Source organism: Parasteatoda tepidariorum, chromosome 4, assembly GCF_982258835.1.
Source record: "Parasteatoda tepidariorum strain Cologne lab strain chromosome 4, Ptep-v5.0, whole genome shotgun sequence".
In the NCBI taxonomy this organism is placed as follows: Eukaryota; Metazoa; Arthropoda; class Arachnida; order Araneae; family Theridiidae; genus Parasteatoda; species Parasteatoda tepidariorum.
Window position 1 is genome coordinate 65534801 of NC_141758.1, and position 121896 is coordinate 65656696.

At 29.3% G+C, this 121896-nt stretch overlaps 5 protein-coding genes and 1 long non-coding RNA gene across 6 annotated transcripts; 4 read left to right on the forward strand and 2 right to left on the reverse strand.

Moving 5' to 3' along the window:
* Positions 1 to 4517: 4517 nt before the first annotated feature.
* Positions 4518 to 11044, reverse strand: LOC147811023 (uncharacterized). The gene is made up of 3 exons (XR_015433101.1): positions 10840 to 11044; positions 8116 to 8202; positions 4518 to 5104 (listed from the first exon to the last, which is right to left on the reverse strand). It is a non-coding gene; the product is annotated as an uncharacterized LOC147811023 (long non-coding RNA).
* Positions 11045 to 16835: 5791 nt separating this feature from the next.
* On the forward strand, positions 16836 to 19379 carry LOC107452168 (zinc finger MYM-type protein 1). Its single transcript, XM_043056370.3, has one exon. It carries the CDS (start codon positions 17382 to 17384, stop codon positions 19113 to 19115), a length of 1734 nt encoding a protein of 577 aa, XP_042912304.3. The 5' UTR covers positions 16836 to 17381; the 3' UTR covers positions 19116 to 19379.
* A 17316-nt stretch (positions 19380 to 36695) lies between these two features.
* Positions 36696 to 69839, forward strand: LOC107445659 (chitin deacetylase 7). The gene is made up of 5 exons (XM_016060106.4): positions 36696 to 36873; positions 55527 to 55760; positions 61108 to 61444; positions 65045 to 65503; positions 67802 to 69839. Exons 1-5 carry the CDS (start codon positions 36822 to 36824, stop codon positions 68196 to 68198), a joined length of 1479 nt encoding a protein of 492 aa, XP_015915592.1. The 5' UTR covers positions 36696 to 36821; the 3' UTR covers positions 68199 to 69839.
* A 6930-nt stretch (positions 69840 to 76769) lies between these two features.
* Positions 76770 to 77597, reverse strand: LOC122271456 (uncharacterized). Its single transcript, XM_043052779.2, has one exon. The coding sequence runs from the start codon at positions 77595 to 77597 to the stop codon at positions 76770 to 76772; it is 828 nt and encodes a 275-aa protein (XP_042908713.2).
* Positions 77598 to 82082: 4485 nt separating this feature from the next.
* EloB (transcription elongation factor elongin B) lies at positions 82083 to 98663 on the forward strand. The gene is made up of 5 exons (XM_016060102.3): positions 82083 to 82308; positions 89246 to 89389; positions 93471 to 93570; positions 96582 to 96734; positions 97066 to 98663. Exons 1-4 carry the CDS (start codon positions 82306 to 82308, stop codon positions 96689 to 96691), a joined length of 357 nt encoding a protein of 118 aa, XP_015915588.1. The 5' UTR covers positions 82083 to 82305; the 3' UTR covers positions 96692 to 96734; positions 97066 to 98663.
* A 6552-nt stretch (positions 98664 to 105215) lies between these two features.
* LOC147811024 (eclosion hormone-like) lies at positions 105216 to 120101 on the forward strand. Its single transcript, XM_087160377.1, has 3 exons — positions 105216 to 105291; positions 112542 to 112654; positions 119850 to 120101. Exons 2-3 carry the CDS (start codon positions 112566 to 112568, stop codon positions 119992 to 119994), a joined length of 234 nt encoding a protein of 77 aa, XP_087016503.1. The 5' UTR covers positions 105216 to 105291; positions 112542 to 112565; the 3' UTR covers positions 119995 to 120101.
* Positions 120102 to 121896: the final 1795 nt, after the last annotated feature.

Consider the following 121896-nt stretch of genomic DNA (forward strand, 5'->3'; position numbering starts at 1 on the left):
ATTCTCTAAACAATAACTGCCTTTTTTTTTCCGTTAAAAAAATCACTGAATTTTAAAAATAAAACTATTTTTTTTAAGAAAATAAGATCAAGGCAGAAGAGATTAGATAAACAATATATAATTGATTTTAACAAATTAAATTTAGATATTAAAAAAAAAAACTTATAAGGATGGAAAATTTCTTTCTGAAATTAGATATTTGCGTAGATAAACTATTTCAGCTTAAAAATTGGGTTTTAACTTCTAAAATAAATTGATATAAATTAATACATTTAGTTATATTTTTTAATCAAACAATTTTATGTAAAATAATATGTTTCTTAAAAATCTAGCAAATCTTTTTCGTGCATAACATGACCCTGTTTAATCATAACGAACAACTGAAAATGTGTTTCGCTCATTATAATTATGTAGAGTCAAGCGTTAAGGCTAAATTAAATACTATATAAAAATATTTAAAAAATTTTCGCTTTTTTTTTTTAATTGTTATGTCTTTCTGTCTTGTGCATATTCCACAATGTGGTTAAGCACTGATTAATTCATTGTTTGCTTTTTTCAGTCCATACGAAGAAAAGGTATTCTGCTCACATGCTATAAATAAAAAGTGAATTTTGCAATCGTTCTTGAGGCACATTTCAGGAATTTAAAAAAAAAAAAAAAACGAGTAACTCCTTAAATTTTCAGCGCAGTACAAAGAACAATAAAAAATACATACTCTAAATATTCCTCTACCGGTAATTTAAGAGTTTACGGTCTTCAGTAACACGGCTGAAAAGGAGACATGAAAACCTTTTTGTAAAGTTATATCACAAAAATTTTACTACATTTTTAATTAATACTAGAAAGACTGAAACTTAGTATTACCTATATTGCACTCTGAAAAAGTATTACTATGCATTCTGAAGGAGTAACTAATGTGTAAAAAAATTAATTTATGTAATTTTCACCCATACTGCCCTTTTACCTATAGTATTTTTACCTATATACCTATATTGCCCAAAAGCAGTAAAAATGATTGCATTCTGAAAGAATGGCTAATGTGTAAAAAAATGAATTTATGTAATTTTTATAATTTTTTATATTATCTACAGTTATATAACAAGCTAATAATAAATATTAAGGGAATAAAAATTACTTCACTTGGGAAAAAAATTTATGCATTATTATTCGTACAATTTTTGAAAATGAAAAAGCGGTCAAAATGACTTCCTTAGGCAATCTAGTGTTAAGTAAGATTTGTATATGCATTTTACACGGCATGAATATTACTTTTTTATGCGCAATGAATCTGAAATAAAGTTAATTAAGTTTTAGTGCTACTTAAAGGGAGAAAGAAAAAAAAAATTTTAATTAAGAAATTTTCTACTTTACTATTAAGTTATAGTATAATGTTTAAATTTAGGATACATTTATCCTATTAAATATTAATAGCTGATTGTAAATTTGAGATGTTATAAACTGGTTAAAATCACAGAGCTTAAATTAACTTTGTATATACACAGCGTGCGGTCCTCAAGTTTGATTTATTAGATTTTGCTATTTTTACTAGCACTATTATGCGAATAAAAAGATGTTAGATCAAAATTCTAAATCTTTTGATTCTTCAAATCGATTTTTACAAAATCTTTGAATTGATATTTTCTATCAACAAAGATCTTCTGAAGAGATGACTGAAAACTAAATATCAGGACAAATGAGGATAGTTTTATATGCAACCAATTTATCAATTTTGTTCGTATCCATCCTTTTATTATTGTTTTGTCTTAAATTTCTCCTTAAATCATCTTAGAGGCTATGTAAACAAGAAATGATTGGTTGTAGACAAGACATTAATATATAATTTATTAAAGAAATACATAAAATAATAAAAAAATTATTTAAAATTATCAAGATTTCTGGAGAAGTTTATTTTTTATACACTCAAGAGCCAAAACATTATGACCACCCCTACATTTTGCAACGAACTCTCCTGGATGACGTGGAAGGTACGTGATCAGGTGGAAGTGGTATTAACTGTTGCTGGAGAGTTTGAAGAATCATTCTTTCACTTACTTCTGTGTGTGATAGGAAAGGCTGCGGATCTAAGCGACTTTGATAGAGAGCAGATTGTAAGGGCTCGAAGGCTCGGAACAAGTATTTCCGAAACTGCATGACTCGTGGGTTGTTCGCGATCTACAGTTGTTAGTGCTTATGCAAAGTGGATGAATGACGGTGAAGCCAGCAGTAGACGACATGGTGTTGGACTTTCACACGCTATCAAAGAAAGAGGTCGTCGGGGATTGTTTCGCTTGGTGAAGCAAAACCGGAGCCAGACAGTGGCTCAGCTGACAGCCCAATACAATGCAGGGTCAAGTAGAGTAGTATCAGAGCACACTGTTCAGCGGGCACTGTTGGATATGGGGCTACGCAGCAAACGTCCCACTCGTGTGCCTTTGCTAACCAAGCGTCATCGCCAACTACGCCTGCGCTGGGCCCGGGAACATCGCGACTGGTCCATGAATCAGTGGCAGAGAGTTGCCTGGTCAGATGAATCACGGTTTATCATTCATCCCACCGTGGCAGTGTCAGGATACGCTGTCTTCCAGGCGAACAGTTGCTCCCTCAATGTACTGTAGGTCATACACAGGCAGTGGTGACGGTATCATGCTTTGGGGGACGTTCTCTTGGGCGTCACTGGGGCCCGTGGTTGTGGCAGAGCAGACCATGAATGCTACAGGGTATCTGAACATCATTGCGGACCAGTTGCACCCTTACATGGCCTCTGTTTTTCCAGCTAGAAATGGAATTTTCCTACAGTTCAACGCTCCGTGTCACAAGGCTCAAATTGTGTTGGACTGGTTCCAGGAACATGACGCTGAATTCCAGTTAATGTCCTGGCCACTTATCTCACCGGATCTCAATCCGATAGAACACATTTGGGATGTCATGAAACGGCAGCTCAGAGTTCAAAGACCACTGAGTCGCAATATCTCGGATTTGTGTGACCGTTGCTTAAACATCTGGTACAATCTGTCTCCGGCCATCTACCAAGGACTTGTGGCATCCATGCCAAGGCGGGTTGCAACTGTGTTACGGGCTAAAGGTGAGCCAACTCGTTATTAAGAGGTGGTCATAATGTTTTGGCTCTTGAGTGTATCATTACAACGTTAATTATTATACCGGTTGTTCATTCATTAGTTCGATAACGAATCCGTAAAAACTTGTTGCAACATTTCCCATATTTCAATAGCATTTCGGAGCATACTTCTACGAATTTGATATCTGGTCCTAAACTTTTTGTTACAATAAATTTCGGTTGTAATGTAAAATTTAATTTTAAATGAACAATTTTTTTTTAAATTAGAATATTACACCCATAAGGAAATTCAAACATTGATAATATAATTTGAACTTTTATTCCTTAATATTTATATTTTTCGTAGGATGTGAAAATATTCTAAGTCTAATATTCTAACTAATATTTACAAATAAATTCATTCTAATGAAACTCTACATAAAAGGCATTGTATGCTATTTTGTAATATTATTAAAATTTTTACCGTCCCGCAGTGGACGTTAAGACACGGTTCCCAGCAGATCACCGAAGTCAAGCATCACTGGCTACGGTCAGCGTGCGGGTGGGTGACCACTTGGATCAGTCTGCGTAGGGACCGAGGGTGTGCGGTATTGGTCCTCGCTAAACTGTGCTACCGTAAAGTGCTCGACTTCGCGCGCAGGTCGTCGGGCTACCGAAGCGGGGTGCCATCCCTTCCGCAGAGGATCAAAATTGTGATGGCATGTCTTCGGATCATCCTCCGGGATGTTTCCCGACCGTCGCCAATAGCCCATTGTGCAGCTCTAGTGCGACGTAAATTAACAAGAACCAAGTAAAAAACTTTATTTGAATTAAAATAAATAATTTAATTCTTTGTTAAAACATTTAGCAGTTTTTTTTTATAATTCTATTTTAAAACAGAATAGGTAAATCCTACAAAGGTAATTGGACTTTTTTACTCTCATTTAAAATAGTATTGTTACTTGTGACTAATGACATAGATAATGAAATGTTTAAATAATTATTATTAATGGCTTGGTTAGGAATAAAATTTATGGTATTTATTTATGCAGCAAGACTAAACTACAAAAATTTAAAGAAATGAAGACAAAATCAGACGAAATTGGAAAAACCCATTCCTTGAAAAAACCTGAATCGGTTCTTTCAGGGATTCGATATTTTTTAAATTTTTTTAAAAAGTTTTTTAAAGTAATAAATGCATTTATCCAATACTGCATTATTTATAAGTATATTGTGTTATGCCTAAAAGTTTCATAAGAATTTCCATGTTCTTTAATATTAAAACTTTCATTATGTCAAGAGAAAAATAAAACAAGATATCTTTAATTTATAAGTAATTGAACTATATACCTACCCTGGAAAAAGGACATTATATAATTCTGAAGAACAGCATTTTTATGTATAGAACTGAGGAGCAAAGAGCCAGCATAACTCACTCCTATACATATGCTTCCAATACATTTATATTTGTAAGTAGACTTGTTAACATAATGTATAGGAAAAAGGGAAATTTCTTACTTTTTATTAAAATATTAATGGTAGAAAACGTTTTTATGAAATACTTTTTAAATAGTCTAATAAAACAACTTTAATTAATTGCCTAAAATATTTTACCACTGAAAAAATTAAGTTAAAAATTCCCAACCCTGGTTTTTTGCTCCATAATTAGCTGAATTTCATGGCCCTGATAAATTTTTTTAATAAATATTTTAGAACTTTCGTTCAATCATTATGGAAAGAGATACACACACACACACATATATATTATTTATAAAATAATTTGTGGTACATTGTTAGTATGCATTTGCATTTCATATTAAAATATTGATACTGATAATATTGATATTGAGCTAATTGATAATGTTCATGAAAAATCATAGTAATTGTTAAATTTTCTACACTTTAATTACAGCCTAGCATAAATTTTTATAAATAGTGAAGCAAACAGATTCTTCTAATTAGAAGAAAACGATCACAGTACAGCTTACAAAAAAGTCACTTAAGTTCTAAAATTCCACTCATGAAAAGATTCCTGAAAATTGTAATAATCTGTAAAAAAAAAAAAATTAAAAGCATTATATTTATAAAGATAACCCTGAATCAATTTTCTTAACTCAATCAAATTAATATAGAGTCAATATAAAATATACTACTATATAATATATAAATTCTGTAAATAACCCATGCATTATTAAATATATCTTTAAAACTAATTTAAATGTATACTAAATCAATATTTCCACTTCCTTCATAATGTTGATTTGGAGTACCCAGAATTTTTGAAGAATCAAAACTGGAATTTCAACAAGCACTGACCTGGCAATTCTGATAATTCTCAGGTCAGAGTAGTTAAAAATTCAGTGGATGAAAGAGCCTTTTTTTATACATTTAAGGATGCATCACATTAACTGATGATCATAACAACCTGGAACAAAACTATTAGCATTGCAACTGCATATACAAAACATGAAACACAACTTGTGCTTTTTCAATTATTAAAATTAATGAGCTCTTAATATTAATTTAAAAGTATTATTTATAGTAGTAATGTAATCATAGCATCATTAAACAAGTAATGAAGTATGTAAACAGAAAACTTTAACACATGTAATCTAAATTTTAAAAAGTAGTAATATAATAAAATGTAAAAATTTTTTTATACCATTTGAAGATATTTACACAAAGAAAATTGATAACTTATTAATGGTAACTTTAAATTTAGGGTGTAATATACTAATTTAACCTTCAAAAGAGAAAAAAAAAACTGATTTATTCCCAACCGTGTATTATTAAAGTATAACTTATTAGTCATTCATATTTCCTTTCAAATAATATTCAATATACACAAGTAACTAATTCAAATATGCATATTTTCATACTATTATAAGTAACTATATCCAATATAATAATTAGAAGCACAAAAAATTGCTTTACCCCACATAGATATAATGCAATGAAAAAGATACCTAATTAATTATAATGTAAGAGATTAAAATATCTACAAATATAAAATATGTCGGAGGTGCATACCAATTTTAGATTTATGCAGAGAGGCAGCAACAATAAATGACTAGCAAGTGAAATTGTCACACTAACAATTATTTAGGCAAGAAATGTGACACTTATACTTACTCAGCATCAACACAAGTCTTTGACAGCATGTATTCCAGTAGGTATTTCTATTCCGACAAATTATGGTCATAACAAGCAATTTCATCACTCCCATTTAAGACAAAGACATGCTGAAGGAGCTTTTAAAGGATACACCTGATTAGTTGATGAAAAGAAAGTCTCAACTTGCAACAAATCTAGATATGCAAAACACGAAGACGCACAAATTACAATTTGTGATACAATTGCTACTTACTTGTGCTTCTTCTCAACTATTCAAATTCTATACTAGTCTCTCCATATTATTCTGAACTATAATATTAGATTTAAAAATGTCATTTACAGAAATGTTTAATAAGTAGAATCTTACAAATAATAAAAAACGTAAACACAAAATCTAAAACTTTAATGTATGTAAAATTTAATAAAGGCAATAAGACATAGTAAAAGTACATTGAAATTCTTCATATTTCTTGCAATTAATTGTTTTACTCACTACAACAAAAAATAATTTGGACTTTTAACCACAAAAAATGAGTAAAAAATAATGATGCGACAATAATGAAACAAAATTTGATGAGATACCATATTAATAATTATGTAAGATATTAAAATACATATAAATTATATATACATATATTTTTAATAGAATTTTCTTTATATAAAACTATAAATATTAATAATAGATAAGGTTAAAATAAAATATAGTACAACGTAATATATTAACTCCGTAAACAAACCAAGATTAAATATATCTTTAAAACAAATTAAAATGTATACTTATTCAATATCATAACTTCCTTCTTAATGTTGATTTGACAGAAAACTGGACACGACGGATCAAAACTGGAATTTCAACAAGCACTGACCTGGAAATCGTAATAATTCTCAGGCCAGCATGGTTGAAAATTCAGTCGATGAAGGAGCCTTCTCTCTACATTTAAGGATGCATCACAATAACTGATGATCATAACAACCTGGAAGAAAACTAAAAGCATTGCAACTGGATAAACAAAACATGAAGCACAAATTGTGATACAACAGAACTTGTTCTTTTCGATTATTGATTCATGAACCCTTAATATTATTCAAAATTTTAATATTAATTTAAAAATATCATTTATAGTAGTAATGTTATTCTTGCATCATCAAACAAATAATGAAGTATGTAAGCATAAAAACTTTAGCACATGTAATCCAAATTTCAAAAACTAGCAATATAATAAAATCTACATTTTAAATTACCAAGTCCATGATTAATTCCAAGAATTTTTCAAAACTTTACAAAACACAACACTCTGACAAAAACACAACAGCAAATTTAAAAAAGCATTATAATAACATTAATTGAAATGATTGGTATAGCCAAAACTGTTGTAATCTGCATCCTCAGTTGATTTTTAATTTAAAAAACAGAATAAATAAAGAGTTGAAGCAATAAAATAGCTGAAAAATACAAAAGCAATTAATTTCTTTTTTGCAAAATTATATTCTAAAAATACTTTTCTTGCTCATTGATAAGGAAAGAAATACTTGATTTTTCAGTTCTAATTTTAGAATAAAAAAAAATAAAAAAATTGCCAATGACTGGCTTGCTTCAACTTGCTAAATCAAGGAAAGTTGATAACTTCTTATTGGTAACTTTAAGTTTAGGGTGTAACATACTATTAATTTAACCTTTTATTCAAAAGAGAAAAAAAGGGGCTTCTTTTCAACTTTGTATTGTTAAAGTATAACTTAAGAAATAAATAAATAATGGTTTCAAGAGAAATAAATAATGGTTTCTACATCTAAACTGCTAGTAATAAACTGTGCTACTGGATAACTATGCCCAAACTATGTAACTGTAGTTTATTTGAAAACATGATAAATATTTGTGTTATGAATTATGCTAATACTACTAAATCAGCAAGTAAAATTTAAATAGAATCAAATATTAAAAAACAAACCTCATATTTCTTTTAGACTGCCTCTTATACCACACAACTTGCAAACTTAATTCTGGTTTTTCCGATCAGACAGTAACAGACTGATGGCTGAAATAAGAAATTTTTTAAAAAATAACATAAACAACTAACTTTCTGATACAAGAACTATGTTAACCTTAAAGGGGAAAATACAAATCTTTAAAAAATAACCACAGCATCAAACCAATATTAACAAAAATATGGTTTAATAATAAAAGTTTATAAACTTTTCATTGCTTTTTTTTCTGTTTTCTTCTTTAGCCCATATGTCATTTAGGGAGAAAAAAAGAGACCTTACATTACTTTGAAAGTTTTATAAGTAAAAATCAACCATGTTGAATACTTATGCATGATAATTCATTTATTAAGAGGTAAGATTTAAATACTTTTAAAATCTTTCACCATTTTTAGAGATTGAATGCTAAAATAATAAATTTCTAAAATTGATAAAGCAAATAGAATAAATAATTTTTAAAATAATTAATATAAAAAATATATTAATAAATTTATTGTTTAATAATAATAGAGGAAGATAATAACCAGCAAAACATTGACTTTTTCTTAACCTACATTTGATTAAAGACAAATACTGATAAACATTAAAAGATATTTATTTTGACTTTTATTATTTTATTAAAATTTTAATTTGCAAACAGAATACTACAACAATACAGTTGAAGAAAAAAAACTAAAACACTTAAAATGCCACAGTTAATATACAATTAGTTGAATAATCAAAATAAAAAACATTATACTAGTAGCAATAGTACTAACTACTGATACTAACTGAAATACTCGTATTGGCTCCTCTTAATCTGTCTGTCATTTAAGCTAAAAAAAGAATAAAATTAGATGAATCTCTGTGCAATAGACAAATTTTTATTACAGTAATCTCTCAACTTAGTTTTGTATAATGTTACTTTGTATATACCAAATATATTTAAAGTGAAAGAGTATTTATAATTCAGGGGCAATGTTCTTAGCGATCTTCCCTCTGTCCCTCAGGGGCAGAACCACAACCGTTGTGAGAATTAGTACTTAAATTAACTCATAACATTCTATTGCCTCTAAACATTTTTCTCCATTGTGTAAAGTAGTACAAAGAAGAATATCAGGGAAAAAAACACTTTCTACTGAATATTTTTCCTTACAGCATCAAAGTGCTAAGTCTGATGCAGTTCTTTGACTACTCTCTCTTGTTTGAATGGGCTGAGTTGTGGTGATCAGGCTTAAATGTCAAGACAAGAGTACAATGTTTTAATGAATCTAGTTGACATATATATAAGTAAACATAAAGTCGTGTATACATACACTTTCTTTTTAGCAACTTAGTCATGCATTCTTCACAGACTGAATATTGCCCTGTCAGTTTTAATGAATGCCATCTTTGCTAATACATTCATCTGCGACAACATCAATATCTCAATAAGGTTAAACATTTAAGAAAACAGTTAAATATGTCACCATGGAATCCCTTAGTAAAAAGAGTAAAGGGGACAGAAGTACAGAAGAAATAAGCAAGGTTTGGTTTACATAGTAGTTTTTGACTTAAACATTAACTGTAAAAAATCTTGGAATTTTGAGAAAATAAAAATTATAGATAGAAAAAAATATAAATAGTTTGTAGTAAATGAAAAATTTAATTTCAAATTAAAATCTAAATAAGTTAATTTAAATTGTTATTAATTTGTTAATATGAGTTATATTCTAAAGAAATATAATAATTTTATATGCATTTGAAATAAAAATTAAATTATGTGTACAAATTGTTTTGCACATAAATGTGATACATATAGAATAAAATTTCTTGATTATAGTATGCATGCTCATAATTTATGTAATAGTTTAGACAATCTAAAAGAATAATAAGAGCAGTAATTGTGAACGAAAATGATAAATATTATCTAAAATTCAAAATAAGAATTTTTCTGTTTCTTTACAGATTCATATTTAGAATTTCTTTTTAACATAAGTTTATAATAAAATTGAAACAAAACTATTTTGAATATGATTTAAGAACTCTCCCCTGTTATGAAGAAAATTCAATACAAAAGCTTCCTATCAAAATAAAATTTAATTAATATATTTTCTAGAAAAAAAATCTCTTTGTATTATGTCTCTGAAATAAACGTAAATCAACTCATTTAAATTTAAGAAATTTCATTACTAAACTGCGTTGCTAATTTTAGACAATCTAACTAAAGATTTCTGGAAACATGGAAAAACTTTGATAAATGAAAATTTTTTCTTTTGGTTTATGATTTTCAAAAATACATAAATTTTACACATAAAGGAAAACAAACTATGTAATTTAAATTCTAAATCTTTGCATTTTCAGGAAATTTAGTATGATCTCTTAATATTAACAAAATCTCATGATTTTTTAAAATATTAATGCTTTTAAAACATACACTTATATTATAAATCTTTAATTAATAAGAATTACCTGTAAATAAAATTTTCATGATGACAAAATATAAAATCCAGCTCAATCAAATCTAGAAAATGGCTTTGAAAAATAATTTTGTTTATGATATGACAGGAAACTATAGATGCAAAATAACTGATTTCAGTAGTTGCAATATATGGGTAGCAAGTAAAAATATCCAAGGCATTTTGAATTAATTGAGCAAATGGTGCAGCTCTTAGCATTCGAAAGAACATTGGAGATAATATAGTAAATTTACAATTAAAAATATGACTTACCTAGCGAATTCGTTTCATTGCTTAATCATTCCGAGTACGTCCAGCTCAAACATTTTCGCCATTTTCAATCACGTTCAAAAAGCGGGCATCCAAGCAGTTGGCGATAGATTTCGTTTGGCAATCACCCATTTCAGCTGATCGCCAAAGTTTAGGGTTATAAGAGGGCGGTCAGCCAAGACAGTGCGTTTGAACATTTTTGTCGCTCTCTACCTATGGTTAGCACTTCACATGTTTTCATCATTAGCGAGTGGAGAGTTTTAGAAGGAAGTACGTCAGTTTCTATCTTGATTTTCAGATTTATTGAAATCTTTTAAGTTAGGAAACTGCATAGAACTGAAAAACACTTTAAACCTTTTTCTTAAAGAAAACATCGTGGAAATTCAAAAAAATTTTTAACAATTAAATAAACGTAAAATATTAAGAAAAGGAAAAATATTGTAGCACTGGCGTCGGAACCATAGGGGTCCGGACCCCCCCAATAATTGGGAAGCCAGGGTCCATTATTTTGAGAAAATATTTCTTTTTTTTTCTTTTCCGTAACTTTTACGATCTTTTTCTTATATAGTGCAACTTATTATATATAAATTAAATTTAAGGAAAATTAGTAAAAAATAAAACACATAAAAAATGAACTGCATAAAGAAAAGAAAACAGGTGCTTAGAGAACTAAAAGAACTGTCACAGTCACCCTTTCCTTCAATAAGCAATAAAACGCTCTTTCCTTTTCTTCACGCTCTTTAACAGATAAAGATTGATTCTGAAGCACCCCTCAACACCTCCCACGTTGTTATGTGATACCTCTAAAATAGCTGCCTTAGTTTACGCTTATGAGGAAATGGCCTTTGCATTTTGAAATTCTCTTTATCTTATTTATTGCCCTGGGCTTTTTTGTCCTCTTTCTTAAAATGTGGGGTATCAACAGACCCATCACTTTGTCGGCTATCTATTCAGAAATTGTCTCAAACAGGCAATTATATTTCTTGGAAAACAGATGTATAAAAGCTTACTTTTAGGGATTTAAGTAGGGGGAGCCTCTTGTTCACACTTTTTTTTTGGTGATTTTCTCAAGGGAATTTCTCTGACATTTAAACATTCTAAATCGTCTCATATACAAAGCGCTTACTCAATTACTTAAATTACTAAAATATAAATATTTGTTTACTTATGCATTTTGTTTCATTAATTGTTTAAACTTAAATTATTAATTGTTTTTTTTTAAAGTAAAGTTTATATAAGGTTTTTTTAATAAAGTTTATGGTTTATTAACAAGAAGTCTTTAAATAAATCCATTTCTGAGGAGGTAAGCAAATGTTTGTATTAAATCACTTAATACATTTATAATTGTTTGTTTATGTAATGTAATAAATATAATTATATTAATTGTTTTATAGTTTGCATGATATATTTATTTATATATTATATATTTATTTATATATTCATGATTTTACCATTAATTGTTTGTGCATGAATTCATTTTTAACGCACGGAGTTTGTTCCTATTTTATATTTATCAAATCAATGTAACTTTTAAATTTTTAGAATTATAAATCAAAACTTAGAATTTTTATGATCATTCTATTACTTTGTTTTTATTCCAGAAATTTAATGTCAGGTTTACGATTATAAATTTACATATAACTTAATAAAAAAAATTATATAAATATTGATTATTTATGTCATAATACAAAAAATTAATATCAGTTTACATTTTAATTAATTAAAAGAATGAAAATATATTTTCAATGCGAGAGTTCTATAAAATTTATTATGGTCAGTAATAAAAACTATTTATTATTAATTTTTTTTTTAAAGGATGGGATAAGTTTTTAAATCTAATTTATTGTCTGAGTGTTTTAAGCGTACTTTATGTAATTTTACTTATTTGTTTGTTTTTTTTAACAATGGGATTTTTAAAGTAATTATTTTGCGCTAATTAACATTTTCATAATTTGGTACTTTTAACTAATATTTTTTCTGAATTAAAAGCATTATTTTTAATAAAATTTTAATACTGAAATTATAAATACTGCTGATAAAAGAAAAAAAATGCGAGCTCTATGTCTTTTGTATTTCTTTGTGTAAATTTACGTAAAGTTTTTATGGTTACCAAAATGAACCATGTGATCCAAGAAAATCGAAATATCTCATCTTATCTGATTTTTTTCTTGTAAATAATAAAAAGGTAAATACATTAAATAAAATATGCATAAAAATTATTCCGACCACAATTATTCTAATTTATCATTTCTTAAAAATATGAATACTATTTCTGTCAATCAATTGAACAATTTTATTTTCCTTCTTAAGCACAACAATTTAGAATTTTAAAACCATATAAGTTAAACCGGAAAAAGATGAGAAAAACGTCAAATTTAAAACTGTCTTAAAATAAGTAAAGGAAATAACTAAACTTAAAATAGTCTTGAATTTTCCACTTTTTGTTGCAATTTATTGGAGTTTTATAAATATGTTTATTTTAATCAATATAATCTCTATTGTAACTAATGTTTAAGATAGTTCTTCCAGTATTATTTTTAATGTTGTATCTTTCATCTCAGAAATCCATATCAAATCGTTTTATGATTTTTTCTAATATTTCTTTAAAAGTTCGACTGCTATTTAAAATGTGAAAATATGTCCCAAAAAATTTATCTCATTCGTGATTCTGTTAACACATAGGATTACATGACATTTATAAATCTCATGTCATTCTCATCAAAAATTTTAAGACAAAATGTTATTTTCAAAATAAAACTATATTTTTAAGACACTATACCTATTAGATTTAAGTAACGTTACTTTTACTTCAATTTATTTAAAGAAATGAATTCTGCTTATTTTTCAATTGAGACTTTTGAAAAGGGGGACATACGTGATACATTAAAATGAAATGTGTTACATGATGCTTCATATATTTTTAATACTTTATATGTTTTAATGTTTACATATTTTTAATTTTTTTAATTATTCAACTTATAATATTGTTATAAATAATGTATCAATCAACAGTCTCTCAGCGGCTAAATCTTTTAATAAGTTAAAAATATCAACAGAATTTAAAGTATTTTAATTTAACGATTCAATAAAGAATCTTTAAAACAATGCCTGGTCGAAAAAGCATTATTTGTATATTATTAAATCGCCACACCATAAGTGTGTTTTATAGAACTTAAGAACGATTTTAAAACTATTTAATCCTTTACTACACATTTTGTTTGCAAGTCTTGTTCCCGATCAAAAAAATAATAATAATAATTTCAGATTGGAAATCCTCCTATCCGAATTTGGTAAGAAGGAGCACTGGTATAAATGCAACAAAATATTTGGTCCCCAGTGTTATTCTTCTATCTTTTTTTTAAAAATTGCACAGCGGAGGTGTTAAGAGCCGTAATCATTGACTTACCTAATTATTAATTAATATCAGTTCGCATAGTTGTAGTCTTTTCTATGATAAAATTCATTTTATAATCATAAAATAAATTTTCGTTATTTCATATATTATATAGTAATCAAACACAAAAAACAAAAATATGAAAGTTTCAAAAGTTAAAAAATAAAATTGATGTTTTTTTTTCTAAAAAAAATGAATGCTAGTTTATAAAAAATTTATTGGAAAAAAGAAGAAATAATCATTTAATAAAAACAAAATTGGAAAGTTATAACTTTTTTTTTTTACAAAAGTTATAAATGAATAAAATATTTATTTGTCAAAATGTTATACAATACTCTGCGGTTTCTGCCTATATACTTAGCAAAAATTTGACTAACTGAACTCTGTTTTTTTTTCTTTTCGTATACTACTATAATTGAAATAAAAATTATTTTCATAAAAAAAAAATTTGAAAAATATTTAGCTATGGTAAACTAACAAGCCTATCTCTCAAGGCAGTTTTCAGGGACAAATATATTTCTTCAATGAAGTAGTTAAAAACTTACGATTCACCGCAACTCAACTTTTAATTAATATTAATGTCAAAATTACATTTACAGCTTATTCTATTGATTCCCATTTTGAATCACACCTTAATATTGCACAGTTAGATCTGCATTATCAGGAAAAACTCTCTAGTTTAAAATTGCGCACAGGATAGAGAATAGAAAAGTGATTAATCAATAAATCGATATTAATCCGCATGCACAAGTATGCACCGAAGCAATTAATAAGGTTAAAATAATATTTATTATTATTTGTTGCTCCTTCTGAGGACTTAACATTAGATTAAGAGCATAGAGCAACACAGTTTTTAAGAAGTTTAATTAAGCAAAATAAAGATTAACAATACATAGCTGCCATTGATCAGGGATGCCAACTATTTATAATCAAAATTTACCACAGACAAATTTCTCCAATAATTTTACTAAAAAAATATATATATAATAATAATAATAATAATAACTTTTGCTATTTATTTCAATTGCCATTGATTTTAACATATTTAGTCTGATAAAAATTTTACAAAAGCGCAACTATAAACAAAATAAACACGACAGTGTACCTTGCTCTAAAATGCCATTTATGTTCCTTGAGTTTACCTGTTGAAACAAATCAAAAAATATTTTATTAATAAAGAATTTGTAACAAATGACGTTTTTTTAATTAAATCTGAAATTATATTTTTCAATTTTCTTCAAAAAATATTAGGAATTTCAGTTAATTCATGTTTTAAGCAAACTTAAAAAAAAAAAGAAGTTTTGAAACAAAATTTATTATTACATTATCGCTCGATATTAGATAACTCGTTTAACTGCTATAACAAACTTCATTCATGAAAAATACTTCCATGATGCTATCAAAAATGTAATTATTTCAAATAATGTATGACAAGTATCATTGAGAACATTTTTTTATGAATACGAGGTAAATTCTCATAGCATATTTCAGGTAGAGGCGTAGATTGATAAAAAAATCTGTATTCCTTCATTTAATAACTTTAAATTTTCATCAATTTGCTTAAAAATAAAATTAACTTTTCAAAGAATAATCATTAGTAACTTTTTTATTAATGTAGGATGGGATTAATTTAAAAACAAACAATAATGTCTGATTCTTAGGGAATGTTTCTCTCATTTCGTCATATTATTCTCATACGTAGAATGTTAAACACGCATTCCTCAACCCCAGAGATTTTTCCTTTTCTTTTTTAGTCAAAGTTACATTAGAGAAATGATCACCTTACTTTAGCACACATGACTTTGGTCTTTTACGGTTAAATTCTGCATTTCATTCGTCTGCAATTATATTAAAAATTGACACTACCTATCAAGTGAAATTAAACCAAAAGTATCTAACTAGATTAATAAATATGTTCAAATCACATATATCATGAACAACATAAGCGCAATACATATATTAGCTCAAAGAGTTGGATGAATAATGTCGCTTAGAAAATTGTTTATTTTTATTTTTTCCAAAAAAAAAAAAAAAATGATACTTGAATCTTGAATATTCACTCGTATTTCCTTAATATACTTAAAATTTTTCGGGCACTTCAGTGCTCATTTTACTTTTCGTTATGAAGAGAATAAGAAGAGAAGGTGAGAGTTCTAGAAGCCAATCTTCTATTCTGGGATGGATTACTTCCAATAATTCTAATAAAGCAAAATCATCTAATGCCAACCAAGATGAACAAATGAAAGGTAAATATATCTATTTTTTCCAATCTCTTCGGACTCATTTAACAGTTAAACAGAATTTAGAGGTTTAAAAAATATTAATTTGCTTTGGAATTATTTGATAATATATCCTTTTGAAAATATTTGATTAATTATATTTTATATACGTTATTGCTCCTAAAATTTTTAACCCTGGAATAAAATAGATGCGAAACAAATTTATATATATATATATATTAAAGTTTATGTCACACAAAGCCGTATAAAAAAAATTTTTTTTTCATTTTATTTTAGACATTTTTACTCTAAATGTAGAAATTGATTTTGTCAACTAATTAAAAAACAAATAAATATATTAATATCTGAAGTATATCAGGCTTAGTTCGAATATTTTTAACGCTAATTGTTATAATATAAAGAAACCACTGCATCTTACTTTTTTTCTCTTTTTACTTTCAGAAAGTTCAGTTATTCGAACTAACGATAGAGAAATAAAAGATAAGGAAATAACAAGCCCAAAACAAAATGATAATCTTAATGAACTAGTTGAAAGCTCGACTTACACGATTTCCACATCAAATATTGCGTCTCATCCAAATCAACCAGATATATTTCCTGATGATTTTCCCATTCACCAACATTTACCCAAAAAAACGTTAAGCTTCCAAAAGCATTGGTTTAAACAATTTCCGTGGTTGCATGTTGCTGAATTAGACGGTATTGGATGCTTTTATTGCATAAAATATTTTCACATTTCCCCTGAAAAAACACTTGCTTCCAAAGCAGATGACATTTTTTATCGAAAGGGCTTTAAAAATTGGAAAAAAGCTCTGGAGAAATTCAAAAATCATGAACAGAGTGCGGCTCATTCTCAAGCTGTACTGAGTCATGCACAGCAAAAAGCTCCCATAGAGAAGCAACTTAGTACGATGAAAGCCGAGCAGCAAAAAATTGCTTCTGAGTCTCTCTTAACTATTATCAGCAGCCTAAAGTTTCTCGCAAGGCAAGGTTTAGCAATCAGAGGTCATGCCAATGATGAAGGAAACTTTATGGAACTCTTGAGACTTCGCAGTGAAGATAGGCAAAATCTAAAACAATGGTTAAAAAGAGAAAAAAATTACACCCATCCGGATATTCAAAATGAAATCCTTGAAATATTTGGCAGGGAAATAAGTCTTACTCTCATAGGGAAAATGAAGTCAATTTCTCCTTTCCTTTTTTCCGTAATTTGTGATGGAACGAGAGATATTTCAGGGGTTGAGCAAGAGAGCATTTGCATAAGGTGGGTAGATGAAAATTTAGAACCACAAGAAACATTTATAGGATTTTATAAGACCCCGGCAACAACTGGAGAAGACATTGCATCACTAATAACGGATGTCCTATTGAGACTTCAACTTCCCTTAGAAGGATTGAGAGGGCAAACCTATGACGGAGCAGCAAATATGAGCGGAAATAAAAAGGGTGTCCAAAGCATCTTAATCGCAAAACAACCTCTTGCTGATTATATTCACTGCGGTGCCCATTGTTGCAATCTAATTATGAAAAATGTTTGTGATTCTTCCAAAGAAGTGAGAAACTCCTTGGATTACTTACATCAGTTGGGAAATTTATTCTCAAATGCTAAGGTAAAATCTATCTTTACATATATTCAAGAAGATTTGGCGCAATGTCCTGTAATCAATGCCGGGAGAATAAAGCCATTGTGCCCTACGCGATGGATTTACAGGCATTCTCAAATCAACGAAGCTCTTAAAAAGTATGACATAATTTTGAAAACCTTGGAAGAGCTGACATCGAAAAATTATGATGGGGCAAGTGGCCTACTGAACACTTTCCTAAATGGAACGACATATTTAGGACTGATAATGGGGAAAAAAATAATCGAAATGCTGGAGACAATCAATAAATTATTTCAAGGTAAAAAAAACACTTTGTCGGGTTTATGTAAATCTATTGAAGTCATGATTCAAGGATTGTCGGATCTGAGATCTGAAGAAAATTTTTCAAAAGTTTTTGAGGAATGTTCAGCAGCAATTCAACAAAATGATCTGGAAGAATTATCACTTCCAAGGCAAAAAAAACCACCTAAGAGATATAGTGGACCTGCTCCTTCACACGGATATAATTCGTGCGAAGAATATTATCGCCAGCAATTTTATCACATGGTTGATACAGCGATAAGTGGGTTAAAAAGTCGTATTTTAGATCAACCAGGTGTAAAAAAACAAATTTTGTTGGAAAATGTTCTGCTTAAGTTCGAAAAATCGGAAAGTTTAAATTGTTATCCAGAAATTGACGTAGATGCCTTAAAAATTGAGCTCCAACTTTTCCATAAAAACTTTAAAGTCAATTGCTTAGATGATGCGAGAAAAGCACTCTCTTCAACAATCAAAGAAGTTAGATGTTTATTTAAAAGTGTTGAAAATTTGGTAAGACTCCTTTTAGTTTGCCCTGCTTCGTCTTGTGAAGCCGAAAGAAGCTTCAGTGCTTTAAGAAAATTAAAAATGTATTTAAGATCAACAATGACCCAAAAGAGGTTAAACCATGTAGCATTGTGTTATGTCCATAAAAACATTTTAGACGTTATTGACAGTAAAAAAGTTGCACAAATTTTCATTTCCCAGGTGCAATCTAGGAAAAATATATTTGGCGTAATTTAAACAAGTTTTTCTTAATATGCTCTAACCTTATGTTCGAATACATTTCAATCTTTGTATTTTTGTATAATTTTAATTTTTGCACAAATATAATTTGAGTGAAAATTGTGGCCAGTGAAAAAATAAAAGGGATTTAAATATTATTGTATAATTAATTTCAAAATTGTTAAGAAGTAACGCAACAAACAGGATTTGTAATTTTATAATTATCAGAAAAAAGTGGTACGGTACAAAATTAGTATTTCAATTGATGTCAATATAAAAGAAATAATATTTAAAAAAAAGGAAAGAAATTGAGAAGCTCGTGTAAGAGTCGTTTTTCTGAATTACTTTTAATATTTTAGTTTTCATAGAAGAAACTATGACAACGTTAGATGTTTTTGACTAATTGGTTTATTGGTTTTACACCATTTTAATCTCGTCTTTCATGACACGAGGACGCCGCGGTTTCTTTTCACAGCATCCCTTTTTACCATTATTGTCTTTCAATTTTAAGAACTTACCGACTAGAGTCTTTGAATTTGAACTACCTATCTTTATCATCGCAATAGCACGAATATTTATTGTAGAAAAAAATTGTACCTGTTTTTCATGATCAGTTAACCTCTTTACCTTCGGCAATTTTCACAAAAAGCACCAAAAGCTCTAAAAAATGCAATAAAAATTGCGAAAAAATGCATAGCAAATATGCATGGCAAATTTGCAAATAGAAGTGTTTTTACAATCTTCGTAGTTGTCATAGTATTTTTTTTATTATATTTATTTCTAAGAGATATCAGTGATCCTTAAGTTTTTACTCAGGGTCTCAGGCAAAAATACTAATTGTGAGCATAATTTTTTTTTTCTGAATACTATATAATTATAAATCTTGCTTGTCAAGTTATTTCTTAATAATATACTTTAAGAATTAAATAAAAGGAATTTAAATTGTATTTTTCGATTTTCTTATATGTTTTGTCTAGTCTTCATGTTGTATTTTATTAGAGATACTACAATTGATTTGTAATTCTCTGTTCACTTAATAGTACTTTTTAATGGAAGTGTGTACAGGATGTTCCGAAAAGACTATTTCTTCGATAAATTTCTTGAGTCACAAATGAAGTGTAAAAAAAAGGATCACAAATTAGTTCTTAAGTTGAGAAAAAGAAAATCAAAACGTGACCAATCATCAATTGAAAAGATGAGATAAGAAATGCATGTGTAATTGCTGAAAAAACATAGGGGAATTGAAAGACATTTTAAACTTCATTCGGCAATCAAACTGGTTTTAAAACTTTAATTCCGTTTGTCTTAATAGCGATTCTTAAGATTTTCATATCGTTTTTTCCAGCTCTTAAACGGTAGTTTGCGATCCCTAATTTGTATATATATTTTTAAACTATATTCTTAAAGATTATTCCAAAATTATATATAAGGACATAGAGTACGGAACACTCTACATCATAGAATCAAGATGTTCAGTTCAAGATTCTATAATCAAGATGTTTCAGTTTTCATAATTATGCATTGCATTGAATTTCAATAATTGTAGTAAAAGATATATATATATATATATATATATATATATATATATATATATATATATATATATATATATATATATATATATATATATATATATATATATATATATATATATATATATATATATATATATTGTATAAGAAACTTGAAAAATAAAAAAATAACAGTCTAAGTATGGTCCCCCCCAATAAATTTTATCTGACGACGCCAATGTATTGTAGTACCTTCCAATGCAACTGAAAAGGGCACGAGAGGGAAAAGGCCAAAGGATGATTGGCAATTATGATGGTTGACCGTGTATTGCTAATCGTAAAAGGCAGTAGATATTTAAATTCGTCATAAGTTATTACGTCGGATTACTACTTCCGACTGATTTTTACACCTAAGCTTCAAAAAACGCACTATCCAATATTATTATACTTGTAATGTTTTCAATGTAACACATTCTTTTAATCTAACTTTTAAAGAAATAAACAACAAATGAATTCGTGATACTCCACAAGCTTGCTATGTTGCTACCCAATAAAATAACGAATTTACACTAATAAGGGATAACACTCAAAACATGGCTAACCTTACACTTAATTTATGCTGTGATATTAATTTTGTTAAATTTGTTTTAGGCTCACGACCTGTTAGACTTTATAAATTATAGAAAACTCTTATGAAGTGTAAAATTATACATAAATTTAAACACAAATCGCAATAGTAGAACTTTCTGGAATATCAAACCTGTTCGCACATCTCCTCGTAATCATAACATGGAGAGATACATCGAGAGTTTTTTTTTAAATTTCCCCCTGTTTTAGGAAGCTTGTTTTTGTCTACATTCAATCAACCATTCTTTGTCCCAGAGAAACTACGTGTCGAAATATTACTTATTACGTTAAGCCGTTCTTACTTTTCCCGTTAATTGGTTATACTATAGCCTACGTCACAGGTCGTGTTATTCCTACTAAATTCGACTAGTAAACACCATTTTCTGCGAACCTAATTTCTAGCAACAAGTAAACATTAAACGAAGTGTGTTGTTATAAGTCGCTACTCGTCCGGTTGGAAATTTATTAGTCTAGTTCCGTTTGAAATAACTTATTTTGTTGTTTTATCTAAGTTTACGAATTTAATAAACATATTTAAAACTCAGCTTATTAATTAAACTAAAAGGTAAATATTATTCCTAGTAAAATTTTCGGAGTGGAAGTAGTTGTGTTTTTTTCATATTATACCCAATTTTGTGCTTTGTACTTTCGTTTTTAAAAAAACAGTTTTGTGCTTTTTTAATCCATTCATAAAAAAAAAGTTATTTTTCTCAATTTTCAGAATAATTTAGCCCTAAGTAAAATTTCATACTTTAAAACTTGAGTTTTATTTGCGGTGCTAATAATTTAATATTGAAAATATGTTCTGTAAAATATGTTGTGATTCAAAATGCATATTTCCAGATAACAACGAAATGGTACATCCTCTGTTTGTAAACTGATTTAATATTGTCATATTTTCTTTAAAACTATATTACTTAATAAAAATTTTCTACAAAATTCTATACAAAATTTTTGATATACATATACATGCATTTTAGTATAAGAAGAAGCAACGATACTTACATTTTAAGAAAAAATATGCCTCATAACTTTTAATTTTGTAAAAAAACAAAATTTTGCTGAACAAATGTAACTAAAAGGTATTTTTTGCACAAATTTTGAAGAAAAAATTTTTTTTTCAATTAAATTATTTTATTAAAAGTCACATCAAGTCATATAGTCACCCATTTTATATCTTACTTAAGACTGAAACCAAAACTAATTTATACCGGAATTATTATTTATTATTTTTTTCTTGTTAAAAACTTAACATAAACTTAAACTTAACTTAGTAAACTAATTGGTTAAGTTTATGTAAAATTAAACTTAACTTACAAACATAATATCCATCTTGGTAACCACACTTCTTTTAAATAATTTCACTAAATTTCTAAGTTATAATAACTCCACTCTTTAGTAAATGGATGCTTATTTATGTATGTTGCCGGAAAAGTGTGAAATCTGGCATTGAGCATAATGCCAATGCATTTTGAGGAGTCACAAAATTAATAATAATTCGATTAACTTGGGTATAAATTCATCAGGGATGTGTGGGCCATTTTCCAGTGTACACTATACAATTACTCACTCTTCCGAAATTGAGTTTTTAAGGTAAAGGACCACTGTTAGGTATGCTCTCACCTAGTATTCACTTCCACTTTTAATTAAATATTATTAATAACAACCAAATACATTGGTTAAAGTAAAATTTTCGGTTCCTAAAAAAGGTATCTACACTATCTACTTTATTTATGTCGCACTAGGGATACACAATGGGGTATTTGTGACGGTCTAGGAAACATCCATGAAGATGATCCGAAGACATGCCCTCACAATTTTGATTTCTGCGGAAGTAATGGCTTCCTTGCTTTGGTAGTTGACTACCTGAGCGGTAGACCAGGTAACGAGGATACACACCGCCCACCATCGGTCCGTACGCAGGAAATAAAGAAAGTTGTGTTTCATAACGAATGTGTTTCGTAAAGAATGATTGAATAAAGAAAATTTTTTTCTTCTTTTTTAAGTTGTCAAATTAGTAATAATTTTTAGAATAAGAGAGCAAAAAATAATTCACTGTTTCCTTTGCTATGTTTTTCATACTTTAACAGAAGAGTATTTGTCATTGCATGCAATTCATGGATAAAATATAGTATATTATTCTCATATTTCATATTAAAAATGCCTTCATCGAGTATAAAAACTGGCCCTAGATCTCCTCCATAAGATAACATCATCATCTGAATATTAATTTACCTACCAATAAAGTCTCACAGTTATAGATATATAATTCTTTGGTTGAGCACACAAAGAGAGTTGCAGTCTATGCTGCTCCCCATTACCTATTCTTAGTTCATCATAGACCGAGCAAGGAGTTAGTTCACAAGTGATTAAATTTCAAAATGGTCGGATCACGCTATTGGTCAAAGATAACAGCAATACTTGTGTGATGAAAATGTTATGCATCAGCTGGCTTCAGTGGCGCAGTTTTGGGGACAAAACCCCTTCCAACAGTTAGCCTAATGGCAAGGAGACTCTAACCCCTGAGCCAATGAAAAAATTTCAATTTGCTGAACAATTTCTTGAGATCTAGCGAAAAACTCAAAATGTAAAATTAACATTAAGGGGTCCAAACTTTGGAGCGCTCTCCTCACAAAACTATTGGGGCCATATTTCCCAGATTGCGGCTACCCCTATATTTTGGAGGTTAGAAATATGAATTCGTCGAAAAAAGGTATGTTTATTCAGAGAAAATGTATCGTTTGCATCCATTAATTATCATATTTAAAGTCACCCTCTCGAGTCACTAAGATTGAGTCCTAGATCCGATCATTAAATCAAAAGTAATTCAGGGTGGTCCGCTTTTTATCTTTAATGTTATTTATTTATTTTGGTATTTATTAAATCAACTTGGTGATTCAACTTGTTTTGTTGTCATTCACAAGCAGCATTTAAGGGGGTATTTTCCAACAAGATAACGCTCGTCCTTATACTGCTGTTGTAACCCACCACAGAATGTCGTCATGTTTACTTTTCCTTCAAGATCACCAGATCTTTCACCAATCGAGTACATGGGACATATTTGGACGACAACTTCAACGTCATCCATGACAAGCATTAACTATCCCCGCATTGACTGGCCAAGTGCATCAAGCATGGAACTCCATTCCACGAAACAACATACGGCATCTGTATGACACATGCCCGTTTGTATGCTTGAATTCAAAATTCTGGTGGTAACAGTGGTTATTCGTGTACAGTCCGCAAAAAAAAACGAATCACCCTGAATAACTTTCGTTCTAATGATCGGATTTTCACGAACTAAGTGTCAATCTTAATGGTTTCTGGGGGTGACCTCAAATATGTTAATTAATTAGTGCTAACTATTAATTAAGTTACGAAATCAGACACAAAAACGTACTTTCTCTGAATAAACATATATTTTTTTTACATATTTGGAATCTAGACACTTGAATTAGGGGGGGTAGACAAAATTTTAAAAAAATTGGGTGGTAAATTGGGCCGCAATAAAGGTTTATATATTTGGCGATAGTCCAGAGAACCGCCAAAAAAAGTCGCCTGCGCAAATAAATATTTTAAGATAACCCATTGACTAATTCAAAAGAGGAGTGCTTAATTTTACTAGGTTGCTATGCAACCAAGCTCTGATTGTAAAAAAATTGAAATAATGTTCAGTGATTGCTCGGAGGGGTTTAATTTATTGTTAATAGAAAATATCTCAAAGTTTCTTGGCAATAAACAATTTTTTTAGGGGATTTCTGTCCAAAAAGCAAAAAAAAAAAAAATATTTTAATCTCCTTTGAAAAGTAAATTTGAATCGATTTATAAATTATTTATGATAGTTTTTAGAATTTAAATACATGAACTTTTTATCTGATATTATTTAGATTACACTGTTTTTACTATATTTATTCGAGAATTTTATACTAAAATCAAATGAACATAACTTATTATAGCTATATACGAAATTTTAGAGATAATCATTTTTACAGCTTTAATCGAGTCTTCTAGGCAAGAAAGTTTGAAGAAAAAAAAAGTGCTTGAAAAATAAAATGTGGATTGTATAATAATTCTAATGCACATTCACAAGGTTTTCTATAATTTACGATATTTATTTTTTCTGTAACTCAAGGAATTGCTGAATGTTTCGTGGCATTTTAAAAAGATTGAAATATGTTATGTTTAAGAATAAGATATTGAAATAATATGTTGCATATTGTAGGATTCATAGTTTAAAAAATCGCTTCATTCTACTAGATATTTAGGTTACAACGTTTTCTTTGGATAAAGATGATTAGCAAATAGCATCCTCATGTTTCGATACATTCTGAAACTTATACGTTCGCAAATTCGCCATAAAATGTCGCGCAGCATATTCTTCATTTACGATTAGCTACATTTACCACCAAATATGGTTATTTTTGTTTTCTTATATATATCTGATGCTCTCTTTTTAAACAGAGCTCGTAAGATCCTTAAGATACTGAAATGGGGGCACAAAAACTTAAAAGATAAAAAATTTAATTTCATTAACTCAAAATATCTGGTGTCAAAATGTTGATTTTTAAGTTAAATATAACTTTCACAATATTGATGTTCTTACGTTTTCAAAGACCACATGAATCCTGATAAAATATTAAAATGCATATGTTTACTTTAACGAGTGTAAAATCTTTATCAAAATAATGATCAAGATCCAAATGTAAAGCAGTATAATTGACGATAAAAATTCAAATGGCTTCAAAACAAATGAAGAGGGAAGTAAAAGTCGACATGTTTCGAGATTTCAAATATAATCGCCCATTCTCAAGACTTGTCAGGCTTGGATAACTTGTGACTTTTATTTTTGGACGCTCAAAACATGTCTATTTTTACTATTATCTATTATTTTTTTTAAATCAATGAAGTTTTTATATTTTCGATTCAGTTTCTTGGGATTATCCATTTAGTTACACAACATATTAAATTATTTCACTCGATATTTAAATAAGGTTTACATATGTTATAGGCACAGGTACTTAGATTGAAAAAATAATAATTCACTACTTTGTAAAAAAATCAATGCAGTAAAAAAAAAATTTTTTTTTTTGCTGCAAGCCTTAACATTTTAATTTAAGGTCAAAAAAAATTCCGTTTACAATTGAAATTTCAAAAGTCGAATGTGAAAATGGAATGTCCCCTAGTACCAGGAATCGAAATTAAATAGTTACAAGGACAACTTTTTTAAACAAGTTAGCGTTTCTGTCCTACTCGAAGTTGTTTGAAAAGGTATTTTTTATACAGTCAAACCCCGCTATAGTGAACCTTCAAGGGACCGAAATTTCTGTTCACTATATCCGTTACGCAGGCAATTTAACTAATGGTTCCCAAACTCCTCCCTTTTATTACACATTTAAATAAAAGACTGAAAAATATTATGTAGTAGCAAAAAATGTGTTATTTTTCATTACTCATCGTCTTGCGTACAAATAAAAATTAGTAATCTTTAGCTGATGAACATCCTTAACATCAGATATGGAAACACTTCACGACTCAGATAATTTTTCGCGAATTTCTGTTATTCCGCTTCTTAAACCTGCCATTCGAGCACATAAAAGTAGTCTCTCTATATGATTTCAAAAATCGGTATACATATTTATTTTGAAGTAGAAATTTCAAAATTATTGCAAAAAAAAGGGGGGGAAATCAGTCGAAGACAAAAAAAAGGTCATTATATCCAACTTCCTCACTTTTTTGGTTCACTATATCCACAAAAAATAACATTATACGTACATAGCAAGGCACGGGACCGAACATTTCGTTCACTATATCCGGGAGTTCACTATAAACCGTGTTCACTATAGCGGGGTTTCACTGTATATCGATTCCAAAGTTTATTCTACATATATTTCAGGGTATACTTTCGGAGTATTTCGATCGAGTTTAATTTTACACCCCTATTTGCTTAAAATTATTAAATAATTTACTTAAAATAAATTATTCAAGCTACATGATTTAATGCATTTATAGTATAATAATAAACGGAGCTTCCAACGCATATCCTTAATCTTAATACCGCTATCATTAAATAAATGGAATAAGCTTAGATAAATAATAAAAGTTAATTTTTCCCTCGTTTTAATTTTCAAGGAATAATATGTTTCGATCAAACAGATTTCATTCTGGAAATAGCAAAATTATTAAGTAGGTCCCTTGGAGCAATATCATTCTTATCCTCTTTTGACGAAATATAGGAAAAATTAGTTTTCACAGTTTCTGTAAAAAGTATGTTAGCCTACTTGCCACGTTTTTTTTTTAATTTTTTTTTATTAAAATAAGTTCGGAAATTGCGTATTTTTTATAGCACTTTTTTTAAAAATCAGATGACTCTAAAATTGGCACAGCTTCGGAATCCTTACAAATTTCAATTTTTAGTATTTCTGCTTAACAAAATAAGGCATTTTCCTGATAATAAATTATACTACAATAATATCTTGGAAATCATGCTAAAGTAAAAAATTAAACAAAATAGTTTAGTATATTATCAGAAAAAAAATCTACTTGGTATCATAAAGAGTAAAAGATGTAATGAAATAATTAGTGAATCACACTTGGGCAGATAATTAAAAATTTAATTTCACAACCAAGATAGTAGGACGACATTTAAGATACTGAGATATTTTAAGACACTAAAAAAATTGGCTACGTATTCCACAGCTGTTCGGTATCTTTATCCTCTTTGTAGTGACTTATAAAACATCAACACTATTTTAGATAATCTAAGTTGAAGTCACAAGAAACAAAAAAAAAAGACAATCAATAATTTATATTCTTTTTTCAAATAAAAATAGTATGCTAAGTAAATAATCAGCTGTTTTGCCTTAAATAATTCTAAACAGCTGAATGTTTTTAATTTCTTAACAAGGTATTATTCTTAGCTAGCAGACAATAATTCTTTAAAAAAAAACTTGACTATAATTTAAAAAGGAAACCTAAATTAAAGAAAATCTAAATTAAAGTTCCAAAAACATTTATTAGTATATTAATGAAGAAATAATAAGCGTAAAATGGTAAAGAATAAGATTTTTAAAATGTTAAAATTTAATTAAATAGTTGGTAAAATAGTTCTGCGATACACTTCCGGAAATTTCTTTTAAGATTATGATGATATAGGGTAAACCAACAAATGAAGGAGCATTTCATAGATATTTCTTAGAAATAAGATTTTAAACGTTTTAATTTAGATTGATTAGTAACAGTATCTTACTACCTAACAATAGGAAGTCATCTAACAATGCATTTAGTTACCTGGTCTTTGAGTCTTCTCTGGAAAAAGTTTTGAATTTGTTAGTATCTGTTCAACGCCTTGTTTCTTTGACAAAATTATAACTTCAGTGTTTGTTGTTATCCGTTTAAACTACAATTAATTGCATATAATAATGCTTTTTTTTCTCATTGTGAAAAAAAGAATTCAAAATATGGTCATTGAAGTTACGTTTTATTTATTTTAAGCATCATAACATAAGCAAGTACTGAGATTAGGGGGTGTTTATTAACTGGATTACCGAACGATGAAAAACCAATGAATAAACAAGTGTTCTTTTACTGGGATTTTTTCAAGTTAATGAAAATAAAAGAAAATTTTAATTTTCTTGTACTTTTTGTCATATTATAAATCAAAATTATGTTAAAAAAAAAAAAAAAAAAAAAAAAAACTTCTAACCAGTGAAGGAACGGGCATGTTCCTTCACTGAGAATAGATTTCCCAGTGAATGAATAGTATGTGTGAAATATGATTTTACATGGATAATTAGTAGTTCAGCGACATAGAGGACTCCTAAAATTCAGTTAAATGTTGTATGAATAGTTCCTATAACAACTTCATTTAAATATGCAAATTTAATTTCTAAATTTATTTAAAGAATTATAATAATAATTAATTTATTATTTATCTTTATAAATGTAGTGATTAGTTATTACATCATACCTTAGACACCTTAATAAACTATGTTTATTAACTAAATATAGCAACTAAATATAATAATAAAAGCTTGAATGGAAAATTTTCTTACAGGATTTTGTGCCAATAATTAGCTAAATTATTATCTTATTGCCGTCTTTAATGTCCTAACGGGAACTGGTAGGAAAAATCCATTTAAAGACAATTATCTAGGTGAAAAATGGATGAAGTTTTTTTTAAGGCGACATCCACCGATAACTCAGTGCAATGCGAAGATAATTTCAAAAGGCAAAACTTCCCTTAGAGAATAATATTCGAAATACTGGTTTTAAGAACTTCAGAAGAATCTTTAGGAGGGAAGTATCCGCTTCCCTCCTAAAGCTTCCTTTTATAAAGTGATTGCATTTACAATGCGAATGAAACAAGAGTTGAATACTGCCCTTAAACGGGAAAAATCTTCAGCCCTAAAAATTATAAGGATTTATATTCTAAAGTACGTAGGAAAGAAAAAGTACCTTTATTGGAAGTTTTTCCTTACAGAAGAATTCGTTGAGATATTACAGAATCAGTCCCTGCTACATATTTCATTGGAAAAAGCTATTCATGAAATGAAACGATGACCGCAGCAACATTTTACAAATGTATTGCAAATGTTTCTACCCATGACTAAATAAAAATGCAATCAAATTCCATATTTTGCTTCTTCTGGATAGGTATAAATCTCATATCAATTTGATACTGAGCAAGTTTTGTTCCTCAAAACAAATTTTCTGGTTTAGTTTTCTACCTAATTCATGGAAATCTCTCGTTAGATCTTGAAAACAAAAGAATTGTAAAACAATATGTCTAGAAACTTTTACGTCCATTTTTAAATAAGATTTGAGGCATCAACTGATGAAGTTAAAATGCTTTTATGAAATGCGATATTTTTCCATTCGATGTAGAAAACGTTGACTGTAACAAATGCATGCAAAACTGACACCTAGAGTTAATGAGCAAGACAACTTATCAACAAAACACATGCTTTGAGAGTAACGATGCGCTATTTCTTCAGAAGCTTGAGAAGGAAATCTCACAAGTTATGGTGCAAATTTTTAAAGGAACATTGACAGAAAAGTTTAATCTCCCAAATATCCAATAGCCTGTGCTTTTTTCATTATTGAAGAATTTATTTCAAAAAGAACAATTGTATAATAAAATTTTGGCTCTGAAGCTGAGACAACTAACATTAATAATGAAAGTATCTTGAAAACTGATTTTGAGATAAGTCCTCTTGAGGCATTGTTAGTTGCAAAAACAATTGGTTTTATAAGTAACTACTAGATATAAGTCAATGAGGGATGGGTTTTACTCAAACTTCGAAACTCCTTTTTCTCATTTATTATCCAGTGAGGAATTCTGGCAATGGAACTGGAAAATCAAAAGAAATTTCGGCGATACATTTACATTGGCCCAAAATTTGGAAAAAAGAGGAAGGTTAAATCAAAAGAAAAAGAAATAAATTACTCATGACGAAGAGAAAAAAAAATACTTAAACAGATCTAAAAAAAAAAAGTTTAAAAAATATGGGGAAAATAGTAAACAAAAAAATGATCGAATTATAATAATAATAAAAACATCATCGGATTACACAATGATAAACATTCATAATTTAGAACGGACTATTAAACTGTGAGAAAAAAATGAAAAACATTTTTTTAAAATTATGTATTCAAACATATTTTACTTTCCATTCCATGACTGAAAAAAAAAGTAATATTTTCCACATTAACTATGGTTATATGTCGTAATTCCAAGAAAAATCTTGTTTTTAGACATTTGTGTGGCCTATGGATTCCTAACGAGCATCAAACATTCTCAAAATTAAGTGTTCATTCACTGGAAAATTTAGTGTTTATTCACTGGTAAGAACTGTTCCTTCACTTGGTCATCTTACTACTTATTATTTAAACCACCAAAAGCTTAAAACAATACTATGTAAGTTATCTAACTTTTTTTTTACATAATTTGCATTTAATAACAAATATGTCGACACCATCATTTAGCTAAAATTACAAATTTTGAAATTTTTATTAATTTTTTTTAAAGGCAAGCTAAGCTTAAGTGTTCTTTCATTGTTTAGTTTACCCTATAAGATGTTGAGAAATTTGCGATGTTGTGAGAGATGCTTAAAAATGTTAACTACGTATTTTTATTAATATTTATAAAATATATATTCAAGAAATTGATAAATATATTATTCCAAATCTATGCATACGTATGTATGTTATTGAAATTGTATCAGTTATTGAAAAACAAAATAAGAAAAATAAAAAATAATCACAGTAAATAAGCACAATCTGGTGTATAATCATATTCTATCAGAAGCACGCTTTCTTAAAACTAGACATTTGTTGAATAAAGTGTTTTTTATTCAAAATTCTTTACTAAATTGGAAATAAATTATTAAATGATTAAAAAAGAAACATCGTATTTTATAGTGTGAAAGAAATAAAAATAAAAAGATTAGCAAACGATTATTAGCGAAAAAAATATGAATGAAATTTTACGCTACGCGCGCGAAGTCAAGTTCCTCCCAAGTTTATCACATTTTAATATTAATCGCCCCAATCAGTTAGCCTTTATTGTCGCCAAATTATTTTTTTAAAAATAATTAATTTTAATTTTTCTCAGCTTCTAATAAATAAAAACGGTTGAAACTTTAGATTTTACAACTGAAAAATATGTAGATTAATATGGTGTAAAAAAATTCATACCTTATAATTCAATATTTTTTCATCCTCACTTTAATTAAATAATAAAAAATAATAAATAATTATTAAAAATTATTTTTTGCATGAAATTAGCTTTGGGTAAATGAGTTTTATGAGTGGGTGCAATTGTTTTTTGAATTGCTTCATTAGTTTTGAAAATATGACTGAAAACGCAAAAAGCGAAATTAACATTAAGGGGTATGAACTTTGAATCGCTCTCCTGACCAAACTATGGGGACCACATTTCCCAGATTGCGGCTACCCCCTATATTTTGAAGATAAGAAATCCAAATATGTAAAAAAAATGCATGTTTATTCAGAGAAAGTACGTTTTTGTGTCTGATTTCGTAACTTAATTAATAGTTAGCACTAATTAATTAGCATATTTGAGGTCACCCCCAGGAACCATTAAGATTGACACTTAGTTCGTGAAAATCCGATCATTAGAACGAAAGTTATTCAGGGTGATTCGTTTTTTTTTTTTTGCGGACTGTACAGTATACAAAAGCGATATCCATTGCATCGGAAAAGGCTTTTCTCTTAATTGCATCAATCTGTCATCTTGAAATTTTAATAAGTTACTCAGACAATCGCATTACCGAAATTTTATTGCTCTACAACAGTGTTTCTTAACCTTTTTGATATAATGGACCCCTTTAAAAATTTTTTAAGAAGTCACAGACCACCCCCTGTAAAAAAATTTATTGCAAAAACCATCAATTATTTTTACTTTACTTTATTTTCAATTGAAATAAAATTTGAAGGCTACTTTGTGTTTTTAAAAATGTTACATTTTTATATGGTTTGCGAATGTTCTTTTCCTCATGTTGTGGAGGATTGCTGGGATATCTAAGAAGAAAGAGCAAAGGGACGGCTCATAAAAATTAGGGGTCGATAGAGGGTTATAAAAATAGCAAATCGGACGTAATCAGGGGGTTGCCCCTGATGGTGCAAACTGAAAGCCGGTTGGTGGAGAATGTTAAAAATATGACAGGGATATTAGAGGGTCCGCACTGAATTTGGGATATCTCAATCACCTAGTTTCAAATATGTATGCATTTTCACCTTTTAGAAGAAAAAAAAAGATCAATGTTATTTAAATATTATTGATCCAATCGTCTTAAAAGTGGTCGGCGTACCCCCAAAAATATGACCCATGGACCCCTAAGGGGTCCATGAACCACAGGTTAAGAAACCCTGCTCTACAATAACTTTTCTCTTGGTGTTTGGATTTTTTGTATATATATATATATATATATATATATATATATATATATATATATATATATATATATATATATATATATACAAAAAAATTTTCAGTGAGATCTTGTACATTGGTATGATCGATGTTCACTTTCATGTGAAGATGAATGGTTTCACTTTGCGAATATTTTAGTAGAAATTTGTAAGAAAGGTTTTTAAAGTGCAAAATTAACTTTCTAATTTTCTCTTTACTCTTTTATTAACGTATTTTATTTTCAGAATAAAAAAAAGGTCATAATATGTTATAAATTAAACGTTTTTTTTACTTAATTTGGTACTAACTTTTGCTATGTATAGTTTCAGATAACCAGCATTGGCATTAGACCTAAGCAAACAGATGTCTTCGTAGGGCTAGTGTAGACACACGGCAGTGGGGTTAGTGTGGATATGCCATTGGAAGGAATGTGAATTTGTTACAAATATGACACACTTGATGTCATTTATTTTCTATCTTATAATTATTTTACAGAATAATATACATTTACAAAAGGTAGTTTTAATCTCAGTTAAAAAATTTAGCACGAAACCTTTATATTAATCTACTTTTTAAAGGTTTAAAGAAAAATTAAAGGAGTTGTTTTATCAAGCAAATCAAAAGAATATAATACCGATTGGCCTGTGTAGGGGGCAGGGAACTGTCCCTGCATCAGAAAGGTCCTGGGTTCGAATCCCGGGCAAGGCATGGATGTTTCGTTCTCTCTCTGTGTGTGTTCTATGTCCTTTCTCCTTTGTGTGTGAATGTGACCCGCCCTATAAACGGGTTGCGATTGTGTGAATGGCGTGGTAGAAGTCGAATTCCTGGCCATAGATGGCGCCACTGAAAAACAGGAACAATCGCACAACCAAAACCTGAACAGGCATACGGCGAAAAAAAAAAGAGAAAAAAGAATATAATTCGAGACAGATGAATTAGTGAATGAAATAAAGTTTTTTATACATATTTATTTTTTGTCATACATTAAACTAAGACAGAACAACCGCAAACGGTCCCGTCATCGTTTTTGCCAATTGTTTACAATGCTCCAGTGAGGGAAAGGGAAATATGGCTAAGCTATGCACTCTGTGTGTAGCCCATTCTGACCATTTTATCATCAATTTAAAAATAATATTATTTAAATTGATTCAACTTAAAATTGGTTTTCTACTTTTAAATAAATCAAATTGAATAATAGTTTACTGATTTGCTCTCAAACTGTTTTTCTCTGTGTGGTTAATGCTCTATTTTAATTAATAATTTTATTAAAATATGTTGATATTAAATCTTTAATAAGACTTAGATTTTAATTAACTTTAGCTTTAACCATACCTTTCTGAATTGTCTTAAGCGAATACATAATAAGCTTCCAAATTCGTTGTGTTGTGGGACTAGCGTAAACCAAGCCAACCCCCTTAACAAAATGTTATAGAAAAACTGAACAGCTTTGTAATGCAGGTAAAAGTCCAAATTATTGTTTAAAAAATTCTATAGAGTTGAAAAATAAATTAAACATGGTATTTTGATAAATTAATAAAAACTTTCCACTCTTGCCTCCCTACGAACATTGGTGTTCATGGTATTGGTGAATTTTTTAGAATTTTCACTTATATTTATTCTAACATATAATTAAATATTTTCACAAACGTTTAGTAAATTTACAAATCACAATTGTTTTGTAAAATTAAACATGGTAAATGCTTTTTTTTTCCCAATTATTTATAAGAAATAGATTAAATTTTACAGAATAAATTATAAATATTTTTTTAAGATTTTTTTTCCTGATTAATCAATAAATAGAAACATAATCTATCAAATAAATATAGATGTAAGAACTAGATTATAATTTTAAGATTAAATTTAAATAGATATAAGAAACAGATTAAATTTCATGACTGTTTTTTTCTTTAAGAATAGTCATAATTAATCAATAAGCAGAAAAATAATCGATCAAATGAAAATAAATGTAAGAAATAAAATAAAGTTTAAACTGTAGACAATGACTATTTAAGTATAGTCAATAAACAGAAACGTAAAATCTAATATCGCTCAATGAAAATAAAGACGCAAGTTAAAATAAGCATTTATAAGTCTATAGTTAGTTTTTGTTATGTAATTAAATAATTCTACAAAATTTTAATAAAATCTGAATTTTAAGTAAATTATATAATATTACATCATTCCACATAATTAAAATTGGATTTATTTATTTAGCTCCTCGCTTGATTAAATTTTGAATTTTTTTCTCCCTATTTCTGCTTAAAATACAAGAAAAAATATGAAAAAATATTTCTGAGGCTATATAAAATTAATTACGCTTTAAAAATTGCAATCAAAGTATTAAAAATAATATTTTTAAAAATATCCGTTCAATTTAGAACTTATTAGAAATGTTAAATTAAAGTATATATTTAAATATGAAATTGGTAGATGGCGCCATCATTTTTATTTCAAAAGTAGTATCTTGATGCCGTCAGAAAGTAGGTGGAAAGAGCTAATGTGTGTACAAAGGATTTACTGAAAATGCATTCACACTAGTTCTGGGGAGTTCTTATTTTAGACAAACTATATTCTTGTTTCCTAGCAGCAGACAGCCTCAGACTTTGCGGTGGGGGTGGGGGAGTTCTTACCGTAGACAGACTATAGGCCTTGATTTGTGTTTTAGGCTAGGGGAATAACAAGTGGGAAAAATCCTTAGCCGTTCCAAAAGAATCTTTTACTTGATAAATGAAGGTCACTAATGAAGAGAAAAATTTATTAATTTTGGAAGGAAAAGATTAAAAACTATTCATCTCTCACCATTATTAATGTGATTATCATTTTATTTATTTATTATTTATTTATTTATTATTTTTTTATTATTTATTACTTTTGGACAAAAATTTTTTTTGCCACGTTGCAGAAGTAATTTATTCACCCCAACTCGAACTGGCGCTTCTGGCTAAAGCCAGCCCTGCCGCTAAAACGGTTCACCACTGCTAAGAACGAAATGAGATTTGAAAACTCTAGACACTCTAGTCAGTTAGAAAGCTGTCGAAATTTTGATTGCAAGATTTTTGCCTTACCGACACGAGTTAAGAAAAATTTAGTAAAATCTACTCTCAAATGACAGCTGACAATGGTAAACATATCATTCACCTCTTCTTTTAAATATTACGGCTGCAACTTAAATACCGCATCGCTACAGATAGGAGGAGAGCATAATCATAAAACCATTAAACCTAAACGAATTCCAGGTAACCATCCGTCACCTCACAACAAAATCATTGGTTAGAATCTTTTATACCGTGAACCTAACTTCAAACTGCTGACCTGATCCGTTCTGCCCAAATGAAAACTTCACAAAAGGACTATCACACACATCATCAAACCACTTTCTTAATAAATGCAACTCGACGACCTCAAACAAACAGAATTTTTTTTTCTTCTTCTTCGTCTTCGTTTCAATAAAAATTCATCAATTGTTCGAAGGAGGAACAACTTTCTTATCCGAGCATAATTTCTGTGTCAGCAGGATAAAACAGAAAAGTTGCCGTCGGGCATTTGCAATCAGGTTTAGTAACATTCTGGTTGTCTCTCTCTGTCTTATGGTTTTTAGAAAGCGAAGAGTTAATATACAGATTATAGCAGAACTTTGTCTGAAATAGACAAAAAATGACAGGGTGCTTATACCTTGTCCTCTTAGCTGCCGCTTTGATTTCTCAAGGTGAGTCACTGTTAAAGACATTTTCATTTATAATTATTATTAAAGCGCTTATAAAAATATTAAGATGTTTCAAAGAGAAAAAAAAGGTTAATTAATTGTTTAACTAAATTTTCTAGCTATATTTTTATTTATTTTTTTGGTTAGCATTTATATATTATAAAGCTCCCTGCCCGGAAGTTCTCACAGTATTTAAAGTAATAATAAATTTGTAAATCAAATCAATAATCAAAATGAGCATATGTTTTTAAAATTTTGTAAGCAATTTAAAACACTGCAACATGCTTAATTGCGTATGTATATATAAATACAAGCATGCCACTTCTCTCGTTTTTACGATGTGTATATATATATATATATATATATATATATATATATATATATATATATATATATATATATATATATATATATATATATATATATATATATATATATATATATATATATATATATATATATATATATATATATATATATATATATATATATATATATATATATATATATATATATATATATATATATAATTAGTATTTTAATTTAATAAATTCGATTTACAATGATTTTGACAATTACCATTTATAAACAATTTAAACAAATAACTAAGACTTGATAAATGCGAAATTAAGTTTTTAAGTCCTGTCAATATTAAGCAAATAAAATTCTCACAATCAGTTATTTCACTTCTACTTTAAATATTGTAGGGATCTGAGATTTCCGGTTGTTAGCATTGTAAAGATAAAATACTGTAGAAAATACCGGGCATATGGGTACCAAGAATGTGCACACCGGGTACTGTAATTAAAGCCCATTTTTTGTCATATTTACCAATTTTTTTTAAAAAAAAAGCTTTTAATATTAGCAGAATGAGCTTGGATAATAACCTGGCAAGAATGTATGGGCTATTGTCAATTTTTGTCAACGTTTGTTGCGTATTCTCTACTCCACTCTGTTACTTTTTTGGTAGAAAAGGTCATCATCTAGTTAACAGTTGCCAAGTATTCTCAACAATGCTGTTGTTTTAAGGCTAATATGCCATTGTCATTGCCCATTACACACTCACCCGATATTCTGTACATTGTTGTTTTCTTTAAGGCTAATATGCCATTGCCCATTACACACTCACCCGATGTTCTGTACATTGTTGTTTTCTTTAAGGCTAATATGCCATTGTCATTGCCCATTACACACTCACCCGATATTCTGTACATTGTTGTTTTCTTTAAGGCATAGGCGTGCCAACTTTTTTTTGACTGGGGGGGCGAGCCAATGGAAAGTCATAAGCTTTGCTTGATTTAATATTTTAAAGTTAGTTGTATTATTTTAATATTGTAATTTGTCTAATTGTAATTATCTAAACTATTTCCGTTATTTATGACGACGATGATTTAACTATTACATCCACACCAATTTAGTTAACAAAAAATGATTTATCAATCCAAAACTAATTAAAAAGAAAAAAAGTGTATTAAAATGTAAAAAATTTAATTAATGAATTTTGCAATTTTACTCCTTTAAACTTGTTAATGCTGAGCAATACATTTTGTCGATACATTTTAATCATAATGACATAGAATGGTTTTTCGCTCCTCAAAAACATATTGAATTAAAAATAACTTGTTATTTAAATTTTGATTCTAGCATAGATTGCATAGATCTAGCATAGATTCTAGCATAGATTTTTCAGTTTACAAAAAAATGGAAAATTAACTTTATCATAATTTTAATGATAAGCACATGGTATAAAAACATTAAAATAAATGAAGGAGTAAAAGAGATTGATTTCTAAAATTAAATCTTATTTTAAAATGACTTTGAATTTTAACAAGTCTTCTGATTTTTCTGGTTAATTCCAAGGTAAAGCTTAAAATGTATACAAAGAAAAAAAATACAATTTTAAACATATAAATATGCAGTAATTTAATGAAGTAGAATTAACTTTATCATATTAAGTTTTCATGATAAAGGACTAGGGATGAAAGAATTAAAACAAATGAAGGAATTAATTTCCAGCTCGCCATATTTAAATATGTTTCTTATTTACAGAAGTATAATCTAAACACATTATAAAATTATAACCAAACATTTTATTGTATATTAGAGGCTACGTGCTTTTCTAACTTAACAATGCAATATTATTTTTTGAATTATAGCTATTCGAAACAAAATTGGAGAGCGAAAAAGACTAATGGAAATTTAAAAGAATCTTTCGAAAGACCAAATGATATTGGGAAATTATGTTATATACTTTTAAAATATTTAAAAATTTTCAAGTATAAATTGAATGAAATATATTTAAAGAATTTAAAATGTTCTGACAAAATATAGAGAAAACAATTAACAAAAATATCATTAACATAAGCGTAAAAGCAAAAATCTGATAAAAATGAAATCTAAAAAAATTACTACAACTAAACAAAGACTAAATCTGAAAAATTTGCTGTACTTATTAAAAATTTGTTGTATTATAACATAGTTTTTATTAAGACTTATTATTTTATTAATGAGAATAAAGAGTTACTGGTCACAAAATTAATCACAAAAATTCCCATTTAGCTTAAAAATGTTTGAAAAATAACAAGGACAGAGGAATAGAAATTATTATAGAGAAAATAAAAATCGGAAAAAAAATTATTTTTAAAAATAACTGACAAATAATCAAAGTAAACTACGAAGTTTGAAAATTAAAATGTTCGGAAAAAGCATTTCAATAATACATGACTAAATATAGAAAGTATTTTTTCTTTGGTGCATACTTGGCCATTTTTTTCTTTGGTGCATACTTCTATATTCATTTTTGCATATTTTTAGCTTTCTGAAATTATTTTATAAGAAATAACTTTTTTTTGTACATAAATTTCAAAGTTCTAAAAAAATTTCTGAAGTTAATTTTTAATTTTTAATTGAACTATAGGTTATAGTTTTATTATGTTACGCAAACTAAACGAAAAAAAAATTAGTTATAGAACTTTAAAAATTGGATAAAATGAATTTGAGAGCTGATGATAAAAACGACATGCGACGTGCGTTATTTATGTTAATTGATGAAACAACAATCTTATAACAACAACAATCTTAACGCCAAAGTTTCATTGATATTGTCTATCAAAGAAAATTTTTTTAAACAAAGCTATTAAGGCTACAGGCCATCAAATAAAACCAAAATATTTTGATTCAGATTATTATTATTATCCGGTATACAGAAAGACAGGTATGATGGAATTAACAGGTCAGACACTGAAAATTGTATTTCGAAGGTTTTATAAAATCAAAAAATGGATTTAATATAAAATGCAAGCTTTGAAGAAAGTATAGCTCTGTCTATATATAATATGGTTACCATATGACGTATTAGATTAAATGATATTGTAAAATTGAAAAAAGAATAATAACAGTTGGAGCTAATTTAATTAACTAAGTTATTACTTTATTATTATTTTTAAACTTAATTTTTCAGGCAATTTTAGTAAATATCTGTATTGTTGTATAAATTAAGTTTATAAAACTGGCGCATATATCACTTATGGGCAATGGAAGCTCATAACTTAAAATTAAATAAATAAAGTAATCATAAAAAGTCTTAAATAAAGTATCCCTAGTCAACAAGCTAATTATAATGCAAGTCATGAAGTGTCAATTTCATAAAACTTCTTGAATCTGTTTAATATATAGCTATAAAAAATGAAATTACTTATTGATTTCAAATTAAAAATTTTCAACACGTTTTATAGAAATTTGATGGAATTTTACGGTTTTATGTATCACATATGCTCTCCTTTTAAAAAGCCACTATAAAAAAATATTCAGCAGTTATATAATTACCATCGAGCTAAAAATAAAGTTACGTTACTCCAGTGTGTACAGGGATCTAAAAGTATGGCTATATTTTAAAGAAGATTCTTTTTTGAATAATTTGCCTATTGAAACTTCTGATCAGAAAGGCATGTAAATATATATATTCGCGACGTCATATATGAGTAAACAATCATGACAGGGAACTCTTTATTTATTTGAAATTCCAAAGCAAATATAATACCAAAGAAAAAGGTTATACAGCTTTTTTCCTAAATAAAAAATTCTTTTTAATGGCTTGTCTTGACAATGAATTTTATTTGCTTCGGATTTTTAAAGAGAAAAATAAAATAAACAAAAATATAACACAATAACATATATATAACATATATAACACATAATACATATATAACATATAATATAACACAAAATGCGGAAAAATAAATGAAATTTAAGTAGTTTTATGTGTAGTATTTTTCTCATATTGTTCCAGTTTAATTTATCTGGATTTAAGTCGTAATTGTCATGTTTAAAACGGAAAATAAAAATATTAAATTGATAAAGAGAAATATTCACATTTTTAAGAAATGATGAATTACAATAGTATTGATCGCATTAATTTTTTAATCTCCATCAACAGCATTTATAATTTCAGCATTAAAATTTTTGAAAATTAATACTTTAAATTCAGAAGAAATATTCATGAAAAAAGCTTTCACAAAGTTAATTAACACAATTTTAGCATCCTATGAAATTATGATTAAAAAAAAAAAAAGACTACAAAAATTACGCTGATAATATTTTCCCCTCCAATGTTACGGAATGTGTTTTCCCCTCCAATATTGCCCCATTTTTAAAAATAAGTTTTTTGTTTAATTAAAGTTTTTATTACTGAGAATAATAAAATATTATAAAAATTTTTAATGAACCTTTTTTAAAGAATAATTTTTTAACATTTTTATTGTTAAAAATAAAAATGGTAGTTAAATTGTTTGTATTAAAATAAAAATTATCATTCTTTAAGCGAATTATCCTTATTTATACAAATTATTGTTGGTGTATAATGTTTTTTTTTTTAATTGGTTTATTTCACATGAGAGAGAGAGAGAGTAAATGAATAACAGATTTGGTGTTAGAGTTCTGCTCTACGTAATCATATGATATGCATAATATAATAATAGTTATCATATAAGATAAAAATAAAATAGTAAATTTAAAAAATTAGGAAAAGGAAAAAGAAAAACACCTTTCAGAGCTGATATGATGCATTCTCAATCGTGTTATTTTCCTGTTTTTAGAATCAATAGTTTTTCGATCATTTTTATTTATTTATTTTTAGTATATTTATCTGCAATGAATATCACTTTTGTGACAAAAGAGCAGAAGAAAATTAATTTCAATAAAATAAAGACATTGATGATCTTAAGGAACCGATATTAAAATGTACCTCCTAAAAGATGAAAGAATAATCGAAAATACGAAAACAAATTTTATATTTGAAGGTACTTTATTTATTATATTTTTATTGACTAGGATTTTCTTAAAAAATTAAAGGTTGAATTTCATTTTCGAATAAAAACAAAGTTTTTAAAAGTAAAAAGAATTGAAAATATTATTTCACAGTTAAAAAAAATTAAATTCGTAACATAAACTAATCCATACACCAACAACAAATGGTAAAATCATGAACTAATGTTCTATTTAAATGTATTTGATATACGAACAACTATCTGAAACAATTCAAATAGTACATAAATGCATAATTATTAAAGCATTAAATAATTTAATGAAATTAAAACATTTGCTTACCTCCTTCGATATCTATTTTACGTTTCCTTGTTATTTAATTTATCAAATTGATGTAAAAAAAATAACGACAACAACAACAGCAAAAAAAAAAACTACCAAATAATTTAAAACAATTAAACAAAATAAAAAAATATGCTTTCTTTTGAAATTGATAACTTAAATTATGTAATTAAAAGAGCTAAAAAAAAAATTAACAGAGAGCGTTTATTTACCTTAGTCTAAGAAATGTCTCATCACAAAAAGACCAGACCAGAGAAAATGTCAGCAAGTTCTGCCCAGTTTAGATCCCTTAAAAGCTTAAAACACCTGTTTTCTCAGAAAATCTAGATAATTGCTTGTTTGAGACGATTTACGAAGAGATATCCAAATAAGATATGTTTCTGTGGATATCTGACATTTTAAAAAGAGGACAAAGGAGCAAAAGGCTATAAAAATGAAAATTTAAGAAGCAAAGTACTTTTACCCACAGTGTGTAACATGAGGTGGCTGTTTTTGAGGAGTCAAATAACTGTCTTTGTGGGGGGTTTGGCCACCAGAATTATATGCCAAAGTGGGTGGAAAGGAAATTGTTGAAAGTCAGGGGTGGCTTTGAAACCAATTTTTATCAGTGAAGGTTGCATTTTATTACTCTTTCCGCCAGGGAAGGGCAAAAGAGATGAAGTTGGGATGAGATTTTATTTTAATTATATTGAAAGTTATACGTGAAAAAAAAAGTCTTTGTCTTAAGAAAGTTTTTTAGACAGCTTTTTTTTCTTTCTGAAATTACCAATTTAACTTAATTTTATTTTCACGAATGTTTAAATTTCAATAAGGGCAAAGCAAATTATTCGCCTTTTAATTAAATTTCAGAGGAAAATAAAAGTTTTAATTTCAAAAATAGCTTTAAAGTAGAAAAAAAAACAGTACTTTTCTTCAAAAGTTACCAATTTAACTTGACTTCATTCTCACGAATTTCAGAAGTGGCTAAGAACACTATTCGCCCCCTCAATTAAATTTCAGAGGAAAAAAATGTTTAAAAAAAAAACTTTAAAGTTGAAATTTTTTTTTCTAAAATTACCAATTTAACTTTATTTTCACGAAAGGCTAAATTTCAGAAGAGGCGAAGCACATTTTTCGCTCCCTTAATTTAAATTCCCAGTAAAATAAAGTTTTTGATTTCGAAAATAACTTTAAAGTAGAAAAAAAAATAGGGCTTTTTTTCTAAAGTTATCAATTTAACTTGACATTATTTTCACGAATGGCTAAATTTCAGAAGGGGCGAAGCACATTTTTCACCCTTCAATTAAATTTCAGAGGTAAATAAAGTTTTTTCTTAAAAAATAGCTTTAAAGGGGAAAAAATAGTGCTTTTTTCCTAAAGTTATCAATTTAACTTGACTTCATTCTCATGAATGTCTAAATATCAAAAGGGGTCTTATGTCTAAATATCACTCAATTAAACTTCAGAAGAAAAAAGTGCTTAAAAAAAAAAAAAAACTAAAGTTGAAAAAGGGTTCTTTTTTTTCTTTCTAAAATTGCCAATTTAACTTAACTTTATTTTCACGAATGGCAAAATTTCAGAAGGGGTGAAGCACATTATTCGCCCCCTCAATTTCAATTCACAGTAAAATAAAGTTTTTAATTTCGAAAATACCTTTAAAGTAGAAAAAGAAATGGATCTTTTTTTTTAAAGTTACCAATTGAACTTGACTTCATTCTCACGAATATCTAAATTTTATAAAGGGCTAAGTACACTATTCGCCTCTTCAATTAAATTTAAGACAAAAAAAATGTTTTTTTTTTTCCTTCCAAATTACCAACTTAATTTTATTTTCACGAATGGCTAAATTTTTGAAGGGGCGAAGCACACTATTCGCCCCCTCAATTGAATTTCAAAAGAAATTTTTTTTTTCCTTACATTTCTTTTATAAAAACTTCAAAGTTGAGAAAAAGTTCTTTTTCGTCTTCTGAAATTACCAATTGAACTTAACTATGTTTTCAAGAATGGCTAAATTTCAGAAGGGGCGAAGCACGTTATTCGCCCCCTCAATTTAAATTCACTGTAAAATAAGTAATTTTTGATTTCGAAAATAACCTTAAAGTTGAAAAAGAAATGGTTATTTTATTCTAAAGTTATCAATTTAACTTGACGTTATAATCACGAATGGCAAAATTTCAAGAGGGGCGAAGTACATTACTCACCCTTCATTTAAATTTCAGAATTAAATAAAGTTTTTTGCTTAGAAAATCGCTTCAAAGTTGAAAAAAGTTTTTTTCTTCCTTTAAGTTTACTAATTTAAATTAACTTTATTTTTGTGAATGTCTAAATTTCAGAAGGGGCGAAACGCAATATAGGCTCTTTTATTAAATTTCAGAAGACAATAAGGTTTTCTTTTTGAAAAATAGCTTCAAAATTGAAAAGAAAATAAATTGTTTTTTCCTAAAATTACCAATTTTACCTAATTTATTTCTTGCCTTCATATTTATTATAACCTCTTACTTTAATTTCAGAGGAAAATTAGGTTTTTTACTTGGAAATAGCTACAAAGTTCAACTAAAAAGTTACTTTTTTCTAAAATTTTACTTTTTGACTATTTTTTACTCGGAATTTTACTTGATTTTATTTTCTCGAATGTTTAAATTTTAGGAGGGGCGAAATATATTGTTTGCCCCCTCACTAAAATTTCAGAGGGGGCGACTGCCCCCTCTGCCCCCCCGGCTGGCACGCCACTGCTTTAAGGCTAATATGCCATTGCCCATTACACACTCACCCGATGTTCTGTACATTGTTGTTTTCTTTAAGGCTAATATGCCATTGTCATTGCCCATTACACACTCACCCGATATTCTGTACATTGCTGTTTTCTTTAAGGCTAATATGCCATTGCCCATTACACACTCACCCGATATTCTGTACATTGTTGTTTTCTTTAAAGTGTTTCTGTCTGATATACAAAGTGACATTTTTCCAACAAATCTGTCCTAAATGTAAAAATCATAACTATCTCAAAGGCGGAAAAAAATTTTTATCAAAAAAGAAGAAAACTCTTTTTCTTTTTATCAAATTCTGAATTCGAAAATAGATTTTATTTGATGTACATGCCACAGAAAAATTTAAGCATGCATTTCGTTTTCCCCATCAAAAGAAGAATGCCTTTGAATAATTGCCAAAAGAAATGAATGTCAACAAATGATTCCTATGTCATTCTCATAGGGAGGGAGTTTCGAATTGAAGGGCCAGTCTAAAAGCCATAGTTGCCAAAATATGCGTTTTTTGACGATTTATGCATTTATTCAATTTATGTATGTAATTTTTGCAAGTGGATATTAATACGCCCGGTGGCTGTGTAGTAGCGCTTAGCGCTCTCGTGCCGCAGATCCTGGGTTCGATCCTCTGGCAGGGCAAGAGTGACCCCGCCTTTCACCCCTTCAGTGGAGCGATAAAATGAGTGCCAACCGTGTTTGGAGACTAAATACTGGGGTTTCGCGTTCGGTTGACCACCAAACCGGAACATCTACTCCTGTACCCCAAAACCCAAGGTCAAGAAAACTTAGATGGGCACAGTAGGTCTTGGCTCTCTATGGCTCATAGGTCTTGGCTCTCTTACACTAAATTCAGTGGCTCTGTCGCGCCACTGAATTTAGTGTAAATAACATTTAATATGGAGTTGGGAAATGTGGGCAAAATTTAGATTAATTTTGATTAAAACTTAAAATTGCACCAAAATGGAATGCCAACCTTTTAAAAACTGTCTGACCGCAGAACTGCAGGGCTGCCAACTTTCTATGTTTTTTTTTTTGGGGGGGGGGGGAATTTTAGTGGTAGCTGAGTTTATGCTTTAATGATTGATTATTTTGTAAATTTTCCACACCACTACATGTAAATGATTCAAAACTTCATATTAAGCGTCACTTTCTTCCGGCCCTCTAATGGGAAAACTTTTAACTCTTTCTGGAACAATAAGTTTCGATTGAAAATTTTAGTCAGACAGGACATTCTAAGTGAAACTCATACTTTAGTTCTTTATTATTTAAATAATAGTAATTGCTAAACGTTCGAAAGCAATTAGTTTAAAATTTCTAGCGGTTTGTAACATTTGTTGAATTAATGTTGCCAGACTGGCTACACTACACCGGTAACGCACTGGTAAATTTTAAATGCAATAACTACTGTATTTATAATTTTTACATGCACATAGAAAAATAATGGGTTACACACACATCTTATTCAATTAGAGCAAATTAAACAAAATTTTGAAGATAAATATAATATAACTAGTATAATATAATATAAAAACACAACAATATGATTTTCAATGCATAAACTTTACAAATCTTTTACAGTCTGGTATATCCCAAAGCACGGTGTTGCACATAAGCCCATATCGGACTCTTTGCCTTCGACTTAAGTCGTAATCGGGGAAAAACTAGGACCACTAATACCATCTATTAGACAAATAGTGAATTAAATATCCTCAAGTAGAAACGAACCAGCTCGGGCTTCACAAAATGGAAACGTTAATTTTTCTCATGCCCGAAATCTGTTCGGGCGTCACAAATACTGCACGTTGAAGTCGCCCGAACTGGATTCGGGCCAAAGAATATATACAGTGGAGAATCGTTTATACGACGCCGAAGGGACCACCGAAAAACGTCGTATAAACGATAACATCGTATAATCGATTTTAACTTCTAAAACTGAAACTAACTCTGTTTTCAGTTAATTTTAATGTTTAACGTGTTGATTTACATAAATTTCTAAATTAGACAAAGCAAAACAAACAAATAACCAAAGAAGAAAAATTGCAGTTCCTGCTATTAGTCTCTACAATGCTTTGAATAGCGAGTTGAACTTACTGTTTTCTATGATGCAATTTTAGATTTCCAATCACTGCCAAATCTAATGGCTGAAGCGCACTTGTGCAATTTGCAGGAAAAAAGGGAGCTTTTACATTTTCCGAAATAATTAGTATCGATGGGTGCGCTGGACATTGGTCGATGAATAGCAAAATTTTTCGTTTTTCCTTCTTCATAACATTGTCAAGTTTTTTCAGTCATCTAGTAAAAATTGCGGTCGACATCCAAGCATTCTTGTTGACACCCTTTTCTGTATCATTCATGTTGGCAAATTCCGCCCTGTTTTAAAATACACAAGTAAAAATAAAAAATTAAATAAACGTGAACAAAATCTAAAAACCGACGTATAACCGATTCTGTGCGTCGTATAAACGATATATTTTTACATTAAAATGAATAGGAATGATTTAGGACCACACTAAAACGTCGTATAAATGTAAACGTCGTATAAGTGATCGTCGTATAAACGATGCTCCACTGTATATATTCTTTGTTCGGGCGACACTGGCAAAGGGTTAATAAAAAATTTGTTTTTTTAGTGAATTACTTTTTAAAAAAAATTTAACTCATATTGTTCTTTTCAGTTGTTTCGTGTATCGTTATAGTCATCAGTGCGTAAAAAAGGAAAATGTCAACGCACTTAAGATTAAAGTTAACATTCGCTATTGTTTCGTAGTAGAAGTTGACATGTGTAAGAAAGCATAACATCTCCTTTAAGTCCTAATTTCGCGTTTGAATTTTGTTCTTTTGTACAATTTAAGAGCTTCCTTTTTGAGCAAATGATATTTTTATCTATTTTTCAATGGAGGGAGTTGAATGTAAATTTGTTTATGCAAATTAGGTTTATTGCGATTTATATTATGTTAATCAAAAACAACAAAAAAACTTTTTTTTAAAGATTTTAGTTTGTAATTCTATTTAAGAAAAAAAAAAGAATTATACCGCATTTTATTTTTAAAAAGATATGTCATTTAACTTAAGCGGCGCAGTTGATAAACTCAACTTGGAGAAAAATATTCATAATCGTTGTTAATGAGAAACAGCTTGGCTGTTAACCATGCATTCCAATGCCCTGCATTTCCACACGTTGCCTTATATGTTTGATTTGACAATCGTGTTCAAAAACACATTTTTTTCCTATTGTTTATGACTACCATATGAAATTACGAGTCAGTCGTATGTTTGGAAGTGTAATTATCGCATTTTTTCACAATTCTTCCATGAAAACTTTCGATGACTGTAAATTGCTAAATGATTAACAAATCGTTTAGCAATTAGTTTACTTTTAGTAATAATTTTATTTAATTTACCATGCATTAATATACTTCGTACCTTTCTTTTTTTATTTTCTTCCTTTTTTCACTAATTGGAATAAGCAAGACCAGGGTAACTACCGATCATGAAAATTTTCGTGACCTTTATTTCAAATTTGATGACTTTCAACGATATTTGAGCTGACTAATTTTTAAGATGTAATTTCTCTAACAAATCTGATAAGTAGAAATTTTTTTTTTTTTTTAATTTTATAACCGTCGTTGAACAGCCGACCCAATTTTTTGGGTTTATGACTACTAATGTTCAACTCCGTAGCCTTGTAATTTTGTCAGTTAAAAAAACAAAAACAAAAAAACAATTGAAATTAAATTATAAAATATAGCTCTTCGGTCTGATTTTGAAATACGTTTCACTGTTAATTGCACTGAAAAACACATAGCAAAGCTTAATCGACACTTTTCTCCTTTTATTCTTGTTTTATAAAGAAAGTCTTGAATAAATGCAGTTCGCTTAATTTTGGTATTTTTTAATTAGTTTAATAATTCAAAAAATAATATTATCAAAGCGTAATTAGCATCGGATATACTATTGTTAACTTATAAAATATAACTTTTACATTTGCTTTCAAAATATGTTTCACAAGTATTAGTTGCACTGAAAAGCACATGGCGACGGATTTCAAATCAGTCTAACTACGTTCACAAGGAACATAAATTGTTTCGTATATTTTTTTAATACGAAATAAGAAATAAATAATTTTATTTAATTTATACTGTAAAGGTATATGTTGAATTTATTTTTATGCAAACACTTAAAAATTTTGAATGAGTATTTTCCTAGTGTTGAAGTAAGCCGTGTTTAGAGATTTTATCTCAAACTCTGAAAAATACACCGGTGTTCCTTGCTGTATTTCATAATTATAAACTATTAATCTGCTAAATATAATATTTTTCACTTATTTTGACCTAAATTAGTACAAAATAATGAAATAAGTATGAAAAATATGTTTAATAAAAATTCTGTGTTAAAGGCTAAACTGTAGGTACTATATAAACTATATAAAAAATTTGTATATGTTTCATTTCCCTCACAAATTGACGAAATAAAATTACACTTCAACAACCACTTTTTTATTTATCTATACATGTAATAAAATAAAAAGTTGTGTCTATATATCGGATTGCGGGTGTACCATTAACCCTAAAATTACAACATTCAACATGAACCTAAATAAGTAGTACACGAATAACGAAGCCTGACTTTTAATTATATTTTTAATTATATTTTTAATTCAGAGACATTTAAAAAAAATAGAATTTCCTCATTAGCTTAATTGAAGCCATTGTTTTAAAACAAACTACATACGATTCAGTTTTGTTAAATATTTTAAAGACAACATCAGTGATGTTTGCTAGCTTATAACATAACTCTAACCATTAAAGTCGTTTAATACTCGTTCTGTATAATTTAATTCTTTTTCATTCGTCTGCCAGGTTTTCTGAATGGTCAACGTGATCGTGGTAGCATAGGCGGACTACGTCTAAGGTTATATGAAACCACGTGAAAAAAGATGAAAAATATAATTAATGAAAATTCAGGGTCAAAGGGTTAAAGGCATTATTATAGAAGTGCGTCATATAATAAAAAATTAAGATTTAAAATGGGACAAAATTTTATTTTATTATCCAATGGCGAAATGGGTGTTGTTTTGGGTTCGATTGGCGTGCACACCTTATTTGGACGTCTTCACACTTTTCAACTGTGTTCAAGAGTAATAGTAAACAGTGCGCATGTGCCGTCATTGCTATGGCGACCTCTGCTGTTTCATAATTATTTTAGAATTCTTTTTTCACCTTTAATTTCGTTATGCTTGAAGTTGGTGAGTTTATTTTTGAGATATGGGATCTGAGAAGTCCCATGAATACTTCTTGAGTTGTGAATAAAAGAAAATTTCATGATTTGAAGGATATTCTTTTGCTTTTTATTGTTTTAGTTAAGAATCAGAAACTCTAACCTACAGTTCAAACTGAATCGTTTTCAATAATAATTTAGGGGAATATCACAAATAAAGAGGGCCCCAAACTGATTGTCACGGTCCCAAAGGTTAGAGTTGAAGCAAGAAAAAAAGAAAGAAAAAGAACGATGCCAAGGCCTAAGCTTACCGAGGCTGAAAAAACTAAAGCCAAAGAACATAGACGGGAATACCTTAAGCGTTACACACAAACGGAAATACGAAAGGAAACCCAAAGCAACACCCATTATGACAATAGGTAAAAAAAAAAAAAAAAAAAAAAAAAAAAAAAAAAAAAAAAAATAGACAACAACCATTTTGCCAATGATAGCCTTTCGGCAATCACAATTTAATTTAATTTAATTTAATTTAATTTAATTTAATTTAATTTAATTTAATTTAATTTAATTTAATTTAATTTAATTTAATTTAATTTAATTTAATTTAATTTAATTTAATTTAATTTAATTTAATTTAATTTAATTTAATTTAATTTAATTTAATTTAATTTAATTTAATTTAATTCTTACAAGAGGATGTTGAAAATTTTTGACTTTGAAAGTGGGCAGAAATACAAAAGTGGTTTGGAACTTATCTAGAAACACTCTGCATAGTTTTTAATTTTAAAGAATTTTTCGTTCAGTTATTTCACTCTAATTTATTCAGTCATGTCTTTAGCGTCCTTCGATTTAAAAGGAAGCAGTCGCTGAATGTTATTTAGGTCGTGAAAAAAAAAGTTTCAGAATTTTGTTTTCGGAATGAATACACCATTTTACTTTCATTTTTAGAGGTCAAAATTCCATGCCACATTTCCATTTTTACTTGAAACAAATATATAAGTACTTCGCACTTGATTCTATGGAAGATTCCCAACATTTTAAGACATTGCTTCAAAAGCATTTGTTTTTTATTAATAAGAAAAATACAAAAATGATAATATTAGTTATTTTATTATAGATTAATTAGAAAGCAGGACGAATAAATATTTCTTGTATCTTATTCGCCACTACCTAATTTGAAGTAAAAATCATGAAATTAAAACTTATGTGAATTATGTATGTTAAAATCAAAGCGAAAACAATTCAGATACATTTAACATACCTATATTGTTGCAACCATTTTATATTATTTTCCCTATTTAACCCTTTCGAAAGCCGTGGTAAGTATACTTACCACTAATTTTTAAAGTCCTTGTAAGAGTTTAATTAAATTGTATTTTGGATTGGTGCGAATAAAGTAAAGTTATTTATGTATTATTATTAAAATGGGTGGGTTATATAATTGGATGTATCTCTGGATATACTCATGATTAAAAATAGTTAAATGTTTGATATAATAATTAAATTAAGGCCGAAACATATAAAAGATAATTAAATTAATTGGGATGTGATCGTTAAGGAAAGTGGTAGTACAATGCTAATGTGGGATAACAATAACCCAATAGGTTCAAAGGGTCACAAAGTGTGAGGTTTAAACAAATTGGATGATTTTCTATCACCAAATTTGGAAAAGGGGCGAAAACAAAAATAAATTTAAGATTAAAGAAAAAAACGATAAAGTCATGCTATATCCAAACAATATATATGATTTAATACAGTAAGCTGATGTTTCCAATAAGAAAAACTAATAAATTCACATTTATGCATGCCCATAACAATAATTGAAAGGTACTCACCCTGTACACACAGGACATTTTAAAAGACAACCATCAAAAGAAACACACATTTTTAACTTGCGTTTAAGATTTATTTAAGAAAAATATCTAACAACATAACTAGTGGGAAGACGTCTTTAAAACAATTTTTAACATTAGGAACACCTTTAATAGAAATGGGTGACGAAAGAAATTATGTCATGCATAAAAAAAAGAAAAGCAAAAAAAGGTTTAACTATTGAAAAGACAATTATAGAAGGAAAGCTTAATTTAAGAGGGTCTTTAATGCTTAAAAAAAAGATATAATATGTAGATGTATGATTTATTGAAATTTACTACAATTAAGGATTTAAACTTTTAAAGAAAAATAAGGTTAAGAAAAAGGATGTAAAAAACTATCTCCTCGATACGGACCGAAGTCCGCATCGCGGAGAATAAAAAAAAGGAACTTGCCCGAAGGCTCAAGAAAAAGAGAATGTATTCAAAGTGACTTAAAAATTCCTTAACTGGTATAGGACCAGAAAAATTACGGCCAATTAAATTTAAAGAGGCGGAGAGTTTGAAATTTTAAAGGAAAGAGATTGGTTAGTTAGCCCCCCTAAAATTAAAAGAAGTAAAAGAAAGGCGTGAATAGAGGGGTTGGTTGACTTTCCCCACAGGATGTGCGATGACCGCATTGACCATGAGAAAGGTCACCAAGAAAGTAATAAAATTGCTAAATTGAAAAAAAGGAAAAACGTTTATAGAAAAAATTAAAGGCTTAGGTAAAATTAGAAATAAAATTGTCACATTACATTAAGTGTAAATGTGACAGTCCTTGTTAACTTTTCTACCACTTTTAATTTAGGTTTCCATTTGTTAATAACTTCAGCTTTCTTGAAATGCGTTAGAATAAAATTGGCAACCATTTTTCTGTACAAGAAAACGTATAAAAGTTATAAAATGCATAATTCCTTCTGAAGTTTGAAGCATTTATAATATTTATTTCATAAATAAAGAAAAATAAAAGCCAATAAGTTCCTAATAGGTCGTGTTAAATATACATACTTACCACCAAAATAAAAGTGGCATTAAAGTTTAAATTAATTTTCTTTAAGCTAAAAGAGTTTTAATTTTCTTATATCAATTACTATTCTTATATGAATTTCAATTCCAAAAGCTCTTTAATGTACCCTTACTCGAAATAAATGGCCTACTAAAGGATTAAATAATACCGCTAAAAATGTCACTTACCTGCTTCATCCACTAATCTTTTCAATTGTATTTAAATCAAAAAGGGGAGGAGGAACCAGTTAAAGATTCAAGTTTAGTTCAGCAGTGTTACCTAGATGAGTGAATAGCTAGCAGAAAAACTATTTCATTTCCATCTTTTTTTCGGTGAAATATTATATGCGACTAACGCTTTTTTTAACGAATTGAAATATAAATAAGTACAATGGTTCATCAAATTACCTTTGTTCAAATTTTATATAAGCAATTTGTCTTTTTGTAGAAACAAATGCTTTAGAAGATTTTACATGGCAAATTTAGAAAAATCATGCTTGAAGCTTTTAGAAATAGTGTCGCAAATGTTGGAGCAAAGTTCAAATGCAAAGTTCGGATCGACCAAAATGAGCTTTGAAAGTTATTAACTTCTTTCTATCTTTAACACTAGCAATTTCTGAAATCAATATACACCGAAGAGCCATTACATTATGACCACCCTGCTAATAATATGTAGGACCACCTTTAGCCCTCAAAACTGCTAGCACCCGCCGTAGAATTGATTCCACAAGGTGCTGATAGGTAGTCTGAGGTATCTGGTACCAAGCGCTCACCAACTGGTCCTGCAATTCCCTCACATTGCGAGGGTGTAGCGTGGCAGCACGAATTTGGTTTTCAAAGTAGGACCACAAATGCTCTATTGGATTAAGGTCAGGTGAATTTGGGGGCCAAGACATGACTTGAAAGTCACTGGAATGTTCCTCGAACCAATCCATGATGATTCGACCCTTATGACATGGTGCATTATCCTGTTGGTAAACACCATCCCCCGCAGGAAAAACTGTTGCCATGAATGGGTGAACCTGGTCTGCAACTATGTTCAAGTAGCTTACAGACGTCAGGGATTGTTCTATGAGGATTATGGGTCCTAATGTGCCCCATGAACACATTGTTCCTGGGTGAGAAACCATGAAAACCTGGGCGAGCCCATTGTTATAGATGGAGGGTGGTCTTAATGCAATGGCTCTTCGGTGTATAAGACTGCAATATTTATATAGCAATACTTTTTTAATTAAAGTGGTATTGAAAAAGAAAAAGAAAGATTTTAACTTTCTACGCTTATTTTGCTACAAATTAGTATGGATGCAAATTTTGCAAGGAAAAAATCTTCAATTTAAAAAATCATGCTAAAAGCTTCAAGTGCAAAGATCTTTTAAATGGAGTCAACAATATTGTCTAATAAAAACTTCAAAACATTTACTGCTAAAAGAAAAATTGTGTACCTAGAGTTAGTATAAAAGTGTTTCCATTATTTTTATCACCCATTATATATGAGCAGTAGTGGCTCAGGGGATAGAGCGTTCGCCTTCAAATGAGGTGAACCGGGTTTGAATCCGGGTTCACCTCATTTGAAGTCAATTAGAATTCTGCACCCGGCTCGTACTGACCACAGTGCTGACATAAAATATCCTCAATGGTAGTCGGATCATGGGTTAGAGTCCCCTTGTCGTCAGGCAAACCATGGGTAGTTTTCGTGGTTTTCCTCTTCATGTAACGCAAATGCGATTGAGTTCCATCAAAAAAACCACTGAGGCAGATTTCTCCCAATACTTGATTTAGTAGTTCCCTTGTCTTCTGGATTGGGTTCAAAATTACAAGGCTACTGAGTTGAACATTAGTTGTCGTAAACCCAAATATTGGGAGGGCTGTTCAAAGATGATTATAAAATAAAATTTTAAAATTTTTTTTTCTATATTTAATTAAAATAACGGAGAAGACAATAAAACACTTTTACTAGAAAAAAATACAAACTGAAATAGTATTTTTTAAAAATTTATACAGTTAAAATAAAAACAAATCAATTATGAAACTTAAATGAAATTAAACTCCTTACAAAATCATTAAATTAAAGGAGAATTAAATAAAATGCGAAAAAACAAATTGTGCCATTTAGAATAATACAATTGTCGCCATGAGCAACTAAAATTAAATATTTTATATTTTTTCTCTAGACTCTAATCGTTTGCTTTTTATATTATTCAGTGTTTTAATTATGTTTAAACATTTTAATTAGGTGAAGGCAGTCGGAGTGGAAGAACACACAGAATAAAACGTCAAGATGACCCAGATTTTGAGTGCCCAAGACCAGATGGCCTGTTTGCAGATCCAACGACTTGCAGAAAGTTCTACACCTGTTCATCAAATTATCCTTTCTTGCAAAACTGTCCATCTTCCCTTTACTTTGATGATGTTAAAAAGTTTTGTACAAGGAAAACAAAGCAGCTGGTTTGTGGGCCAGTTGACACACGTGAGTAATAACATCAAAGATTAAGGACTTTGCTTAAGCGATTGTAATAAAAATGAACCATAATTTTCGATTTAGAAATTTCTGACAAAATTTAGATCTTGTTTGAAAGGTTTATCAATGAGGGAACTAAACTTATTTTATGGTACAGGCACAGCAGTACACCCATTCAGCGTTTCCCAAAAGGTGTTTCGCGGAACCCTGGGGTTCAATGAGAGGACTGCAGGGGTTCCGAGTGTTATAATTTTTTTAATCAGTCATGATTATATTGATATCTGTTCAGTGTTTCGCAGTGAACTTATTGCTACTCAAACAGGTCTTGAAAATATCAGGAGTAAAGCCACTTTTGGGAATGTCTGGATCTTCACGGACAGTCGTAGCTATATTCAGCACCTGAGCAATTGGGAGAGAGTACCGGACCGGGCTGGTGTCTCTATACTTCGTTTATTAAATGCCCTCTCAGCCTCCCATGACATCCATATTCCGTGAATACCCTCACACGTGGGTCTTTTTGGAAACGAACGTGCTGATCAGGTGGCAAAAGAAGGTACTTCTCTCTCAACCTCTCCAAACACGGCCCTCACTTACTCTGAATTATTTTCTATCCACAAAACTAAAGTTAATAAAGCTTGGCTTGTTCCACCGGATCACAATTGGTATCCCCGCAAGCGTCCCGGAGGAGCTCTTGACCTTCAGGGTACACGTGCCGACCAAACCACTGCCTGTAGATTTGTCAGTGGGCATATTAAAAGCCTCACTTTCAGTGGACAAATTAAACTTTTTCCAACTTGTGAAAAGTGCAACTCCAGCAAGGCTAGTCCTCACCATCTACTTGATTGCCTGGATTTCACCATGGAAGAGGTTCTTGTGAGACCTCTCCTTTTCCTCTATTCTTTGAAGACTCTCGGCCTCTTTTTTTTTAGTAACGGCAGGCACTGAACTTTCATTCTTCGCCTTAGAAGATGCCGGAAGTGTTGCTCATTTATCGTTACCCAGTGGGCACCTGTGAACCAAAGTCACGGAGGCGAGCAACATTACCCACGCCACACTGCCACAAATACCCGTTCATAGAGTGGGCCACATTCATACATTCACACATCAGAAGACAACACAGAGAGAGAGAAACATCCATGCTCAGAGCGGGATTCGAACCCGCAGCCATTGGCTTCGCAGTCAGGCAAGCTAACCACTCGGCCACCTGGCCGGCACTCACGGCCTCATGGATCTGGTATAGCTCTGTTATCCCAGCTGGGATTGGAAACATCAACAACATATTTATATCCAAAAATCCAATATTTATATCTAATATTTATTTAAATATATATATACATATATATATATATATATATATATATATATATATATATATATATATATATATATATATATATATATATATATATATATATATATATATATATATATATATATGGGTCATTCTCACAAAAACAGTCATTTTCATGTCCCCAGTATATTTTATGTTTGTTTTACAGCTTACGAAAAAAAAATATTCAGGGAAAGTGTCCTTCAGAATGCAAGCTATCAAAGGAATAAAAATAAAATTATCAATTTTTATTTTTTATTTATTTTAGGTAATTAAAATATACCAATATGTCATTCCCTCACTTGTCCCCACTGCTGATTTAAAAAAAGAAAATTTTTTTTTCTGAAGTAAAAAAAATAAATTTACAAATTCGTGTTTTTTATTTCAGAATATAGAAATATAGAATTCAGAAAATAAATTTTAAGTTTAATTTCTGATAAAAATATTACCACAGCACTATTTTAAACTTTGTCCCCAGCGTTTCGCGTCATTCCCTCACAACAATGTTTTTATCGTCTGCAAACTTCTTAGAATAAAAATATTTTAATAAAAACTTCAGAAGTTAACAACTGACATCATAGAACAAAATTCCAGTATGTTTCCATTTTCAACTTAAAGAAGCTTTGCTGTAAAATAAATTTTAATGAATCAAACCAGGTAAAATTTTTTACATTTGTCATTCCCTCATGTCGTTTTTTAAAATAAAATAAAATACAAATTCATCGAAAAAGTGGATAATTATATTTTGCTTTCTTGTATGAATATAATTGTATGTGATTGATTTCAGAAATCAATTAGGCCTAACTGTTATTTTGAAATTTTATTGAATTTGTCATTCCCTCACTATCATTCCCTCACTAATGTATAAAGTGAGGGAATGATTCAAGATGAGTATATTGTTAAATTTTGCTTTAGTTTGTTCTTGGTTTTTCTTTTTTTAATAAAAATAGAATTAAAAATTGCGGAATATATTGTATTAAGTCTAATTCTAAAGTCTAGCCCATTCTTAATTTAACTTTATTTAAAATATAATATTGATGAAGTTATCATATTCCTAAAAATATTTTTGAATGAAAAATTTTATTAACCTGATTAATTTCTATTAAAATTATATGTTATAACATATAAATTATATGCTATATAAATATATGTTACTTTTGTTGGAGAACTTACAGTTATAATTTTATAATTTGATGAATTTTATTTAAGTGCCAAATTTAAGTTTATTCGTGAATTCTACACAGCATGAAATAAGACAGCAGTTATAATGCAACTATGATCTTGAATTAATTAGTTTAGGCATTTTAATAAATACAGAATGACTGTTTTAAGAACAATCTAAGAAATATTAGAATCTATTTTCCAGATAGCTTAACTATGGATAGCTTAGCGAAAGAAGAAGCTCGTTTAAAGAAATAGGAATATGATCGAAAAAGAAGAGAACGAATGAAGTCAAATTCCTCTTTAATTTTAAAACAGAAAGAACGAATTAAATACCTGGAAAAAAAGGAAAGAGGACGAGTGAAACCTGCTTCACAAATGACTAGTCGTAACTTAAGAGTGAAAAGGAAACAATGGAAGAAAAACTCCAACAAAGTGGATTATGAGTACAAGTGAAGTAAAACATGTTCATATGCTAAGTGATGGGCCATCAGCCCAATATAGAAACAGAAAAATGTTTCATCTGATATCCCAACATATAAAACAGCTTACTCCTGGTATTCTAAACTTTACTTGGAACTATAATGAATCCGGACATGGAAAAGGAGCTCCCGACGGAATTGGAGCTGTTATGAAAAGAACAGCAGATCGGAGAGTGGCAGAAGGAAAAGATGTGCATAATTACGAAACACTTGTTTCTGTATTAAAAGAAAATTGCTCAGTAACTTTATTTGAAGTTTCAATTGAGGATATAAAAAAATGTGATAAATTAATTGAGGTAAAAATTAAACCATTCACTGGCACAATGAAAGTTCACCAAGTTGCATACAGTGCAAGGAATAACATATTGAATTTTCGCTCTCTTTCGTGTTTTGCATGTGATGCATCAATTTTGTGTGAACATTATAATTTGGGAACTTATAAAATAGGCAGGGTTCAAACAGAGATCAGAGGAAGAAATCCAAGGAGTATCCAAGGAGTCCAAAATTTAAAATCTTTGCGCAAAAAATAACCAGACAGTTTTTTTTTAAAATCAAAAAGCAGTAACTATAAAGAACTTTCAAAAATATATATTTTGCATAAGATATTTTTTTCTAGCCCTTTTGAAATAAAATTTTACTTTGTCAAACTTCATCAAGAAAAATAAGGTATCACTTTCACACATAAATACATTTTCCAGCTTCAAATATTTTAATAAATCTTGTTAAAGTACGTAGTACAGATGTTAAAGATTAACATAAAAACCTACCAATCTTATATTTTTAAATTTGAATACATAGAATCTAAGGCATTTTATACAAAGAGAAAAAAACAGTAAATCATTAATTAAGTTTGTTTGTAACATGTAAAATTAAAATACCGCAGAAGTAAAGATCTTACATTCAAAAAATGTAACAATTGATGTAATGACTCCCACAAATGCAGGAAAATAAAAATGGCCCTTTCCAAAAGACATACATAAATACACAAACACAGACATAAAAAAAAATTCTACCACCCATTCCATGTGACAATCGTGCCAGCCAATTTTATTTCCCAAACCTGTAAAAACTATTAAATATATAAAACTAAATTATAATAAATAATAGATATACTTAATATGTTATCATTTTCAAACTTGAGGTAGCTGTAACTGAGAGAAAAACATGTATTGAAATAAAATATCATTCCCTCACTATCAATGTCATTCCCTCACTTTTCAAATAGTGAAATTAATTAATTAATTTAAATATTAAGTATAATTTAAAGGATATATATTTTCTTTATGATGCCATTACATATTTCTATTAATAAAAAAAGTTTCAGAGCTTTTTATTCATTTTATTTTTTTGGGATTTTATGAACCGAAAAATGACAGTTTTTGTGAGAATGACCCATATATATATATATATATATATATATATATATATATATATATATATATATATATATATATATATATATATATATATATATATATATATATATATATATATATATATATATATATATATATATAATGCATCAAAAGAAACTCGATCATACAAAGTTTCGTAGTCCAAAATAATTGGGAACCTCTGCACTAAGCTATACAACAATACAGAAGTCCAATAACTAGTTCAATAAAAATCGTAATTTTAATACGGTTTTTTTTTCCTCCAGAACTTTTCTTAAAATATTTATTAACTCATATTTTCAATGTTGTCTGAACTTTTACAGCACGCTACAAAGTTGGTTCGAAACCTTTTCTTTTTGTTTAATCTTACTTTGTAGGGGAGATAAGGAGGCTAATGTAGGCAATATTTATAAATTTGACCAAAAGCTTATTAATCATTATTTCGAACTTTTATAGCATTTTTTTTATTTCAATTTTAATGTTCATTGGGTCGGTTGTTCAATAACGGTTATAAAATAAAACAAAAATTTCAATGTTTATCTTAATCAAATTTTTTGTAGTATATCTTAATATACCTTAGCATATAGACCTTTTCTTCATATAAGCAATGAAATAAAAGAATTTTTTTTTAAAAGTTTTACAAGTATATTTTTGATTTTTGTCACAGAAGGTTAAAATTATAATTTTAAAAGAGAAATAGATTTTAATTTAAATGCTTCGCTTTTAACATGTACCTAATTACATTTCAATAGCATAGTTTATCAACATTACTGTCGCGGAATGCCACCAGATGGCACTCTCCTAGTAATTCAATTACATATTTTTCTTTTGTCTGTCATTATGATTTTAAAGCTTAAGTTGAAGGGGAAAGATCAGCCTTTATAATACTGGCCTTCATCATATCATATTAAAGTTTGCTTTGTTTTCAAATTGTCTTATGTAAATTTAGTTTGAATCACCGATATATACTTAGTAATCTTTTATAATAGCGGATGCTACCGAGCCCCCACCTCCTGATCCATTAGCAGCAGGCGAATGTGATCCAGCTGCATGTGTGCTACCAGAGTGCTATTGCAGCTCCGATGGCACTCGAATTCCAGGCGGCCTCGAGCGTTCAGAGACACCGCAAATGATTCTGATGTCCTTTGATGGAGCAGTGAATGCTCTCAATTTCGACCCTTACAGTAAACTACTAAAGAAAAACAGAACAAACCCCAACGGATGTCCCATAAAAGGCACTTTCTTTGTTAGTCATGAATACACCAGTCACTTCCATTTGCAGAAATTTTATGCAGCTGGCCACGAAGTTGCAATACATTCCATCAGGTGAGTTTTGTTAAATTTTCTAAAATGTATGAATTATACATAATGGAATGATCATTTACTAAGTTTTTTTTTTTAAATATAAATATGGAGGAGAATTGTTCCATGACTCGATTAGATGAGGTTCTGTACGCCTTATGAAAGACCCAGTAAACGAAATACATAATTACATTGAAAATTTGTTGTTACTTATGCTACTTGCCAATCAGCAATACTGCGGGAAACCAAGCAAATTTTTAAGGCGGATGGTGTATGTCTTGTTTTTTCAGTGGCGCCATCTATGGCCAAGAATGCGACTACAGCCATACACACATCACAGCTTGTTTAACAATGAGGGCCAAATCATACTCCATTTATTCACCAAGAGATCGTAATTTTGACCTGAACTAGAGAACGATCAATCAGTACCCCAAAGGTATTGATTTTTTATAGGAACTTGGAGAGCCTTAATTGTGACCCTAATAGATTTATCGTGCACCAGTCACCATTTAATACGCAGGGATTCTTCAACCGGGTTCTCACGAACACGAGCCCAACGTCTTACAAACCAGGCTATCTGGGCTTCCATTGAAAAGTTTTTTTTATATTTCCAATTTCAGGCCAATTTAAAAGAACAAAAAGAATAAAATAACAAGAAAAACAAGGCAAAAAGAGATAAATAGAATAGAATGCACAGTGACATGCTTACCCCTACGGGCCCTTGCCTCCCATCAGCGTCCATACACAGTAGTGGAGATGAGCGCAGGACAGAAGGAAATGTGGGGCAGGTCCATGTCCTCCCCAAGACAACAGAGCTTGCATTTAGGACAGTCAAGAATGTTTATACTAAAAAAGTGTTTGGCCAGACAGTCATGGCCCGTTACAAGTCTAAAGAGAGCAACTGCCTTAAACCTAGGCTGATTTGGGATAGTTAAAATATGGTTGAACCAGGTTTTATGTATATTGCTTTTACGGAAATTCTCTGAGAGCATGTTCCGGAATTGCTTTAGGACCAGCAATTTAAATGAGTGCAGAGAGATGGAGCAACGAGATGCTTGGGCAATAGTTGTTACTTTAGTGGGCAAGAAATCAGCTTTTTCATTACCCCAAATCCCGCAATGTCCCGGGATCCACTGGAGGACGATTTGCTTGCCTTTCAGTGTCAGGTCTTTCAGACAAAAGTAATAGAATCATTTAAATCATTTACTCTATTTAAAAATGTTGCTGACAAATATTAAAAGAGATACAATTTAGGGAAAGAAAAATAGTGTTAAAGCATTTAAAATTCACCTGTTTGGAATAGTTTTTCTATTTATATTCTTTCTGTCAGACTACATGCAAATTAGAAACCATTTTTAATATAGATAACAAACTTTACACTATTAACGGTAGATGTTTTCGCGTAATAACGGAATAACACTTAGTTTGTTTAATTCCACAGTGTTTTAACGTGTTCTTTGTAACAGAGTACACAGGTGGTTACATTATATCTATCATTGAAGGGAAGTAATCTATAAATATATATTCGAAGTTAAATTTTCTTATTTTAGCTAGTTTAGCATTTAGTTTTATTATTTAGCATTTAGTTTTTAAAGGCTACAATTACTTTATTTTATTAAAAAATCTGTCGTGAAGAAATATTTTGTTTCTACAAAAATAATTGGGTGATAATGCTCATCTTGGGGCTGCCACTGATCTGTTTTATTGACATTAACTAGCAGCCTTATTCTATTGTGTCCATATTCTACAACTATCTAATCTCCTGATTTTCATGGGAGATTTTATTTTTTCTTTAAAAGTGGTAAACGTATGCCTTGATATTATTATCCTTGTTTATCGAAGTTGATTGTTGATTTACAAGGATTTTGCTTACTAATGCGTGTAAATTATTTAAATAAATAATAAATGCTCTAGCAGTATTCTTTAAAAATATTAACTATTTGCAAAGCTGTTGTTATTATTTTTTTTTTTACTTTATAACCGTCGTTGCACCGCTAACCAAAAATAGAATTTCCGGCTACCACTGTTCAACCCCGTAGCCTTGTAATTTTGAACCCAATCCGGAAGACTAGAGAACTCCTAGATCAAGCATTGGATAAATTTGCCTTCGTGGAGGACTTTTTGATGGAACTCAACCGCATTTGCGTTCTATGGTGTGGAAAACCACGAAAATTCCCCATGGTTTGCTTGACCACTAGGGGACTCTAACCCATAATCCGTGTACCGCTCACGATGTCTTACGTGAGCATTGCGGTCAATGCGAGCCAGAGGCGGAATTCATATCGGCATAACAATTGCTAACTAGCCATTGCTGAGATTCGAACCTGGGAAACGGCATTGGAAGGCGAACACTATCTCCTGTGCCCAATAATTTTTGCAAGATATTTTGTTCGGGCTCTCAGTGATTCCGGGCCCCACAAGACAGCTGTCCTTTCTCTCTCCCCTCCTTGAAAACGATCTTGACTACATCAAAATTTTTCAAAGAATTTGCAATTAAGCTTTGCAGTATGATAATCAGTGTTAAGATCACGATGTATGTTCTTATTTCGGGAAAAACCATCTGGCTCGTGTTATTTTTCGGAAAATTTCGATTTTTTCACCTTTTGAATTTTCCTAGAAATGGCGGGATCATTGCGGTGTAATGCAACGCTCAAGTCTTTTTTCCGTGTTAGAGTTTTGATGGAGAATTTACAGTTTATGACCGGGTGCCTATGTTTAATTGATGATTGATTTGATTGATTCTATTTGAACCTACTATTTATAGCCAGATCAAATTATTTTGCGCTTTTGACACTGAGGAAAGTTTGGTTAAAGAGAACAACTAGATTTTTTGGTAGGGTGGCGTTTCCTTTATGTTGAATAACTAAACACTGCGATTTTTGTTTATTAACTTTAACCTTCGAGTTTAGGCACCATTTCGCTATTTCATTCAGCTTTTCTTGGAATTCTTGTAGAGCAATGTTGGGAATTTCGGGTTTCATGTCGATTCTAGTGTTATCTGCATAAAACGCAGTGATGCTGCTTTCTCCACAGGAAGTGAATAAAATAGCTTTGTCTATTCACAGAAGTGAATAAAATGAATAATATGGGCCAATGAATACTTTCTTGAGGCAGACCTGGTGTTGTTTTCTTGACTGTTGATTTTATGTTTTTAAAATTAACTTGAGAGTTTCTGTAATGTAAGTAGTCCTGAAAGATGACAATTTTATACATGATGATAATTTATAATTTTATCACCTATTTTTTACAATATCGCAACAAATGAAAAAGGTGGTAGAAAAATTACAACATCATGTTTGAAATTTTGGATGAAATAAGGCATTTAAAATACCTGGACAAAATAATAAAACCTTATCTTTTTTCGCATTTCTTATATTTTTCTCACTTGGCTACTGTGGTTTTTCCTAGTTTTGTTTCTCAACTTTATTTTTTTAGTTTACGGTAGAAACTAAACGTTTTATACTTCAAATCACTTTTGCTTCATTTCTTTCACTCACGCCTAGCAAGTCTTGAAAGTGAGTGCCTATTTTTGCGAGCTTGAAACACGTCGATTGTTATATTCAATTTGCATATTTTTGAAGCGAATTTTTAATCATGCAACTTACTCTTTCATTTTTATTCCAGCAACCGATATCCTGAAGACTGGTGGACAACTGCCTCATATGAAGACTATGTCGAAGAAATGGTTGGACAACGTGAGATTTTACACTTGTTTGCCAACATTTCCAGAGATTCCTTACTGGGAATGAGAGCTCCGTTCTTACACCCAGGTGGAAACGACATGATGAGTATGGCATACGATTACGATTTTGTATATGACTCATCGATATCAGTTCCTATGGCACATACTCCAGTCTGGCCCTATACTCTGGACTACAAGATACCACATAGATGCATGCAAGGATCATGTCCTAAGCGATCTTTCCCTGGTCTGTGGGAAATACCTCTGAATACTCTTTTCAGTGAAGATGGAACAGGAGGTATGTGCACACTAGCTGATCAGTGTGTTTTTCAGGAAAACGATGATGAATCCGTGGAACAATTTTTAAAGGATAACTTCAAACGCCATTACAAAACCAACAGGTAATTATTACATTACCTTAATTATTTCTTGCAAATTTTACTTGACTAAAGATGCTTTGAAGTTTGTAAAAAAAGAATTTTTATCATCAAATTAATTTTAATCTCTTGTAAAGTTTGAGTAATTTAAAGAAAAATCATTTATTATTTCAATTCTATTGTAACTACAATATTGGATACAAAACAAGTTAATTTATTTTATTAAAAAAAAGACATTAAAATTTTTTAAGACAAGTTGGATACTTGACATATTTGATTTTGTAGACATTTTCATCAAATGTTCTTTATGTAAAACTATTAAACACATTTTTTTTCTTCAGATTTATGCAGCAAAAAAAATTTTTTTTTTTTAGATCAAGTCAAAATTAAAAATTTTCTTAACTTAGAAGAAAAAAATTCCTTTTACATTTGAGAAAACCTTTTTGTGAAATGAGTTAACTACGGCACTGGCTATTATATAGAGTTATACTACTTCCACACTAACCATTAAGACATAAATACTTTAAGTGGACCTTTCCATCGAAAATCAAAGATCATTTAAAAATCTTCGAAATAGGTTATTTTCGTAGATTATGACTGTCAAAATCTATTTGTGAAGACAGTCAACCAGAAAGCTATATATTTCCGTGAAAACATACTACGAATAGTACCTAATGAAATCAGCATATGTTCATTTGGCTTGAACTTAAAATTGACCTTAAAGTACAATAAATTGAAATTTCGTATTACTTTCAAGGTCATTAACCCATTTATGCCCAGGCACAAAAAAGCGGGCGATATATGAAAAACTACTATCTGAAAAAAAGTGGCTGGGTGGCGCAGTTGGTTTGTCGTCGGCCATCTGAGCCCAAGTCTGCGGGTTCGATCCCCGGCGCAGACACCGGATTTTCGGGATGCAGAAAATCCTCAGCGGTTGTTGTATGATTATGCGGCATGTAAAAGATCCCTGGAGTGCCTTATTGGCTCTTGGCATTTCCGGCAAAATTAAATTCCTAGTGCACTTTAGCATCCAAATAAGAGTCTCGGTGTTGCTATCTAGTGTGGCAGAAACTAGACTTCCAAATTAACAAGGCCAATGGTATCTGACCCATTGTGGTGGTCCTGAAAGAGTGGATACCACTTCTGGAGAACGCACTAGGTCTGCTCACGTGTGCGCACTTGTGCAGTTCCTTGGAAATAAAAAAAAACTATCTGAAAAAAGGGATAGCACATATTTGCTTTTACCAAATGGATATTTCTATCAGTTACCTACCACTTTTAAAAAGTAATGTAACTTCTTACGCAATTATAAACTATATTTTATTAATATATTGTGGTAGATACATTGTTTCTCAAAAATTAATCCTATCAATAAACCACTTGTGCTACCACTTTTTCCCTTTTTGAAAAAAATAACCTTTTTTTAAAAAAAGGATGCTAGGCACAAATAGGTTAAACGCCTTGCCAAAACTTGACAAGCATTAAAGTTGCAGGGAAAGGAGTATAGGAGAAGCAAAATCAATTCACAGATCTATAGTTACTGATTTAACTTTTGTATAATAAGGCCCCAAACAAAGAGGATCGTACCTTATTGAAAACAGAAGTTATGGGAAAGCTGTAAATTGTCTTTAAAATTTTTATACAGGCCCCATATGAATGTCTAAGTTTAACACTCTTCCGTGAGCCTTAGTCTCTATCTATAATTTACTAATTGAGAGCGACCGAGAGGAGCAAAACTTGTTTACTGCTATCTTAAGTAAGTGATATGATGTTCGTGAAGTAATTTTTACAATCGATACATTTAATGCTTAATTAGTCATTTAAAAGTTTAATTAAAAAGGAAGCAAATTTTGATTCATACATATTAATGCGTCTGACATTGTTATCCAGGCAAGTGAGGTATTGATCTAATGTATTCTGTACTTTCTTAAGCATTATGACAACACTAATTTTAAAACTAGAATCGTCTTATAGATTACGATAAAGTCACTCAATTCTGTTTTGGCTTCGTTATGAAAGGTGAAAATGATAAAATTTATTGATTGAGTAGGCATCAAATGAATGAGGATCATAAAAAAATGCTCATGCTTCTGTTGTGAACCGTCTTTGGGTAAGAAATTATTGAATCACTGTATGATTTATTTCATTTCATCAGTGTTAGTAAAGGATACATTATTTGGATATAATGATTTGTTATACAAATAGTGTATAAGATTTAATTCACCAATTTACCTAAAATAACTGTGGTCATTTTCAAATCCGATTTCAATAGATCTGATTTATAGAAAGCATCTAAAATGTTCTAAAATTCTTGTTTTTCAGAGCGCCATTGGGCCTTTACTTCCATGTCAATTGGTTCAACGATCGTAACAAGACAAATGTTCTACTGAACTTCATCGATGATATTCTAACCAAGAACAAGGATGTGTGGTTCGTGACCATGCAAGAACTTATTTCCTGGATGAGGGAGCCGACCAAACTCACTCAACTCAACTCGTTCAGACCTTGGGCATGCGAGAAAAGAGAAAACTCATGCAACATTCCCAAAAATTGCGAAACAACGTTGATCATGGAAGATGGCTTTCAGGAACAAAGGTACATGCAGACTTGCGTGAAATGCCCGAAGAAATATCCGTGGGTTGGCAACTTTGAAGGAGCTCAAGAGGGTCGCAAAATAATAGATCTGACAAGAGAGACTGATGAGGCCAGGAGGAGATGAATTTAATATTTTCAATTTCCTTTTTCTGTAAAACAGTGAAGACTTTGAAGTTTAAATTACTTTTACGTTGTTATTCGTTTATTGACTGGATTTACTGCTTTTGTAAATAATGGTGTTGTGAGTTATCATTTGAAGAGCTTGCCTGTGTTTTTAAAAGGTTATTACATACACATCTTGTGAAATATCAGGCCACATTCAAATCAGGCCACAAAAATTAGGAAATTTTGTTACCTGGCCAGTGGCTAGTAAAAGCATTTTTAGCAGTGGCCATTTTTAAAACATGCGGCCACTTTCTCAAAAATTGAAAATTCTGACCATTAAACTGTTGATGTTATTAGTGTAAAATATTTCTTTTGAAGCACTTTTCGAAATAGGGTTGAGTTTATTTTTAAGATGAAAAAGATTTCCTATCTTCCTTCGTGAAATAGGCTTATGTAAAAATTAAGTATTGTTTATAACGTTTTCAAGTAATAAAGTTTATTTTAATTTTTGATCCAAACCTGCAACATAAAATAGTGTTTATTATCAAACATAAAATTTAATTTTTACTAAATAATTCTCACTCTGTGATTATAATAGTGAAAAAGATGAAATATGGGACGAACACTAAACGTCCCGGAATGATTGCAGCATTACTGTGTAATAAATACAAGAAGTCGAAAGCACGTGTTATGGAGCACATGGGAGCATTTCCTGCTAAAAAGAGTGGCGACTGTGTGGCGATTAACAGAAAATTATTTAATCGCCACTTTTTATATTTAGTCGCCCTATATTACTGTTAATTTTGCTCTATAGCAAAATCCCTATGAAAAACAACAAATATGAAAACAATTATATTCTTTTTCTTAAAAGAAAATTTATAAATTAAGAGGGTCACTTTACGCAGTTATGTTCTTATTAAAAAACGTAATTTTTAAGGAGCATCTTCTAAAAATTGACAATACCCATTAGCTATATAATTTTCTAGCAACAAGACTGTTTATATGTAAATAAACACCTTTAATTAATTTAAGTGAGCATTTTTAAAAAAAATTAATTAAATTGTTTTAGAAAAATGTTTGTTTGGAACATTTTCCAAAAACAATTATTTTGTCACAAGACTGTTTTTATTCGAAGATTTCTGAAAAAAAGCATTACAATTGCATTCATAAAAAATTTAAATAAATATTTTGACAAAAATTCCAATTAAATTGATCTCAATAATGTAAGAAATGGATTTATCAAAATTCAAATTCATTGACTTTAGGACAGAGCGCTTTTTGTGTTATAGGTAAAGAAAAAAAAAAGCGCTATCAAAAAAGAACATGAAGCAATCTTAACGATTGACGTAATAAGTTTTTGTAAACTCTTAAAAATACTTCTTAATAAGTTAAAATAAAAATGAAAATTGTTTAAAAATGATCAGAATTTGAACCTTACATAGAAGTAACAAATTTAGTTCTAAAGGCGAGAAGTGACTTCCAAAAAGCGTTTACAACATTTGAAGTAACCCATGAAAGTTTTATTACAAAAAAGGGTACATGTAATATTCCATAATTACTGTAAAACATAGAATGAATAATTTTTCAGTAAAATAATTATTCATTTCTACATTGATAACATGTGTAACTTTTTTTGCAGAAAAATAAAATATTTTACTTATTTCTTTGATTTTTTTCAACACCGTTTGATTTGCATTAAGACATGACAATTCCAAACTAAAATTATCGACACGTTATTTAAAGAAAACAACTGATTACAATGATTTAAAGGAAATGGTATTTTAAAAAAAGAAATTTTTTATCCACAAGCCTGGTTTTTTTAATCTTTTATGAGAAGTAAAATTTTACAATTGCCCATAAATCACGCAGTACTTACTACAACTTCAAAATCACGTGTGAGAAGTTATAAGATTTCTATCATACTTTCAATGTAAAAGATATTTGCGACACAATTCAATCTAGTAAATAATGTCGAAATATAAAGCGGGAAAATAATTTTTTTCTACTACCTATAGACAAATTTTTAAGTACTCTCTTCTTAGTAAAAGGTATAAGCATAGATAAAAGGAGAGAAAAAACAGCCTATTTTACTATTATGTTACTTAACACTTGGGGTTTAAATATAGTTTAATGCTTTAGTGCAAATTTCAACTATTTTAAAGCTAGGAAATCTAAATAACTTATCTTGAACAAAGGTTTTGTTTAAAGCTGAAGTTAACAACTTCAGTTCAAAGTAAAGAAATAGAATTAATCGCTGACTTGCACATAAATTAACTTGTGTATTAAACTGTGGTATTTTCTAATATTAAAAATACATTATTTAATCCTGTTCTAATCTCGTAAAAATATTATTATTATTTTATGTTTTAATTCCTTTAAATTTATAACCTTGAACGCTTCTGAGAACAAAAAGAAACTGATAACCTGAAGAAAAAAAGAAAAAACAATTTCTCTCCCATTGAACAAATTTTGTGTGATTACTATTAGCTTTAATCCACAACCTGACCACCGCCTTTGTATCCTTTGAGTTAAAACGTGAATCGAATACATACACGCCCTAACTTCTAAATGTTAAAGTATATTTCATTTAAAAATTTGTAATTAGTGAAAGGTTCAATCAAATCCTTCGCAAACAATTTTTTTTTATTATGTTGAACCCTCTCCCTTGGACATTTCTCAGCAAAAATAAGCGAATGAAAAAGTCGCTAGCCTTACATTTCTTCAACTTACACTTATATCCTTAGCTAATTTTAGGATTCAATTTAAACAAAAGATTTTACTTTAAATTACACAAAAATTAAAAATTTGTTTTAATTTCTTTTACAATTTTTTTTAATCGAATATTTTTTCGGAATCTTTTGCGTATTTCTTCTGTGGTTAAAACTCTTGATTTCTTTAACTCCTGGAAAACATTTTTTTTAACTTTTTCTTCTCCCAAATTTGTAATAATTTTTACCTCCAATTTGAAAATTTTCCAAACGTAATTTTTTTTAATTAGTTAATTTCTTTAAATTAATTAATTTTTTAAAGTAATTAAGTTTTTTTAAATTATTGATTTTTTTAAGTATTTAAAAAAAAATACTGAAAATAAGGGGATTTTAGTGTCTTACGTAAGCGTAGCTCATAACGCCCCCCCCCCCTCATTTTGCAACATAAGTGAATTACAAATCCCTCTTTTCCCCTTGAAAACTTACGTAATATCTGAATGATTCTAAAATTCGTATGGTTAGCCAATTATAAGTAAATTTATATTTTCTAAAATCTTACAAAATATCTAGCTATTAGTGGAATCTATATATATATTTCTCTTACACGGCGATAAAAAAAAGCCTCATTACAACTCCCCGAATGGCAACGCTAGAAAATAGACCAATGATTACCGCTAAAAATGTCACATGCCAAATCTAGCTAAGATGGCTCAACATATAGCGCTTTTAAAAACGGAAACTGAAATAACCAGGGAGAGCATAAGCTAGGCAGAAGTCTTTGTCGATAGATCTCTATTTTGGTTTTTTGTCGAAAGCGTTTTTTTTTCACGAATTTCTGTATTACGAATTTATTTGACAATTTTTGATTTATATCACGAATTTATTTGTTTTACTAGAATTTATTTGTTTATGCAGGTTTTTCCATTGCAATTCACTTATTTAAATTTTTAATAGACTTAATTATAGCCGAAATTTTAATCTTTTTAAAGAGATATCAGTTTTAGAAATTTTATCTTAAGATTTTACACTATAGCACATTTCTAATATATTTAACGAATTACATGTCATTTATTTGAATTCAAATTTATTTTAAGGACTCAGTACTTACTAAAAAGATGTAATTTTTTTTAGAAAAAAAGTTGTTATATGGATTTGAATGATTGTTTTGAATTCTTAGAATTTTGTGCATTTGCAATGTACCTAAGTTAGTAGCGAGCGAAGCGAGCTTGGTTTGCGGAGCAAACCATATAACATTGCGTAGCAATTTTCGGGGGTTGGCGAGCGTTAGCGAGCAGGGGGCGCAGCCCACTAGTATAATTAATTTTTGTTCTAACTAAACTTGGAAAAATGATCTTTTCGCAACGGAAAAAAAGTTAATTTCATTGCTTTATTATCGTCTGCGTCAAATTAAATAATTACCTCTTACAGTTTTTACAATTCGCGATCGCAACGAACTATAGGGGGCGTTGTTGTATGAGACTAATACCTGCGATTTCTATATGAACAGTCATTCAGTTACTCTAGAGACGTCGTTAATGTAGCACGTAGCATTGCAATGTTCCTTCTTTATTGTGGCTAATTAAATTTAAAAAAGAAAAATGCTTGATATTCTTTCTCATGCAAACGAAAACAAAATGGTATCTCTTTTTATTAGAGAAGGAATATCCAAAACACATCGGAAAAATATTTGTACATTAACAGAAAAAAATATGTATATTCTTATAAGAGTTAAAACCTAACCTAATGCCCGAGAAATAGTATTACTAAATTTAATGATATAACATGAAAGGCCCATTTAAACTTTACATTCTATAGTTTTAAGAATCATATTACTTCAAAAATTAAAATGAACAGAAAGAACAAATAAGCCTCAGAATTTTATGAAATTTAATTTTGTAAAAAAAGTTTTTTGACAACAATTTTTGTCAAAAAATTTCAAGTTTCAATAAAAATCATTATTTAGAAACTAAGAAACGTAAAATAAAGAATGCTGACGAAACAAAACAAAAAAACAATTCTTTTTTTGTCGCCATTTTTAGTGCTACGAAAATTCGTCTTTGGGATTTGCCAAAAACAAAACAAGATGCAATTTTATTTTTTCAGGGGGGAAATATTTTACCGAAAAAACGAAAATGTACCAATTCCCACAACATGAAACTTTATCTTGGTAAACGAACGTTGTGGAAATGTTATTTCATTTGGAATCTTATTTATCAGAGTTCATATGGCGATATGATTGTTTTGAATCTATGCTAAACTCTATATCAGCTCATTTTCCACCGAAATCCGATTGACTATTTTGATTTTAAATAAAGTGTTTTATTTTATGAATTGCCGCAAAAATTTTAAGTGTAGATTAAACCGCACTTAAAAACCGCCACATCTGGAGCGGCGGTGGCGTTAATACGTAAGTGAAGCGTAATCAATGGTTTGAAGAATAAACACTTTAAATAATTAATATTTACATTTATTTACAATTTATACATAATTCGTTTAGTTTAAATGCGGCATCAAATATTTAAGATGCGAATAAGAAAACATATAATAATAGAACAACATTAAAAAGCAATTCTAAAAAGTAGGAATTAAAGTTGTAGTTAAAACAAACTTAAAGTTATTAAATAATTATAAAAACAATTAATGCAGAATATGATGTGTGATGTCACGTCGCTTCATTACTCCCCTTCCAGTGAGAACCTCATTCGAACGAATCGAGAAATTTAGATGGAACTTTAATAGGTCTCCCAACACGTGATGTCTTGTTAAAAAAAGACTTCTTAGGCGGTTCGTTCGAAAATGAAACTCTTTTCTTCTTGATATTTGAAGCAGCAATTTTTGGAACGACTGAAGGTGTGTCGACTGTAGGCATTGAACTGAAGGAAGAGGCGTTGTTCTTCAAGTCTGCAGACTGTTCTATGAAGCATGGTTTTAAACGATTAATAGAGATATTTCGAGATTTTTCCTTTATTGATAGTGTGTAGTAATCTTTGTTTCTGGAAAGTACTTTAAAAGGTCCTTCATATGGGGTTACGAAGTGGTGGACGAACGGCGTCAGTTCGTACGAATACATGAGAAGTAGTGTTAAGATCTTTCGTCACAAAAATGGGAGATTTTCCATGTCGTGAAGGTGGAGCAGGCCTAACTTGAGAGAAATATTTTCTTAGTTGACCAGCGAAAGTAGAAATGTCAGTAGATGCTTGTGTTTCATGAAGAAAATCACTAGGTAATCTTATATTTGAGCCATAAACCAATTCCGATGGAGTCGTTTGGAATTCTTCTCTGAAAGTGGAGCGTAGCCCCAGTAGTACAGTAGGTAGAACCTTCGTCCACTGAGGATTATTTTGGCACATGATGCTATTTTTCAGAGTTCGATGCCATCGCTCTATAAACCCATTGCAAGCAGGATTGTAAGATGTGGTTCGCCTTCGCTTGATTCCCAAGAGATGGGCAAGTTCGGTGAAAAGAGATGACTCGAACTGACTTCCTTGATCTGTAATTATTATTGACGGTGTTCCAAAGCGAGAAATCCAACCACTATAAATTGCTTCTGCAACGGTGTTAGCTTTAATATCAGGCACCGGTAAGGCTTCTGGCCAGCGAGTAAACCTGTCTATTAGGGTTACACAATATCTTTGTCCTTCGGAAGTTATCAAAGGTCCAATTATGTCCAGATGAATTTCGTCAAATCTTTTTGAGGTTGGTACATACTCCCCAACTGGTTTATGCACATGTCTCTGTATCTTCGATCTTTGACAAGATAGACAGTTTTTAGTGAATTCTTTGACATCTTTGTTCATTGAAGGCCATACAAACTTTTTCGTCACTAGATGTGCTGTAGCTCGAGCCCCTGGATGACATAGATTGTGGATTGACGAAAATATTACTTTTCGAAATGCCTTTGTCACATAAGGTCGTGGTTTTCCTGTGGAAATGTCACAATATATTTCTTTATCGGTTCCAAAAACAGGTAATTTTTCAAACTTTAGATTAGTATTTGATTTTATGAGATTTTTGAGCTCTTCATCAGTTTCTTGCTCCTTGGCTAGTGCACTAAAATCAATCGTTTCCGGAAGGACAACTTCTTCAACTCTTGATAGTGCGTCAGATACTTCATTATCTACACCAGAAATGTGCTGTATATCTGTTGTAAATTGGCTGATAAAATCTAGATGCCTCATTTGTCGCGGTGATCCTTTATCACCTTTCTGCAGAAATGCGTAAATTAGAGGACGGTGGTCAGTGTAAATGGTAAAATTATGTCCTTCTAAGAAATACTTGAAATGTTTTACAGCAGAATAGGCTGCTAGTAGCTCTCTGTCATAGGTGCTATAGCGTGTTTGAGGGTCTGTCAACTTCTTGGAGAAAAAACTCAGTGGTTCCCAGACACCTGAAATATTTTGTTGTACTACACCACCAATCGCATGATCAGATGCATCGACCATTAAAGCCAATTTCGCTTTTTGATCTGGATGTGCCAATAATGTGGCAGAGCATAGTTCTTTCTTACTATTTTCGAAGGCTTGAATAGTTTCTTCCGTCCAATTTATTATTGATTTATCATTTTTCTTCTTTCCTTTAAGAAAACTGTTAAGTGTCGCCAATTTCTCAGCAGCATTCGGTATAAATCGATGGTAAAAATTTATAACACCAAGGTAACGACGCAGTTCTTTGATATTATTTGGCCTTTTATATTCAGCAATAATTTTTATCCGGTCATCAGTTGGTTTGAGGCCTTTTTCTGAAATATGATGTCCCAAAAAATTAATGTTTGATTTCAAAAAGACGCATTTTTCTAAATTGATGACCAAACCAGCTTCTTGAAATCGATGAAACACTTGTCTTAGATGTGAAAGATGTTCGTCTTCGGTTCTGGAAGCCACAAGTACATCATCAAGGTAGGCAAAGCAGAAATCTAATCCGCGTATGGATGAATCTTTGGAAGGTTTGTGCGGCATTACGTAACCCGAAACTCATTCTTATGAATTCAAAAGATCCAAATGGGGTACAGATTGCTGTTTTCTCAACATCATTAGGTTCGACCGGTATCTGGTGATAAGCTCTGACTAAGTCCACTGTCGAAAATATTTTACAACCATGTAATTGGTTGTTGAAATCTTGAATATGTGGCAATGTATATCGATCAGGTATAGTGACAGCATTTAAATTTCGGTAATCACCGCATGGTCGGTAGCTTCCATTTTTCTTTGGTACCATGTGTAAAGGACTGGCCCAAGCGCTCTTTGATGGCTGACAGATTCCTTGCTCAATCATGTACTCGAATTCTTTTCGTGCAATTTTTAATCTATCGGGTGCCAAACGTCTAGGTTTTGAAAAAACTGGTGGACCAGTTGTTATAATATGATGGGTGACGTCATGTTTGATCTCTTTGACTGTCGAGTGTTCTACAGTTATATCTTTGAATTCATTCAACAGTAGGTAAATTCTAGGATCAGTAGTTTTAGACGACATAGTAGTCAAATTAGTTGACGGAACATGGACAAGTCGACCAAAGGATTTTAAAGATGTAGTAGGATCTATTAATTTTCTTTTTTTAATATCAACTAAAAGACCGTATTCTTTCAGAAAATCAGCACCTATTATTGCTTTCGAAACATCGGCAACAATAAAGGTCCAACAAAACTTTCTTCTTAAGCCCAGATCAAGGAAAAGTCGCTGTGTTCCAAATGTGTGCACTTGCGAAGCGTTAGCAGCATACAAGTAAAATTTTGAATCAGGAGTTTTTTTCTGTTTTGAAGAAAGGGGTAAAACAGATACATCAGCTCCAGTATCGATAAGAAAATTTCGTTTACTAGAGTGATCATAAATAAAAAGGCGACTTGAATTCTGGCTACCATCGTCTTGCGCCGCCAACGATGGCCTAATCAGTTTTCCGATTTTTCGAAATCAGCAACAAATGAACAGGGTTTAGTGCATCTGGTTGACTTTTTACCAAAACGACGATGGTACCAACAAATACCTTCTCTAGATTTTGTTCGGTTCCTAGAATTGGAACTTTGGCGATTAAAATAGTTCCGATTTCTAGAGGTACTGCGTGATCTTCGCAACTCGCTAACTTCTTTAGAAAGTTCATTAATTTTGTCTAATATTGTTGATAAATTCAGATTTTCTGATGTAGTCGCTTCTGGATTTCTATTGGCAGAAAATTCGCCAACGCCCTGGTATCTGCAGCAAGTTTCTAAAATTTTATCGCCCATTTCAGCCAGTTTATCAAGAGCTTCAGTGCTGACAGCTGAAATGGCTTGAACTTGCTGGGGCAATTGTTGTAACCAAAGTGGTTTTAAGACATTGTCATTTACTTTACCCATCGCCAAATTTCGCATTTCGCGTAGCAATTGACTAGGGCGCTTATCGCCAAGGTCTAGTTCGGAGAAGAGCTTTTTTAGTTGAACACTTTCGGAATCACTCAAACGAGCAATAAGTGCTTCCTCTAATGCGGTATATTGATTTTCTTCGGGAGGTGATAAAACTATATCACTTACCGTATTCAAAATTTTCTGTTCCAAGGCAGCAACGGTGATGTTGTACTTTGTAATTTCAGCCGAAACATTACTATTCTTAAATTGAGCTTCAATATGCGCAAACCATAATTTCGGAGTTTCATTCCAAAAAGGAGGAGGTTTTACTGAGACGCCTTCAATATATTTAGAAGTACTTGGATTATCGAGCTCTGTATCTCCAGTAATAGGCATAGCTTTTTCAAAGGTTGCGATTGAGTTATCAAAATCACGTCCGAAAGTCACCAGTGAAGCGTAATGAATGGTTTGAAGAATAAACACTTTAAATAATTAATATTTACATTTATTTACAATTTATACATAATTCGTTTAGTTTAAATGCGGCATCAAATATTTAAGATGCGAATAAGAAAACATATAATAATAGAACAACATTAAAAAGCAATTCTAAAAAGTAGGAATTAAAGTTGTAGTTAAAACAAACTTAAAGTTATTAAATAATTATAAAAACAATTAATGCAGAATATGATGTGTGATGTCACGTCGCTTCATTAGTACCGAATTTTTATTCCACACTTTTCTGAATCATATTACTTCAAACATTGGAATATACAAGAAGTATACATAAACACATAATGTTATACCATTTAATTTTTCAAAAAAAGTATTTTGAGAACAATTTTTATCGAAAAATTATAAACTAAAAAACGGAAAATAAAGAATTCTTAGGATAAAAAAACGATTTTAAGAATTCTTTACATTGAAATAAAAACTTTCATATTGTTTCTTTTTTTATTATGCTTATAGTTCCTAATCAGACGTAAAAAACCATTATGTAGAGAACCATCATCAAATGAAAAAAAAATATTTACAGGCAAATTTTTTATTGTAAAAATCATTGCACTTACCTGATTTATAATTCCCGGAGAATTCCAAAATGATAAGTTCCTTGTTTGAAAACTTTATTCTCAAATAATAGATACATAGTTTATCCCTTCATTACTTTTAGATAACATACTACACAGCAAAATTTTATAATTGATATGAATTTGAATATGTAGCTAAAAACAGAATAGCTGAATTCTAGTTGAACTTATTCTTTCAAAACTAAAAAATACTTACCAAGAAAACGATTAAAATTAATTAAGAATCAGCACAAATGGCACTATTTCAAGTAACTTGGATAATTTTTTATTGTTGTTTTCCGAATTATATGGATACAGAAATGTATACTATTCTATAACGAAGAAGAATATGCTATAACTATAACAATTCTGTATGTTCTGAATTCATATTTATTCACTGGAGTGACGAAAGCAATGTTGACTTCACTTTAATTCGTAATGAATTGAAGACAGAAGAAATGCATTTTACCTTAATACACACATCTGTAACAGTATCCGAAATCGGAAGTCATCAGTTGCAAGTTTGTTGATAATAGAAATTAAAAATTATTGAGGAATTTTTCTTCAAATGTTTGGCGTGTTATGTTCCTGAAAGATTTACTAATACTCTGGAGATTTTTTTCAAGTTCTTCGGCCTTTTCCTTAGGGAAATTTTGTTTCTTATTTGCTGCTAAAAAATGGCGTCTGATTCTGTCAATGAGTTTGATGGAACTAAATGAAAACGTGATAAATTAATGTCTGATATTTACAGGCTCCCGCTAGACGGCGTACTCGAGCGTTGCGATCGCGAATCGATTTTATTTGATACCTCAAAGCAGACAATATTTATCGATGCACTTTTTACTCGAATTAGCAAGGTCTCGTACTTACATCTGAATACATATAGCAACCCTGACAATCACCCTCAAAAGTTTACTAAGCAAGAGAGGATAAAAAGGGCAAAACTTACACAATCTGTCTAAACAAAGTAAAATATCATCATCATTACTATTATTATTAATTTATTTTATTTAAAAGTTTCACTCTGAGTCTTATGACACCTAACCCAAATCGAAAAGTTTTTATGTATGAAAAGTATAGAGACTTAGACCTATAGAGTACTTAGTACATAGTACTTATTGGTACATAGAGTATCTACTTATAACTATTTGACATTCTGACATTACTATACAAAGAAATTATTTATAACTTTGATTTACCCTAAATCAAACTAGAACCATGAATCTAACTATGAAACTAAATCAAACTAGAAACCTAAACCAAACCCATGTCGATAGAACTGATAATTAAGAAGTAGTGAGGGTTTTATTGATAAATAAATACAATTTTTGACTTATTAACAGACATAATCATTATAGCGCCAAAGCTATTAGATCTATCAACGTAATCTTTATTTTTATTGGATAAAGCATAAGGAAGTAAAAAATAAATACTGCCTCACTTATGTATAGTTTTGTTAAAGTGTAAATAGGTATAATTAAATCTATACGTTTCAATGCATAAAAAATTTCTAAATATTCAACTATTGGCCTATCGATTTGAATTTTTCTTTATTCGATTCAGTGTAAAAAAAAATACATTGCAAATAACGTCTCACTAGTCTAAATAGAAATGTCAAAGTTTTCTACCCTTCAGAAAATTCAAAATGGCAACTAAAAACCTCCTCAGATGAAAGTGAATCTTCTGCTTTCTGCTTACTATTTCCACATTTAATTACTCAGGAATGGGTCTCAAAATTTAGGACCGTAATGTAAAAAAGTTGAATGAGCTAATTTAGATTTGTGAATTTCCTTTTCTTCTGCTATAATTTAGGCATCTTTTCCAACTAATTTTCACGCCTGTTCACACCTGGCAAGGCACACAAATAATGGCTATAAAACTTTCGCAAACTTCAGTTTTTCAATGAGATTACGCTAAATTTCAATTTGAGATTATGCTAAAAGTACACCACTGATACCTTGCATTTTTAGGCACTACTTGTAACTATGTATTGGTAGAAACATATATACATTTCTAGCTCACTGCTGGCACAAATAGATTTTTTTTGTTTAAAAATCTAAGAAAAATTCTATCGTCATTCTATTTTGTATGATTTTTGTACGAAGTATTTATGTTCTAACAGATAGTGGGGAAGTAGTGGAGGCAAAATAACTGTCAATGTCACTCTTCCTGCTAAAAGAATTTCCATACGTAGATAGTTGTGTCCTTCATAAAATATCAAAGACAGAAAACACCTAAAACGCTAATATTCAATTCTGATTAAGAAAGAAAAAAAAATTTTCTTCGAAAATCAAGAAAAAAACTATTTTCTATAAGGAACATTTTTTTTTAATGAAAATTTCAATAAAATCAAGAATGTCAACTATCCAACTCTTACCACTGGAGCAACTTTTCTTTGCTAATTCTATTTCTTCTACAATGGTACATTAAAGTTTAGAGAAAATTGAATTCAGTTAAACCCAGAAAAAACACTGGAGTTTCAAATGTCGGAGAAATGTTTTCAAAATATCAAAATATAAGTTAATCATTGTAGGAGAACATTCACATAGAGTAATCCAAAATAATCCTTTCATAATTTTTTAGCATTTTGATATTTGAAAAAAAAATTTCAGCTTTGAAATTTCATGCCTTACTCTAGGTTAACCTGAACTCTTTTTTCTCTTAAATTTAAATTTTAATTTAATTATATTGGTGAAAGAGAATTTGCCATCGTGAAGGGTTTCTCTTGTGGTACAACGTCCTTTTAAATAAATTGTCTAATCCATTATAGCCCGTGAAATACACCATAAGCTCCGACATTTTTTGAGACTATTAAAATTGAAAAACTGAAACAAGAGAATCTAGAGTTATTTCTGTTTCACATACCTCTGTTGTTTCTAGTTGCGGTTCTTAAGAATCAAGTTAGGAAAGTGCGATTTTCGTTTGATAAGAGAGAACCTAAAGAGTGAAAAAAGCATGCATGTACTCGGTGGACCTTGGCTGAATCAAGGATTGAAGTGCAGAATCTCCTGACCGGAGACCGATTCTCTAACAACTGTACTACCACGGCCCTTATATACCTCTCGGGAGTACATCACTACTTTTACATCAGTTTACGCTCTGATTTAAGATCAGCGATCCCATGAACTACGAAATAAACTACCTGCTGTAATATTTTTATGAAAATTGCTTTATATTCTAATTTTTCAGTATAAAAATCTCAAGGAAATTGCTCAAAAACCAAAATTCTAGTCTAATTGACAATCACTATATTATATTTCGTAATATAATTTCGAACATGAGACATATTAAACTGAAATAAGAAAGTATACATATTAGACAGGAGAAAAAACAAAATACTAACAAAGTCTGATAAATCCTCAGTATAAAATTTGTATTGCAGAATATCCCTCAAACGTTGTTTCAAAATTTACTTTGGGAGTAATAGCTTTAGCCATGTACACCAATCCTTGAAAATTGAAACATTAGTATTTAATACCTCTTTGTTAAGAAATTTTGAGTGCAGAGTAAGCTTGTGGAAAGTCATAAGGAAGTACGTCAGTTTCTCACTTCATTTTTAAATAGATTGAAAACCTTTTAGTTAGGAAACAATATGGAATTGAAAACTACTTTAAACATAGTTCTAAAAGAAGAAAACTTCGTGTAAAGTTTAAAAATTATTTGTGACAATTATAGTCACAAATAATTTTGCCATTATGGTGCAAAATTATTTGTGACTTCGAAAGTGCGAAAAATATTAAGAAAAGGAAAAATATCGTAGTACATTTCTATAGAACTGAGTAGAGAAGGAGAGGGAAAGGGGCAGGGTGAAGACATGGATTCGGTCGACCGTTGGATACAATAGTGAGGACACGAATAGGGCAAATTCAGACTGTCATAAGTGCCACATTTGTACCGTTGGATTCGCAAATTTATTCACTGCTTTTGGCAACGACATTAGTTACTCAATCGGTCGTTCTTTTTCTAAAGGTGGTTAGCAGTGTTGATTTGGTGTATATATTATTATTTATTAGTTATTCCTAATATTAAGAGAAATCATGGTATGTAAATGGTTTTAAAATCTTTAATATTTATTTATAGCTAAAATTCAGATTATTGTATCCCTAAATATTTGCATTCCAATGAGAAATGCATTGCTTTGTTGCTTGTTAATGCGCATAACACATGATTCTTCTGCTTTGTTAATGAATAATAAGTTTTACATTTATGTTTATTACTAATTTTTTTAAGATTTTATTAAATATAACTCAAGATAATCTTTATAATCGGCACGTATTTTCATATTTGTTATATTTTTGCGTATTATATAATCATTTTAATGACCGGTGTTACTTTCACGGAATTCCGTTTGGTTCGAATTTTCAAGCTTACATTAGGTTATTTTAAATATTTATTTACAACTTTTTATTTCAATAAAGTACATTTTCTTGGAAATATTTTCGTGAGTAACACAATGAACTTTAATCACTAACTTATTTTGTAGCATTCGTTCAGTTAAAATGAATTAAACATTTGCAAGAAATGGTAATTTCTGAATCAAGGTTATGATTGCTATTCTCAAACTCATATGGTAATTATTCGTATATAAAGGCTATGATTATTCTTACGCTGCAAACTTATAAGATTTTCTAAATTTTATAGGCATTTTAATGAGACTTAGTAAAATTTTATTTAAGTGATGCACAAGCAATTTATTAAGATTTGTTATTAAAGATTTATTCTTTGAACACAAAACATTCCCTGCATTCATTAGGAATGCTCTTTAAAGAACACTGTGTCATGAAAATGTGGATAAAATGTAGGGTTAATACAAGAAGCGAAAGAGAAACAGGAAGTAAAAAAAATTTCTCAGTTCAGAAATGTAACTTTAACATTGAAAATCGCATTCTACCTTGGTTATCTGTTATCGTCTTATCTTAAGGGTAAAAAGTGACTGTAAAAAAATAGTCTATAAAAAATGTTTCATTATTTATACTGCTTTATAATTAGAATAGAAAAAAAAGCAAAGCAAAAAAAAAAAAAGAAAGTTCTCAATTTTTGAAGGAAAAAATGACTAAATACTGGATTGAATATACATAAATAATGAGTTGTACATAACTGATTGTTCAGTATAAAGTAATCTAGTTCCTATTTTTCAAAATTATGCTTTTTTATGTCTTTCAGAACATAAATTATCAAATTTTAGAAACAAATATGTCCAAAAACTATTTCTAATAATGTGTTGTAAAAAATATCATTTTAAATTATTCTTTATTAAATCTATTAAAATTTTTCCCCAAAAGACTTTTTCCAAAAAGTACTTTGCGGAACATTTTTTCGCTAAATATGGGGCCAAATATTTGACAACTGGGCTGTATACCCAATATTCCCTAGCAGCAAAATAACTCGAACCCTTATTGGACTAATATTCAGGAATCTTGGCTCAATGAGTGTTCAAAGGGTTATTTTCTGATATTGGCTCTATATAGAATTGTTTGATTAACCCGCGTATTTTTACAGCTTCTTTGCAACAAGGTTTGTTGATTTAAATCAAATGATTTTTTTAATAAATATATTGATTTTAAAAGTTACAAAACAGTGTTTTAAATTATTGATACTTTTATTATTTTCTTTTATTTTTAAAATTTATTTTAAATAAATCGCTGCGTTAATTGATTTTAGTTAACGAAATTACTTTCTTTCTTGGTGTGTGTTAAATTCCAACACATTCGAAATTACATTTTTAAAAATCTTTTGATTCATGAGATTTAAAGTACAGATTATAGTTCACATTTAATGCTGTCTTAATGTAAACTTGCATAGCTGTGGAAAGTAATTACTAAACAAGAATTTTTTTTAACAAAAAAAATGCAAATAATATTAATTAAAATATCTACATTATATTTTATTGGGGGGAAATGTGTATTTCTAAAGCTTGAGGTTATATTAAAAAGAAATTACCCTAATATGCCAAAAATAGAAAAGGCTAACGAATTCAGATATTTTTTTCCTGATATAGTGTCATTCTTCCCTTGAAAAGTCTATTTTAGGCATTAGAGTTATTAACTGGTATTTTTTTTCTCATAATATGTTTACTGTGTCTTTGACATTATCAGATTTTCTATAAAGAAATTCTGTGAAAAAACATTCCAATGAGTACATAATTTTTTTAAAATTCTTTTTAGCTTATCTATTTTGATATAGGATTAAAAATTATTATTTTAATATCAAAGTATATAGATTAAATATTTATTTATTTTTTGATGGCTGACTATATTTATAAACACAATCTGTTACATTTATTTTGTCATATTAAAAATCAAGAGAAAAAAAAAATCATAATTTTAAATAAAAATTATGTTTTGCTAATTGAAAATTTGTTTTAATAGTTAAAGAGTCTACCCAAGCCAAATTTGCTACCGCTTAGCGGTACCTCCACAAATTCAACTTAAGGAATAACAGTAGTTTCACAAAATACTTTTTCTTAAAATTTTATTTTTTGTATCTCGTAAGAGGCGATAAATCCATATTTGTGTGTTGATTTTTTAATATTTTTAATTTTCACAAATTGTGTCTAAATTTTCGCAAAATAAGTACCTTTCAGAAAAACCTAGACAGGCCCCAGAAGTATTCATTAAATTCTCTGTTTCATTTAGTCTTCAAATTTCAGTTATCAGGGGCCTGTCTAGGTACTGCTGAACGGTAGGGGAGAGAGGGGTACATTTCAACATGGGGCACCTTTCAACAGTGTTTTCATCATAGAAAAAAAATGGGTGAGAATTTCTCACCCTTTCTCAAAAACAGGGTGAGATTTCAGAAAGTTAAGTGAGATTTCTAAAAACTGAAAAAATACAAATAGACTTGGAAAAAAAAAATTTTTTTTGTTATAATACATTTTTAACGTCTTCTATTTTTTAAAGCATTGAATATTTTTGCTGCATCATCATTGAAGATTTTGCCTTTACTAGGTATTTGTCCATCTTACATTAGCGCATAAAAAAATTTGAACGTCTTACATGAAAAACCATACCTACAGTAAACACGTGGTTGCAGAGAAATGTGTTCTGAAAGGGTTCCGTGGTTCGGAGGGGTTGTGTTCTGTTGTTCGAAAAAGTTCTGAACAATGCCTACTGGTAAATAGGGAAGCTGGATAACGGGGCAAGTGTTGAAAATAATGAAGATCCAGGAAGAAAAGTGAAACGGATTTTATTCTAAATGACATAATTCGAAGCCTTTTCCAAAATGCGAGAAATTCGCGAATTTTGAAATTGATTTATAGAATGCGCGAATTTCTCGCGGCAATCATTTTTTAATGCGAGAAAAGAAAAAAATATGCGAGATTCTCGCGTTCTCGCGCTGTAGTGAAAACACTGTTTCAACAACTAGAATTTCTGCTTTCTAATATTGCTTAATGATTCGCCAATATGCCAGACAATAAGCTTTAACTATGCATAACTGTTGACATTTAGTTTTAAGCACTTTCCTTTTACCACCGTTTTGTTATTCTGAATATGTTATAACATTCCAAAAGTAAAAAGACAGTTTTGATTTTAAAACTGTTTATCTACCAGTAATCTTTTAATAAGGTAAGTGATATTTATTCATCTGCTAGTTTATTTAATTCTGCTTCTAACTGTATTATTTATTAGTAAAAAGTCTTTTTCTAAAGTGGTTGATAATATGATGCTTTAAACGGAATGTCTGTACCAGGGGCAGATTTCAACAGAGCTTAGGAGGCACATTTCAACAGTGTTGAAAGGTGCCCCTGGCTTATAATTTTTTTGTTAAGTAATCTTGCTGAAGTCATTAGTCTGCAAAAAACCCATTAATACATTCAAAATACTAAACTTTATCTGTAAGACATTATTCTAAATTTTTTGAAAAACTTGTGAATGTGTTCAAGGAAGCATGTTTGTAAAAAAAAAATTTCAATTATATGAAATTTTTTTAAAAGCTTAAAATCAAGTTTCAGTTTGTTGCATTGTTGTTAAAAATAGAATTTATTTACAAAAAATTTATTAAAAGCGCCAATAAAATAATTATTTTAAAATTTTATAAAAATATTCAAAAATTTTTTATTTAGAATAAAAATAATTTAATTTTAAGAAAATTGAAAAGTTTACAATGTAACATTATATTTCATAAAATTCCCAATCCTGTTATTTTACCTTCTTACAATTTATAAAAATGTTGCGAACATATAAAAAAAGCACACTAAACCAGAAGTTAGTGAAGAAAACATTGAAAAAGCAATAGAAGCTGCCAGAAATGGTGCATGTTTAAGAGCAGCAGCAGACTTATTTGGAATAGACTTTTCAGCCTTATTTTATAAATTAAAAAAAAGAAAGTCAAATAATTGTTTGGTTGGTGAAACCAAACAATGTACAGCTAACACAAAATGCTACAGTTCTAAATACACAAGCCAACAAGTTTTTGATGTCCAGCAAGAAACCCTGCTTTGTGAATACATAATTACATGTTCAATTCTCAATTATAGTCTAACGTACAGACAAGTTTGAAAACTTTCCTATGATAACGCAAAGAGTTTCAACTCCAAAATTCCAAGTAGCTGGGACAAAAATAAAACGTCTGGAATTGACTGGGTTAAAGGTTTTATGAAGCGTCACCCACAGCTTACTTTAAGAAAACCGTAAAACACCAGATTTGCAAGAGCTCTAGCTTTTAATAAAGAAAACGTTCAAGAATTTTTCAACAATTATGAGAGAGCTCTTACTTCTGGTCATTTTACAGTGGATCAAATATATAACTTGGATGAAACTGGAGTTTTAACAGCTCCAAATGTTGTTGCCGAGCTAGGAGCTCGTCTGGTCGGGCAGGTAGTTTCTGGAGAGCGAGGAAGCATGATAATCAATGCTTTATTTTCCAGAAAAAGAGGATATTAGTAGTATAGAAAGAAATGACATTAAAATGAAACTGCCTCAACCAGGGTTGGCAAGATTTTGCCACAGGTGGAAAAAACCATGGTAAATACCGGTAAAAACCGTTCTGGCAAAAACAGGTTTTTGCCAAGCAAATTGGCAAAAAGTGGCAAAAACCTATATTTTCACACACATTTTTGATACAAAATTATTCCTAAAATTGAAATATATACTATAAATATAAATAATTACAAAAAAATTAACAAAATTATTATTCCATAATTAAATGATAATGTAATAATATATCATTTTAGTAGTTTAAAACATTATTGATTGGAAAATTTGTGATTATTCTTTTTTTTCCAGTGAAATGAACTTATTTTAAATTAATATAACTATAATTTAAAACATAAAATATCTATCAATATGTGTAGTTAATTATTGTACAAATAATAATTTTTTATAATAAATAATAATATTATGCAAATAATAATATTTATTTATTTGTAAAAAAACATTTATTTTAGGATTCTAAAATGAAAAGAAATCTTTTCTCACAAACTTTCAATCTTTTAAAAATTATTACCATTATATTAATTATTAATATGTTAAAAATAATTTTTTCTTGTAATGTATCAAAATTATTATTCCTTATGATTGATTTAAATTTGTTTCAAGTATTTTGTAATAATATTTAATCAGCAATTTAGATAATTTGGTTTTTGCCGGTTTTTACCAGTTTTTGCCGGTTTTTACCAGGTTTTTGCCACTGTCCTGGCAAAAACCCCTTTTTGCCGGCAAAAACTCCAACCCTGGCCTCAACCAAGTTTAAGCTGCGTAACGGGCTCGATCTGTATTTTTCATGACATTCTCCGTTAACTTTGATTTTGTTAAGGACAAAATAATGTAGAAAAAACCTAAATCAATCCAATATGTTCTTCCATTATTATTATTTTATGGATAAAGTTAATTTTCCAAAATGTATGATCTTGTTACGTTCTCATCAATTGTTGAAATGTGCCCCACCACTTGTTGAAAACTGCCCCCCAGGAGGGGTAGATTTCAACAAAATACATGGTTCACTAAATATGTTAAATTAGGTATTTTGTCTTTGGTTTAGACCTTTGGAAAAAATTGAGAGGTTACCTCAAATATCAATTTAGTAAATAAAAATTAGAACTTAGATTTAGAAAGCAATAAAACTTCGAAAATAATTCTTAAACAAAAACTGTTGAAAGGTGCCCCCCTCTCCTAGTAAATTTGACCTGGACAGACCCCAGGTTATGCATTTGTTTCAAAATGGTTGCTATGCATTCAAAGCTATGTACTATAATGAAAAATTATTTTAGTAAGTTAGAGCTTCTAAAATATTGTTTTAATATTAATTTAATTTTGATTAATAATTTATAAAGTTTTTTTAATCATAAATTATAAAGTTCTTTCAATGTATTTGAATAAAAAAAAATCTGATTTTTTAAAGTTAAAAAAAAAAAAAAAAAAAAAAAAAAAATCACCAACGCTGCTTTGCAACTAATATTGACCCTATATTGAGTTGTCAGATTTACCCGATATTTTATATTCATTATTCAGCCAATATAGGCCCTACTGTTTGTCTACGATGCGGGGTCCCTCTTTAACTGGTTTCGGAGAAAGAAAAGGAGACCTCTTCATCGAAACCACCCTCTCTAAAATGCCCTTTTCTTGTTTCCATAGCACCAGACTGCCGCAGACTTAGTGACGGTCAGAGACAAACAGTCTAGCTCTTGTATATAACTAAGACAGTATATTGATCGTATATAGGTCAATATTAAAAGTTTTAGACATCTCAATATTGGTCACTTGGTACATGTTCATATAGGACCAACTTTGCTGGGGCCAGTGTAAAACTGTTGCTAGGGTTCATTACATCCCTAATAAACTCTTCCCAATATCATCAGTAAAGTCCTAGGTACCTACAGAATTGTAGCTGGCTAGTCTTAGAAGTCGTATTTTTAAGCTCATATTAAGAAGTGTAAGTCCCAATTCTTCAGTTGTGTTCTTTGAACTTTAGTGTTGCAGTCAGATAAAATATATATATATAAAAAAGAAACATAATTTAAAAATATTATTTCATTTTTAGGATGTTTTTCTTATGGTTCGCCGAAAGAAAACTACCATTTTCCTGGATGCTAAAGAAAATACGACAGTGTATGAACTGAAGAAAATGGTTGAAGGTATTACCAAAGTCCCTCCTGAAAATCAAGAGTTATACAAAGATGATGAGGTATATTCCTTAATAGAAATTTTTCTTTTAATAAAATTCAAAAAGCAATTGTCTGCCTGTTTGCTTATGAAATAGGGTGACCCGGGGTAATTCACGATCACTCTGTTTCTGGGGTAAATAATGATCACCCAAGTTTTATTTTTAAAAAAATAATTTTTTTTTAAATTTGAGACATGGTCAAGACTGCTTGTACACTTTACTAAAGTATAACAACATTTACTTAATAATAGTTTTTTGTTTAATCTAACCAAATAAGTATCTTTTAAACTGCTTTCTGTATTCTCCATTTCAAAGATGGGCTTCAAAATGTGCACATTTCTGCAAAGATCCCCCTCCTTCTCTTAATAATAAAAATGAGTTACTTTCTTTTTCTTTGATATAAAAATAGTGTAAGCTTTTGTTTAATTGTTTCACATCTACTGTAAACCAGGGTTGGCAAGATTTTGCCGCAGATGGAAAAAACCATGGTAAATACCGGTAAAAACCGTCCTGGCAAAACAGGTTTTTGCCAAGCAAATTGGCAAAAAGTGGCAAAAACCTATATTTTCCAAGATGAGAGGACAAAAACACATTTTTGGTACAAAATTATTCCTAAAATTGAAATATGTACTATAAATATAAATAATTACAAAAAAATTAACAACATTATTATTCCATAATTAAATCATAATTTAATAATATATCATTTTAGTAGTTTAAAACATTATTGATTGGAAAATTTGCCATTATTCTCTTTTCCAGTGAAATGAACTTATTTTAAATTAATATAACTATAATTTCGAGCATAAAATATCTATCAAGATGTGTAGTTAATTATTGTACAAATAATAATTTTTATTTATTTGTAAAAGAACATTTATTTAAGGATTCTAAAATGAAAAGAGGTCAAAAACTTTCAATGTTTTAAAAATTATTGTCTTTATATTAATATGTTAAAAATAATTTTTTCATGTAATGTATCAAAATTATTATTCCTTATGATTGATTTAATTTTGTTTCAAGTATTTTGCAATAATATTTAATCAGCAATTTAGATAATTTAGTTTTTGCCGGATTTTACCAGGTTTTTGCCACTGTCCTGGCAAAAAACCCTTTTTGCCGGCAAAAACTCCAACCCTGCTGTAAACATTATTATTGTTTATAGGAAACTATATCAAAATGTTGCCCCCTACAGATGGGGTAATTGATCACTGGGGTAATTCCTGATCATTGTCATTTCTTATAAATGGTATAAAAAATAGCTAATAAACAACTAATTGTCTTTTCTTAAATAACAGTTCATATTTATTAAGTGGAACAACTATGAAATATATTTTAACTGTAATCATAATATTTGTTTTTAACTCTGTACAAGACAAATGTGTTCTGATTTGTACCATTTCTGGTTTGTCTTACCTTGCTTCTATATTAAATTTATGTGTGTAAATTTTTAGAATAATTGTTAAGTTTATAAATTAACTTAATCATAAGCCTAAAAAGGATACTATGCTTTTAGAAAGCAAAATCAATGAATTTCTTTTAATGATTGAAAATGAAAATTTCAGTGTGAGAGCTGCTGTCAGAGCTGTTGATATACTTAACTTAATTTTACACTCTCACTTAATAAAGTTAAAAAATCCAACAAAAGTTACCCATGTGGGAACTCTTTTTTTTATATTCCTGCAGAACATGAGCATGTGTTGGAAGCTTGCCTAAAATGTATGGCACAATGCAAAGATTTTTGGAATATTTAAAGTGTTAATCTTTATTCCTGCTTTTAAATAAATCGTTTTATTAGCTTCTTAAGCATATCTTTTTGGTTTATTTGTTTGATCTTGATGTCTTATTTGTTAATTATAATTATTTTTAAACATCCCCTTTAATATAAAAACTGGTGATCAGTAATTACCCTAGAAATGATCAGGAATTACCCCAAAAATGATCAAGAGAAAGGGTAATTCCTGATCATGAAAAATTTAAAATCTTTTAAATTCTAATTTGATTTTCAAACAAAAGAAGGTAGCATAGGACTCATCTCATAAACCCTCAAACTTCCAATTAATATTAAAATTCTATCTTGAATAGATTTTTCACAAAATAGATGTTTGCATTTTTTGATCAGGAATTACCCCAGGTCACCCTATAACTTTAGTTTAAAAGCTGAGTATTAGTCAACTGGTCAGTTCTGCATTATTGTCAGCTTGTTTAATGTTTTGATTTTTGAAAAATAAATAATCATTTGACATTAGTCTTTCCAAGCGACCTGATAGTTTTCAAATGCCAAGTTGATAATTTTTACCTGACTTCATTATTCTTCATTTAATAGTAATTCTTTTATAAATTTTAAAAAAAATTCTATTAAAAAATTGCAATAAAAAGATTTAACACCTTAAAAAATAATAAAATATAATTCATGAGTTTTGGAAACTTACGGAACATTCTTATTGAGTCTGCTGCATTTTATGCAGAACGACCAAGACAAATAATTGCTAAATGTTTATTATTAGAATTTATATTTCGATATCAAAAAACTTTTAGGTCAGAGAACCAGGGTTTGAAAAAACCCAACTCGACTGGGTTTTATTGAAAAAACCTGAGGAAAATTAAGTTTTATTTGAAAGAAACCGGGGGAAATCAGGTTTTTTCATTTAGTGCTCATAAACTTTAAGTTTTATGGTGTAAATATTTTTATTTATTAAAAAGAGTTGTATAAGCTTAAACATGGAAATAAATCCGAAAAGCTATTTTAATTTTATATGTATTTTATATTAAGTTTAAATAACGCATTATCACTAATACATATTTGAATCTTTATCGTTTAAGTACATAACGTTTCATAATTTTTAACCCAAACATTATAAAATATAAATGCAGTAATATAAAAGGAACAAGTTTGTTAATATTTTTGTTTTCACACGCATTTATTTACTATATTTATTAAACATATATATATTATCCAATATAAAATTATAATCAGTAAAAACTAAAATTTAATCTGACTTCTAACTTCAATAAAAAACTGAAATAAATATTTAATGGTCTTCCATGTTTTTATAAAAAGATTAATAGGAAGCAAAATCAAAATTATGTTTATAATTATAAAGAGTATCAGTCACTTCTCCATTTTTTTCAATATAATTAACAGTAGGAAAATGATTTCATTTTTAGATAAATAATTTTAAAATGTTCTCTTATAAAAAGTTTAAGTTAATTTTTTTAAAGCCAGAAAATAAAACTGTTTAAATTTTTAATGTATCACTTAGTTAAAAAAAAAATATTTCTTTTCAATTTTTTTAAACATACAAATTAATAATAATAATCTGTTTATTAGTATATAAAGCATGCAACTATATTTGAAAAATGTATCTTTTCAGACTATATTATTTAAATTTCTATTTCATTAAAATATTACCTTTTGAAAAAAACCGCTTAAAGTTTTCAATAGTATCTTCCATAAAATTATAGATTCGAGTTTCTTTTACTTTAAAAATATTAAAAACTTAATCATATAAATCCTGCAACTCTATTTGACAAATTCATGAAGTACAATGAATTATATAAAATTTGATGTGCAACAATAAGTTTTAAAGAAAGCATTTTTTTTTTATTTTTTAAGCTCACTTATCAGGTGGGTTTTTTCACGGTGGGCCCACCCAATAAAACCTAGGCCAGTTTTTTCAAGGTGGGTCCACTTGGCGAACTCTGCAGAGAACTGGCCCATTGTAAAATGATATTTTAGGCGTTGCATACGCATTAATTTTTCTGAGTGGTACCTTAAAAAATGACGAATGACTATTATAAGCTGAAATTTACTTTTTATTTCGTGAGTGTTTAAAGTTATATATATATATATAATTAATTTATTTTCATTGGTGTGCTGGTCAAAATTATTTTAAAGTAGATTTATAAATCTGAAAAATATTAGAGCAAGATATGAATTTTATAATACCTCTTTAAATAAAAATTTGAAGAAAAAAAATGATATTTTATAAAAAATACTTAGCTAGCAGTTATGGCATTTGCATTATAATTTACCGTATTCTAATGCTTATATGTGAATTATTATGACAATCTGACATAAGTTTCACACTAATTATTGTAGATCATGGATCCGAGTAAAATGTTAGGGGACTATGGCTTAAATTGTACCACCGCTAAAGCCCAAGCTCCAGCTCAAGTTGGTTTGGCTTATAAAGATAGTGGTAAGTATTTGTTTAGATTATCTTGTATGATTCTGTTCATATTATATTGAAAATACATTAAGATTTAATTTCAGTAGATTTACTGTTCCGAGCACTAAAATTGCTAAAAGCATTATAGAAGACTTTAGTCAAATAAAATATAACTTCCAGCAGGGCTCGAAAAAACTCAGAAATTTTACCCGTCCTCATTTGAAACTAACCCGTATCTTCTAAATAAATAAAAACATAATTTTCTCCTATTTATTACAAATATTTATATAAATTGCACAATGAATTAGTAGTTACTAGGATTACAAATAATATGATTACATTATACAGTTATAAGAGAAATACTGGGTTACTAATAGTAACTTACTATTTATTTTATGAAATAATTTAAATGACTTAAGTCAAGTTATCTGGAATGTCAATTTATCCGAGGGTACTGCGTTTTTTTAAATGAATCAAATATGACGTTTGCCAGTTCCACAAGCAAGCCAATGATTTACGGGGGTTTCTGCACAGAAATCTGAAAGGGGTTTTGCATTTAGGTAGATGTTCATAATTGCGTTTAACGCTTCTTGTTTAAGACCAGTATGTAATGTTTTTTTTTTTGTAAGTTCATTGCTGAAAAGTCCCTATTAACTGCTACAGTACTCCCAGACAGAGAAAACATCAATTCCACCATACGCAGTATGTTGCTGTATTTCTAGATTAGTGGGTCATTTTAGAAGTGAGGTGCTAGACTCTTGTAAGATAACAAAAATTGAAAATGTATCACCAACATTAACGGGAAAATGGCCGTCCGTGCGGACGTCGGATTCGAGAAATTCGTTGTTCGCTGGGAATTTTTGACCGCCGAGGACGGGAGCCCTGACTTCCAGGCTGCAAAGAACATTTTTCTCTGCAGAACAAAAAAGTTCAGTTGTGGTACAATTTCTTTTAGGGTAATTTAACTTAATTTCGCCTAAATCTGTAACTTTATTAAATACGCTTACTGTCTCCCTATTCTTTTGAGAAATTGAAAGCGTGTACAAAATGTAATAACTTTTGAACAGTTTAATTAAAGAAATGAAATATATTTTCATTTTTGTTTTGTAATTACTCTAATTTCCTGAAATGCACACAAGAGAAACAGTAGTAGTTGCTTATAGATCAGTAATTATTTTACAATTCCAAAAACTGTTAACATGTGTCATTCATCTGGTCATGTTAATAAATATTTTGTTACTCTTTTGTCACATTTATTATCGAAGAATGTTATATAAAAGGGACTCTGATTGTAAATTATTACCTATGTCGGTTTTGTATTTTTAAGAGTATTGAGCTTTTTAATTAATTATAAAAATCATGTTTACCATTGAATATTCTACATCTTAGTAAGGCAAGCATAAATTCTGATTCAGTAGTGTGTAGTACAAGATCTACTGCCTTTTTTTATCTACTTTTTCATAGAGAAAGACAATAAATTTAACGTTCTAGTGTCGACAGATAATTCTTCGTACACTTATGTCTATTTCTCAAATACGATAAAATTTCAGAAAAACTGGCAATTGCCGGGGAAAGCTAGATTCGGAAAAGTCAGGAAAACTTAGTTTTGTCCCAAAACCAGGAATTGTCTGGGGATTTGACACTCTGTGAAATTGCGAAATTTCACTATTCCATTTGCAATAACTTAATTTGCCATGTTAAGGTAGAGTAGAGAATTTTAGAAAAATCTTTTTTTTTTTCTTTTTTTTTTTTTTTTTTCTGCACCGACCTTCATTGGGTGCATTCTCAATTGGTCTTTAAAATCCTTACTATTATTATTGATACAATATGGTAACATGATGAAATGAGTATGTTAATGTTTTCAAAATGTTGTGAGATTTTAACACTTTTTAAACATTCTCTATGGAATGATGATCTTGAATGTCATTTATTTTGAATAGTGCAATATAATGTTTTTTTTCCCCTCAATATAGTTTTTTTTTTTTTTTTTTTAGTGCAACTTCAATTGGTAGTTCAATTGCAATTGCTAGTTTTAATACTTAGCTGTGTTTCATTTGCATAAAACAGATTTTGGAATATGATATATAAGTATCATTCATTGCAGAAACCTTTATTCTACATTGATATAGTAAATACAAAAGTTCATTTTATAAATGGTTTGTTATATTTTTATCACAACAACACAAAATAAATGTCTTTGTAACATACAACTTGTGTAGCCTCGTTGCACAGCGTTGTTGTCACAGAATGTTACAAAGTTTTTATAGAAAGATTTTTTGTTTGGGAAGGGGGAAATTTTGATTTTCCTTTCAGCATAATTTTTGAAAAAATGTTTTTTTCTGCAAATTTTTTTTTCAGTGATGTCTTTCTTGCAAATAAAAATTGCCTTTTTTATTCTCATTTGGGATTTTAAAAAAAGTCCGTAATAACTGGCTTCAGCTAGAATTTCAAATTAATAATATAAAATAATAAAAAATTGAGAAAACGCAAAAGTTTAGAAGATAGTTCACTTTAAAAATGATCTTTCTTTCGTTTCCCCCCCCCCCCCCCCTTTAAAGAACATGTTTCACACACACTTATTTGAGTATCCCTTTTTACAAAAGTCATATTCGCGTGATTTCATTGTCGATCTTTATTTTGTAGTAACTTCATGGATTTTACGATTTTTAATTTTTATAATTTACAAAATTCAAAAATAGAAGTAATTAGTGTATTTTTCCTCCTACAAATGCGAGAAAGCGTCTATAATATTGGAATTTAAAAAATATAACTTTTTCTGTTAAAAAATTTTATTCAATACTTTACTTTTGTAAACACAACGTTTCTGTTACTTTAAATTAGTAATTGTTATAATTAAAGAAATCTTGAAGAAAAATATTAATGCTAGGGCAGTTTGTTGCGGAAAGCCCCAAAACATTCTGCCATAGGGTTGTGTAGTATATTTCGTAGGCGTCATGAAATCTGGTGTTATGATTTCTGTTATCATAAATTCCTGTACAAATTCATTTTTGTAATTTAAACTACGTACTATTTTTCTTTAGAAACTTTGGGATTTGAAAGCTTAGAGATCACACCATTGTCAAGCCCACCTGAATTGCCAGATGTCATGAAACCCCCTGAAACACAAAATCATGAAACAACAATGGCCTAAAAGATTGTCACTCTTGAAGTTTGATTGTTTTAATTTTTTACAAGTAAGTTTTTTTTTTTTTAAATTTTTTATCTGACTTTCAAATTTTGTGGTATATGTTTAAAGTTTAATAAAATTTTCTGAAATTCTTCGAAAATTTTTGTTAAAACAGCTGCTGTTCAAATATTATGTTAGAACTCTTGATCATTCAGCAGGATCAATTAGTTTTACTAAATTTTTATACTGTTGATTAATTAATGCTTGTATGTAGAATGCTATTTAAAGTACAGAAATAGTTTCAAATTTAACAACCAGCTTTTACTAGTCTATTTCGTATTTTTGTAAAGATAATGAAACTAAGTTTTATTGTTTCTAACTTATTATTCCTCTTACAGATTTTTCTCACATGGCATATGTGTTTTGGACACTTTCGCTCTTATTAAAGCCATGAAGACATGAGCAAGGGTCAAGTGTTTATTTTTAAAGAAATTATTTGGATAGTTGTTATTCCATAGTTCTATCCTATGTTTCTGTGATATGCCTTTCTTAAAATAGAACTGTTTGTTTAACTATAACTGTAATCATGGTCATTTTGGTTTTTTTCTAACTTTGTAATTTCCGCATTGCATTAAATACTCTTAACTTGTGGGAAATTTCTCAAATAGTCTAAGCTTTGTATACAATAGCAATATGTTTACACCTTTCTGTGGAATTTAATGTTAAAAAAATGTGATTTAGTACTTAATTGCTTTGTTTTAATTATATAGTGGAAATGGGAAATTTTTGTACAATTTCAAACTTATTTATTGCTAAACTATTTAGGTAAAATTTGTAATTGTGCATGATTTATTGCATTATTTTAAAAATACTTCGCATTTTTTAAATTCTTCTGATAATTCTATCTGCTGGGATGCTTTTGGCCTTTTCTTTAAATTTTAGCGGAATTTATGAGTTGTTGTGGAATTTAACCTCTTTTTCTTAGTACAATTTGTTTCATTTTATGTTCCTCATAAGAAATTTATCCCAATTTCAATATCTCTTTAGTATAGGCATAGTACATATTTTTTTTTTTAGATATTCATAAGTTCTGCTTTATAATTGTTTCATTCATATATTTATTTTGTGTGTATTTATCTATGCCTTCAATTATTTTTCATGTAACTTGATAATAAAGTATGTTTTAATACTTTACCATTATTAAAGTAATACTTACATAATTCTGTGTGATGAATAATAGTGTAATATAAACTGTATAGATTAAACTATGTATTTGTAAAGTATAAAGATTCAACTGATTTAAACAACTTGTTTACTTGCACAGTTGTTTTAAAATTTATTTTATTTTAATATAACAGTTACCAAGATTTGCATAATACGTGTTATTTTCTGTTAAATGTTAAAAAATATTAATTTTGTGTGTGTTGTAATGAATCTGTGCCTCTTTTATTAGTTTTTGTGCATTAAAGTGGCATAACTTGATCTGTTAATGATTTCTGTTTGCTGAGGTAAATGTTTATACTTCATTTCTGTCTTTATATTTGTTTACAAGATTCTTTAGCAGTCTTATGTTGATGTAAAAATATATTCTGTATACATTGAAAATAGTAATAGTTGCTGAGTTTATCAAAATGCTAGATGTATTTATTAATATTTTACTTCATTGCTACCAATGGAAGTAGCGAGTTCTTCAATAACTTCGCCCTCACACCTTGGCATTGATATGGAGTTATATTTTTACATTATTTCTTTTAAGAGATAATTTAATTACTTTTTTGTTTATTTTTAGATTTGATGGTAATACTAGCCAAATCTCTTAAAGGATCGCTATTAGACTGTGCAAAATTTCTCTTTATTTAAATTTTTGTAACGTGAAACAACATGGTTAAAGTTATTTTTTTAATCTATTGTATTTTCTAAAAACAGCACTGATGTGTATTTTCTTGTATAGTTACGCAGCTTTCATATGAATAAAACATTTTTCCTTTTACTCATACCCAAAGCCTTTGTGTTCTTATAAGCTTGTTTTCCTAGTTCAAGTTTAATGGGGATTTTTTCCTAATCTTGGCACAATTATAAAACAATATATATATATTTTTAATTTTCAGTTATCTTTATTTGCCATTTTAATGCTGTATGCACATGTTTTGAAAGTTCAATTTATGTAATCTGACTGCGCCTGGTGCTTAGCATTATTATTTAATTTTGGTTTGTTGTACTGAAGACGCCCGGTTAACCTAGTTAAGTTTAAATTTATTAAGCAGTTTTATCATAGTGATGTATGATGAAAAAAAATTATGTATTTTTATTCAGATGATTAAAATCTCACACTATCATAATCTGCAGGAGAGTATTTATCTTAAATAGATTGAAAATTCAAAGTAAAATCTATCTGTGATTAGAAAAGACATTCATTTTCGTATTCATTGTATTGGAAATTTTGATGAGTTATAAATTTTTGTTTATTGAATTGTCCCTAATGCTTATAGTTTAAATTTTTTTTTTAAATATGCAACAAAGCCTCAATTATTGGGGTGTCTCTCTGTTAAACAAAATAAGTTCTGATGTGCAATCTGTTTTTTCCCTTTTATTTCAATAACATGCTGCTTTACATAAGGCTTTCTAATTTCAAAATATTTGTGTTGCATAACTTCAAAGAATTGATACAAGTAACAGACGTTTTGTTTTCTTAAGGAAGTCTGAATGATAGTATTTATGATAATTTGACCTCCCTGGCTTTTACTTGGAAGGAATTTATGTTATCTCTGCAAGAAAAATATAACATCATTGTGCAAATGTATTTGGGGTGGGGGAATTAGAAATGGTGGGTTATGAAATCAAATCTTTATACCAATTTAATAACAAAAAATTTATTTAATGAGTGCATTAAATACAGGATCTATTCTTTTTTTTCCTTAATAATTTAAGATAAAGATTTCTGATAAGCTTTCTTGTAGAGGTTAATTTTTCATTTCAGTTGTTTGGGTATTATTTTGTTTTATATCTTATAATAAGTTGGTCTTTATAATCAAGGATATTTTACTCCTTCCTGAAACAAGCTAGATATGTAGTTGTTTTGTAACTATTTTTCTCTTTCACCTTCTTACATTTTCAGCCTTGATTCATGTATATTAATGTCTGTCCAATTTTATAATATAATGGGATCAAACCAATTTTCATTGTCAGCACATTAGACGGAAAGTTGTATTTCATGATCCAGTTTTCTTATCTTAAGCTCCAGATTTCTTTGGTTGTCATCAGCATAAATGTTAGGTATTGTTTATCTGAAAGGGTTCCTTAATTTAAACATGTTTGACTTGTGGTTTTTATTATCCTTTCTCTGCTGTTACGTTTTTGGTTTTGTTTATTTAATGGGTTCAGAAGCGACTGAAGGCATTTTTACTATTAATACAGGATCTGTAGCGTTTTTAAAAGATTCTTAAAGGTGCTTATTTTTGTTTTTTGAAAGCCCTTTAGGTGTTTTTAAAATGTGCTTAATTTCCAAAATTATTATTTTTTTTAACCATGTTGATTTTCATTATGAATTATGCAAACAGTCATTGTTCTATTTAACGTCTTTATAATTAATTCAACCCCAATCTATTTTGATGTATCGTCGATCCCGTAACATATAGAAACACCATTGTTTTACATGTTTGGTGAAATACTTGCCGATGCGCATGTGCGTATACTGAACTATTTCGCGCTTTTGGTTTGACATTGGTGGAAGTGGTTTTGGTACTCGTTAATAAAAGTTGGGAACCTTTTAATCAATTAAATACCCTTTCACAAAATAGTGACATTGGTTGTTCTTAAAATTCCCACAAATATTACTTTAAATAAAAATTTAACATATTTCGTTGTGCATGGCATTTTTAAAAGCCTCTGAAGGTGCTTTTTTCATTGGGTGTTTTTAAACAGTGCTTAATTTTCCAGAATGAGATATTTTTTCTTTACTATGTTGATTTTCACCACGATTTATGCGAAAAGACATTATTCTATTCAACATTCTCACAATTAATTCAACCCTAATCTATTTCGGCGTTCAGTCAAGCCGTCTCACATTGAAATGCCATTTGTTCTGCCTGTGCGTATACTGAGCTGGGTTCAGTGGGAAGAATTTTTGTCCCCTCATGTGCCCCTCTGCTACATTTTGCAAGAGATTCTCCATTTCAGGCTTAATTTCCGCCCTTTTAAATCGAACTGAAAAATCTCTCGAATCTTCGCTGCTTACGGGGTCTAACTAAATTGTCATTGTAAATAAACATTGTAAGATTTTTTTTTCTTTAATAACGATAATTATTTTTATTTCTCTTGCTAATTTCATCTTTCGTGACGTGCCATCATCTTCATGGCCTTCTCCAGTTATTCTATTTATAGATCAGTACCATAATCTTCGAACTTGTCTTGGGGGTTATTCACTAATTATGTATTTTCATGTTTGGTCCCCATAGCAGTCGAAAATCCCAAAGTTTCATCACCTCAAAATTTTCATCTTTCTTTTATTCGTTAAATTTAAGAATTACCTGAGACTTTTAAACATGATGTTTTTCCTTGGTGGACCATCCATTGATTGCTTAAAATTTGTGTAAACAAATAACTTTTATTTATATATAAAAATTACTGTCTATAACCTTTTTAAATAATAGTTAAATGAATTATAATTTTGGAATTATTTTTTGACGTAATTAAATAAAGTAATTATGAATTTAAAAATAGATTGAACCACTTAATATTGAACATCTTGAAAATTTTGTATAAATTGTTTGTATGGTGCCTAATATAATCAAGAAAATAGTTCTTTGTCAGAAACTAGATATTTTCTCATGATCATGATCATCAATCTTAGGAAATTATTATGTATTTATGAACTTTCAACAGTAGGAAGAGGAATTTTTTTTTATTAGTGTGCATTCCCTAATTGCAGGGTTGGTATTTTGATGTCAAAAACCTGTCACAATTTGTCTAAATCTGTTTGAAACTGTCAAAAGCGTGGTACAAGTTTCTTTATTAACATTGGGAACATTTTATTAGACATTAAATTATGCACAGTACCTGCATTTTATGCTATTTTAATTATTAATATATCATTTATAAAAAATGTAGCGAAATTCATTAACTTATTAATTGATTTTTCTGAAAACATGGTGCTCTTAATAACTATGAGTTAATTGTTATCAATCTAAATATTTATTTTATGCCACAACTAAGCAGATTTTTTAGAGTAAGTAAAACTAAAGTCGCCAACTTATAAATAAATTTTTTTATTCTTAATGTTTGTCATTACAGTAGGGAACCGATTATCTGGAACGATCGGGACCATCACTATTCCGGATAACTGATTTTTCCGGTTTTCTGAATCGCTACAAAAAGCCGTTTTTTTATTGTTAAACCCAACTAAAAAAAATTTTGGGGGGGAAAATAATCTTAAAAAGAAGAAAAAACGATGAAGTAATACACTAATGATTATTTCCAAAATGATGGTAAGGTGAACATATTTAAAAAAAAAAAGAAAAATCTTATGAGGAAAAAAAATTTTTGTTTAAAAAATGGCGGGAAAATTTATCGAATTTCGTTCCGGTTTTCTGATTTCCAGATAACGGGTTCTGTACTGTACTACTTATATGCAGGTTAGCAGAATATGTCTAATCATATGAACAAGGTTATGAGGGAATTTCAGAAATTTCTTTCCTTCCAAAAAAAATTCCTTTAGCATTTTTTATTGTTAAAAAATGTGTCTCTTTGCAAATTTTTCCTTCCTAAAAAACGTTAGTTATCAATTTGTTAGATTGAATTCCTTAAGTTTATGAGAGAGATCTTTAATTTAATAATTTATTACTATTTTGATTTTTAACAAATGCTCTTTCCTTCAAGAATTGTGTGAAGTCAAATTTCTTTTCTTATAAAAACTTCACTTTCCAAAAATTTTTTTAGAAAAGTAATTGTACTAAAAGAAAAGAAAAATTTGGATAAAAAAAACTTGGTTCTGAGGAGCTATTAAGGACAGAATTATCTGCACTCCTGCTTATATGTATATTTCCTTTCCTTTCCTTATTTACAAAAAAATATAAATGTTTGTTTAAATGAGTCAAAAATTTTTTTAAATCAATAAATTCAAGGGTTTGAATTAAGTTGCTTTCAATATTTAGTGCAGTTATAAGAATAAATTTCCTAATTACATGTCATTTTATTATGTTATAATAGTATATTAGGTCAACATTTTAGTCTATTTAGCTGAACATCAATGGAAGGAGCAGTTTATATTTCTGTCTTATTCATATAAAATTGAAAAATGAACTTGAAGTACAGAGGGCTTCAAAACTATTTTTTTGTAATTGCTAGCTTTCGGGAAAAGAGGATTTAAAATGGAAGTAAATGAAAACTGATTTTACTTATAAAGAATAAGATAATTGTATTTTTATTTTTAACAGTTTTAACAAATTAAGGGCTTGGATAAATTGCAATTTGACACATTTTTATTTATAAATATTTAATATTTTCTACACCAAAATGTGGGTTTTCGACAGTAATTTTCGAAACAGAAAGAGTTTTTTGTTAAAATAATTCAAGAATATTATATTGATAGAACCCTTGTGATTTTACGTGTATGTTAATCTAAAAAATACTTCATATTTATAATAGCTAATAATTATCCTTATGCTAAGATTTTTAGGTTAGTCAAAAGGTTTTTTCTTGACATGACGGTTAAAACCGTCAATTATCAAAACTTGCAACCTTGCCTAATTATGATATTTGTTTAAAGTGCTTAAATATATTTTTTAAATGCTTAAAAGGTGCTTATTTTTTGTTGAAAAATTTGGCTATGCACCCTGTGATATATTGTGGTTAATCCGAATTTCTTATTTCAAGAAAATAAATTTTTAAAATTATTTTATGCCCAAGTTTACTTTTTAAAAAAAAAAAATTCCAAAATTAGAACTTTTTACATTTAAACGAAGTATAGCCAAACAATATCAGTTACCAAAAAAAATTTTTTTTTTCGATTATAATTAAAATATTACAGACTTAGTTATTCTTCATGCTATTTTAACTAATGTCAGCACTAATTCTTTTAAAACACATGCAATATTTTTAATAACTAATAATCATAAAATACTGTGGTTCTTTGGTGGCTTAAAATTTCCCATCAGAGTACAAAGCAGGCGGGCTCTTTTTTTTGAGAAAATTTTCATAGATTTTTTACCACTTTTAAGAAAGCGTTTGGTTCTGTAAAAAAATTTATGAAAAATTTAGATTATCTTCATCAACGAAATCATCTTCGATCTACTATGCATCATCTTCGTTTTCCTGGTTTCGGAGGATGACCAAAAGTTCTATCTGTCGACGAGCTGCTACACGAACTGGTCTTACTTTGTTGATTTGAATATTCTCTTGTGATCTTTCAAGCAAGTTAAAGATGCAAAATATGTACCACAAGTAAGACAAATTTTGCGTTTAATATCACCTACTGATGGGCATGCTGCATCGTATGGTATTTCTGTGATGGAATTCAAACCTATTTTTTGATTAACAGCAGCTTTTACAATTGGCTCCAACGTTTGAGGTAAAAATAATGATGGAAAAGTTCCTCGTGGTTCATTAATATCAAGTCCATCATCAGTTTGTGCTATGGGCACAGGCGCTGATAAAAATCTGTTAGGCACAAGATTAAGAATTGAACTCCGAAATTTAGGACAACAAGATTCATCGTTACACTTAACGATTTGCAGTAGATATTGGCTGCTTCTCGCGTACTTAGCTTGTTATAATACATATGTAGGAAAAAGTCAAACTTAAATTTGGTGTATTGATGTACGTACTTTGTATAATACCTCCCCCCTCCCCTTCGGGATGTACGTACTTTTTGAGCGGCCCCTCAAGCTCGTGCCTCCAAAAGCGAGACAAAACTCATCTCTAGTACAAAGGATTAACGAATGTCTCGGTTTCCCGGTATTTTTCAGGCCACTAAAAAGTTGTTTCTTAGTGTTAGCAAATATAATATTTTAATATATTAGAATTAAAAGAATTTTGTCAGCCACTGCATTTAAGTAATTTAAACAAATGTACTGAAGATCAAACAAACAAATCTTTATATTTTAAGAAAAAAAAAGTTCTATAAAAAATAATATTTTTTTATTTTATTTTTGCTCTTCACTACCACTGGAAAAAATATCTCGCAAAAGTTTTGGAGTTATGGTAATTTATCCGTAAAATCTTGTTTTTAAAGTTTAACTTAAATATGTAAGTTCAAATGAGATGGAAACAAAAACTTAAATATTTCGCAAATATTAACAATTAAACACAAATTAGTTCTGTATATATATTTTTTTAAATATTCAGTTACTAATTTACGTTAATTTAGTAGTGTACAACTTTTCAATATATTTAAGCTTTTCAGAATGAATAAGCAATGTGACACGCTTTATGAATGACTTATTAATTGATGAATCGAATGAAGCTCGTTGGTTCTTCAAATATCCTCGACCTGCGCGCGACTTCTTAAATTTTCGCCGATTCTCCTATAAAACAAAACTTCAAATCTGAATAGTTTTAGTTGAGCTGAACTTATAACACCGACATTTTATGTTAAAGAGACACTTTTTTTTTTAGAAATAAAAACACTGGTGAGTTAATGTATTTTTTATTCTCTGTCTTTTTCCGGAAATTAAAAAATTTAAATTATATTGTAAAAATATTTAAAATTAAAATGCTTAAGTATATTTAAAGATATTTTAATTTTTTAATCGATAAATTGAAGTTATAATTGATAATATAAGATTAAATTTTAATTCGCATGTACTTATTGTTAGGAACACTCAAAAATATTGCAACAGATATGGAAATAATTGTAGACAGAATTTAGAACTTTAAATTTTTAGCAGATTTAATAACTAACAAGTGAAAACTGAACTGAAACATTAAGTAGTTAAATACATCGGGTAATTAGAATTCTAGTGTTTTGGAATAAGAATGCCACCTGTTCCGCTTAACGCAAAGGACTTAATAAATTGGTAGGAAATAAGACAAGATATTTTTCAGAATTTTAGCTAAATCTAAAAATAATTAAAAGGAACCCCAACTTACTGAAACTGGGTGACGTTTTAAAATTTTTTTCGCCTTCCATTGATGTGAAGCGGGTTCGAATCCCAGCAATGGCTGGTCGATACGAATACCGCATCCGTGTTGCCCCGACCACAGTGCTGACTTAAAATAAAATATTCTCAGTGGTAGACGGATCATAGGTTGGAGTCCCCTTGCCGTTAGGATAATAATGGGGAATTTTCGTGGTTTTTCTCCCCAGGTAATGCAAATGCGAGTTAGTGCCATCAAAAAGACCTCCACGAAGGCAACCCCCCCCCCCCAATACTTGATCCAGGAGTTCGCTTGTCTTCTGGATTGGGTTCAAAACTACAAGGCTGGGGAGTTGAACATTATTGGGTCGGCTGTTCAACGACGGTTTTAAAATTCAATACATCGTAAGTTGTCGTCTCTGTGAAATGAAAATTTACATGGTTGCTTTTTGTAATCATAGTATAAATTAGAATCGTAGTATGGTTATTAGATTTTAATGGTGCTATTAAAACTAACTCTTTTTTTCTCAAAGAAAGTACTCATTTGTTATCATCACAAATATAATTTAATAAGAAGATTCAGTATGAATCGTCGAAAAACATTTTAATTTAAGCTGGACTATAAATAGCTACATCTTGGCTTTGTTGAAATTTTGCCCACCATTCCATTAAATTTTAAGCTGTAAATGCCGAACTATATTTTTTGAAATATTATTGCATACGTTGTCTGCATTCAATAAGTTAAAATATTGAAATTGATACTCAAAAAATTAGTTCCTCCCAACACGGACTAGAAATAAAATATTTTTAGAATCAACTTTTTCTTTCTTCCGGATTATAATCTTTGGATATTAAATAAATAATCCCAAGAGACTAGGCCGGTAAGATATTACCCAATTGAAAACTTTATTTGCCTAAAAAATATATAAATGGGAAATAACAATCCCCCTGTTTCAAGCTCTCTAAAATAGGCGTTCAATTTCAAGACTTGTCGGGCATGAATGAGAAGAAACAAAAGTGACTTGTTTCTTCTTTATCTTTAAAAGCAACTTTATCTATAATGGCTGAGTTTTATTTTTTGAAATATTGTGCCATAAGTTGTCTGCATTCAATAAGTTTAAGTATTGAAACTGATAGTCTAAATCAGTTTTATAATTTTCTTTAATTCTTCCCTACACGGGGTAGAAATAAAATATTTACGTTTCATATTTCAAATCACTTTTTGTTTCTTCTCATTCACCCCTGGCAAGTCTTGAAAATACGCACCTTGTTTAAGCGCTAGAAATATGTCGATTGTTATTTCCTATATTTTTGAAGCAAATAAAGTTTTTCATCAGGTAATATTTTAAGATATATTAATGAGTGAAATCTAAACAAAATATTGTAACTACCAGACTTTTATATGCCCGGTAGGGGAATTTTCCGAGTTTATCTGTAGCACAACCTTTAATTACAGAAAAATTAGCACAAAAAGTAAACACAAAGAAATTTGTTGAAAAGTTTCTATTTTGCATTAAAAAATGTTTACAATTTTAATTAAATAAAATATTGAATAAATTCCTATACAGTAAATGGCCAAGCAACTTAAGTTTTTGGAAGTTAAGAACATTTTACGAGATTTTGCGTCTTTTTTTTAGACGTTTTTTAAAAAAATTTTATTTTTAAAAATTCTAGTTAAGTAAAGAACATTATTTGGAATTTACGAAACACGATTGTAAGGTATGAAATTTTTTACATCATTTTAAAGAATGTTATTTTACAGGACAAGTTTGAGCGAAATCAGTCGAATAATTAATTGCTGAGAATTCAAAGTTTAAAACTATATGTATGTCTATATATATATATTTAAAATTCGATTTCTCAGGAACTATTTGACCGATATGCGCAAACTTTCTATTTTTTTATGTAAAATTACCTTCTTTGAAACTATGTAAAAAATTGCATACCTTAAAGTTCAAATTTTTTTTCGGCTGTCGTTAAATAAAATAATAAATATTTACCGAAAGTTAAACTGCCTTTGAACTCATGAAACTATCTTTGGGTAAAACAATTTCATCACGTGCAAAAATTTTTGAATTTGTTTAAAAAGTTCTTTATGGCGAAATGCGAGAAAAGTAACATTAAAATTAAGGAGTCCAAGCTTTGAACCGCTCTCCTGGCCACAATCTTGGGACCATATTTCCCAGATTGCGCAACCCCCTATGTTTTGAGCAAGGTTGGCAAGTTTCTGCCACATTTGTGGCAGAAATTCGGAAAATGACATAGAAGTAAGTACTGAGATTGACATACAATGGATAATTCATCGAAAAAACAATTAAATGTTAAACAAAGTAGAATTTATTTACAAAATTATCACCATTCAAAATCAAATATTACATTGTTTGCACTATAACAAAAGACAAGTTTTGATGCAGTTTCTGAACCTAAACAATTTCTCAATTTGCTATGCACGAACGAGAAATTTGAGAAGATTCTCTCAAGTCTCATTCGTGCATAAGGGAATCTTTGTGCATCGAGAGAATCTTCTCAAATTTGAAAAGATTCTCTCAAGTCCAGCAGAACTAGCAGGCATTGCCATCAAGGAACAAGCAAGATTTGTGAAACTTTCATCGATTGCATATTTTTTAAAACTGAAATAATATGTAATTACAAAATAATATATATTTACAAACAATGAATTAAAAAGTTTGTTACAGTTACATGGAGTCACATTTCTCAGTTTACTTAAACAAAATGTCATTAAGCAATTACTAGAACTAATCTAGACATTTTTTTAGTTTCTGTCAGTTTTTACCGGTTATAACCAGTTTCTGCCACTGGCATGGCAAAAACCAATTTCTGCCGGCAAAAAGCCAACCCTGGTTTTGAGGGTTAGAGATCCAAATCCATTTATAAAAAAGGTATATTTATTTAGATAAAGTACGTTTTTGTGTCTGATTTCGTGACTTAAAATATTGTCTGGTCTTATTAATTTTCATATTTGAGGTCAACCCCTTGAACCATTAAGATTGAGTTTTGGAACATGTAGATCCGGTTGTTAAATCAAAAGTTATCCAGTGTGGGGCTTTTTTTTGGGGGGGGGGTACAATATTCTCCACAGACATGCAATCTTCTTCAGCTTTTAGTCAGAGATTTTTTTCAAGTATTTAAATTGGTTAGCAGAATTTCTGTTATAACATTTGATTTAGAAATATTTAAGAATTTATGAATAATTTAAAGGTATACACGATGTCTTAAAAGCAAACAGTATATTTTTAGATGATGGCGAAATTTTAAGGAACTTTTCTTGCATAATTATTTAATTACCACTTTAAATAACATCGAGTGCTAGAACTTCCAGGTTGGCAGCTCTACGTCTTATCTATGTTTTGATGTTTATAAGAGCTGGCAAAATTTTAAAAACATTTTCTGTTATTTCACTATCACTTTAAATATTGCCGATTTCCCAGGGCAGTAGTTTTGGAAATAGTATGTTAAAATCTAGCCAAACTGTACTCTGCATTAACCTTTTCGTACATATCAGCCTCATGTGAGAACGTACACTGAAGAGCCAAAAAAACTGGTATGCCTGCCTAATATCGTGTAGGGTACCCGCGAGCACGCAGAAGTGCCGCAACACGACGTGGTATGGATTCGATCAATGTGTGAAGTAGTGCTGAAGATAATTGACACCATGAATCCTGCAGGGCTGTCCATAAGTGGGAGTAAGAGGGGGCGGGGATATCTTCTGAACATCACGTTGGAAGGCATCCCAAATATATTCAATAAAGTTCATGTCTGGGGATTTTGGTGGCCAGCGGAAGTGTCTAAATTCAGAAGAGTGCCGCTGGCCACCAAAATCCCCAGACATGAACTTTATTGAATATATTTGGGATGCCTTCCAACGTGATGTTCAGAAGATATCCCCGCCCCCTCTTACTCCCACTTATGGACAGCCCTGCAGGATTCATGGTGTCAATTGTCTTCAGCACTACTTCACACATTGATCAAATCCATGCCACGTCGTGTTGCGGCACTTCTGCGTGCTCGCGGGTACCCTACACGATATTAGACAGGCATACCAGTTTTTTTTGGCTCTTCAGTGTATATATTTTTGCTTCTCTATGTTATTCAGATTCGCATTTATACTGTAATTGTGCTGTAATTTGCATAACAACAGACTGAAATTTACAGATTTTCGGTTATTTTTGCCAACATTTTACACAGCTCAATACAGCGTCAGTATAACAAAGTGGCGCATCACATAGGCCAATGAATTATTAAGAAGTAATGGTGCGAAAAAACCCTATAAATCGAATTACTAAACTAAGAATCACACATTAAAAGACTACCACTTAAAATTGTTTATCCGGAGAAATATAGTATTACTGACTGCGTGACATAAATAAAGAATTTATACATATATGTACTTACTTCTCTGTTAAAAAAATATTTTCTAGTGGTAATAAAATTTAAGTTATTTTTAATTTAGTATTTTTCATCTTATCATAGCTTTTAAATATCAAATCAAATGCAATTTTATTGCAGTAATCTCTATTTTTCCTATTTCTCTGAGTCTATGTGGCTACTGTGCACCTGCGAAGCTCTGGGGTAGGCGAGGCAGTCTGCCACATAAACCTCTTCTCTCTCAAATTTGTTTGTTTAAATCTCGCTATTTTATTTTAATTTTCACTCAGTAAATGTTACTGAACCCTAACCTTCCATTTAATTGCGCTTCGGCAATTTATCATACATTCCCTCTCAGATGAATTAGTCAGAGCCCCTCGCGGGGCTGATGCTAAGATAACTACGACATATAAGTATGAGTGCAGTAATCTCTGTATATCTCAATATGATATCTCCGTTGCCTATTGGCAAATATTTTTCGCTGACGAGGTACGTGCCACAATTTAGATACCTTTCAAAATATAATTACATTAATGTATGCAGTACTCTCGATGTGGCACTTTTAAAGAGTGGGAGTAATTATCATTATGCTAAGATGATTCACAATTTAATTCGCTGCCAATTTATTTAAACTTTTGTAGAAAGCGGGGCAGTTGGCATCCCTGTATGTATGATATATACACAGTAAACATATTGCAAGCGGGTCTTACAAAAATACGTTTTTGAAATTTGTGCAATCCATAGTAAAATTTAAAAAGTAGTAGCAAAACTACTTCGCTTCCGCTCTGTTTTCCAAAGAAATTCTCCTTTCGTGATTACCACAAACATAAATAATTCAGTGTATACGTAATCAGTACTACAATTATTCGCCATGAATATTTTTTTTAAAATTGAAGTTGTAGTTATAGTGACAAATTTATTCCAACTGCTATGAAATCTTGCCGATCACTTTCTTTTCAAATTTTAATCTATTACAGCTGTAATATATATACTTTGGAAAAATGCCAGCATGCAATGTGTTAACCTTTTGACGGTCAGGGAAATGAGCAGTTTTCGTTTCATTAATTCGCGCAGTATTATACGCAAACAGTAGTCGAAAGTGGCATCTGTTTTCCACCTCCGTTCTTCCGAAAATGTCACCCTTCGCTAGTGATGCCAACTGCTCCGTCTTCTGTAATTGTTATAATAAGGTGGTAGCAAATTATGTAGTAAATTTCGTTGGAGAAGGACAGTTACGCCTACTTTTTAATACAGTAACCAGCAGATTGTTGCTATAACGCTGCATTTTATATGTTACTTATAGTTTTTGATATTTAGTGGTGAAAAAATTACTTAAAAGGAAAAATACTAAGCTGAAAGCAACTTGACTTTCGCTATCACTAGGAAATACTATTTTACAAAGCGGAGCAAGTTGGCATCTCTGGATGCGGTAGATAGCTCGCCTCACGCGTTTTTTTAAAAAATTTCTTTAAGTATTCGTAGTACATAAATAACAGTTTTTACGTACTTTTCGTTTTTAACATAGTCAATGCAGAATAATGATGGCGAACGAGCTCAGCTCGCCAGCGCGCATTGGGGAAAAATTTCACTACGCGAGTAGTGCTCGTTACTAACCATTACGGTCAAAATCTTGCTCCCGAGCGGAACTCGTTTGCGCGCATTATGAGGCACGATTCGATTGCGAGATGAACTCGTTCATAACCGTCAAAGAGTTAACACCACTCCCAGAAAGCAAAATAAGGTTTATTTTAACTCAAAAACCTTTTAATGTAAACATAAAAAGGCTTGTTACGCGGTTTACGTGTAAACCTTAAAACGAGATCTGTCACAATCTGCTCTATTCTACCCTAATCCAAAACCTTGGAAAACAACCTTCTATATAAACAACCTTGGAAAACAACCTTCTATATAAACAACCTTGGAAAACAACCTTCTATATAAAAACCTGAAATCGAGGTTGTCTTTGGGCTTTCAAGCGTGGAAAAAATCCTTGAATAAAGCTAGTCTCAAGATGAAAATAATCTTAAATCTAGGTAATGATAAGGTTTCTTTTCGCAAAGTCTTGTATGCTCAGCAAACCTTGTCCCGAAATTTTAATGAACAATGCAATTTGATCCTGTGGCTAGTGTGACGTCATTTAAAACGTCATTATGGATCTAAGTGACAATACTTTTTTAAAAAAATTTTTTAATCCTTTTAGGATGAAAGGTTTGAAACTGCAATATTTATGCTTTGTCGAAAAAAAGATTTTTAGCACAAACACTTTTGTGACCATAAAAAGAAAATTAAGACGCAGTAAGGTTATATGCTTTCTGGGACTATCACCTATAAATGAAATGACAAGGTTGAAAATCTACTCATATGAGCAGCTTTTACACATTTTATACTATTGTTTAATGAATGTTTATTTAATGAAGGAACCGCCCAATAAAGTAACGAACATGAAGACGTGTTGTCTCCTCATAGCCTTACTCTTGCTCTTCTCGGCATCAGACTGCGTCCTTTCAGTTTCAGTGAGAACATGTATTATGTAAGTTACATTCTTTATTTTAATAACTACTAAATTAATTACTAAGTAAATCAAGTTACATTCTTTATTTTAATAATTATTAAATTAATTACTAAGTAAATCAAGTTACATTCTTTATTTTAATAATTATTAAATTAATAACTAAATAAATCAAGTTGCATTCTTTATTTTAATAATTATTAAATTAATTACTAAGTAAATCAAGTTACATTCTTTATTTTAATAATTATTAAATTAATTTTACTAAGTAAATCAAGTTACATTCTTTATTTTAATAATTATTAAATTAATTTTACTAAGTAAATCAAGTTACATTATTTATTTTAATAATTATTTAATTAATAACTAAATAAATCAAGTTGCATTCTTTATTTTAATAATTATTAAATTAATTACTAAGTAAATTAAGTTACATTCTTTATTTTAATAATTATTAAATTAATTTTACTAAGCAAATCAAGTTACATTCTTTGTTTTAATAATTGTTAAATTAATTACTAAGTAAATCAAGTTGCATTCTTTATTTTAATAATTATTAAATTAATTACTAAGTAAATCAAGTTACATTCTTTATTTTAATAATTATTAAATTAATTACTAAGTAAATCAAGTTACATTCTTTGTTTTAATAATTGTTAAATTAATTACTAAGTAAATCAAGTTACATACTTCATTTTAACAATTATTAAATTAATAACTAAATATATCGTAATATTCTAAAGAGTACATCCAGATCTCTGGATCTTCTTTTTCCAATATCTAATATGCGAAAACGCAACATTTTGTAATGATGTAAAAATTACAATATGTGATGTTGCATTTATGCTTAGATACAGGGTTGCTACTGGCAATTAAAAATGTAAAACTTAATTACTGAAAAAATTCAAGTTTTTTTTTTAAAAAAGCGATTAAAGATAGCTACTTTTTCTAGCATATTTTTTTCCCAGTTTCCTATTGAAAGTAAATGCAATGAATGTTTTTGTTTTGAATCTGAATAATTTGAAATTAGTTTTAGTGGTAGTTGCGAAAAAGAAAAGGGCAGAATGGAGGAAGGTTCCAGGGAAGGCTCTGTCCCACAAAGGGCTGTCATGCCAATGGCAAAAGAAAAAGCAAAGCAATTCCATTGATGACTAAAATAAATATTTACCATTTTTATTATAAAGTATTCATCACTATTTACTTTATCTTTCTAATATATGTGCTATAACTGTTTAAAAAAAAAATCTTGGGTTTCATGTTTGTTTTAATCTTTTCAAAAATAGGCTGTAATTGTAAATGATTTTTTGATCGGTTTTTGAGCTTTTCCGTCTTGGTTTATTTTATCTTTTAGCCCTGCTTCTTGTAGTGAGGTAAAAAGTGGTAGCGTTTTAACTAAATTGATAATTCCTAAAGAGGCAAACACTTTAGTTAAAAAGATTATAAATGAATTTTCAGATCAAATATAAATTCTAAATATTTAATAAGTAAGTATTTAAGTTAAAAGTATTTTTTTTTCTTCAAAAGGTTCATGAGGTTTTACTTTAGTTTTGAATACGGAAGAGAAAAAAATCAGCTGCCTGAAGTCGAGAAATTGATTTATCTAAACATTATTTTGAGATCAATCAAAATATGTGGATTTTTATAGTTAAAAAATATTGAAAAATAAGGAAAAAATTTAATTCGTTTAAGATAATATAATAGAAATAAGTCGTCGAAATTAGAGGTCTATTTCTTGAGCATTTTACAATGATTTCCTCCTTTAAAAGGACACTAGACCGCGGGAAAAACTTATCATCACAAATTCTGTTTCCATAACTAATTTAAAATTAAATGTATAGAAACCTAGGCAAATCTAGAGTAAACCATAAAGTTCCAATTGCTGAAAAAAAGGGCAAAATATCTAAATGTTAATATATTATTGGAAGAGGATTTCCCCATTACGTAATCCCAAGTTATCCGTTATTTGCTTGTTTTCATTTTTATACATTGATAATTTTTTTTCAGTATTTGAAACTTCATGGTTTACTTACAGGAATGCCAACTGCTCCGCATTCTGCGAATTTTTTTATAAATTGGTAGCGAATTAAATCGTAAAACTTGTAAATTAAGGATAATTACTAGAGCCCGGATTTTGATGACCTAAAAATTCTCAACTAATGCCCTTAAAAAGTGCAAAAAGTGCCCTTAAAAAGTGCAAAAAATGACCTTAAAAAGTGCAAAAAATTACCTTAAAAAGGGCAAAAAATGCCCTTAAAGATGCAAAAATTGCGCAAAAAATTTAAATAATTGCAAAAATATTGAATTAAAAAAAATGTTTTGCTCTTTAAAATTATTATGACTCCTTTAAAAAATATAAAGCAATGCAATACTTGTTCTACGCTCATTAAAGTTTAAAAAATATGTTTTATATCCTAAAATAACAAAAAAAAGGAAAATATATTGACACCAAAATATTTTTATTTCGTATAGAAACTTTAATGGATATAACAAATTCCATCTCATAATATTACTAAATATCAGAATTACATTGGATTATTAAATGTTTTTTGATAATTTGAAATGTAAACGAGCGTCTCTTGCCTAAAAGTAAATTTTCATTCCTGCAGAAGCTTCTTTCAACGTCTACTGATGTCATAGGTGCGTACTTGAAAAAGACGGTCTCACTTACTGACAATTCTTCTTCAATTTGAAAAGATTTGGCTTCACTTGTTAATATCCTATAGATTTTCTTCATTGTTTGGAAGCCAGTGTAACAATGAAAATTGATAAAAAATAATAAAAATTGGAAAAAATTAACAAAAAACTTTAAAAAATGCATTAAAATGCAAAATATGCCCCAAAATTTAAAGAAAAATGCCCTATAAATCTAAAAAAATGCTCTAAAAGACGAAAAATGTCCAAAAATGCAAAAAATGCAAAAAAATGCAAATGTCATCAAAATCCGGGCCTTAATAATTACGTTTACTTTTTAATAGTGTTACCATGAAATAGTTACAATAAAGTTGCATTTTGTATGATACTTTGAATTTTTGATATGTAGTAGTGGAAAATTACTTAAAATAACAATTATTGAATTAAAAATAACTTAAATTTCGATACCATTGGAATTTTTTTTATTATTATTATTATAAAGTGGAGCAAGTTGGCATCTTGGTACATTAGGTTCACCTGAACTTATTCTTTCTATAACTTACATTTTAAATAATAATATAAATATTAATATAAATATTTTTCCATTTCTTCTTACAAAATGAAGCCTTTGCAAAGAAATTTTCTCATTACCGTCTGTTGACTTACTTTTCTTTACTTTCATCTAAACTTAACAATCCTAAATTTCGTGATTCGTTTCTTTTATATACGCTGATTGGGCATTTGAGAAAATCTGTTGCTCAAACAAAATATATAATTGAGGGAAAGAGAAAATGTATTTTTTTATTATCACCTCATTAATTGAATATTCATAATTAAATATCGTAGCTTGCTACATTTACAGAACTGATTAAAAATGCTTATTGTAAATTTTTTCATCAAATCTATTTAGCTGAACATGAATGAAAACAGTATTATATTAAATATTTTAATTTTTAATTTTTTTGAACTGAAATTTTAGTTCTAATTGCGTAAGTTTAATTGTTTCCCTAATCCTTGATAATTGTATAAAATTAAGGAATTATTTAACAAAATCATTAATTAATTAATAAAATTAATTAATTATTACAAAAATGATGTTTTGATCGGAAAAGTATAAAATTATAATTGTTTTTTGATAACTTTGTATTTTTGGAAGGAATAACATATTGATATCAGTTAACCCTTTCTAAGGCCGTGGTAAGTATACTTACCACTACTTTTTAAAGTCCATGTAACTTAAAAGTGGTAAACTTTTAAATTACATAGACTTGAAACTATTTAAATTAAAACTTCTTTACCACTTTTAATTTAGGTTTCTATTGGTTAATAACTTCAGCTTTCTTAAAGTGCGTTTGAATAAATTTGGTAGCCATTTGTTACTTTAAGAAAACGTATAAAAGTTATAAAATACATAATTCCTTTTGAAGTTTGTAGCATTTATAAAATTTATTTTATAAATAACGAAAAATAAAAGTCAATAAGTTGCTAATAGGTCGTGGTAAATATACTTACCTCCAAAAAAAATGGCATTAAAATTCAGATTAATTTTTTATGAGCTAAATTAGTTTTTTTTCTTTTATCAATTTTAATTCCAAAAATACTTTAATTTACCTTTACTAGAAATAAATGGTTAAATCGAGTCCCGTTAAAGGGTTAAATCGAGTGCTGGTATAAAAAGGTACGAAAAAAGAAAAAAAAATTAAACTAAAAAACTTAAAACTTAAACAAATGTTTACAAAATTAAATTAAAATACCTTAAAGCTATAGTTTACATCGCTGTTGAATGAGGATTTCCTTTTTATATTATTGATTCTATCAATAGAAAATTTATCACGCTGTCTAACAAACTTTTTTATTTGAACCTGAGAAGTTTGTAACAATATTTTTTTCTGGAAAGTTAGCAGTAGTGAAGTTCTAAATTACGGAACGAAATCTCTATCGATATTTATATCTATAAAATGATATTACTGTCACATCGAATGTTTGCACTGGCAAATATCACAATAAAGAAAACGTTTAAGAAGCTGTGTGCAAAAACTCGACCATAAATTTTAAATATTTCAATAATTGATATTTATCTTCAATCATTTGTAACAACTATGGCTTTATTTTTACAACCGTCGATTAATTTTTCTACGCCTAATTCTATAATATCGTTTAAGTTAATACAAACTCATCATTTAGTTTTATGCGTTTCTCAAAGCATTATCAAAATCATTTCTTTGTCCAACTGATATCTTGTTTAGTTTTCTTTATGGCTACGATTTTTCACTTATAGACACTAATTAAGTTCTATTCGTTATTGTGTTCTGACATTTAATTTCCAATCTCTTGTTAAATGTAAAACATATTAATTTACTACTGTCCATTGAAATGTTCCTTTTATGAATAATAGGAGAATAACAAATTTCTCCAGATGGTGTGATTAATATTTAGACATTAGCAGAAATCATTAATCTTAACTTTCTAATTTAACTTTTCATTTAAAAGGAATTCCTATTTTAGATATAGACTTACGGCATTCATTTAACTTATCGCTTATAACTCAGCATTGATGAAAAATTTCTTTGTTTTGCAGTTTAAACGCCACATATTTATTTAATTTTAAAAACAAATTGGTAATTTTTAGAAACAAATTGCCAATGTTAATCAAAGCTAAAAATTAATAAACAAGCAGAGATGAAAGCATTTAAATACATATTATTTCATATAGTGATATATTTTTTAAAATATGTAACTTTAAAGTTAGTGTCTGTAAGAAAATAATAAAATGTCGAAAAATAAATAGTCTGGAAATGAAGAAAGAATTTTTTTTTCGAATTAGGTTACCTGAGTCTTATGACAAATGTTAGTAAAGGGAGACAATTATCATGCACGGCTGTATCTTTGAATTTTTTATTTATTTACTATTTTTTATTAATATATTATTTTTATTTTATTTTTTTATTTAAGTTCTTTCGAAAAGTATCTCTTTGAAAGCATTTTTATAATGCAATGAGTAATTTTATTTTCCATGTTTCTTTTGTCTTTCTACAAAATTAAGATTAAGAGTGTACTTGCGTTTTACGTGACCTTTTTTACATAATTAATTTATTTCTAAGGAATGGCGGAAAAATATTTTTTAATCAAGTTTATAAAACCAAAAATAGATAATGAATGTCTTGTTTAATGTAAACACAAGAATACAAGTGTGCAGCCATGTAACTGAAGTATTTGAAAATATTTATTTAAATTCTCTAATACAGAGTGGCCAAATTCTAGAGAAATGTAAAAAATAAATGAAAGAAACAATAGATTTTAACTGATTAACCAGCTGAAAACATTTGTTAATTGAAGGATATATAACTAGATGTTTAAATGGAGCAACTGAATTTAAAAAATTATAAACTCAGTTCTTTCCCTAAAACCATAATTTGAATTTGACTTTTCTATCATAACTACCCTATTAACGTGAACTTGGTCTCAAAAGTGGTATCGAAAATAACCCCAGGATTCTATGTTCATCTGCACACCATTTTTCGATATTGTAAAGTTTATTTTTGCAGTTTATCCTGCTCTAAAAATGACTCTTAGATTTAATAGGATAATTTTTTTCTATATAAATAAATATGATTTTGAAATTTTTCATAGTCGCGTCCCTTTTATATCGATTGTATCAGTGACAGACAAACCATACAGAAACTGTCTCCTCAGATAGTTATCATCCTTGAAGTAATTCTTCGTTTCCATGCTAGTTATGGGTTAAAAGATTAAAAAAATTTGTGATTATTTAGAAATTTTCAACAATAATTAATATTTAATTTAAATTGAAAATTCTACTATAACATGACATTTTAAAACTAATAGTTAGTGAGAAACTGAACTCTATATTCCATCATAATATTATCAATCACCTTTTTTTCGAACTTCAGGATAAGCCCTTCAATTAATTTTATTTTAGTGCAAGTCAACCAATACTTAAATCATGCTCAAAGCAAAATAATTAAAAAAAATGTTTTAAAGTTATTTCATAAACTTGATTTTATAGTTATATTTTAACAAAACTGTTATAAAAGATGTTGTTGTTACTTTACGTCGCACTAGAGCTGCGCAATGGGCTATTGGCGACGGTCTGGGAAACATCCCGGAGGATGATCCGAAGACATGCCATCACAATTTTGATCCTCTGCGGAAGGGATGGCACCCCCAATCATAAAAGAAAAAATTCATAAAAGATGTCATAAAAGAAAAGATTTTCAAGAAAACGGTCATAAAAGTGCATATTTTACCAAATACACGCATTTGATTAGTGCTGACATCTAGTTTAAAATAAACTAACTATCTACAATTACCTTAAAAATATCCTGGTACTTCCATCTGGTGTATAAAATGAGAAATAAAATGTTTTTTGGGTTAAGCTTAAGTTTTTCTTTTCTTTCTAATTTGTAGACTGATGATAAACTTTAAACTAGCAAATTTTTTTTCTGTGTTTTATCAGAATTCTTAGTTTTATTAAGTTGATAATTGGAATCAAACATTAAAAACTGTAAATATATATATATTTAACGTCAGTTATTTTTTATTTAAATGTTTTATTTATGTGCAGAAATTGTGGTCAGTGCAAGAAGATGTTCGGTGAATATTTTCTTGGGCAGAGATGTGCCGAAGAGTGCTTAAGGACGGGAGGATTCCTCACGCCTGATTGTAACGACCCAAGCACCATTATCCGGTACTTATCCAAAATTGCGTAATTCTTCGTCCTCCCACTACTCAGTGGAATATTTATAAAAAGTTATAAAACAATACAAAAAAACTTGTATAAAAAATAGTATTCCAAAATAAAATCTTTCGAAGTGGATTTGTTTTACTCAACTGTTAATTTATTTTATTTAGGATTCCAAGAAAATCCTTCTTTATATTTCGTTAAAAAAAAACTTTTCTTTTTATTTATTATATTTCGTTTTAAAAATGTTCCTTTTTATATCATTGTATTTCGCTTTAAAATACTAATTTTCTTTATTTATAACTTTTTGTTAAACAAAATTTTTCTTTATTCTTTGTATTTTGTTTAAAGAAATGTTCCTTTTTTATTCCCTTTATTTTCTTTTAAATGTGATGCCTTTTAATTGATTATATTTCCGTTTAAAAAAAATTTTCGTTTTTATTCAATTTCATTTTAAAAATTTTATATTTCGTTTAAGTTTTTTTTCTTTATTCTTTATATTTCGTTTAAAAAAATTTTCTTTTTTTATTCACTTTTATTTCGTTTTAAATTTGTTACCTTTCTATTCTTTATATTTCTGTTTAAAAATTGTTTCCTTATTTTTTAATGAGCCTTTCAATTAAACAACAAGTCACAGCTTCTCTATATTCAGAAAAACCAAATGCTGCGCTTTTTGCAAAAGATTTTATAAAATCATTGAGAATAAAATGATAAAAATTGCAGAATTTTTGATAATTTAGCCAGTACTTTATACGGTTCAGTACAAAATAATTACAATAAAGTGGTATTTTAAGACTTACGAATTTTTTATAGGTAGTGCTGTGTATAAATAACTTTTAAATCAAATTTACTAAAACAAGAAACGTGCAGAAGAACGCAAATTTCGTACAGTAAAAATGCTTAACACAATTAGAAACTTTGACGGAATTTATATATAATAGTAATACTGAACTGAACTGTATTAAATATCTGGGCACCTAAGGACCCTTTTCCCATTCATCTTTAACTTGAATTTTGTGATATTTCGATCTTTAATATATCTATTTAAATTATTTTTATGTAGTGGTGGATAAAATTCTTTTAATCATAATTTAGTTAAATTTAACACGCTGAATGCCACGCAAATTTTACATGGCTTGCCCGTCTGGCCAAACGGTAAATAACTACAAACTAAATTTGCAAATATTAGACAGATTTTGCTAGTTTTTTTAAAAGGTTTAACATGAAATATCTGTAAAGAGTGGTGAATTACATAAGCCTACGAATTGTTTAGAAATAGTGATGGATAAAAATCTACTAAATTGAATTTATCAAACCAAGAATCACAATTAATAACTACCACTTGAAAATATGTATTCGTTGTCCGGAGCAAGGTGGCATCTCTGTATATATAAATAAAACCATTTTTGTGTGTTCTATATTGCATTACTTTCTTTAAACCATTTTAGTAACGATATTAATATAAAAATATTAAAAATTTACTCGAATTATGTGTTTCTAATAATCTTGGTTTCACCGGTGACCCCCGTGGCGCTACGAACAAACTCAGTGCCGGTCACCGGTGACCCCTATAGCATTCAGTATGTTAATACAGAATCTTTTCCAACACTAGGTAAAATAATTTTTTCCTTAGGAAATTCCGTAATAGTTGTTAAAAACAACAAATGAGTTAAAACAAAATATTAGTTGAAAAGCTTGGTTTTTCTACCATACATCAATGCAGAATTTCAAAAGAGAAGCGGAAAGATGTCGTTTCTAAATCTAGAGAATTTATTTCATTAACTAAAATTTCATTTACTACCGTAAGTTTACCGATACATAATAAAATGCACACGTTTCGCAATTAAAAACATTACTAAGACTTCATTAATTGTTTCTAAACCCCTAAGACACTTTTACAATTAACTTTTAAAATATTACGCATGTTCCA

What these genes read in the sequence shown, in the direction of transcription:
- LOC107452168 (XM_043056370.3), top strand. Translation starts at nt 17,382, where the DNA reads ATGAAAGCCGAGCAGCAAAAAATTGCTTCTGAGTCTCTCTTAACTATT.
- LOC107445659 (XM_016060106.4), top strand. Translation starts at nt 36,822, where the DNA reads ATGACAGGGTGCTTATACCTTGTCCTCTTAGCTGCCGCTTTGATTTCT. An exon ending in TTGTGGGCCAGTTGACACAC is followed by an intron (nt 55,761 to 61,107) that starts GTGAGTAATAAC and finishes CTTTTATAATAG; the next exon opens with CGGATGCTACCGAGCCCCCA. An exon ending in GTTGCAATACATTCCATCAG is followed by an intron (nt 61,445 to 65,044) that starts GTGAGTTTTGTT and finishes TTTTTATTCCAG; the next exon opens with CAACCGATATCCTGAAGACT.
- LOC122271456 (XM_043052779.2), bottom strand. Translation starts at nt 77,597, where the DNA reads ATGCCTATTACTGGAGATACAGAGCTCGATAATCCAAGTACTTCTAAA.
- EloB (XM_016060102.3), top strand. An exon ending in AGTTATACAAAGATGATGAG is followed by an intron (nt 89,390 to 93,470) that starts GTATATTCCTTA and finishes TAATTATTGTAG; the next exon opens with ATCATGGATCCGAGTAAAAT. An exon ending in TTTGGCTTATAAAGATAGTG is followed by an intron (nt 93,571 to 96,581) that starts GTAAGTATTTGT and finishes ATTTTTCTTTAG; the next exon opens with AAACTTTGGGATTTGAAAGC.
- LOC147811024 (XM_087160377.1), top strand. Translation starts at nt 112,566, where the DNA reads ATGAAGACGTGTTGTCTCCTCATAGCCTTACTCTTGCTCTTCTCGGCA. An exon ending in TCAGTGAGAACATGTATTAT is followed by an intron (nt 112,655 to 119,849) that starts GTAAGTTACATT and finishes ATTTATGTGCAG; the next exon opens with AAATTGTGGTCAGTGCAAGA.